General features: G+C 40.2%; 1 protein-coding gene across 1 annotated transcript; it reads right to left on the bottom strand.

Annotated features, from left to right (window-relative positions):
* Positions 1-44,196: 44,196 nt before the first annotated feature.
* LOC126298393 (probable methylthioribulose-1-phosphate dehydratase) lies at positions 44,197-142,715 on the bottom strand. The gene is made up of 7 exons (XM_049989701.1): positions 142,534-142,715; positions 141,776-141,853; positions 94,314-94,408; positions 87,605-87,765; positions 87,426-87,532; positions 68,849-69,051; positions 44,197-45,352 (listed from the first exon to the last, which is right to left on the bottom strand). The coding sequence occupies exons 1-7, from the start codon at positions 142,603-142,605 to the stop codon at positions 45,211-45,213; spliced, it is 858 nt and encodes a 285-aa protein (XP_049845658.1). The 5' UTR covers positions 142,606-142,715; the 3' UTR covers positions 44,197-45,210.
* Between the last annotated feature and the right edge of the window lie 1,464 nt (positions 142,716-144,179).

The following is a 144,179-nucleotide window of genomic DNA, read 5'->3' as shown; positions in this document are numbered from 1 at the left end:
ACAGACGACAGTTTGAGCAAGATACACTATGTGATCAAAAGTATCCAGACACCTGGCTGAAAATAACTTACAAGTTCATGGCGCCCTCCATCGACAATACTGGAATTCATTAAAGTGTTGGCTCACCCTTAGCCTTGATGACAGCTTCCTCTGTCGCAGGCATACGTTCAGTCAGGTGGTGGAAGGTTTCTAGGGGAATGGCAGCCCATTCTTCACGGAGTGCTGCACTGAGGAGAGGTATCGATGTCGGTCGATGAAGCCTGGCGCGAAGTCGGCGTTCCCAAAACATCCGAAAGGTGTTCTATAAGATTCAGGTCAGGACTCTGTGCAGGCCAGCCCATTACAGGGATGTTATCGTCGTGTAACCACTCCGCCACAAGCCATGAATTTGCACAGGTGCTCGATCGTGTTGAAAGATGTAATCGGCGTCCCCGGATTGCTCTCAACGGTGGGAAGCAAGAAGGTGCTTAAAATATCAATGTAGGCATCTGCTGTGATAATGCCACGCAAAACAACAACAAAAAAATACGACCACACCATAACACCATCGCCTCCGAGTTTGTTGTTGGCACTACACACGCTGGCAGATGACGTTCACGGGGCATTTGCCATATCCACACCCTGCCATCGGATCACCACGTTGTGTACCGTGATTCGTCACTCCACACAACGTTTTTCCACTGTTCAATCGACCAATGTTCACGCTCCTTACACCAAGCGAGGCGTCGTCTGGCATTTACTGGCGTGATGTGTGGTTTATGAGCAGCCGCTCGACCATGAAATCCAAGTTTTCTCATCTCCCGCCTAACTTCCATAGTAACTGCAGTGGATCCTGATGCAGTTTCTAATTCTTGTGTGATGGTCTGGATAAATGTCTGCCTATTACACATTACGACCCTCTTCAACTGACGGCGGTCTCTGTCAGTCAACAGACGCGGTCGGGCTGTACGCTTTTGTGCTGTACGTGTCCCTTCACGTTTCCACTTCACTATCACATCGGAAACAGTGGACCTACGGATGTTTAGGAGTGTGGAAATTTCGCGTACAGACGTGTAACACAAGTGACACCCATCACCTAACCACGTTCGAAGTCCGTGAGCTCCGCGGAGCGCCATTCTGCTTTCTCACGATGTCTGGTGACTACTTAGGTCGCTGATATGGAGTAACTGGCAGTAGGTGGCATCACAATGGATCTAATATGAAAAACGTATGTTTTTGGAGGTGTCCAGATACTTTTGATCACATAGTGTATATGACAACAAAGATTAACAACAGGGTTACGTAAGAACGGATGATGACCTTACAGAGTAATATATGAACTAAAATAATCAATTTTTGAAAATACATGTGATTGGATAGATAAAAAATCTAGTCACCAAGCGGTAGCAGGTGTGTATGTGTGTTCTCCTGCCGCCGCTTGGTTAGTGGATTTTTTATCTATCACCACTCAACAAGCGGCGGCAGGAGAACACACACACACACCCCTGCCACCGCTTGGTGAGTAGATTTTTCATCTATCCAATTACTCATATATATTTTATGGACGTGACGGCTTCTACTGATCGTTCTGCAGTCGTGTAATCGTACGGTAATGGTTCCTTCTGTCTGTTTCATGCCAGATTCAGCTAAAAATATAACACTTGTGTAATCTAATTGCAGGAGCCATAATTGTAAAAAAAGACGTCAAGACCACGAGATCAACTTATAAACTATTATTACAATCCAGAAGACAAAACTGCAGAACGACTTCAGGACTACATATACGAAAACATTTATGAGGTAATGGCCTAAGTCTGCTCGACGTAAATGGACTCCTTTAAGTATCATGAGATCATAATTTGTTCAATATCTTTGCCATCAGGCAAGTTAGAAATCAAGGGTGTATACAGCAGATTATCTGCCTGTTCAGAATAGAATTCCAAACCTAGACGGCTGAATGTGGAATGGAGGCATTCCGTTAATAGTGGTTAGTAAGGCTATATTTCATCCTGGCATGATGGTATGACAGGCCGAGATTCCACATTACAAGCAGTGGTGCAGCAACATAGGCATAAAGCGATCAGAGAAGCAAGGCGTTCGATTTTTCTCAAAAGTAGGCACAACCAACTAGGGATGGTTCAAATGGCTCTGAGCACTATGGGACTCAACTGCTGTGGTCATTAGTCCCCTAGAACTTAGAACTACTTAAACCTAACTAACCTAAGGACATCACACACATCCATGCCCGAGGCAGGATTCGAACCTGAGACCGTAGCAGTCGCACGGTTCCGGACTGCGCGCCTAGAACCGCGAGACCACCGTGGCCGGACCAACTAGGGAATTTCAAGTTAATATTCAATGTTCATCTTAGTAGTAGATACATTGCAGTCTGTAAGGCTCGGGATATAGATACAGTCATCCATCTGTTATCGATAACGGTTTTATGATCCACAGGACCAGTATTGTTTAAATACAGCATGCTGGAGGCGCAGTTAGCATCCTTCGATGAGTGGCCATTTGCTATTAAGCAGCGATCGGATGAAGTGGGGTGCTTTTACATCGGTAATGGTGATCAAACAGTGTGTTTTCACTGCGGTGAAGATTTGAAGCATTAACATGAAGAGGACGATCCATCGACAACAAATGCTTCGTGAGTCTCCAAATGTATGTTTCTAGCTCATTTAAAGGATACTGACATTGTGGATACTATCTGTCGAACGAAATATGCGATGATTGCAGCAAATGATGTGTTTAATAATAAAAAGTTGTGGGAAATAGTCCGAACAGTGCACTGTCATCTAGACAGCATGTGCTTAAAAGTACTAGAGTGCGTAAAATTTGCTTTACAGGATGCGATGGGTGCAGTATTCAATACATATGGATGCATTACTACATATGCTAAATGTGTACTCTCCATTTCCTCATGTGCTGTGTGTTCGAAATGTATGGCATCCATAGTTAGAATAATCATTCAACACTATTAAGAAAGTGTATTTTCCCTTTGTAGCATGTAAACTCCACAGTTCATAAATTAAAATATATCTGTTGTAAAGCACCAAAAGTGTCCTTTTATTTTTAAGCAAGTTCATCTGTGTAGCTATATCCACCTCAGATCCACACCTGCAAACTTCACGATGTGTTATAATAAATCTATTAAGCAGTACTATTTGTGCATGAATCGTACAAGACGACGTTGAGACTATAAGCCATGAGGTGCAGGCCTCATATGGAAATTCACATTAGCAAGGTAAGGTATACTGGTTGGCTTGCTAAAGTTACATATATACAGCCTTCTACTTCAAGACCTACCTGAACTTACGTTGTGTTATACATAGAAAGACCTCGTTTGACAGCCCTGTGGCAGTAGTATCGATCTTGACGCAGTAGAGTTCAGATGTGGTGGTTTGTTGTTGATTCAGGTATGATGCAGTTGGATCACTAACACCACTGCTACTCCATCTACCTGCTACATCAATGATGCTCCATTATACTAAGTTCCACTCTTTGTATTCAAGCAACCAATCCAGTAATGCGTCTCCTACTCTTGCTCACATTATGGTACATTACAATCTGAGCTGGAATGCCTACAGAAAAATAGTAGCGAGATGTCTGGCTGGCTTGTGGTAGCCCCAGTGTCCCATTGTGTGGCGACATGATATAGTAGAATGACGCATCGAGAGCCCGGCTCACAGGGATGGATTCTACAATTATTATTGGAACATAGTGCAATAATTCTCTCTCACGTTAGCAGTAATAGACATTATACACTGATGGAGGAAACCGCAACACCAAGAAGGAGTTGTGCGTCATAAACGAAAGTTGGTAGGCATGTTTCTACATCTGAAAGAATCTGTCTACTCAAATTCCATGCCAGTCGTATACGAATGGCGCTAATAGCCCCATTATGAGGCTGTAAATCAGGTTTGCTTTAAATACACGCTATAAGGGCCGTGAGTCTTAGTTATATTTCAGACTGGACGTGGTGAGTTGATGTTAGTCAAGAATGCCTGTAAGGCGACAAAGATGCCTTTACCAACCTTTCACTGAGTTTGAACGAGATCGTATAATAGGGCTACAAGACTTCTGTGATATCACAGAAAAACTTGGCAGGAATGTAGCCACTATGTGTGTGTGTGAAATCTTATGGGACTTAACTGCTAAGGTCATCAGTCCCTAAGCTTACACACTACTTAACCTAAATTATTCTAGGGACAAACATACACACGCCCATGTCCGAGGGAGGACTCGAACCTCCACCGGGAAGAGCCACACAGTCCATGACTGCGGTGCCTTGACCGCTCGGCTAATCCCGCGCGGCGTAGCCACTATACATGATTGCTTGCAGCGGTGGTCACAGGAGCATACGGTCGCAAGAAGACCGGGTTCTGGACGGTCACGTGGCGCTACCGAGAGGGAAGACCATCGTGTTCGGCACTTGACTGTGGTGCGTAGTACTTCATCTGCAGCAGCAATTGACACCACAGTGATGTAACAGACTGTTACACATCGGCTACTCCCAAGGCCAGCTCCGAGCCATACGCCCTCTAGCCTGCATTCCACTAACCCCGGACCACCACTATTTGCGACTTCAGTGGCAGCAAGAGAGAGCAGATTGGATGGCAGGGTGGAGGTCTGTTGTGTTTCCTGATGAAAGCTGGTTCTGCCTCGGTGCTTTCGATGGCCATGTGTTGATTAGAAGGAGGCTAGTTGAGGGCCTGTAACCAATCAGTCTCCGTCCTAAACACACTGGGCCTACACATGGAGTTATCGTCTGGAGGTGCGATTTCGTACGACAGCAGGAGCAGTCTCGTGGTTGTCCCACACACACTGACTGCAAAATCGAACGTCATTTTGTAATTTGACCTGTTGTGCTGCCATTCATGAACAGCATACCAGAGGGCGTTTTTCAAGGAGATAACGCTCATCCACATACCGATGTTGTAACTCAACATGCTGTACAGAGTGTCGACATATTGCCCTGGTCCACTCGATCACCATATCTGTGTGCAATCGAGCACATGTGGGACATCATTGGACGACAGCTCCAATATCATCCACAACCAGCATTAAACGTCTCTGCACAGACCGACCAAGTGCAGCAGGGATGAAACTCCAGCCAACAAACTGACATCCGGCACCTGTACAACACAATGCACGCACATTCACATGCTTGCATTCAACTTTCTGGCGGTTACACCGGTTATTAGTGTATCAGCATTTCACATTTGCAATGGCCACCTGCATTTACCTGTGATCTTGCAATGTTAATCACTGAAGTATGTTCTCAAGATAAATGTATTCCCGAAATTTCATTACTCTACACTAATTATTTTTTGATGTTGCGATTTTTTTTTACCAAAAGTGTAGATGTAATTTTCACATAAAAGGAAACGTAGCATTTCATTATTTGACAACAAGGTTTATTTTACTCATATTTATTTCTACATTTCATTTCTATCGTATGAGACACCTTATGAGCAACGATCACGCCACCAATGTTCCAGCAATATCACATTTAAGTCAGCAGTCACTAGTTCATTGTTGTCAACATACATTTTCAAACAAAACGGTTCAAATGGCTCTGAGCACTATGGGACTTAACTTCTGAGGTCATCAATCCCCTAGAACTTAGAACTACTTAAACCAAAATAACCTAAGGACATCACACACCTGCATGTGATTCGAACCTGCGACCGTAGCGGTCGCGCGGTTCCAGACTGTAGCGCCTACAACCGCTCGGCCACCTGGGCCGGCCATATATTTTCAGCCGGAGCTCAGGGTATGAGGGACACCCCTCGTCCTCAATATTATAGACACCATATTCCGGTAACAAGTCCTTAACCCACTTCACCTTCCCCAAGCCCTCCACGAAGACGCACAACTCAGCTGAAATAAGTGAGCATAAGCAACTCAGCACCGTCCCCAATGGCATATCAGCCGAGTGCGTTTTGTGCCGATAGTTAGTCTCCATTAACCATGTTGCAGAACTTACGTTCAGTTCATAGTAGGACGTTGTCAGCTCCAGAATAGAGTCACCGCCGGCCGGAGTGGCCGTGCGGTTCTAGGCGCTACAGGCTGGAACCGAGCGACCGCTATGGTCGCAGGTTCGAATCCTGCCTCGAGCATGGATGTGTGTGATATCCTTAAGTTAGTTAGGTTTAACTAGTTCTAAGTTCTAGGCGACTGATGACCTCAGAAGTTAAGTCGCATAGTGCTCAGAGCCATTAGAACCAACCAATAAAATCACCAGATACAATAACGCTACTTCGATCACCATCCAGCATCTGAAATGCTATTTCTTTTGCAACAAATCGATTGTCTGGAGTGTGAAATCCTTGGCAGTCAAAGATAACGTCGTACATCGCCCTAGTGTCATAGCACGATTATTATTATTTTTTAATATTATTACTATTATTAGCGGTTATGCGAGGAGAAGCAGAGTATATCAAAGCAATTCCAATTCCGAAAAAAACAGCTCGTTGTCTCTGGTTACTTTTTCAGCAGTGACAAACATATTGCGAAAGGCATATGTCTGTCACAGCTGCCCATTTCCCGCCTGCCAGTGGCTGCAGAATGTGTGCGCGTATTAGCTCCTTGGGTGCAGCGAGTTGATACTGCGTTGAGTGAGCCGCCGGCCTGCTCGCCTTGCATCTTCTAAGGCAGAGACGGTATAACGCAAATCTGATAGAAGTAGTGTTATTGCATCTGGACTGTCGAAAAGCAGGGCATTGAGACCACTTTGCTGAGACTCGACAGGTGGTGTAGGAAACGATTATGAAGTATCTACAAGCTGCTGCTGCTGCTCGTCGAGCGGCGATGCATCAGAGGGCTGTTGAGTTGTGTAAAAGAAAGAAAATCGCAAGTTTTTACGAAAGCACATAGAATAGTAATAATTACGAACGGGGATGGATTAGTAATACATACGCGTCAATTTTCCCTTCTTATTCTCTCTGGAGGTGGTGGTGGTAGGAAACAATGGCGTCCTCTGCTCAGAAATACCAGGTAGCCCGTGTGACTCGATGAGTGAGATAGTGGCTCGGTGTATGTCCTTAGCTAGAGCCGCATCAAGAGGTTGTCGTGCTACTGATAACAGAAAGGAATCATAAGTGTTTGCGAAATTACACAAGTGGTTCAAATGGCTCTAAGCACTATGGGACTTAACATCTGAGGTCATCTGTCCCCTAGACTGAGAACTACTGAAACCTAAATAACCTAAGGACATTACACACATCCATGCCTGAGGCAGGATTCGAACCTGCAACCGCAGCAGCAGCACGGTTCCGGACTAAAGCATCTAGAACCGCTCGGTCACAGTGGCCGGCGAAATTACACACGTACGCAATAAGTAATGATAGAGAAACGGGTAGAATAACACGTACAGTCTTATTCTTTGTATTCTTGCAAGGGGCGGTGGTTGATCTATGCTGACGATTCATAACGATACTCTCGTTGTGCTGTACAGAACACAAGTAAAGAATCAGTTTGATGGTTGGACTGGTGGGGGGAAGGTCATTATTCATTACTTTTGGGTATTAAATCATTAAAATTGAATATTAAATAATGCTAATACGTCATTAACTACACTTATTGGATAGATCATTAATAAAAGTAGTAAGAGCACGTGGCTGCGAAAAGGACCTAGGTTTTGACCCATGGTCTTGAGGCACAACTGGCTCTGGAGCGTGACCCATGACCTTGACCTTATATCTTGAGCCTTGTTGGTGTTGGTGTCCCCTTGCCCCATTACTGGAAGGTAGAGGGAGTATCCACATCAACTAACACATAGTCCCTTGAACAGGCCTGCAAAGTCGATATGCACATTGTCCCAATGCTGATCTGACGTAGGCTATGTACAAGAACGTCGAACTAGATCCAGTTGCTTTCACCATCATGTCTTGTAGGTCTCGGCTCAATGTTTGATGTCTGGGTCAAACCTCAGGAAATATACATCGCGTCTTGCCGACATCTTTACCCTCAACAACCTCCATTGTGTTTCATGTAGTAGCTTGAGAATGTGAGACTACAGTGTAGTCGGGACCACCATGTGGAACTGACTCTTCTGAGTCGAGCAGAAGTACCTCTTGACTGATACTGAGACTGTGGTGCATGGAGAAATAGACCCATAGTGAGTACTGTATCACTTTGGCAGGTGCTCTGGCCAACCGCAATGTGGTTAACATGCTACTTTTTGACGCATTGGATCCTGATCTGTTAGTCTGCCCACATCCAAAGCTACCACACGAAATGTTTTTATCAAGATACTAGAACAGAGAGCCCACGCTTGTTGAACCCATGATTATGTTGAATGGTAGGCTGTTGGTGTATCTCATAATGGTAGTTGCTGAAAAACAGTGTTAACTATAGTAATTATTGTCGCGTCTTATCTGGGAGATTCACTAGAGGCCATGAAAATTAACAGCTTGTAGTTCCGTATAAGAATGGGTGAAGCTTTCTTATACAACAAATAAGAGCCACTGTTTACTATTCTACTTAGCTACAAGTCAGGTGTGGTGCTGTTAAGTGTTATAAACTTGCATGTAATTGCTTGGTCCATGCTGCCAGCTGACACCAAAACGCTAAACCGAATTGCAAAGCACCTATTGCCAGAAATAAATACCTTCCTAACGTAAACATGTTCAGGAAGGAAGCAGACTTCACAGACTCTCTTCTTTTTCTTTTTTAACAAAAATTCTTGTTTGACAGGCGGCAGACAGAGTTATGAAAATTATATGTAGCAGTGGTTAAGACACTGAACTCCTGTTCAAATCTATGTCTACATTTAGTTTTCCCTTATTTCCTTAAACGCGTATAGTGAATTCCGGAAAGACACTGACATGAAACGGCCAGTTTCCTTCCACCATCGTTCCCCAATCCTAGCTTGTGCTCCATCTGCAATGACCTATATGTTGATGGTACGTCAAATCCCAATCTTCCTCCCCTTGTAAATGGTGAACCACTGAAATTTGACTCAAATTTTTCAAATCTGATTTATAGGGCGTATGATATACTGAATGCTGTGAAGCTAAATTTCCCGTAGTAAGTTCACTTGCCCTAGAACGACTGGAGCTCCATCCAATCTTTGGGTGGAGGCTGACGTGGGCTGACGAAGGCCTGAGGTCATCTTTGCTCTGAATATGACCAAGGTACTCAAAACGTTTACTTCAATGACAATTGTGTCCACTATCCCTAAGTCAATTGAATAGGTGTTCTGGTTTGCTGATCTGTTGCTCTCAGACAGACCCATGACAATAGTGTCATCTACATAGTTAGCAGGTTGTGAGGCACCATTGCAGAAGATTCTCTAAATGTGATAGTGTTATTATAAAGTTTTAATTATCACCTTGATAGATGCGACCACGAAACTTGTTGATGGTGTTAGTCCTTCAACGTGACACATTTTTCCTGACGATGGCTGACTTAGCTTACATCTTCGTTGCAAAAGTTTGCATTGTGGTTGCCCAACAAATGTTCCACCTCGAAAAACACATTGTCGTCATTCTGGAAATGTCTTTTGTGAAATAGTATCTTCATCGGAGGAAAAAGGAAGAAATATCTGCATAACATGTGAGTAGAATATGGAGCAGGATGAGGTGAGGAAAAATTTGATAGTCCAAAGAAGCAACTTGTGTGACTACGTCCATTAGTGAGTAAGCTGGGGCGTGTCGCACAGAAACACCTCCTGAAACATCTTCCCACAATGATTTGTCTTGAACGATTCTCAAAACGCTCTCAGCAGATTTCGATAGTATGGTCCTGTGATGGTTTGTCCCTTACGAGGATACTTTGTTAATACCACACCTGTGAAGTCCCATAAAATACTCAGTATCACCTCTCCCGATTATCTACATCTACGTCGACATAGATACTCCACAAGCCACCGTACGGTGCGTTATAGAGGGCACTCTGTACCACTACTAGTCATTCCCTTTCCCGTTTCACTCGCAAATAGAGCGAGAGAAAAACTATTGACTGTATACCTAAGTATGAGCCCTAATTTCTCGAATTTTATCTTCGTGGTCCTTATGTGCAATGTATGTTGGTGGCAGTAGAATCGTTGGCCAGTCAGTTTCAAATGCCGGTTCTCTAAATTTTCGCAACAGTGTTTCTCGAAAAGAACGTCAGCTTCCCTCTAAGGATTCCCACTTGAGTTCCGAAATCATCTCCGTAACACTTATGACTTGTTCGAACGTACCGGCAACAAACGTAGGAGCCACCTCTGAATTGCTTCGATGTCTTCGTTCAGTACGACGTGGGATGGATCCCTGACACGTGAGCAGTACTCAAGAATAGGTAGCATCAGCGTCCTATATGCGGTCTCTTTTGCAGGTGAACCACTCTTTTCTAAAACCCTCCCAATAAACACAAGTGGATCATTCGCCTTCCTTATCACAGTTCTCAACATGTCACATGCTCGTTCCACTTCATATCGCTTGGCAAAGTTGCGTCCAGATTTAAACGAATTGACTGTGTCAAACAGCACACTAGTATTACTGTAACCGAACACTACAGGTTTGTTCTTCCTACTCATCTGCGTTAACTTACAGTATTCTTTCCACATTTAGAGCTAGCTGCCATTCATCATATCATCTAGAAATTTGGTCTAAATCGTCTTGCATCTTCGTACTGTCATTCAGCTTCGACGCCTTACAGCACATCACAGCATCACCAGTAGACAATCGCATATTGCTGCCCACCGATGGTTGCGACTTTTTCGGCGCTGATGATGAATCCACATGTTTCCATTGTTTTACGCTCTTGCCTCGGGGTCACAGTATTTATATGTGGTGATTGTAAGTCATCTGGGTAGGCCTGACGCAACATTTCGTCGGGGATTTCGAATGGATGTGAGCAGTCGTGGAGCCTAGCGCACGGTGCCTGATTCCTATTCAAATTGTCGTCCAAGATGTTGAAAACAGATCCACCCCTCATTCTTTTTAAATACTGCAGAAGTACTCGAAAAACTAAAAGGTATTCTATGATACTGATACAGACCGAAAACCGAATTAATTACTAGAAGTGATTTAATTCTGCATTTAGAAGTAATCACACGTAAGCATAATCGTAATCCAATTTAGAATGAACTGCTTTCCTTATAATTTAATCAGTAGCTCTACTGGACATGAGACAAGATATACATCTTCGTTAGACTGAGCATTAACATATGTTTTCAAAGTGCTACAAATCCGAATTTTAATTACCGCCATGGCCGTTGCAATTTGTATCATTACACCAGTGGCCTCCAAAAGATCGAGATCCCCTTTAACTACTTCCCCCATAGCAAAAGGTATAGCCTTAGCCATGAAAAAATAAGTGGAATTCAGCTTTAATAGTGTATTTTCTTCGGCAACCCAGATTATATTCAAATAAATCTGAATATTCCTTACATAAAAGGTCCAAATCACTAAGCAGAATTCTACTAGGTATTATGTTAACCGAATCTAGTATTCGAAATCCAAAACCGGTAAAGACGTCCAAACCAAAAATTTTAGTTGACAATCTTGAAAATATAACAAAAATGAAGCTGTTCTACAGGTATAGACATTTCTGTAGGCAGCGTTGATTGTTACTTGGACTTTCAAAGCAATAAGCTCTACCACACAGTATTTACTTCCGTGGAAATGTGGTGAGATGGTACGCCAGTATGTCTTAGCGGTAATTAGAAATACGGAAAGTCTAATAAGCACTTGGCGATCCACATCCACATTGATGGTGATCAGTAAGATCTAGCGTTTGAGAGGAGTTTTGGCAACAGCTAATGGCACCGACATGATGCTGCACAATGCGATACCATACTGTGATGAAGACAATGGGTTAGCTTTTACAGACTGAAGCGAAAAGTGAACGTTTGTTGCAAGCAAAAGACATAGTATTGTCCAACTGCACCGGCTGTGACAAGGACGTAGCCAAAGGGGAGTTCCAGGTGAACCTGAACTCCCCTCCCCTCTATCACTCAATTGAAATTACAAACGACCTAGTTGCCCTGTTAGTGAAACTGAAAGATTTTTTTTTATTTTCAATCAAACGAAGAAAACGGGATACCCACTATTTATTATCAACAAGCCCAACGTTGGTTGTAAGGTACATCACCAACAGACGCCATTTTTAAACTGTCCTGCAGCTACTCTCTCTCTGAGGGAAGTGACAGAAACTTGGCACGCTCACTCAGGAGACTTCAAATAATACACCAGAACACCTATGACAACATCTGGCATCTTGGGCTCCTCTTTAAACTCCAGGCCTACGCTCTTCCCATCAATTTTGTCTGTCTCATTGCTTCCTTCCTCTCCCTCCTATGTCACTATCCACAATACCAACTCCCGTACTTTCTATCCCAACACCAGTGTGTCCCAAGGCTCCATCTGTCCCCCTCTCCTTTATCTCCTGCATACTGCAGATATGCCCAAACCTTCCCCACCTCCTCCAATTTGCTGATGACACCGCTTTCCTGGCCCTTTATCCTACCATTCAATTATCCCAATGTACCCTTCAAACGGATTTCAACCTGTTCTCTGCCTGGTGCAACCAGTGGCTACCTCGCATTGACTCTTCCAAGACCCAGGCAATCATCATAGGTTGTACCACCTGCTCCTTCTGACTCCACGATTTTTGCCTCACCATTAATGGTTGTCCTATATACCTCACTTCTACCCTGAAATGCTTTGGTCTCACCCTCGAGTGTCACTTCACGTTACAATCCAACACAAAGCCCATAACAGACTCCGCCTCCTGCAACTCCTGTCTGGCCGGACATGGAGACTGTATCCTTGCACCATCTTTCACACCTGCAAATCTTTTATCCATCCCATCCTTTGTTATGCCAATGTCACCTGGATTTCTGCCCCACACAGATTCTATAAAGCCCTCCAAATCCTTGATCACCTCACCTTCTGTACCCGGCTTCCATCCCCCACACAGATCCTCTATGACCTTATCCCCTTCCCACATCTTCCTCTTTTCCTCGAACACATCATACACCGATTTGATACCCCCCAAACCCCAGTGTCTTCTATCCTCTGTACCCCCAGTCCATCGCCGTGCCTTTACCATTGTGTCCTGCCCACTCTCCATCTCCACACTCACCACTTCCTTTCCCAATGCAGCTTCCAGCACCTACTCCTCCCAGATGATGAGCTTCGTCCTGATACCTACCCCTCCTACCAACTCTAACCCCACTTTCCCCCTCTCCTCAGGGCTCCCTGTCCCCTCCTTTTCCCTTTCCCTGAGTGGTTTTTTTCTCCCTCCTCCACCCCCTCCCTTTCTAGTGCACACCTTCTGTGTCTCTGTGCTCCTTACTGACTTGCCTTCCATCTCCCTCTCCCTCACTGCCCGTCTCTGGCCTTTTGGTGCGCCCCCCTTTTTTTTCTTTTCCTCACACCCTTTCCAGCCCACCTCCCCCACTGCCCCATCTCGTCCCCTCTCTTTCCCTCCTCACAGGCATCCCTTCCCTCGTCAGGTCCCTCCCCACAGTTTTCACTTTTTGTTGTGTGCGCTTTGTCTCATGCAGTGGTTTTAAAGTGTCAACGTTCTGGTGTGTTTTAATACTGTAGCCAACTTTTAACCTGTGTGTGTGCTTCATTATATTTTATGTGCTCCACGAATGGCCAATTGTGTTTTTTATCTTTCTGTGGACTTTTTAAGAATGCAATCACAATTGAGAAAAAAAAACAGACACAGTGGGACAGTGGATCACTGTTCCAGTATTACTATTACCTATTTTTATTCTCCCAGAATCAGCTATTCACTTGTAAATCAGCAGAAGGCTACTTCTGTGTAGTTCAGGAATAACTTGCAGTCCTATCATTAATACCCATCCTTCCCATATAGAGCTACTGTGTATCTTTTATGTTTTTCCCAGCAGCAGCAATTCACTTGTAAATCGGTAGGAGGCTACTCCCTTGTACTTCAGTGACAGCTTTCTGTACTATTATTATTACCACCACCCATCCTTTCAATATAGGGCTATTGGCTAGACTGGATGGAGCAACTCTATTGAGCTAGACTAATAGTGAAAATATCCACTACACATCCACTACTTATTCACCAAACTGGAGGGAGCTACTGGCTTGTGCTCGATCAATGAAAACTCAAATTGTTTAAACAATCAATATACCACAGTGCATACAAAATAAAAATTCATGTCTGTCCTTTTCGTGCTAATTTCGAGATGGGGCGATAGAAGAGGAGAGGAGGGGAAGGCCAACAGCGCTCTCTGGTGATGGTGTGAACTAGGTCAGTTGGTCACCGAACCTCAAGGTGAACACGCAAAATTGGATATTCCCTACAACAAATTTGAATTTCCCGCCATTTTTCGAATTTTCCACCAAAATTTCAGTTTCCTGGCTATTCTAGGGGTGGTGTTGGGGAGGGGGAGGGAACCCAGATGCTGGTTGGGGAAGACCCATGATGCCATCAGGGGGTGGGGGTAATTAATTGATCAATTAATTAATTTGTATAATTAAACTTATATCAAAATTGCACTTACACTCTCTTTGTCCCTCAACCTATATATATATATATATATATATATATATATATATATATATATATAATCTGAATAAATGAAGATGATGAGCCTTTTAATGGCCTCTTCAACAAATCGGATCCCTCCTTTTACAAAATCCTAGTTACGTCTTGCAGTAACATTGAGTACAGAATTTGTTTGTGTTTGCTACACTTTTCAACCTATAAATACAATAATAACAACAACTACTACTACTAGTAGACTTTCTATGTACACGATGTTGGACTTTCGTATTGCAACGTTCCAGAATAAGAGTAACGTCACAAGTATCGCTGTATTAGTTGTTTAGAAACAGTATTTGTAATTTAAAGTAATATGGTTTGTGTATATTTTATGGAATTTGCCCATTAATACTTGTCGTATAACTGTTGTACGAGACGTGAAGCATTATCAAGTTAAGAACTGAATTATGCAATACACAGCTGGAATGGTATATTTCATTAGGGATAATCGATTTCTGTCAAGGACCAGACCAACATCGGGTACAAATACCATCTCAGCTGTGCATTTGCGTAACTGGAATAACAATTATAGGATGCACATTATTCCATCATTGATATTAGATTATATACGTAACATTATGTCCATTTAAACTCACAGAAGTTCTTGTGTGGTCCAATGCGTCGCTCTGTCGAGCGCTGTGCTCTGTGTAGTGGTGCTACCTGTGCTGCAAGCGCTGTAACTTGTAGGTCTAGTTGATCGGACGTGAAGGCCGGTGCTTCCTCGGCACGCTTGCATCGGGACCAGAGTTTGCAGCGGCCGCAGAAATGCTACGAACGGGGCCGGTGACAGAATGAATGCTATCGCACTGTCCTTTTATGCTAGCCGCCATGTTTTCGGCTTTGTCTCCCATCTCTTGTAGTGAAGCTTCGTGTTCTCTGGAAGCCTGGTGAGCCATATTACCCGGCGGCGCTGTTCAAAAAGTAGGTCAGGTCCCCCTAGAGCGCGTAGGTCACACTGTAGCTGAGCGGGAGGGGGGGGTCACGTTTCTTAATCCGTCGTCTGCCGTTAATCTTCGGAGCCTGTATTCAAGTGTTCTGGTGACTGTACAAAGTGCTTGATTAGGCAGGCTTTAAGCGCTGTGTATCTGTGCAGTGATTGAGCTTCACTAAAGTGGGCGACTACACAATGAAATTGTAAGGTCTCTTCCTGTACGTTACATTGGCAAAAAACACTTTCCACATGCAGGAACCAGAGTTCTGGCCGTGAAGCCCAGAACGCCGACAGTTTAAAGTTTTGCACTTTCCTACCTTGTGGAGCTGTTTGCTGAGGCTGTTGATCATGCTGACTACCTGTCACATTACTGGTAGCCGGTTGCAAACAGTCGTCGCTGTCTATTTTCATGCCAGCTCCATTCCCCGAATTCATAGTGAAGTGTCTGTTCGAGGTCACCTCTGTAGGGAGGTCACTGAAGATGGAGGTAATCCAATGGAGAACACGGATTACACTCTATAACACCTTTAATGGCACATTATATCTTAGAGCAAAATACGCCACAATATGGAGAATCGCGCCAATAGAGAGTGATTCAAAGTCCTTCAATTACAATTATTTCACACTATCTTTAGTTTGTCGCTTTTCTTGTCGATCTGTATCGCTACAATGGCAAGAGCCATTTTTTGGTCGTCTTGGGTCAGTCCTCAGCTGTTAACAGACAGTTTGCATACATGTCCAAAGGAACATTGCATCGTTCTTATGAGCAACACAGGCCTGCAATATCGTACTTATTCATCAATACAAGGCAGCGACTTTCAATTAAATTTCCTCCTCTGTATGGGAATTACATAACGAAGGTACGGGCTCAGGCTGTGACCCACGAACGATGACATAATTATGGAAGTTTGGGTCTGGTCATGATTCGTGCACGGGTAGCCAAAGCGTTTAAGGCAACTGCTCTCGTAAAGCGGGAAATCCGTGTTCGAGTCCCAGTCGGGCACAGATTTCAATAGCCATCATTTGCTTATACAGCTGATGGTTGTTTGTATTCGCAACTACGAATACATTTCATGTGTCTCTGTGTTATTCGGTTATGATATTAATGCTCAGAATGAATCACATACACATCTTTCAAAAAAGAAATTTGGTAAAATAGAATCTATACTGCATTGGCCAGTTTACAGTCAAAGTTAGCATTTAAGAAGGATAATATACAAACATTTCCCTAACATAGTTCGAAGCATATTAACCAATGGAGTATGATTTCTATGCCCTCACAAGACAAACTGCACAGTAAACCAAAGAAAAAATACGGAGTGAGCAGACACTGAGAAGAAATTTTTAACTACTTTCCAAATCGTCTTATTTACGCTTAGTGGTTTGGTGCCACGGAATATGCTGATGACGACACTGCCCTATCATCAGTTGACTTCAGGGAATGACATGGGCTAAAATGTACTTTGGCATACCTAAGTCAATGTCGTATGCACGTCGTGCCGCTGATGCAATGTCATATGACAGAACTATGTGAAGAACGTTGTTCAAAATAGAAACCGACTTTCTAAGACTGCTAGCACGCAGAGCGTAGCCATGAGCTAGACGCATAACCAACCATACCCAAAATTAAAGATTCAGCATACGATATTGAACATTCTGAGCATAGATAATTTCTGTGTCAAGTGAGATTCTGGAGATCGGCCAACGAGAATTAATACAACTTCAATTTCTTCACACACTATTTGAGATTTTAATCTAGTACCTATTGAATGCGTTTACACTTCGAGTGGCTCTGAGCACCATGGGACTTAACAGCTATGGTCATCAGTCCCCTAGAACTTAGAACTACTTAAACCTAACTAACCGAAGGACAACACACAACACCCAGCCATCACGAGGCAGAGAAAATCCCTGACCCCGCTGGGAATCGAACCCGGGAACCCGGGCGCGAGAAGCGAGAACGCTACCGCACGACCACGAGAGGCGGGCTTTACGCTTCGAAATGAGAAGACGAAAAACTACAAAAAATATCAATCAACAAGCTAGAGAATTGTATGAATGCTCTTAATAAGCAAACCAACCGCTAATGTTAGTGTTAGTAACCTAATCTCCCACTGTTCCTAATATCGCGTCCCTCGTGTTTTTCAGGGAGTGTGTGCTGCCACCTGGCGGGAACTACCCTAACTGTCCAGCAGCAGGGCGACAGTGCTGTAAAAACATTGACGAAATCCTAAGTTGAGTTCAGCTCATCTACAGCCACCATGACAGCGCAGAGTAGGATGGCTGTTTATCACGCATCAAAATACTTAGAAGTTCCGGGGCCGACACTGAAAGACAAAATAAACTCTGGAGACAACGAATTAAATATATTACTAATATCTACTAAACTTGGTGAAAAACCTGTGCTTGGCAGTGAGCGGGAGCAATCAATGTCAAATACTCCTTGTATATGAAGACCTAGTTTTATAGTTCGATTGCTAAAGATGTGAAGAAAATGGCCTTTCCTTTGGCGGAAAGAAGGAAGGGAATATTACAGCAAGATGGAACAGGGTGACAGTCCTGTAAAACATTGGCGAAATCCTCAGTTGAGTTCAGCTCGTCTACTTTTTACTGTGCATCGCAGGATTTTTTGAAATGGTCATCGTACAGTGATCAATGTGTTTAAAAGTAAGCTATATTTATTACCAAAACAACGTAATTACAATCACGTTATAATACATTTTCAGTATAGTCCTTCATGAAAAGGCACCTTGAATTAAGTTTGAGAAAATATTAAACAGTTCTTTGATATATATAAACTAATTCCAGAAAAATAAATCGCGTACTTAAACACCGTACAGCAGTGATGAGGCTGATATTACAATAGTCTAGCATAAGCCATGAAAGGTAATCGCCAAGTTGGAGCTATTTCTTCTGCAGAAAGATCCATAGCAATGATCGTTACATGTGTGAATGCTACGAGCAACATTATACCACATTTACTGTCATTTCTCAGAACAAATCAGAGCTTTTAGATAAGGTACTAAATGGAAGCAAATACATCTAGCACATATTCATAAAATTTACTAAATTGTTTCAGGAGCAGTTTTTTTAGACAGTGTAAAAACTAAAAAGGAGGATCCAGTGATATGAATGGTATCAGAACCGGCTTGAAGTTAGCCTCGCTTTCAGATATTTTTTCGCTGCCTGGTGGCGGGGCTGACAACGTACGTGACTACAAGCCGCTCGCGGATTGTTTACGACAGCGTAGCGGCCTGCGCGACTTCGGCCTGCAAGTTAAAAAAAAAAAAAGAAAATGTTCAAATGTGTGTATGGGACTTAACAGCTAAGGTCATGGAGGACTCTAACCTCCGCCGGACCAGCCGCAAAGTCCATGACTGCAGCGCCCAAGACCACTCGGATAATCCCGCGCGACCCTACAAGTTCAGCAACCCATAATTAAATAAAATGAATGTCGTCACCACATGCCACATGCAGAATGTATTGTACACTTCTTCTTTAGCTCAATAACAAAACTTGATGCCATGTTAACGGTCCGCCTACGTAATAACGGCAACTGAATACGTCAGAAAATACTTGCCAGGCACTTTCAGTCTCTAACTTCGGATATCAATAACTACATAAATATCAGCCGTCGCAATATGACACTTGCAGCATCCACAGAACGTTCTTTTTTTAGTCCAATAACAAAACATGAAGCCTGCTTAACGCTCCGATTAGGAGATTTGGAGAACTGAATATAGCAGCAAATACGGACTTGGCGCCCTCGACTGCTGACTTCGGAGGTCAATAACTCAATAAATATTCGCCGTCGCAATATCCCACTAGCAGCAACCACAGAACACTGTCTAGTTCAGTAACAGAACATGAAGTCGTTTGAACAGCCCGATTATGAGATATTGGCAGCTTCTAATATGTATGGCTTTGCAGCCAACATATGCGGTTACGACCAGCTCTTGTTAGAGCAATTGAGAAGGCAGCAGTGACAAGATGACGTATGTGCTGTGAGGTACCGATGACAGAGGATTTGTTCGGTACGGGTATCGTGAGAAAGACTGCCTAAACAGTGGTCCATCTCCGCGATTGGTTGTTGCGTTCGAAAGTTGCAGGCCAGAATGGTAATCTTCTTTTATTAATATTAGAAAAACTAAACAGCGTATTTACGCGAATTTCAAATTAAAGCATCTCTCAACAGCGTACCATCATTCCATTATTTCACAAGCATTAATAAGCAGCAGAAGAATAAACAACTGCTAACCGAAAATGCAGACGTAGCACTAACTTGGACGGTGGGCGAAGTTGATTGGCTATAAGATCATAGATTGATCGGCAGTGTCGGAGGACAGACATGCTGTCTGCCGCGCTATCAGTTAGGAATTAATCTACAAGATCTAGTTTCTAAATATGAGAGCTGCAATTACGGAAACACGTAGTTCATTAATTTGTTGAAGAATATAAATTATTTGTGGCTATAAAGTAGGATGTAATTGTGCATTTTCTCGTGTTCCGCCAATAAAAAGCTTGCTGTACATGGCATCCTTTGCGGGAATCATTTTTAAAGTCGAAGTGCCTGGGGATTATGAGGCTAGATTTTAATAGCGAGAACTGTCAACTGTAACCGTCCAGCGAACTGTGAAAGGACTGTGATTCGTGTGAACTGTAAATGACCAGAGAAGTGCATAATAACTGTGATAAGTAGGCTTTAAACTGTATCTGAAATGGTTTTGTACTTCAGTTGAACTATAATAACTGGTGCCGCAAAATCAAATTTTCCGATTATGCATTCAACTCAGGACGGTGGAAGCAAATAGGCATCTCGCGTGCACTGCCTCTTAGTACAAATGAGATCAGGACACGTCACCTGTGGACACACAGAGGAGGTATGAAGGAGAGAAATACTTTCGATAGAAAGGGTTTATGATACGCACTCCCTATCTCTGCCTCACCACTCTCTCTTTTCAACATGCCGTAAGCCGAATATGGCAGCAGCTACGGCTTGGAGATCTCGTCTGCTAACTTTGGATGTTAATTACTAAACAAATATTCGTTGTCGCAATATCCCACTTGTAGCATCCAGAGAACACTCGTTCTTTAGTTCAATAACAAAACATGAAGTCATATTAAGCTCCAGTTACGGTATCCGCCACTGAATATGGCCTGAAACTACGCGGTGGGCGCTTTCGGCCGCTATCGACAGGGGATCTCAAGTTGATTCCGTATTTCTAGATTTCCGGAAAGCTTTTGACACCGTTCCTCACAAGCGACTTCTAATCAAGCTGCGGACCTATGGGGTATAGTTTCAGTTGTGCGACTGGATTCGTGATTTCCTGTCAGGAAGGTCGCAGTTCGTAGTAATAGACTGCAAATCATCGAGTAAAACTGAAGTGATATCAGGTGTTCCCCAGGGAAGCGTCCTGGGACTTCTGCTGTTCCTGATCTATATAAATGACCTGGGTGACAATCTGAGCAGTTCTCTTAGGTTGTTCGCAGATGATGCTTTAATTTACCGTCTAGTAAGGTCATCCGAAGACCAGTATCAGTTGCAAAGCGATTTAGAAAAGATTGCTGTAAGGTGTGGCAGGTGGCAGTTGACGCTAAATAACGAAAAGTGTGAGGTGATCCACATGAGTTCCAAAAGAAATCCGTTGGAATTCGATTACTCGATAAATAGTACAATTCTCAAGGCTGTCAATTCAACTAAGTACCTGGGTGTTAAAATCACGAACAACTTCAGTTGGAAGGACCACATAGATACTATTGTGGGGAAGGCGAGCCAAAGGTTGCGTTTCATTGGCAGACTTAGAAGATGCAAGTCCACTAAAGAGACAGCTTACACTACACTCGTTCGTCCTCTGTTAGAATATTGCTGCGCGGTGTGGGATCCTTACCAGGTGGGATTGACGGAGGACATCGAAAGGGTGCAAAAAAGGGCAGCTCGTTTTGTATTATCACATAATAGGGGAGAGAGTGTGGCAGATATGATACGCGAGTTGGGATGGAAGTCATTACAGCAAAGACGTTATTCGTCGCGGCGAGACCTTTTTACGAAATTTCAGTCACCAACTTTCTCTTCCGAATGCGAAAATATTTTGTTGAGCCCAACCTACATAGGTAGGAATGATCATCAAAATAAAATAAGAGAAATCAGAGCTCGAACAGAAAGGTTTAGGTGTTCGTTTTTCCCACGCGCTGTTCGGGAGTGCAATAGTAGAGAGATAATATGATTGTGGTTCGATAAACCCTCTGCCAAGCACTTAAATGTGAATTGCAGAGTAGTCATGTAGATGTAGATGTAGATGTACTTTCGGAGGTCTGTAACTAAATAAATATCTGCCGTCGCAATATGACACTTCTTGCATGCTGTGTACACTTCGTATTTAGATTACATGGGTGACTTCTTCCTAACGCTCAACAGGCATTGGTATTTCAGTGCGCTCGTAGCAGCTTTCTTCCAGGCTGCTGCTGATGGGTGTTGGGCAACGTTGAACCTAACTGTGGAAGGGGATAGTTATCCACGTTTCTGGGAATCGGCGTTACTCAGGAAATTCCAGAATTCTGCGCATCCCACTGTTGCTGAAGATGAGATTGCTGTGGTTTGGTGATCTAGAAGGACTATTGGATGTTAGGAGGCAATTATGGACACGTTAGTAATGTGCATTAATCATTTTAATCTGTTTCTGAAACAACGATAGCAACTGAATGTAAATGACAAAACGTTATTAGTAGATCGTAAAGTTGAGAGTGTGAAGAAAGAGAGGGATTATATGCAGTGCCTACTCTGCTAGTAGAGAAAAAAATTAAAGAATTACGATGTTACCACACGAAGCTACGGTTCATTTTGATATTACTGCAATGACAGTGTCTGTAACTTTTGAGTGTGGAATTAAGAACAGAGATAACCCAGGAGAAGTTTTCGTAATGTATTCATTTACAACAAGTAATAACACAGCATAATAAAAATAGTTGGACGTGTAGACAGTTACCAAAATTAAGAAATAACAATAGTAAGAGTAATGTAAAAACGGTAGAAGGCACAAATACAAAAATAATTAGTAAAATATTACAGATGCAAAATAAAGTCCAGCGGTTAAACGATATTATACTAATTACGTATGATAAGAAACATAAATTGTTAATTTTACAGTTTTGCTCGCCCTGCTTTTTTTCATATTATTCAGTTCTTTCCCACTGCAATCTTCGTAATTATTTTTCCATGCTTGGTCCACTCGTTCAGACAAACTTTGTACCGACTTCAACCGATGGTTCAGTTGCTGAACAGTTGAAAGAATACTTGAGTCTCACCACAAATATGTACCACACTAATACAGTTATAGGTTGTGGAGACTCTAATCTATCCCCAATATGTTGGCGAATAGATATTCGAAGCCGGAGGTAGATGTAAAACATCGTCAGAAATTGTACAAAATGCTTTCTCCCATAATTATTTAGAGTAATTACTTCAGGAGCCCACTCGAAGTGTAAGCGGTTGCAAAAACATACTTGACCTCCTAGCAACAAATAATCCTGAGTACATAGGGACCAACATGACAGATATAGAGACTGGCGACCGCAAGGTCGTTGTAGCAAGACTGACCACCGCAACATTCAAAACCACCAAAAGTAAATGCAAAATACAGGGGTATCAAAAAGAATCATCTGATTTGGGACGTTTACACTTCTGAAACTAAAAAATATGTGCAATGAATTTTGTTTTTTGATGAATGGGAAACTCAAAAAGTTTTTTTTTTTCTTTCATACCCTTTCATAGGTGTTCAATATGCCCCCCTTGAGATGTATGGCACATGTTAATGAGGAATTCAGATTGTTCCCACACTGCAGCGAGCTTGTCTTGAGTTAAAGCTTTCACAGCTGCTATTATACACTGTCTCACTTCATTCATTGTTGCTGATAACAGAGGCACATAAACAGAATCTTTTATAAACATCCACAAGAAATAATTGCATACAGCCAGGTCCGGTGACCTTGGAGGAGAGAAATGTAAGGCTGAATCATTTGGTCCAGTGTGACCGACCCATCGTTCATTTTGATTTAAATGTTTCCACACTTCCAGATGCCAGTGTGGCGGTGCCCCATCCTTTTGGGAAATGAAGTCATTCGAATCAGTCTCTTAACTGTGGGAAAAGGAAGTTCTCAAGCACACCGAGATATGTGCTTCCTGTAACAGTGTTCTCGGCAAAGGAAAATGGACCGTACACCTTTTCCTGTGAAACTGAACAAAATACATTAAAATTTGGAGAGTCCCTCTCATGCTGTACAACTTCGAGTTGATGTTCCGTACCCCATATTCTCACATTATGACGGTTGACCTTTCCATTTAAATGGAATGTTGCATCGTCACTAAATACTAAGCGTGGAAGAAAACTGTCATATTCCCTCTTGCCAAGAATGAAATTACAGAAATCCACACATTGTTGTTTGTCACATTCACGAAGAGCTTGCAGTGGAGTTTTGTATGGTTTCATGTGTAAACGTCGACACAATACACGCCAGACGGGGGGCATGTTCAGCTGCCAAGCTGCACGGCGAACGGAGTTCTGCGGATTCCTTGTGAAACTATGGCGGATGCGTTCGACGTCTGTGACAGGCACTCGGCGAGGGCCCGGCGACTTGCCTTTACGCAAACAACCTTTTTCTTGAAATTGTTCATGACATCGTCTAATGCTCTGTGGTGTAGGAGGATCCACACCATACCTAGTACGAAAGTAACGCTGAACAGTTATTACTGATCCGCACTGCGCAAAACGTAGAACGCAAAATGCTTTCTGTTTCCCCGACACCATTGTTACTATATAGAACTGAAGTGGGCGCCCACTGATGCTACATAGCGGGAAACATGTAAAACTCGAGAATTTGCTCTTTCGAACAGTACGTTGTTCACACACGTATCTCAAATAACATAATAGTGATGATTTTTTTTAAACTGAGTTATTCTTTTTGATATACCCTATGTATTTATTTTAAAAAAGGGCTAAAAATTCGCTTGACATCTTCTAGGAGATAGTTTCTACTCCTTCCCAATTATGTAGGTGCAGACCAGACATGGCTTAAACTCACAGAAATATTATCTGAGGCAGCTAGAGGTTTATACTGTATAAATTAATAAAACATGGTACTGATCCCCCACGTTACATAGAAAGGGTCAGAACACTGTTACAGAAACAACGAAAAAAGCATGCCAAATGTAAAAGAATATAAATGTCCAAGATTGGCGAAAGCTCGATACTTAGCATGGATTTCAATGCGATACGTAGCATGGATTTCAATACGGGATGCTTTTAATCCGAAATTCCTTCACTAAAGAAGATGACGTAAATATTCCAGATTTATAATCTACAACAACTGACAACATGAGTCTATAAAAAAATGTAATGTCGTGTGACAAGGGCCTCCCGTCGTGTAGATCGTTCGACGGGTGCAAGTCTTTCTATTTGACGCCACTTCGGCTACTTGCGCGTCGATGGGGATGAAATGATAATGATGATGACAACACGACACCCCGTCCCTGAGCGGAGAAAATCTCCGACCCAGTCGGGAATTGAACCAGGACCCTTAGGATTGACATACTGTCACGCTGACCACTTTTTTTTTTCGTGGCTGCCATCTGGGTTGGACATGAGTAGATATGGTTAGGTATCTACAGTGTGGTGAAGCAACTTAAAATATTTAATAATCACAAGTCTTTCGGTTCAGATGGCATACCAGTAAGGTTTCGTTCGAAGTATGTTGATACGATAGCTTCATGCTTAGCCATCATATACAACCGCTGGCTTGACGAAAAATCCGTACCAAAAGGCCACATCAATGCTCAATGTCGTTCTTGTGAAACACAACTAGCTCTTTGTCCGTACGAAGTAATGAGTGCTATCGACAGGGGATCCCAAATTGTTTCCTTATTTCTAGATTTCCAGAAGGCTTTTGACACCGTCCTCTCAAGAGACATCTAATCAAATTGCGTGCCTGTGGAATATTGTCTCAGTTGTGAGACTTAATTCGTGACTTCCTGTCAGAAACGCCAAAGTTCGTAGTAATCAGCGGAAAATCATCGAGTAAAACGGAAGTGATATCCTGCGTTCCACAAGGATGTTTGATAGGTCCTCTGCTGTACCTAATCTACATAAACGACTTAAGAGACAATCTGAGCAGCCCTCTTACATTGTTTGCAAATGATGCTCTCATTTACTGTCTAGTAAAATCACCATCAGAATAAAACCAATTGTAAAATTACTTAGATCTCATGTCTGTATGGTTCGAAATGTGGCAGTTGTCTCTCAAGAAGAAAAAGGGTGAGGTCATCCACGTGAGTACAAGAAGATATCACACAAATTTAAATTCACTAGTTCGACTAAATATCTAGGAAATACAGTTATGAACATAAACTGGAACGATCACACAAATAATGTTGTGGGGAAGGCAAACCAAAGACTACATATTACTGGCAGATCACTTGGAAGATGTAACAGGTCTACTAAAGAGACTGCCAACAGTAGGCTTACGCGTCCCCTGCTAGACTATCATTGTGCTGTGTGGGATCCTAGCAAGACACGATTGACGGAGAACATCGAAGGAGTTCAAAGAAGGAGAGCTCGTTTTGTATTATCGTCAAATAGGGGAGAGAGTGTCACAGATATGATTAACGAGTTGTGATGGCAATCATTAAAATAAAGGCGTTTATCGTTGCGGGGAGGTCTCTTCACGAAATTTCAGTCACTAACTGTCTCATTTGAACGTAAAAATATTTTACTGTCGTCAATCTACAAAGTGAAAAATTACCACAATAATAAAATAAGAGAAATCAGAGCTCGTACAGCAAGGTTTAAGTGTTCATTTTTTCCACTTACATAATGGAACGGTAGTGAAATAGTCTGAAGGTGGTTCTAAGAACCCTCTGCCAGGCACCTGAGTGTGAACTACAGAGTGGTCACGTAGCCGTACAAGTAAGTACTGCCGGAGGTTTTGTAGAGCCCAATACTCTTCGTCGCACCTGATGTCTCCTTTCAGTATATTTTTTTATGTGCAGCATGCTTAAGCAGTTTGTGTTCCAACTTATTCTCTAAAATGGTTCAAATGGCTCTGAGCACTATGGGACTTAACATCTGTGGTCATCAGTCCCCTAGAACTTAGAACTACTTAAACCTAACTAGCCTAAAGACAGCACACACATCCATGCCTGAGGCAGGATTCGAACCTGCGACCGTAGCAGTCGTGCGGTTCAGGACTGAGCCCCTAGAACCGCTAGACCACCGCGGCCGGCAAACTCATTCTCTGCTACGCCGGAAAGAGGCAGGCTATTTTAACTTTGATAAAGTTCTAGTTCGACTCACATCTTCGGCAGTGCACCCAATTAGAGAGTGTCTCTCTAGTGGTTCGTGTCAATCTCCAGAGCGGGGCTCGCTCTATCTGGAACCGAACACAGGCCGCACCATCTACCGAGGACATTTGTTTGCGTATCGCCGCTGCATGTGCTGTTTGTTTGCTTACGGTTTGACATCTTTCCAGTGTAGATTGATGGTGTTCTACTACAACGTAACGCCCTTCAAAGGATTTTCTGAAGTTGGTTATGCCGCATTTCATACCGCGCAGGTGATCAAAAGACGAGGCGTGAGCTAAAAAGACGTTGACTTTGATGATTTTGGAACCCTCACTGTCTTCGAGGAAGTCACTAGTATTGCGACGCATTCTGATAGAAGGATAATTGTGCGACAACTTCATAAATGGAGGCAGAAAGATACGTGTCAATACAATAAAAGGTGAAAGGTCACCTATAAGAAGTAAATGCAATGTCTTGCATGAAAGTGACTAACCGGAATATTCAGTTAGCGTCATGTAATAGTGAAGTAAGAGTAGTTGAGTTAGAATTTGTTACATGCGGTCTTCGAAATACGCGCAACATTGATAAATAGAAGTTCTTGATGGCCTTTAGACTCAAGTTTACTGAGATGAAGTTGCCTTGTATCATATGTTTCAAAGAACTAAACAAACGGAAGGCACAATACAAACCCCTATCTCAGTTATGTTTGCTATGGAAAGTGCAAATACAACAACTGTACTACTTTCAAGTTCGGCAGGCTTCTTAACAAAGGAATTGTCCATGTTTATGTGACAACAACTGATGTAGTTGGAAATCGCACAAATTACCGTAAAAAATTCCGTGCTCTCAGAGGTGCCGAGGGAGAAGGGATGAAAAGTATTTTTAGAGATGTTGCTCCAAGGCGATTGTATCTTAAATTTACGACGAAAATATTTCTTTGAGTGGTAACATGCAAGATGTACCGTACGCAAATTGCATGTTTTGCAGCAAGCCAGATCGGAAGCTTTTTGTGATCGTGATTTGGATAAGAACGATTATTTGAATATGGTACTGCGGCACCTCATTCAAAATGCAGAAGACAAGACATTCAGCGTATATCGGTGCCGCTTCAGATCTGTATGTATTGCTCCGAACAGGTTACTTTATTAAAAACAATACCGGTAAGGCATGTAGTTTTGTATTTCCACGCAACAGGATGCTTAGCTAGCGGGCAACCAGTAGTGAAAGAAAACAGAATGTAGTACTGCTGGAGTAATAAATATTTACAGAAGAATTGTACATGTGCTCGAAATGGTAAGCGCTACGCATGACAACAACTCAATTGCAACTTTGTTTGGATGTTTTAAACAATACTTTGTTAAAGGAGGCGTCAAATGACCAGCCCTGTCTATGATCGTAGTGGACTGCAGTTAGGGTAAAATATACGCTCTTTAGAAAAATTTGGAGAATTTAGAACCGCTGGGGACGTGGAACAGGAAAAATGATGGGTAGCTTAAAAGTGCATGGTAACCATACTTCTTAATACATTAAAATATTATGTAGTATTAATATTTTATCTGCATTAATATGTAAACTTGATATCTGTATAACATTTTTTCTACTGTACATTTCTCCTACTTTAGAGCAGAATCCACCTATTTGCATATCTTCAACTCAATAATGTCTTACGGCATATTTTATTGGGTAACGCGACACTTAGAAAGAAAGTACTGACTGCACAAAAGCGACCAGCAAAATAATATGTGGTGTTCACCCACGGACTTCATGTAAGAACCTCTTCAAGGAACTAGGCATTTTAACTGTGCCGTCGCAATACATACAGTACACTCACTAATGAAAGTTGTCGTAAAGACTCCACCGCAATTTAAGAAGAACAGTGAGGTCCATACGTACAACACTAGAGGTAAAAATTACCTTTATTGCCCATTTTTAAATCTGTTAGTGGATCAGAAACGAGTTTCAAATATTGTTTTCAGAATTCGACTTATCTAAACTTGTGTGGACATTTGCATTACTTACAAGTGAATGCCTGAACTCGTCACGACAAGTAGCCCTTCACGAGGTGTAAAAGCTGTTGTAGAATTTTACAGCATTATCCTTCAGGGTTTAAACCAGAGGCTCAGACGATGTGACGATACTCGTTGCTGAGTTATCGACCATTGCAGTTCGGTGGAGAATTGCAGGAACCTCCTTAATAGGGCAGGCGTACATCACACGCAGAAAGCAGCTACCAGGGTATGACGTGAATATATGTCTCGCGAAAGATCGTTACTACACTACTGGCCATTAAAACTGCTACACCACGAAGATGACGTGCTACAGACGTGAAATTTAACCGACAGGAAGAGGATGCTGTAAAATGCAAATGATTAGCTTGTCAGAGCATTCACACAAGGTTGGCGCGGGTGGCGACACCTACAACGTGCTGACATGAGGAAAGTTTCCAACCAGTTTCTCGTACACAAACGGCAGTTGACCGGCGTTGCCCGGTGAAACGTTGTTGCGATGCCTCGTGTAAGGAGGAGAAATGCGTACCATCACGTTTCCGACTTTGATAAAGGTCGGTTTGTAGCCTATCGCGATTGTGGTTTATCGTATCGCGACATTCCTGCTCGCGATGGTCGAGATCCAATGACTGTTAGCAGAATATGGAATCGGCGGGTTCAGGAGGGTAATACGGAACGCCGTGCTGGATCCCAACGGCCTCGTATCACTAGCAGTCGAGATGACAGGCATCTTATCCGCATAGCTGTAACGGATCGGGCAGCCACGTTTCGATCCCTGAGTCAACAGATGGGGGCGTTTGCAAGACAACAACCATCTGCCCGAACAGTTCGACGACGTTTTGCAGCAGCATGGACTATCAGCTCGAAGACCATGTCTGCGGTTACCCTTGGCGCTGCACCACAGACAGGAGCGTCTATGATGGTGTACTCAACGACGAACCTGGGTGCACGAATGGCAAAACGTAATTTTTTCGGATGAATCCAGGTTCTGTTTACAGCATCATGATGGTCGCGGTTAACTCACACTGGAAGCGTGTATTCGTCATCGCCATACTGGCGTATCACCCGTTGTGATGGTATGGGGTGCCATGGTTAGTGCCGGCCTCTGTGGCCGTGCGGTTCTAGGCGCTTCAGCCTGGAACCGCGTGACCGCTACGGTCGCAGGTTCGAATCCTGCCTCGGGCATGGAGGTGTGTGCTGTCGTTAGGGTAGTTAGGTTGAAGTAGTTTTAAGTTCTAGGGGACTGATGATCTCAGATGTTAAGTCCCATAGTACTCAGAGCCATTTGAGCCATTGGTTACACGTCTCGGTCACCTCTTGTTCGCATTGACGGCACTTTGAACAGTGGACGTTACATTTCAGATGTGTTACGACCCGTGGCTCAACCTCCCATTCGATCCCTGCGAAACCCTACATTTCAGCAGGATAATGCACGGCCGCATGTTGCAGGTCCTGTACGGGCCTTTCTGGATACAGAAAATGTTCGACTGCTGCCCTGGCCAACACATTCTCCAGATCTCTCACCAATTGAAAACGGCTGGTCAATGGTGGCCGAGCAACTGGTTCGTCACAATACGCCAGTCACTACTCTTGATGAACTTTAGTATCGTGTTGAAGTTTCATGGGCAGCTGTACCTATACACGCCATCCAAGCTTTGATTGGATCAATGCCCTGGCGTATCAAGGCCGTTATTATCGCCAGAAGTGGTTGTTATGGGTACTGATTCCTCAGGATCTATGAACCAAATTGCGTGAAAACGTAATCACATGTCAGTTCTAGTATAATATATTTGTCCAATGAATACCCGTTTATCATCTGCATTTATTCTTGGTGTAGCAATTTTAATGGCCAGTAGTGTATAAAATTATGGAGATTCGAGCTCATGGGTAAACTGAGAACAGGCGTTCTTCCTGCGCACCATATACGACAGCCTTCGGTAAAAAAGGCGTAGATGTTTTCGATTATTCTGCGGCTGTTTCTCACGCGCATGTTTTTGTGGGACCTCGAGAGTACAGAACTGTACATATTATGTTTCGAGTAAGAAAATGCAAACATGCTGGAAAGCAGTCGTAAATTGACAAAAAAGGCAACAGAGGGCCTTCCAGATGGTGGAAGAATATCCGTGAAAGACAACAGGGAAGCACACATAGCTACATTTTGCTTTTACAGCAGCATTCAAAAGATATTTCTTCTTCATGAAAACTGTAGAAATGGGTTTTAGGAGTTAAATCAGGAACACTTGTTGGGTTGTTTGAGTGTTTAATGATACCAAACAGCGAAGGTCATAGGTCTCCTATTCACCCCCCCCCCCCCTCCCGCCCCTCACTCCGAATTTGGTTTGTGGAATTGTAATTTTCTTGACATGTGGAATAAACGGGACTACTGCCGGTTGTTTGTGTCGCTCTGGCACAATATTTCGGCCACGTGACTTGTTGCCTTCATCAGGTGGTACCTGAGACTGCAGTATTGGAGTTGTTTTTCTGCCCTGAGCGGACAGAGCGGGCTGTTTTAGGGCTTCCTACTTGCCCTTTTCAGCCATGGGTTTATACATTTTATTTTTAAACAATTTTTACATTTCTCTTGTTACATAGTGCAATTTTTATTTTGGTCATTAACAGTTACAATGCTCTTTTGATATTTTAACATTTACACTGATATTTTAACAATTACAATGATCCCAGAATGAGATTTTCACTCTGCAGCGGAGTGTGCGCTGATATGAAACTTCCTGGCAGATTAAAACTGTGTGCCCGACCGAGACTTGAAATCAGGACCTTTGCCTTTTGCGGGCAAGTGCTCTACCATCTGAGCTACCGAAGCACAACTCACACCCGGTACTCACAGCTTTACTTCTGCCACTATCTCGTCTCCTACCTTCCAAACTTTACAGAAGCTCTCCTGCGAACCTTGCAGAACTAGCACTCCTGAAAGAAAGGATATTGCAGAGACATGGCTTAGCCTCAGCCTGGGGGATGTTTCCAGGAGTGCTAGTTCTGCAAGGTTCACAGGAGAGCTTCTGTAAAGTAGTATTGGCATTTTAGGAACTGCTGAAGTTAATGTTCTCACAGGTCAGACAGATTGCCATCAAGAGTCTCATGTCCTTTCTCTGTGAGACACATAGAGTATGTTAGAATTAATTCAAGGCCATTGGCAAAAAGTCTCCTCATTAGCTACTTGATCCTAACATCTGTTTTTCCATCTGCCAATGAAATATATCAGTAAAAATTTCTGCCACACGCGAGATTCAAACTGCCTGCCTTTGAGTTATGTGCCATGCATGCAACAGTGACTGTTGCTTTTGGAGCTGGATAATGAGAGAGAAACATACTATGAAATGCTAAGATGATGTGTGAATACCAAAGAAGATAAGTATGACAGAAGAAGGAGGGCAGGCAGTAAATAGAAGTCTAGATGAGACCAAAATAGGATACAAGAGAAACAAAGAAATGAAATGCAGATGTATGTGAAGAAGAAGAAAAAAAAGGAGAATAAGAATCAGCATCAGATACAGAAAGAACTGTTGGCCTCAAAATACAAAGAGGAGGTAAGAAAATAGTGGGTCAAATAAAAGGGAGTGGGCGGCTATACAGTGCAATGGAGTACATTGATGAGATTGTAAGGGCTAGAAAATCTAATTTGGATTTCAGAGGAGAATTGTGACTTGTGCTTATGTCTGCCGAAGTGTTGTAAGTCATTTAATTGATTTTAGTTTTGTTTTATTTCATTACTCTCAAAACTTAACCAACAAAGATAAAACATATATGAGAATATTTTGGTGTAATTGCTCTACAAATTCAAAATTATGCAACACACTTTCTAATACCTCACCACTACAGTGATATGGAGACAGAGGGGCGGCGATATCATATGTATGGCACATAATACTCTACTCAGCATCTACAAACCTGTGACCACTGTCCCCCTTTCACCAAGCATCTATCTTACAGGTGGAGCAGTTTGTCAGTACTTTCAAGTTGCAGATGAGGAAGATTCTTCTAACAACATTGTACAATGATGCATTGACCAGCTTCCTAGTTATGTATTAGTCCATCCCAGTCAACAGTAGTAGCTCAGGCAAAATCTTGCACAGATGCAGACCACAGACTCTCTTCTATCTTTTGCACTCATCACAGTGAGCCCACATGTAGGGTCTTGAGTCTTAGCTTGCACCTTTGACCAAACTGTAGGGTGGATCCAATGTGGTGGTGTTGGCCACAGGAGATGGCAATTGTTTGACTTCACAGCCAGTGAGGAGAAGGTGGTCTAGTGAAGAGCAATTGGTCTAGTATCACAACCAACTGCAGCTGTGGTGCCTATCACCATATCTCACTTACAAGTGCAAACACATGGCTACTACAGACACCCGTATGTACCTGCCCCTTGTTCAGCTGGCTGGCATAGGCTGCTGCACCCTCCCTCTCCTCCTCTTATACACAGATACGACCTCCATCCACACTGTCATTCAGAGGTCACATGTCATACATGAATTTCAGTGGTGGTGGAATCACTGCCATGCCCTGTTCTACTCCCTGAATCTGCTGAGACATGACTGCTTCAGCACCACTGCAGCAGGTGAGACTGAGCATCCTAGGCATAAGCCTTGTCAATATTGTTCCTTTGGACTGATCAAAGAGGAGTGGGAACACTATCACCCCCACGACACAGTCGATACCAATAACTTCTGCGAGCTACAGCAATCTAGGGTAGATAGCCTAGTGCAAGTAAGTGCAAGAAGCAGCTGTATTAGTGATGCTCACTCCCAGACACTGAGCTGTAAAGCCATCTGCACTGATAGTTATTGTGTTCTGTATGAAGCTAATCGCTATATGCTTTATCAGACCTGTTACATTTGAATCAGCTATTCTCTTGAATAAAATGCTCTTGGGTTCCCAACCGTGTCAATTGCTTAAAACTACACGAGCTTTCGGCCAAGCACTCCTTGGCCATTGTCAAGTGTTATGACTGCCAGTGGACTGTTGGTGTGCCCTTATATACACTAGCCTAATATCCATAAAAAGAACGCCTTAACAGCAGAGGTCGAAGTATAAAGTTATTGTTAAAAACTCTAATGCATTATGTGACTTGGGTATGGTATGAATTACCTGCAGGGTTATTCTCTCCTATACAAATATTGTCCGCCTCTTCCTGCCCCCCCCCCCCCCCCCCCCACTCCGTTCGACTTCCTCACTAAAAAAAAAAAAAAAAAAAAAAAACCGTTGCATACAAAATTTTAAATTTATCCATGTTATATGGAATGTTTTAAAAACTGTGACTGTATTGCAAATTTATGAAATAATTTCTACTGCTCCAGTCACTTTTAACTAATATTTTATAAGCACAATGTGATTTAGCAGCATGCTGCTTTCACTAAATGCATTCCAGTTACATTTACATTACAGTAATCAGAAGTGTGATGAGGTTCATTTGTTGTGTGTGTCACTGTGGTTGTGTGCTGAAGCAAAATCCTGTACAGGAAGGTACATATATTTTAGTGTGTACAGTGCTGCAATGCATAGAGGGGTTTTGCACATGAAGAAAGCTTGTATCCCGCAAATTATCTCTCTCACTTGCTTATACAGAACGTTTTGCTTATCACCATCATAACCCAAGATAATCACAATGAATGGAATGAAAATTAACCAAGTAACTAGTTACTATCACAGTTAATGCTCACAATGGCTAAGGCATTCGCAGTAGAGCCCCCACAACACAATGGAAGACTAGTTGGCTGTCAGAGATTTTACTAACAGATTGCAGGAAATATAACTAGCTACATGTCTCTGTACAAGCCTTGATTTCTCCCATCTGGTCTTCAAGGTTCTGGCAGTAGAACTGTTCTGCAGTCAGCTGCAAATGCCAGTTCTCTAAATTTTCTCAATAGTGTTTCATGAAAGAATGTCTTCCCTTCAGGAATTCCCATTTAAGTTCATGAAGCATCTAAGTAAGACTTGTGTGTTGACTGAATCTGCCAGTAACAACTCTAGTAGCCTGCCCTGAATTGCTTTACTGTCTTACTTTAATCTAACCAGGCAAGAAAGCCAAACACTCAAACAGTACACGATAATGGGTCATACTAGTGTTCTATACGCAATCTCCTTCGTAGATGGGCCTCAAATTGATCATTTGCCTTCCCTGCTTCCAATTTTACATGCCCACTCCATTTTATATCATTTGCTACTTTGCACCTACATATTTAATATTCATGGCTATAGCAAACAGCAAATAACCAATACTGCACTCAAACATTATACGGTTGTTTTGCATACTGATCTGCATTAAGTAACATTTTTCTACATTTGAACAAAAGTGCCGTTGATCATACCAAATCAAAATTCTGTCTAAATCATCCTGTATCCTCCTACAGTTACACAATGATGACACTTTCCGTACAGTACAGCATCAAGAGCAAAGAGTTCCAGATTGCTGCTCACTGTTTCAGTCAGATCTTTTATGAACATAGATGATGAGAGCAGTCCTATCGCACTTCCTTGGGGCATTCATGATGATACCTCTGCCTCTGATGAACACTCACCATCCAGAACATCATCATCTCTGAGCCACTCTCACACCTGGGAACCTATTCCATATGCTTGGACCACCTTTAACAATCTCCAGTGTGGCACTGTGTCAAATGCTTTCTGGAAATCTAGGAATATGGAATTTGTTTGTATGGATGATTTAGCTCTCCCCTTTTAGCCTGCTAGTATGATCAATATGGCTTTGCCTTTGTTTACACTCCCAGTAACTCTTGACTACTGAATTGTTAGATTTATGGTCATCAAAGTAAATGATCCCAAACATGGCACTGCTGTCACTTATTTCATACAATAAATTAGAAGATCACACTACCATTATAGTCAAACAGTTAAAAAATTTATTTTTGTCATTACTTGCTGTACAGAATTTGAGGCTAAAGTACAACACTGTTTAGAACAGTTAGTTTTCTTATCTCTTGAAAGACTCACATATATATGTGTGTGTGGTTAACTTGTAGAAAAATTATTTTTATACTACAGAGTTCTAGGAGAAAATAAATCGCTGTGAGAAATTTCTTCACAAAATAAGATCAAATAATAAAGTCTTCAGTTGATATAAAGAAAAAAATGTGCTACTGTTAAGCTGAAAAACTTGATGCTGTGAAGTAATGCATTGCTTTCTTGATAGTTAATGTTTATCAAAAGCATGTCTATCCTTTAGATACAACATTACAACACAATGTATTCCTTTTTGTTGCTGATATTGGGTGCTTTTTTTAGATACATTATTTATAAAACAATCCACATGTTTGAAAATGTACTTTTTTTACCTGGCACCAGGAAAATATTTAAATCATGTAACATAATGAACACCCACCACACATTTACATTCAAACTGTAACTTGCTGAATCATAGAATCTGTAAGCTAGCATCATCTTGCAGCATACCATCAACATTTAAAGAAAAAATTAATCGGTGGTCTTACTTCTGCAGAACTCTATACATACAGTTCCTTTACTGGCTTATGGTAGTTCAACATCTATGAATTGTTTGGGTACTTTACTATTGTGTACATGTTTGGAATTGAAGCTTGCTTGCTTCATTTCCTCCTTACATCCATCAGTTGGACAGTACCAATGCATTTGTACACATAAATGTGGCATTATTAATGTTATGAAATAGAAGTATGCAGGTCTTGTAGAAGAAAACAGTCAAATAAAAAGCAGCAGCCATTGAACCCATCCATTAACTCTCAAGAAGTCATAACGAAGCTGCTACTGTACAACTGACCAACAAACTTCCATTTTCTGTTTGCTTTCCTCTGAAACCATATACAAAAATCTCAAATGGACATTATCAACTTGCTAAAATTTTATTTTCAAATTTTTCTTATAAATGCAGTCTTCCTGCAGTGAGCTTGACACCAGTGCTTCTTGTACAACAGTCCTGGCATATTAGTTTGTAAGACTCTCAGTTGGTAATCTTTGCTAAACATTCAACATGGGTGGCTAGAAATCTTTCTGTCCTCGTACTTCGTTTGGTACAGGTTGAACTCTGTCTCGTTTATGTAAGTACTGCCCTTTTAACATTCTTAGAAACTTGATCTCTAATGAATTACCTTAGTACTAATACTGAATTTCACTGATGCACAGGATCACATTCTATACAGTATTATCATTATTTGAGGCTGAACAGCTTTCAGAGAACCTAATTTAAATCAATAAAGGAAGCATAGTACTTGACAATGAGACTGCCAATGTTGTAGGCTTCTAATCAGTTATGAGCCTAAAATGGATTTATAATGGTCCCTGCTGTTAAATGGAACTGAACCTCAAATGCCCATTTTTAGTATAGTTTAGTCTCTCTCTTACATTATAGTCCCTAGTTAACTGCAACAGTAATCCACCCCAATAGCCGAGCCCTTTAATACCACTTCTGGGATTCAGGGAGGTGAGCCATCCTCAGGTCAAATCCACCTCCTAGATTAACAATGAGGGCTGGTGATACAGCCAGCTTGGAAACAGTTTTGAGGTGGTTTTCCACATCCAGCTAGGCAAATACTAAGCTGGTACTCATATCCTTCTCACATACATGCTACACAAACATTTAAACAATGTGCTTACACTTGAACATGTGATTCACTTTAGACACAGACAGATGGGGTTCACAGATTCTGTACCAAGGTATGTGGTGGTGTCTGCAGCAGCATGCAGCCTGCATCTGTCACAACATTGCCAAAACGCACATAAAATGGTGACCCGTGTAGATGTATAGGAAAAGGCGAAGAAGAAGAAGAAGAAGAAGAAGAAGAATGTAGCACCATCACTATTTTTGGGGCATTCCTGTGGAAAATGGTGACTCAGCCACACCAGTTGAAGAAGCCATAAGCAGCTGGTGGGGGCACTAAGGCATCGGCATGTTGGTTGCAGCAACAGGTCTGTTCAAATATTGCAAGGTGGGCCAGGCTGAAAACCACAATCCTGTCGATGCAGCAGGAAGATGTAGCTCTTGCTGGACACGCCAAGCAGTTTCTAAACCGTCAAGCCATGGATTTGTTTTTCTGTAAGTGTTCTGGAAGCATTGGATATGCACAACAAATGAAGATCTAACCAGTATAAATAACCATCAATTCTAGCAGAGGTATTGGCTGTCCGGCAGCACCTACTAGAACAAGAGGACTATATTGGACACCAAAGTGATTTAGGTCAGCAACCAGCCACCATGAGTTTGGGCCTCTGCCACTGCCACACCATCTCCAAGCAGGAAGCTGTCCTTCCTGGAAAGGATGGGCAAAAAATATCGATTTCTCAAAATATCAATATTTTTCATAGAAATGTCATATATATTGTCAGTGCTCAAATTATCGATACACTGATATTAAATATCAAAAGGTTTCTTTTTTTTTCCTCTTTCCTTGACTCCCAGCCACTATAGTTCTCATTGGCATATTTCTAGCCCATTCTAGCTACTATTAATTTTTACAGTTTGACAGTAAATGCCTTAAAATGGGCTCGATTTCATATTCAGTACTACAAATGAGCACCAGATTTGAATATGGGTGTATCTCTACTGCACATTCATGAATGCTTGTTACTTACATGTGTCATTCCTACCATTGCAAATGATATTTCCAAGGTGCAAAATGCACAAATTTGGTTACAGTACTGTATGAGAATGGTGGAAATTACCACTTTCTGCTCCCAACTATAAGGCAGAATGTGTGCTCCTGCCGGCCGCGGTGGTCTCGCGGTTCTAGGCGCGCAGTCCGGAACCGTGCGACTGCTACGGTCGCAGGTTCGAATCCTGCCTCGGGCATGGATGTGTGCGATGTCCTTAGGTTAGTTAGGTTTAAGTAGTTATAAGTTCTAGGGGACTAATGACCACAGCAGTTGAGTCCCATAGTGCTCAGAGACATTTTTTTATTTTTTATTTATTTATTTATTTATTTTTTTTTTTTTTTTTGTGCGCCCCTCTTGCCTTGAGTGGCTGTATAAAGCAAAGATGGGTACACAGTTTAACTAATGTAGACTTAGTACAAAAATCACAGACATTACTGCACTGGTATTTAATGGAAAATGGACTCTCTCATCTGACATGTTTATGGTAAGCAGAACGTTTCATGTTCAAACACACTTAAGGTGTGTCCGACTCCCGAGACTTCTTTTTTGTTAAGACATTTCACTTCTTCCAGCTTTTCCTATGTTGAACACATACAATATTCCCAAGAATGATGCAACTCAGTGTGGCATATCGCATGCCACCTATTGATGCTACAGTGAACCTGTTTGTTCACAACAGCCCAAATTTTGATTAGAAAAGTTTTATTTTATTTTCCCACACATATTGAAGTGCATTGTCATCTTCAAATACCCAGCACTAATTATTACATTTCTGAATTACAAACTATGTACAATATACATATATTATTGCTCTAATAGTGCCAGTGTGGGAGGAGGGGAGTGGAGCTATAGCCAGTACAAGTAATCTCACCATGGCTTGCCTATGACGAAGAGCCCACATATAAAAGTGTATCTGTAATGTTAATGTGCAACTGGTTGTGCACTTTTTCACTTACTCACCATGTAAATGCTTTGTGCCATTTTTTTGTTGTAAGTTTTTCAGCACAACACTTGTGCATTTAGTGGACACACATTTTCTACTGACTTTTATTCAGCAGTGGATCGTCTGCTGTTGTGTAAAAGTCGGTTAACTTTTGTGTGCACTTTCAAAATACCAAGTACTGTACTGAAAATGGTAAAATTACATACCATACTGCTTCATAACAAACTGTATGATACACGGTACTGCGGTCTTTCATACTTTTGTTCATATCTCTGCTCAGGGGTTGTAGACAGTGGTGCAAACAGCCATTGACTGTCAAGTGAAACCCCATATTGGAGGTTGGCATCCTGCTTTGTGCTGATCATGTGCTATGGTAGAAGTGACCACTGGAACGAGCTACAAGGTTAGGTGAAAGTGCATTATAGAGAAATCCATTTCAAATGTGGTACTTATTGGTAATAATGAATAAGAAATTAAATTGATGCTGTTGAAACATTTGTAATGACTGTTCGATTTCAAAGATTGACAATAAAAAATCATATCACCTTTCTCAACCCCCCCCCCCCCCTTTTTCATAGGAAGCTCATAATTAATGGGGCTTTGAAAGTGACAATCAACAGCTATTTTTTTTATTATCAATGTATTTATAAATTGTTAGACTATGAATTCATTGTATCTACCTGCATATTTTCATTTTTGGTCTACATTGTGCAGTAATAATGATTCACATCACCTCACAGCCAATTCTGAGGCAGAGATCTCTATTCTACAAGGCCCTGATGAAAAACAGCAACCAACCCTATGAGATTGTTTGGAGGAAAGTACTAGTTATGTTGGTAAATTGAAATTACCATATGTGAGCTTTTAAGCCTTGATTTGTTGAAAATATTTATCTTTCATTCATAATTGAAATTCAACAAGTCTGAACAAGTTATTCAGAGTGCTAAAGTTTCAATTTTATTTTATTATTGTTCAGCTAAAATTAACAAATCAAAGCGTCAAACACTAAGTGCCAAGCTTTAAAAATATCGATAGTTTTAATATAACTAATTACTGTTTCTAAGAGTCCTTATTTAGTTCTAATTATAATTCTTCAGAAGGCGTCCAAAAGCGTTGTGGCATTGCACAAGACTTGATCAACCCAAACTCTAAAGGTAATTTTCCATTTTCGTGAGTGGAAAATGTTGGAATGAAAAAAAATTGTGCACATGGCTTCCCTTCTCTACAAAATGCTTTCCAGGCAAAAGGTTTTTAATTATATTTTCATAATTTAATTTTAATGAGATTTGCATTGTTATGTACAATAATTTATATACCTATTCTGTAACCAACACTTCTGAATTGTAGGAAACACAGTAGAGATAAAATATAGCACAACAAAGGCCGTCCTTAAAAAAAAGAACATGACTGAAGCAAAATTTGTTTCTTTTACAGGTGACAAACTGATTTTCCCTAACTCCACAAGGCAATTCTTGGTATTGACAATTCACTTTCTTCACAACATGTGGCTCTTTTGTGCTTCAAAATACGATTTTATTTGTGCACAGACTGTGTCAGATAAGTTTTGTTTAATAAAAAGGTACTTTCCAAATTATTGTTTCAAGATAATAAGTAATAAATAAAACAATATTTATAGTGTAATAATATTTCAGATGCACACAGGACATTACATCAGAAATCTCTGGTAAAAAATTATAGAAGAGAAAGTGTCAAACAAAAATGAAATTCTCTCTCTTACAACTGATGGCAGTGCAAATTTATCGGCAGCAGCACGATTGTTTTAGGACATGGAAAGAGGATTCTTTACACGACATACCACTAAAGTGAGTAGTCGATAGTGAACTAAAGGAGAATAATACATTTTCAGTGCTTAGAGATCAGGTCAAAACTATTGTGGCATATTTTAAACAATCAGTTAATGCTATGAACTTGCTAAGATCTGAGCAGGAAGCATAAAAAAAAGGCGAACTGTGGACTTTAACCCATTAATTAGCATTGTCCTTTGTTTGGGATGCAAATATGTTATTTATTTCTACATAACCAATAACACTTTTAGCTTCAATTGTTAAACTGGCAGCTTTCAAGCCTGCAAATTGAAAAGAAATAATTTTTGTCCGATTATCTTCTTTTAGGAAAAGAATTAATTCAACTGTTCTCCATCTTCACACTTGGCTCCACTGTATGCCTAATAGCAGTTTCTGCACAAAAATTAATTGTAATTAGTTGTCTGAATGTGTTTATGACCATATGGATGTCCATGTAGTGTTCAGCAATTTCAGATTTCCTGGAGTAAGTGCAATATCAATTTATTTTATGCATCCCAATAATAGGGCAATGGAATGTTGTAGTATCACTCCTTTTAGATGTGCTATCTGTACAAATCTTACATAAAAAATAGTCTTTACATTGTTGAGATAGATCTGCTTTCTTTGCATTTTATGAGTTTTTCTTGAAGGTTAGGTGATAGAATGAAATATTTCCTTTCGCATTTTCCAATTGGATAAAAACATGCCATGTGGACTTACAGTTGAAGAAATTCTAGCAGAATTGGAGAGCTATGAAGTGAGTGAAGACAATGATGATGACTGAAATTGGTGACTATTCCACCCAATCTAGGTGAAGAAGACATTGAAGACAATACACTGAATAGTGAGTATGTTGTACAAGATGTAGCAGGTACATTGGAACTTATGAGCAGAAGGTAAAGTTAATGTTACCTTTTTAACTCCAGAAGCTAAGAGAAGAAAAGCATTAGGATATGGACTAGAAAACACAAATGCAAGTGGCATAAATGTGAACCAATGTACAGAAACACTAATGAGCCAGGAAACAGCAAAGAAAATTATGTTGCAGAACATCTAACAAATAAGACGGTGCCCAGTTGTTTGAGGATTTTTTTCCTGAGGAGCTAGAGACTACTACTACTACTACTACTACTACTACTACTACAGAACAAAATAATATCTATACTTTCCAATAGAAAAACATAAATTTTCTGCTATGCCTCTTCTTTGGTTAGAACCAAGGCTTTCGCATAAGTGTATGCACTGAGAGCAGGCATTGATCTACTGGACAGGCAGATATCACTTTATAGGATGACAAGATTAAAAATGTGATGATGGCCATTATTCGCATGGATGATTGATATCTGCATGGTAAACACATGGCTCACACCAAATTGCTAACTCAGATGAGAAGATCTCACTTTTGGATGTCCGAAGAAGAACAGTGATGCACTTTTCAAAGAAAAAGAGGACTGTCACCAAAAAGCGGAGGGCCACAAGGAAGCAAACTAATGGGAGGACAGGTGAGCAAAGATGTATGACTAGATCCTGGAAACCACTTTAATATATCAGTTAAAATAATAAAGAGATGTACGTGACAAATGAAAAAATAGTGACAGAAATATGTGGTAGGTGCAGTGTTGGTGTACGTGACATGCGTTTTGTTCTATTTTGCACTGAATATATGCTCGATAATATTAAAAACAGTGGTTTTATTTTGTTCGCAATGTTTATCATAGTTTTCCATATTGACATTAATACTGCTAATTTTGCCAATGTCCCAAAAATGGGATGGTCTGTAGTTTTTGTGCTAATAAACAGATCTTTTTTCCAAAACAGCTTTTTTTCATTTATCATTCGGGGTATCACATTAATATCAAAAAATGTTGAAAAAATACAATAATAACGTTTTTTAAATACAATATACACCAGTTGAAAATGTTAAAAATTTTGTGTCTATTACTTCAAGATCGAATAAAATCAGTAATTTTTTTTTTTTTTTATATATATAGAAGGCTGTGGATATCTGTGTTATAAATGTTAACAGTGTTGGTCATGTCCAGAAGAGGCTGGGCACTAGGTCGAGGAAGTTGAAACAAAGTTTTAGAAACAAGAAACTTTCTGATGGTAAGACCATAAGAGGCAGACTGACAGAGAAAATTATTGATGAACTACAACAGTATTATGAGATGACCATTGGAAATAATACTGAGGATTTGTTGAAAATGAAACAGGCAGTATGGGCTACCATCATCCACAGACTGTCAACTGATGAAAAACTAGTACACCACCTTTGCCCACCTTGACCATTATTTTTAAAAATTTTCTGATCCCTACTTCCTGGACTTGATACCAGAGCCCCCAGGCTCAGTTATGCAGCAGCCAGACCCCTGCCAGGGGAAGGGGCACGAAAGGAGTGGGGGGGGGGGGGGGGGATGGCAATGGGGCACCAGTGAATCATGGCCAGGGCAGTACAGCCACTGCCATCCTGTGCTGGAGGTGGTGACCTTGTTCCTTTGCTCATAGGGGTGAGTTCCACTCCCATAGGCTGTCATCCCCTACTAGAGTACTAACAGGCTTCCACACTGCTGGTGCCTTCTGCAAGCAGTTATGCCATGCGTAACAAGTAAGCACTACTGAGCAGGTTTCCGGGTGTCAGCTTGAACATCATGGCCAGCTTGTTTGTTGACAGCTGGCCACTGCAGTGCACAAGTCTACCATGCCATGCACTAAAGGGGGCGGAGCCACTGCATCACAGCACTAACAATGCAGTAAGACGAATCTCAATAAAATATTTAAGCTACCAAAGGTATGCACTCTAACCATCACCAATTGCCACAGTCCGATCCTGCAGAGAAGTGACTCTTCACCCCAGTCCACTTCAGTAAGAAGAGGAAGTTAACTGTTATAGTGAAACTTGCTTCTCTGGAAGTCACATCATCTTTTTCTATCTGCTTTACAGATTGAAACAGCTTAAATGTAGTAAACAGTAAATATTAAACATTGTATGATAATTCAATTCTGAAACACTTTGGAATATTAATATTGGAGGAAGGAAGGGGGGGGGGGGGGGGGGATAGGTAATTTGCAATAGAAAACTCAAATATCTTACACACAGTAACCGTTTCATTTGGTTATAATGTACCAATGACAAAGATGACAGTATACATCCATTTCGCAATAGCAGTGACACAAACATGAAATATGTTGACATCAAAATATATTTAGGAGACAAAAGATTATGATTTACATGTGAACACATACACAGATCTCTCACTAAGTAAATGCAATACTTTCCAATGTTTCAACATAATAAGCTGCCTTAATAATATATATGGCACATCAATATCATCAAAGTAATGAACATACAGTTTACATGCACCATCATTAGAAACACAATTTCCTACAATGATAACATTCATTATAACCCAGAAACGTCTACTCTTAAAAATTAAAACTAGCTTCAGATAACACTTATTTTTTTATACCCCCAAAATTTATTTTTTATATCAAATATGTTTTTGGCACATTTCAGTACATTGAGAAAATATGTTTATGTATATTATTACTTCACAAGTTACTAATTTTTAAAAGAATATCTAGTACATACATTAAAACACTTAACATTCAAAACAATACTGTTACTGCATGAAATCAAAGTTATGTATAAAAAATTCCTTTGAAGCAAACAGAATAAAAAGATGTAAAGCAGAAAGTTCCTACTAAATAATATTTAACACATTCATTAAAGTACCAAGGAAGCTACTTTAAAATATTCCTTTCAGTTCGGAGTAAACTGAAAAGTCTGATGGATTATAAGTAATATTTAAGAGTTAAAAGTAAAAACAGAGTATTCAGATGTTAATTGAAAGCCAATAGACTCCACATTCTCTGGGGTTTCTTTCTTGCAGGAAGAATAATGTGGTAATTATGATGTTTTGGCTGAGATAACATATCACAATAATTGAGACCATACATAAATTATATTGGTACAGGAATTCATAGACCAAGACTGCTTTTATCATTATATACACAATTAAAAGGTTGTAACTAAACATCTTTGGCATGTCCCCAATAAAAAAGATTAAAGTATCAAAAACACTTTCTCAATCCAAAGCTTAAGTTGGTTTTATGTTCAGTCGCTCCTCTTGTTTCTCTTTCTGAATCCTTAGTTCGTAGTCCACTGGAGTGTGCTGAGGATTCAAACCATGTAGTTTCATCTGAACTGCCAAATCAAAGAGATAATCGTAGCACTCGCACCTAAGTGGGTGAAACAGAGTAGGTAAAATTTTGAATCTGCCCAAGTGTTAAATAAATACAATTACATAACAAACATATCTCAAAGTATTTCAGATATATAATTTTTGAAATTCTCGTACATCATTATAAACAATGGACAGAAGTGAAAAAATTGTTTTTTAATATAGGGAGATGTTGATCTACACAATCAAGAATGAGAGGAGAAAATTGAATTTTGAGAACATCTTTCACACAAAATATGTATCAAAGAAAGTTCAAATTTATCAAGGAGGAGTTAACAGTGAACTAAAGCATAACTTATTCCAGTATAGCACTAACATCTGACTAAGTTAGAATTTGACACTATTCATGACAACACTTGTGTCACCAGCAGACGATGTAAATTTAGATTTTTTTGTTGTTGAACAAAGTCAAACAATTAACATTTAAATCAGTGAGGGCTACAGCACCTTAGGGGACTCCATGGTTTATTATACCCCACTCAAGGAGTGTGTACACTGAATTGGCAACACGAAACCAGTGTTTGCAGCTGTGTCTGTACAGATCAGAGGAACATTCTTCCTGGCCTGCTATAACTAAATGCTGCTACACAGCATGAGTGTTTGCTATTAATGTTTGTATGAGGCACAGGAGTGCCTATGGAATGTTTACATGGCTGACTGAAATGTGGAACAAATATAAAGGTTTTGATATGATCTCCTGTTGCCAAAAAACAAAAAGTAACATCATGTCTTTACTTCACAGGTATTGCTTTTCTGAAATTTGTGTCTTTCTTTGAAAGAACTGGCACTATAATATTCACTACAATTACAAATTCAGACGGTGACATCCTAATACTGTTATGAAAACTAGAACTATCTTCCAAATGCAGCTCACACAGCACATTATTTCTGTCTCATCTTCTACAGTATGTTTTTGTCTGCCAGCGATGACTATGTCATTTTATTCGTCTGCTTAGTGTGTCAAGTATTATTAATGCAGCACCATGTGTCATTAATTCTTCCTCTTCACTTGTCATAAGACAGTCCTTGATATGAATACACAATGTGAAATGCTTGCTGCTAGTTAGTGTAGCAGACAATGCAAATACATTTGTAGAAATGTTTGTTGCTAGTGTAGATGGGGACATGAACAATGAACAACACTGCAAACATGTTGTGGAACAAGCTGCAAAGAATGTTGCAAACAGACACATGTTTTTAAAATCCAGGGTTTTGGATACAGTGTTTGGAACATCTGAAACTGACTGTGGCTTTCTGCCAGGAATCATTGTAAAATTTTAAACAGATGCCTGTTAGCCATGTAGTTCCATAACTATACACTTTTTATCCTGCTCTATACTTCCATGTCAACTTGTGGTATGTTAGGCCTTCTCTAAACTTATCTGGTTACCTACACAAGTATCAGAGATCTCATGGGGGACATCAACGGATTAGTTCTTACTGTTTATATAATAAAAGTACATTCTTCAATGAGACAATGGCTTCATCTACAAAAATACCATTTTGAAACCAAATTTACTGTTATCATTTTTGTTCAGGTTTTTAAGATGTGCCTGCATCCTGCTGCACAACGCTTTTACATTAACTTTAATTGATTTAGTTAAACAAGAGACAGGGCAACAATTATCAACATTTGTAAAAATTAGCATTTTCATTCTATGTAGAATTACTCTTTGACAAAGAGAAATGTTTCAGATATGAGCAATATTAGGCACATTTCAATTTAGAACTGGAAATACTGTCTATTCCCAAACACCATGTTATTGAGCAAATGATTTTCTATTTTTTTTTTATTTAATTAAAAGTTGTGAGCGATTCACATGGCAGTTGAGAAATGGTTGTTGAAAATATTAGCTGTGTGTTTATCAACCATTACTGAACTCTTGATTTTAACGAGAGGCTTTTTTAACATTAGAACGGACAGGCTGGGTCTCCCAGACCAAGGCAGATTTTCATCTGCAAGAGTAAACTACTTATAAGTAAGCCATTCAGTGTAGCTTTTCAGTTAACATTTCTGGAGACCAATACCTGTTTCATCATTCTTCTTTGTTTGCCAGTTGATTTCTGTTATGGGAAACATGTTCTGGGTCATGAAGACCCACTGTTCATCTGTTTACATCAGCTTTTTCTGCTTGTTTCTTGTTACAGTGACTGAACAATAAAAAGTGCTCAACTGTTGTCAGAAAGTAGTAGTGGTAATGGTGGTGGTGGTGGTGGTGGTGGTGGTGGTGGTGGTGGTGGTGGTGGTGATGATTTGGATTGAGATCCCAATTTTGTTACTGAAAGTGACCTGGAAACTGTTCACTGACAATTTGCTTGATTTCATAATAGATCATGTAAAACCTCTTTGCAAAAGTAACCCAAATAGTGCAAGGTACTTGGAAAAAGAGGTGTTAAGAGCATTTTTGAGTCTCTTGTACATTTCTGGCATTCTTTATGGAGGCAAAATGAATATGGAAGAATGTTGAGACACATGTAGCACAGAAACAGAAATCTTCCCCTCCAAGCATGTCACTGTGAAGATTTCGTATTCTTTTGAGATGTGTTCGATTAGATAATATTCACATAATGGATGTGTTCAAAATATGTCATAAGGTAAACAAGATGATGGGCATTGTGAATGTTTTATGCCATTATGAGCATTGCTGGTCAGCAAACATAGAACTGTATATTTCAAGAATGTCATAAGGTAAACAAGATGCTGGTCATTGTGAATGTTTTATGCCATTATGAGCATTGCTGGTATAAATGCATTAGTAGTATACAAAGCAAACATAGAACTGGATATTTCAAGAAGGCTATTTTTTCAAGCAACTGAGTTTGGAACTGATAAAATCTCACATGGCACAGAGAGCTAATCGGAAGACTACCCTGATGAACATTCACCAGCTGGCAGCATAGCTATCTGGGATAACAACTGAGAAGGAAGTTGTTGCAGAAGGCAAATTAAGTCCTTGTTCTAATTGCAAGGACACTAAAACAATATATTTTTGTAAAAAATTTGGAAGGAGCTGTGCCTGTCCACTCTGTAATGTTACACAAAGATTTTACAGCAAGTACACATTATCACAAAGTGAGACCACCATTTTTTATCAGATTGTATTATACACTAAATTGTGTAATACTGTGTGTGACATTCTTAAATTCATAGCTTTTAAGGAATGAACAAAGAGGTTTTAAATGTTCAAGAATGTTTTTAAATACTGAATAATTAATTGTAAGAGGAATACCATATCTTTTAAAAGAAATATATGGTAAATTTAAATACTGATAAACAATGACATATTTTTAGCACTGCTGTTGAAAATTTATGTCTTACTTATCCTGGAACGTACAGGAAATGTCACACCCAGCCCACCCATTTGTGTTTTCTTTTGCCTGTCCATTCTAGGGTTAAAGCTAAGTTCCTTTTTTTCACATTTCAAACCATTCTGATATTTTTGTTCTTTGGGGGCCTGCAGTGCAAAATATGTCGTATAATGACATGGTTATCATCATCAATATCAGCCCACTACACTGCTCTTCAAATGTTTGTTATTTTATGAACCGCAAAATTTCATGTAACAATGCCGCAAATTTTACATAGGGCAAACCAGTAGAAACTTCAACATTACGTATAAAGAACATACCAGAGGAAGTGAAAACAACCTATCCAGATTTTTTCAACATCTAAAAACAGAAAAACTGACATAAACCCATAAATGAAGCACTAGAAATGCTCCATATTACACAAAAGGGAGCAATCATGAACTTCCTTGAAGAAATAGATATATATTCACACGCATACAGCAACCCCACAAATTTACTGAATGAACAAACCAACCTAAAGCACAAAAAGCACACCGAAAACTCTATTCACATTATAAAGCAAGAAACTGCAGAAGGTAACAAATCACAGACACTAAATAATACATATCCATAGTAACAGTAATAACATGAAGCCTACACAACAAACACACCAAGAAAATATAAAAAATCATAGACAATAACAAAATTATTAAAAAAATGACATGTGATTACATTTTCACGCAATTTGGATGCATAGATCCTGAGAAATCAGTACCCAGAACAACCACCTCTGGCCGTAATAACGGCCTTGATACACCTGGGCATTGAGTCAAACAGAGCTTGGATGGTGTGTACAGATACAGCTGCCCATGCAGCTTCAACACGATACCACAGTTCATCAAGAGTAGTGACTGGCGTATAGTAACGAACCAGTTGCTCGGCCACCATTGACCAGACATTTTCAATTGGTGAGAGATCTGGAGAATGTGATGGCCACAGCAGCAGTCTAACATTTTCTGTATCCAGAAAGGCCTGTACAGGACCTGCAACATACGGTCGTGCATTATCTTGCTGAAATGTAGGGTTTCGCAGGGACTGAACCAAGGGTAGAGCCACGAGTCTGAAATGTAACGTCCACTGTTCAAAGTGCCATCAATGCGAACAAGAGGTGACCGAGACATGTAACCAATGGCACCCCATACCATCACACCGGGCGATATGCCAGTATGGCGATGACGAATACACACTTCCAATGTGCATTCACTGCGATGTCTCCAAACACAGATGCGACCATCATGATACTGTAAACAGAACCTGGATTCATCCGAAAAATGACGTTTTGCCATTCATGCACCCAGGTTCGTTGTTGAGTACACCATTGCAGGCACTCCTGTCTGCGATGCAGCGTCAAGAGTAACCGCAGTCATTGTCTCCAAGCTGCAAACGCCGTCGAACAGTTCGTACAGATGGTTGTTGTCTTGCAAATGTCCTAATCTTTTGACTCAGTGATCGAGACGTGGATGCACGATATGTTAAAGCCATGCAGATAACATGCCTGTCATCTTGACTGCTAGTGATACGAAGCCATTGGGATCCAGCATGGTGTTCCGTATTACCCTCCTGAACCCACCGATTCCATATTCTGCTAACAGTCATTGGATCTCGACCAACGCAAGCAGCAATGTCGCGATACGATAAACCGCAATCGCAAGCAGCAATGTCGCGATACGATAAACCGCAATCGCAACAGGCTACAATCCGATCTTTATCAAAGTCGGAAACGTGATGGTACGCATTTCTCTTCTTTACATGAGGCATCACAACAACGTTTCACCAGGCAACACTGGTCAACTGCTGTTTGTGTATGAGAAATCGGTTGGAAACTTTCCTCATGTCAGGACATTGTAGGTGTTGCCACCGGCGCTAACCTTGTGTGAATGCTCTGAAAAGCTAATCATTTGCATATCGCAGCATATTCCTCCTGTCAGTTAAATTTCGCGTCTGTAGCACATCATCTTTGTGGTATAGCAATTTTAATGGCCAGCAGTGTACATATATTCTATTTTCCTCACAGTGTCCTTATGTCCCAAGGGAGGTATAACTTGACCTGGAAAATACTTTAAAGAAAAACTGGTAATTCATTAGAAAATAAATTGTACTTTGAAATTAATATAATCTGCAAGATAATAGTGTCTCTAGTAAATTTCTTGAAGGAGTGATTTGAAGGTTTAAATAGATTCCTGCTTTATTCTAACTGCTCTTAATAGGAGACCAGTTTCGTTCTGAGGGATGCTGAAGATGTTAAAGACAGGCTTTTGTTCACCACGGTCAGGAAGACAATTTATACGACTTTTCAATTTGATGTGATACCATATGATCAGGTAGATTTTGGTCTGGAAAAAGAAGTTCATTACAAGGCTGCTGCTGTTGTTGAAAATTGGCAGCGACAAGACTGTAAGCATACCAGGTTTTCTATGTCTGCTTTACTGGCAGAATTTGCCACGTAATCTACATTACAATCTAAAGATACTGTAAGATTCCTACTCGCCCAAACTGGATACACTTAACAGTGCAAAAATTAGCCATTGTAATCATAGTCACAGATAAAGTCAAGTACAGCACCAACACAAATGAAATGCATGTCAGTTTTCCTTTCCCACTGATAACTCTCAGAACAGAAAAAAAATTCCAGAATTGGTCTTGTTACTATTCTACAACCTACATAGATAACGTTGCATCAGTTGTCTTTGTAGCTGAATAGGTGGGGGTTACTATTCAACTTACTAGAACTTATGGTGGGGGAGATATGATATGGTGGGGGAGATATGATATGCTTCCACTGTTGGCTTTGCTGGTTGTCCTCGGACTCAAAATAGTGGCACCACGGGGCCCGTTGCTTGTGGAGTTCCTTGAGTGTGAGACCAAAATCATTGCACAGTGCTGTGGAGACATTTTGCAGAAACTGCAATGGTCACAAAGTCAAAACTCACATGAATGTTGCCTGTCAGAATCATCCAGTTGCATGATAGCACCCACCCCTACACTGCCAATCGGGCGAAGGCCAGGATTCCGTGATCTGGTTGGGAAACACTGCAACATCTTCCATACAGCCAGGATCTTTCACCAAATGATTTTCACATCTTTGGTGAACTGAAGGAAGATATGCATAGATATCAGTGTTGATTGGACAAGGAAGTGAAAGATTGGGTGTGGTTGTAGATCCATCAGTGGCGGACTGTGTTCTGTGAACTACGAAATTGTCTCATCTCCCAGTGGGACAAATATCTTTGTGTGTGTTGTGATTACTTTTGAATCTAGCCATTACATGTTCCAGTACTGGTTGGTATTGGTTTTCATTTGACTGTTCTTTATGATACACTTAATGTAAAGTTATATGTATGTTGTTGCTTTTTCAGACCGGTATTGTTTTACAAGGTTCTCATTTTTAAGAAATCTATTATTGTTATATGTGTGGTGTTTCTTCTTTCAACAAGAACTACTTCACATGGTTATCATTCAAGGAATCTTGCACACTATCACAGCATTTACTTTTCAGATATTTTTCGGGGGCTCCCGTCTCATACTGCTGAAAGAAGCTGTTGCCCTCCAAAAGTTGTGGATTTATCTTTGCAAAAATGAAAATCTCTTAAAGGAATGGACATTGCACCTAGCTTCAGGTTTACAGTGCTGTTTCCTTTTAGCTCCCACAATAGCTCAAACAGTCTCCTTTTGTATAAAATAGTTTTTTATACAGCTAAATCATTAACACTATATAACATGTTGATGGCATGTTAGACTGCTCATTCAACTCTGTATGCTATCCACATGGTAACTCCACAGCATATTTTTATTTTCTAACACACCAAGGCATTTTTTCAGCACCCAGTTATTTATCCATGTAGCTTACTTCATTTATACATTGTGCTGTTAGTATTGTGGTGAAATGAACAATCACTGTTTTTGCAACGTTTGATTTTAAATTAATATTTTTGATCCATGTCTCTACCTCTCCAAGTGTCTGCTCAATACTGTAGATCACAGGACCTGTGCAAAACTTTCTCACTTTCATAGTTTTAAATAATGACAGTATTTGGAATGTGTGTAGTCGTTGGGATAAAGGTAGCTATAGAAATGTTGCCTTTCTCTCTGAGCAGGCATTTAACCGACAGCTACCATTTTGGAATGACAATTCTCACTGATAGCTTCTAATGTTCTTTTCCTTGGCATAATAAAACTGTCATTTGCTGTTTATGACAGTAGTATTTACACAACCATGTTGCTCGCAAAAGTTAATAATTAATCAAATAATAATAAATAATAATAATAATAATAATAATAATAATTAATCAAATACAAACACAAAATAAAAGATGTAAGAAATGTAATTTACTACTCATGACAATATCTGACTGTCATCAACTGCTAATAATTTCTAGCTTTTGACAATACTATTTACATTTACCTGTTGTTGAAGAGAAATTTAATGAGAAATATGAATATAAGACACAAAGAAGTAAATAAATATGAAATTTATATGTTAGAGTATAGTTTTTTTTTTGTTGTGAGACTTCGTAATTTATGTAAGCATGTTAAGCTGTAGTAGCAGTAGGTTAATCACACCTCAAGGCAACAGTAGCAAATATATTTTTCGTTTGGGCACATGAATTCATTTAGAAAAGTCAACTTGTACAACAGACAGTGGTCACAGTCGTTACACGTGAAAATGTTGTATACATGTTATCCCATTAACACATACCTTAAAACAAATGAAATGACATTTGTAATAAGATAATATGAAAATGGAGTCTCTTGTTTGTGATTATTAAGTAGTTGTTGTTGTTGTCTTCAGTCCTGAGACTGGTTTGATGCAGCTCTCCATGTTACTCTATCCCGTGCAAGCTTCTTCATCTCCCAGTGCTTACTGCAACCTAAATCCTTCTGAATCTGCTTGGTGTATTCATCTCTTGCTCTCCCTCAACAATTTTTACCCTCCACGCTGCCCTCCAATGCTAAATTTGTGATCCCTTGATGCCTCAGAACATGTCCTACCAACCGGTCCCTTCTTCTTGTTAAGTTGTGCCACAAACTCCTCTCCTCCCCAATTCTATTTAACACCTCCTCATGTGATCTACCCATCTAATCTTCAGCATTCTTCTGTAGCGCCACATTTCGAAAGCTTGTATTCTCTTCTTGTCCAAACTATTTATCGTCCATGTTTCACTTCCATACATGGCTATACTCCATACAAATACCTTCAGAAACGACTTCCTGACACTTAAATCTATACTCGATGTTAACAAATTCTTCTTCTTCAGAAACACTTTCCTTGCCATTGCCAGTCTACATTTTATATCCTCTCTACTTCGACCATGGTCAGTTATTCTGCTCGCCAAATAGCAAAACTCCTTTACTACTTTAATTGTCTCATTTCCTAATCTAATTCCCTCAGCATCACCTGATTTAATTAGACTACATTCCATTATCCTAGTTTTGCTTTTGTTAATGTTCACCTTATATCCTCCTTTCAATACACTGTCCATTCCGCTCAGCTGCTCTTCCAAGTCCTTTGCTGTCTCCGACTTCTTCTTCTTCTTCTTCTTCTTCTTCTTCTTCTTCTTCTTCTTCTTCTTCTCTCTCTCTTTTTTTTTCCCATGGATTTTAATACCTACTCCGAATTTTTCTTCTGTTTCCTTTACTGCTTGCTAAATATACAGACTGAATAACATCAGGGAGAGGCTTCAACCCTGTCTCACTCCCTTCTCAACCGCTGCTTCCCTTTCATGCTCCTCAACTCGTATAACTGCCATCTGGTTTCTGTACAAACTGTAAATAGCCTATCGCTCCCTTTATTTTACCCCTGCCACCTTCAGAATTTGAAAGAGAGTATTCCAGTCAACATTGTCAAAAGCTTTCTCTAAGTCTACAAATGCTAGAAATGTAGGTTTGCCTTTACTTAATCTATTTTCTAAGATAAGTTGTAGGTTCAGTAATGCCTCACGTGTTCCAATATTTCTGCGGAATCCAAACTGATCTTCGCCGAGGTCGGCTTCTACCAGTTTTTCCATTCGTCTGTAAAGAATTCGCGTTAGTATTTTGCAGCTGTGGCTTATTCAACTGATAGTTTGGTAATTTTCATATCTGTCAACACCTGCTTTCTTTGGGATTGGAATTATTATATTACTCTTGAAGTCTGAGGGTTATCTGCCTGTCTCATACATCTTGCTCACCAGATGGTAGAGTTTTGTCAGGACTTGCTCTCCCAAGGCCGTCAGTAGTTCCAATGGAATGTTGTCTACTCCCGGGGGACTTGTTTCGACTCAGGTCTTTCAGTGCTCTGTTAAATTCTACACCCAGTATCGTATCTCCCATTTCATCTTGATCTACATCCTCTTCCATATTATTAAGTTAGCCCCACAAAATATAGGTATGAAGCTGGCCACCTACAATGCCCTTTTGCCTAGAGTAGAAGTCACTCAGATCAAAATTTTCCACAAATGAAAAATTTTAGCACAAAATCAGTATGCAAATTTAGTTTTAACCCACTTATTGCTTTAAATATGAAGCAAATTTGTCATAGGTTCTTACACCTATGTTGAAGTCAGCACATATAACTATATTCATACGCAATTCTTTAGTTTTTAATTTAGTAGCAATATTTTAAATTGATCTAAGAATTCAAAACTTACATAGTAAACAGGATGTGATGTACAATGAAGAGTAATATGTTATACTTTAAGTTTTATACAACAATTATCAAATGTAAGTTTTTCCCTTTAGATGGTTAAAATTGTGTAATTTAATAGTCTACTAGTGAATGAACTTGTATACAAGAGCCTCCATACGCATTAGCTCTGCAATAGCTGGTAGCCAGTTGGAGACTATATGTTACCTTTATTGATTGTTTCATACTTTCCAATAAAATTTGCACATTATAAAGCTTGCTGATCACTCCTTCAGACAAATCTTCAGTATTCAAATGCCTAAATTACTACTGGACACATTATCAGGTAAAACACCTTTAAAACTTGTTTGATTACAAGGTAAAGCAATTTCCACCTGTTCACTAATTGATACCTTAATCCTGATTCCACATCTCTCAGATACTTCAGTCAATGAACATGCCATACATCAAAAATGTTGAAAGGATCATTAGCTACACTATGTTAATCTTTTGTGAACCAATCAATACAGGTAAAATTATTGAAGAATTAAACAGACTTTTGAGCAATAGATCAAAAGGTCAAATATGTTGAAATTGCATAATTACACATTTGCTCGTATCTGGATCAGCCACTACAGTTTCCTTTTTATATTTTAGTGAATATGGAACTTGAATATTGCACAAGATCAGGTTAATTGGATTTGTTTCCACATTTACTTTCACCACCACGTTTTCTATACTTTCAGGTAGTAGGTCAGGATGACAATCAGAGTCTCTCTCTCTCTCTCTCTCTCTCTCTCTCTCTCTCTCTCTCTCCCTGTGTTTTTGTGTGTGTGTGTGTGTGTGTGTGTGTGTGTGTGTGTGTGGAGGAGGGACACTGCCTGTAGCTCAGCAACAATTTCAATTGCTCAATTGCAATTGTATGTGTCGAGTGCTCATTGCCCCCGTTAAACACGAGTCATTTTCTTTGCTCCTTCCTTTATTTGTATTACACCCAGGACTTTTAGAGTTTCACATTAATATAGAGTGATTTTTATATTCATGTGACTAATCTCCCAGAATTGTAATAGCATTTGACCTCTTCTCCATATGCTGTTTACAGTGGCACAAGTGGAGTATTCAAATGACAGTGAGGAAAACTGTTATAATTGAAAGTTCATTTCTGTCAAACATGAACTGAAACATTCACTGGCATCATTTTTGTCAGCCATTTAGGACTCTTAAATGGTTGGTATTGGCAAGTAAATCTGCAGGTGATCTACTTGGTATAGACTGAATTTAGACCAGCAGCTCTTTATTAATGATCGAAGTATTTTGGAATATATGAGTATTCATTGTGGAGGCTATGTGTGTGTGTGTGTGTGTGTGTGTGTGTGTGTGTGTGTGTGTGTTTTGCTCTAATTATAAACCAAAGATACTAAAATTTGTTCACAATGAGGAGAACGATGGTTCCCTAGTTCTGAATTGGCAGAAATCAGTTGGCTTCTATCCATTCACTGTTTTGCATCCAGCTACTGCCAACCTCAGTGATCTAAATACAGAACCTCGCATATATAGCCACTGTGAAGTGACTGTCGTGCTGCGTAGTAAAGTAGTATGTCTCTTTAGTGATGAAGCAGTTCCTGGCCAATCACAGACAATGCCAGATAGTCCTCCCACTCCTTGGAGAAGGACAAGGGGCAGTACATTACAGAGTAGAGCAATAAAAATGATTGATATTGTCATTGAATTCTGCATGCAGGAGAGCAAAACTAAGAGTTGCTCCACCCCGTCTCTCAGCTGACAAGGCGAACAGTGATAACACATGGGTAAGCTTCAATTCTGTGAGAATAATCCAAAGATTTTGTGAAAACAATGCAGGGAAATCACCAGAAACTTTTGGCGAAAGAAGAGGTAAATTTCAGTATAAATTTGTCAGTTCAACAGTGCTTTAATGCTGCCTTCCCCTTTGTCTCAGTTACTTTAAAAGGGTGTTTTATTTGTGTATGTAAAAGAATTTCTTGCCATCCAGTAAGTGGCTGAAGTGTTTTTTTTTTTTTTTTAAGGAAACCCCCACATAGCGAACAATTAAGATACCATATACAGAATATACTTTGACCAATTTTAAGATTAAAATGTGATATCATGACTTCTTTAACATCTGTGCTTTTTATGGTAGTAAACATAGGGGCTTTTATGAAAGGATTATATACTAATTAGTTAAATGCATTTTCTAAAATGCAGAGCAAGTAACAGTCAAAGTTGGAATGGATATGGGGATACACTCACTGGCCATACTTCCACCACAGTTGTCAACTACCAAACCATTTATGGTCAGTATTTCACAAAAACAATGAAATTTGGGCCACCCAGAAATAAATTCACTCACCTGAAGTTTTTTTAAATGCTTTATTAAGCCTAATGAAAGAATAAACCTAGTCCTTTGCATAAATCAGTGTTATCATCAGTATTTTAGATAGAACGATAGGAACTTGGACAGAGTATCACACACATAGTTCCAAATTTAGTTGAGCATACCACCTTCCATTTCATTCATCTTAATCCTAAATCCTAATTTCACAACATCTGGTGCAGTTAGAACTGAAGTTATCTGTTCTTCATTTATCAAGTCAATATCTTGGACTTGGGACCAAACAAACTTCATTCCTTGTTTCGGGCGATATTGAACATTATATGTCATACCTGAATCACAGCCTGAAGCACAATAGCTTTCAATTTGGGCAAAATATGACAGATATTTGTTTTTCTTAGTTGCAGGCACATTAACAATTACTAATGAGTGTCTGTATACTGGTGGGCAATGTTTGTATTCCTCGGTTCCACATGGTCATTGGTATCAATACTGTTTAATAAATTATGTATCTGTCCACATGGGGTAACAAGACCAATGGTCAAAGTAACCCCGAAACAGAGAAATCATGCATATGACCTAAGAAATCCTCTATACTGGCAGATATATACATGTGCGCAGAGCAAAAAATTAATGCATGGTCTGTTTTGAGAATTAACCAAGAAAGATACATGATATAGTTGGAAACACCAAAGACTCCATAGTTAAATGATATTTGAGGATTCTGCAAAACCAAATTTCAACACTCAGAATCACCAACTGTTACGCAAGAAAATTGTCACTACAAGGCACCATATAGTGTGTATAGATGGAACTTGACCCCTAAACAATATATACTAATCACTCAACTAAGATCAAGCAGAGAGCCATAAAACTTTTGATGTGTGAGTGGTCAAAGTAACCATGGCAGTCAAAGTGTACAGGGTTTATGTACTTTACTGGTAGGCTGAAGATAGTTGGCAAAAGTTGGTTTGTTCCTGTAGACCTTTCCTTTTACACCACCCCAGAGGAAAACGTCAGGTGGTGTTACATCAGATGACCTTGGGGCCGTCAGTGTGGCAGTTAGTACTGCCTCTGCAGTGTTTTGGCCAGTTCTGACACCTTTTCAATTACTGCAGAGAGTGCAGAGAGTGCAGAGATGACTGCAGACAGTTCTTCTTGCACAGTGGGTGCTGTGCCGTGGCTGTAAGCAGCTGGGTTGCGAGTGGCAGCTGGTGTGTTGCCACTCCTGCCACCTTCCGACAATGTGGCTTCTTCTTTGCACATTTTTCCCCTGGGGGATCATTGCGCATATCTTCAGGTGCGCCCTCATGAGCATGTTTTCTGAATCGGACCTCTTCTGCTGGCTCCGTCTGTGGGCATGGAGGTGGCAGCATCAGCTGCCAGCGTTGGCCTCGTGTTTCCCAGCCGCCTTGCCGCCTGTGCACCTGGGTGCAAATGATGGAGGAAACTGTCGGAAGTCTTCTGCGTGTGGTGCCTGTGTTGGCGAGCAACTGTGGCTTTAATGAATTTGCAGCTGCAGTAACTTGGCACGTGAGGGCTGCCACAGTTCGCACACTTCAGCATGTGTGTCCTCGGCAGCAGATCGTTACTGCTGGTGTGGGCATCTGCGCACTTCACGCAAGACTCAGGGAAGGAGCAGTGGTGAGCCCTGTGGCCCTTTCTCTGGCAGCTGAAGCACTGTGCCATGCCCCTCTTCTGCTTGAGATTTTCAATGGTGACCTTGGTCCTGGCCACCCATTGCAGCTGGTAGAGCCGCCTACATTTTTGGGGAAATTTCCCAAGACAGTCAGTTTAAGATTGCAAGTGAGTCCCTTGTGTTAGTAACTGCCGATGGCTGGGAAGCGTACTGTAGGAAAGTCCAACTGGAAGAACATTACTAGAGATGCAACGGTGTCGTGAAACTTGCAATAGATAAAATCATTAATACTGGTCATTCAGACAGTACAGATTATAATGAATCATGCACAGATGAGGAATATAATGAGACTGAGTCTGACTGATGAGTCAGATTCTGAGCAATTTTTGTGTACCTACAATTCAGCATTACATTTGTGATTAAATGCTCAAAATTTTACTCATTCTCTTTTTATTGCTACAAAGTAAGTTTTACTACTGGTTCTTTTTAATTTTGAATTTTCTATGAGAACAGATACTGAATAGTAGCAACAAGCATCATCATTCAACATGACATTATCAATTTCAATTTCACAAATCCTGTAAGCTTTCATTATGCCACTGTCTCAGTTTTACTTTCCCAGACATACAATACACAGCAGAAGATACTGTATGTGAAATCAAGTGTGTTGCCAGCACTGCATAATGTCAGTGCGGCCTATTCCCCCCACATTTAACCCCCCCCCCCCCCCCAGCAGTCTATCTGCTAGCAGTCAGTGAGCAGAGTTTGTAGGGAGCAAACCCCGTAATGGGCTACTGTGCGAGTATACGAGGGCTGCTATATATATTTCTGGCCTAGGCAACACTAAGTGTTGCCAGGTGCAATCTGACATTTCCATTGGAAAGTTTGACATTTTTTAGCATAAATGTACTCAGAACTTTTTGACTTATGACATTTTTTTTTTCTTTTACAGGGACTTGAAGAAATCAATTTGGCACAAAAATGGAATTAACTCGTGAACATTTTCGTGCGATCATTTTTCACAACTTTCGACGTGGATTATCACGACAAGAGTGCATCGATGAACTTAAATCTTTGTATGGCGACGAAGCACCATCCTATAGCACTGTGAAAAACTGGTACAACGAATTCAATCGTGGCCGACGCTCGCTCAAAGACGAATTCCGTGAAGGTCGTCCAAAAACAGCCGTTGTGCCAGAAAACATTGATGCCATACGTGAACTGATAATGCAAGACCGTCATGTGACATACCGTGAGATAGAGGCATGCCTAGGCATTTCTCCCACCAGCATACATTCGATATTGCATGAACACCTGGCCATAAAAAAGGTTTGTTCTCGTTGGATCCCGCACAATTTGACAATCGCTCAAAAGAAAGCTCGTGTGGATTGGTGTAAAGAAATGCTGAAAAAATACGATCGCGGTGCTTCAAAAGACGTTTATAAGATCGTCACAGGTGACGAATCATGGATCTATGCGTATGAGCCCGAAACAAAACAGCAATCGACCATGTGGGTCTTCCAAGACGAGCCAAATCCAACGAAAGTTGTTCGTGGAAGAAGCACTTCGAAGCAAATGGTCGCCTGTTTCTTCGGCAAAACTGGTCATGTGGGGACTGTTCTGCTTGAGCAACGTAGGACGGTCAATTCTGAGTGGTACACCACCATTTGTTTGCCTGAAGTCTTCGGAGAAATTCGAAAAATGAACAAGAGAAGACGAATCATTGTGCACCATGACAATGCGAGCTGTCACACATCGGCTCAAACCAGCGCCTTTTTGACCGGCAAAAACGTCGAAGTGATGGGTCATCCGCCGTACAGCCCTGACTTGGCACCCAATGACTTCTTTTTATTCCCACACATTAAGAAAACAATGCGTAGTCAACGATTTTCGTCGCCAGAAGATGCTGTTGCAGCATTCAAAAACCATGTTTTGGAGGTGTCTCAATCGGAGTGGAAAAAGTGCTTCGAAAATTGGATTGAGCGCATGCAAAAGTGTATAAATCTTGATGGAGAATATCTTGAAAAACAATAAACCATTTTCGTTGATAAATATTCGTATTTTCATTATTAGGCCAGAAATATATATAGCAGCCCTCGTACGGGCACACAAACTGAGGTTGGTGCCACAAACTGCCTATGGTATGCGTGCAGCATGCAGTTCAACTGTGCTGCTTTGGTGCTTTTGGTACAACAGCTGATGCCTTGCAAGTAGTACTTGAGGTCTTCTCCCTTAATCTGCAATGCAGATAACCAGTTGCCATTTACTGGATCAAGAAAATTATGTCACTAAAAGTAAATGTAATATCTGGGGCTTGTAAAGATATTTAAAAATGAACAGTGGAGATTGCAATAATATTTCTTTATTAACTAGTTTCGGCTTATCTTCACAATTTCGATCATGATATGACTAAAAATCCAAAGAGCCACCAGCACCAGCCATAGAGGGCCAAAAAATTCTGAAGATGGCTTGTGGATAAGCCGAAACTGGTTAATAAAGGAATATTATTAAGATCTCGGCTGTTCATTTTTTAAATATAGAATCAGGTTGCTGCACTCCGTGGACTACGTTGTCAAAATTTATTGTAAATATAATTGCATCTTCATTAGAAAGTATATAATGAAACTGACAGAAGAGATGGGGCTTTCCTACCAGTTGAAGCTGGACATATTTCTTCTTTCCAAATGTCAGGAGAGACTGGGCCACAGCAATCACGATCATACTCCACTGATCGGGTGGCCGCGGTCACCGCTGTCTGGTGAGTACCCTACATTACCTGTGCCTTCCTTTGATTGTGAGGGGGCATGGGCATTGTTGTCCCAGCCAGAGTTCCTGAGTCCTAGGTGAAAGAAGGGAGACAGCAGCTTCAGGGCACTCCTACCTATGACATAGTGGGTAATGAGCAGCAATTTAGTTTCTCAAATGGAATACTTTTAGTCTGCTCACAAACAGCCAACACAAAACACATACACCAAAGACTGCCAGAACCATGTGACAGGCTGTGGTGGCGGGGAATGGCTTGATATCAGAACAGGACTGAAAGGTATAAAGGTTTAGTAGACCATTAGCTTAATTTCATTTCCAAAGCCGAGTGGTCTTCAGATCTGAAGCAGAGGCTGAAAGGTAGACTGGATCTTCAATACCTCACCATACAGGTGGTAAAATGGTAAATATTACATCACACCATCATCAGTTAGCTTTCTGATCCACAAATCTCCTACGGCTAGTGTGAAAAGGAAACTGCACCTAGAGTACCTCAAGCCATTCCAAATTTGTCACTTCCTCTAAATACTGCCACAACAGTTGTCTGCCAACAGGTAGTGAGGTCACTGTATGTAAGGGTACTTTAAGAACTAACAAAAATTTATGTGCTTTTTGTACAACATGCTTGCAATGCCAAAGTCGTGCACACTTATTCTGTTGTGTGCAGCAAGTCAAAATGTCGCAGTTTCGGCAAAGGAAAGGTAAGACTGGATGCAGTTTTTCCAAGCTTTAGCTGATAAAATAGTTGAATTTTTCTTTACACCAGTCAGTGCTCGAGTGGTGATAAACTGTCAGCCACAGAAAGAGCATCTTCAAAAGATGTGTGTTCCTGTTAAAATGCATCTCTACACATACACAGTACAGAAAACACTCACAAGAATCTGTTCTGAGGCGTTAGGTAATGATTGCATGACCATATGTACAACTAAACAACTAAAAATATTTGCCATTACTATCATCATTGTTGCCATATCTCTCTCTCTCTCTCTCTCTCTCTCTCTCTCTCTCTCTCTCTCTCTCAGCATCTCTCAGATGCCTTCCTTCAGTCCAACACCATACTAGCATTTCTGCTACATTTTCAAAACTATCTGTGCTTTCCTCGTCCCATCTGTAACTGTTTTATTTCCTTTCATCTCATCTGATAACCTTACCCTATTATTTCTCTCTTCTTCTGACCAGTCAAATTTTATTTGACATTCTGTTTCTTCTGTGGTGTTGTCATACATTTTTAATTGACATCTTATCCCATATTCAACAAGAATGTAATGGGAAAACTGCTTTACACAATTTTTCCATCACCACCACCATGATCTACACCTACTGTGCATATGTTATGTTAGTTCACTAAGAACCTCTGGTTAGATGTAAGAGTATGCCTGAAGGTAAGAGTATGCCTGGAGGCCTTAATCTTAGCACGCGAAATTAATGTACCGTATTTACTTGAATCTAAGCCACACTCGAATCTAAGCCGCACCTGAAAACTGAGACTCAGAATCAAGGAAACAAAATTTTCCCGAATCTAAGCCGCTCCTGAAATTTGATACTCTAAATTCAAGGGGAGAGAAAAGTTTTAGGCCCCATCTCCGAATCTAAACAAAGTTGGTCCATTGTAAGATGAGACAATTTAGGTCGAATGAATGATGATACAGCTACAGTAGTTTGGTTCGAGTCCTAAGCTTAGCAGTTAAGCTTTGCCAGGTAGTAATTGCTATGCGTCAGGCGCTCCGTCCGTATTTATATGGGTAGCTTTCCTTTTTCACGTGCTTTGTCTAGTTTGAATTGATTGCTTATTTTTCTTTGATCTGATAAGTGCCGTTCTCTTTTTTAAAGGTGTTTACGTCATTCCAAGCTGAAAATGCATTACTGTACTGTGTCATGCATTGTTTGTCGCATTCTGATAATGAGTGTAAATGACATATCACCGCTCGCGGCATGGCTTCCTTTTGTGCACGCTAATGCCACTTACAATTAAAACATGTACCAAATAATAGACTGTGTATGATAGAAAATGTTCTGAACGAGAATTTAACAAAAGAATTTTCTCCGTTTCAAAATCTTTGCAGACGCGTATTTAGTACATTACATTCTGCACAGAAATTAGAGTCATCTTAAAGTTTAAAAATCTAGTCAACTGCCGTGCTTCGTTTCGGACTATCACTATTAGGCATAAGAATAATACGAATATAAACATGACATGATATGTATATTCTTCCATGTTTGCTGTTGTCTCACTCTAGTTTCGTAGTTTATTAGGCACACAGGATTTAAATGAGATAGCAGCAAACATGAAAGAATACATGGCAAAATGTTTATATTCATATTATTCTCATCTTGAAGAGAATACTGCATGTGATTCACAATTCATAAAAGTTCCTATTAGCAAACCATCTCTTTCACAGGTACGAAAAAAAATTGGCCATATTGACAATCATACCAAACAGTCTTGCTAGTCGGATTTTCATAGTACACTGAAATGCTGCTACATTCGAAGATGAACAGTATGGAATTTGTGTTTACTTCATTGGATAATGTATGAAAATGCAGTGGTCGAAACACGGGGTGGAGAAAAAAGCTCGTCTTCCATCTTTTTTTTTAATTTATTTACCGACGCAGAGGTTTTTTTTTATCTTTGTGCCTGCAAAGCATGCCTGTGTAGCGCTACATATATTCGACTGCAGAAGTTAGTTGTGGCAGCACCTACCAACATTTTTCAGAACTTCCGCTTACTTTGCACTCGATTCTAAGCCGCAGGTATTTTTTTTTAATTACAAAAATCGGAAAAAAGTGCGGCTTAGATTCGAGTAAATACGGTAAATAAATGTACAGTAGAGTGTTGATTATCCGAAGTAATTGGGGGCCATGGGTGTTCGGAAAACTGGTTTGTTCGGATAATCTAACTGTACATGTTTATTTGCCAAAAAGAAGTACTGTACAGCAAATTTATTCATAAAAACAGGCATCTCTTTTAGTATTACAAAGTAACATACAAAGGCAACTTCAGTAGGAATATATAGTATGTGGCACAGTTTATTAAACAAAAATATATACATATTACATACGCATCTTGCATGAACAATACACACAGTATACAAAATTAAAATTGGATAAAGTGGTTGCAGATTCACCTCCTCCTAACCTTTTACTAATCTCGTACTTGTACCTCATAGAAAGGAGAACACTTTTACTTTCAAGCATTTTGTATTGTCAAGTTCACTTCTTCACACAGCAGCACACAAGTGGTGGTGACAGAACAGAAGGTGACTGTTTGCAGCGTGAGAAGCTCTTCTTGGGGGTGTGCAATCCTTCAAACTGCGCGGAGCGGCACGCCTCAACTCTTAAGCTGGCGCAGCTGTTGCTGTGAACAGCTTTGATACTGCCGCTACTTTTACTGCCAGTGCGAAGTCGACAGAAGTGTGCTGATTGTTAAAACATAGCGACTGGCAGCTTGGCCGGTCAGCAGCGCCTTGTGAAGGCCCCATTAGAAGCGATGTTCCGCCAGCGGTGGGCCAGTGCGGCGACTATTGTGGGAAACTTGGTTTGGAAGTGAGGGGGATGATGGACAGTAGGGTGGGAGAGTAACAAGTGCGAGCGAGTACACAGTTCGGTTGACCGACGTTCGGATAATCGACGCTCTACTGTATTTACAGTGTTATTGCAATTTATTGCACTGGAAGTATGATAAAAATTTCTGACAAACTGTTTTGTTCTAACGCAGAGGAGTGGCAGTGGAAGTCTAATCTCGCCTTCATTTGGAGCTCTGTGAAGCTTTGTGCCATTTCATATTATACGATTGTTGTGTCATTGATTCTGTTCAATTCGATAGCCAGTGTAGACCAACCACATCAACATGTTTTTATGATTACATTATTAGGTGCTGAATGACAAAATATAGTTTAACCAAAACAACTTGATAGTTTGTCATGTGCCACAATGTGTGGTTGTCAGTTGGTTTTCAGTTAAGGCTCAGTCAAAAAGTAGCAGGCTGTTGGCCACTGCTGTCAGAAACATTAGTCAAACAGACTAAATGCAGCACCTGAGAACAGATTACATGTGTACAGCACAGCAAGTGAACTGACACACTGTTGGCGCAGATTGGGAACAGTGGACAACTTGTGCACAATGCTAACAGATGATCGGAGGAACTTACAAGAGGACCATCAGACCCATTAATCACGGCTTTTGATGAGTCTTAGGTATGTTGTAGTGGGAGCTATCCTGAGTACCTGGCTAGCAAATTTTCATGCAATGGCCCCTAGTTTAAGAGGAAACTGATGCTGAAGTTTTATGTGTACCTCATATACCAGTTATGTTAATCAGTTTTTGACTGAACAAGTGCAGTGCAGCGACAAAGGTTTACGATTACTATGCTGTCTATGTGGGCTCCAATACTGCCCCTGTGCTCTTGCATAAAGTTTCCATATAAAGACAAAAGTACTCATCCTCTATTTTGACCTCAATCACAAATTATACAAATCAAACCAGCTGCCAGTACCAATCTATGTACAATAGACCCCTAGTGGAAAAAGGACTGAAAATCGATCTGAACACGATTAGTCGTTCCTTCACAGCACAGTATACAATAACTGCATCAGGAAAGATATTGCCTTACATTTTTTATGTATGCGAGAACCACCCAGAAAATTTAGTAACACTGTTCAAAAATGAGTTGATGAGTTGACTCAGAAATTAAAAATGTAATAGTGATCTGCATAAAATCATGGAAGTTCAGAAAAGTGCTAAGTGCTGTACAAAGAGTTTTTAAAAACTGTCGTTCTCCTGTATGTGGGTTAAGATTTGTTTGTTTATTTTCCACATTCAGGGATGCCAGACTGCTAGGAAAATTTAATAAAATCGTCATAGATGGAAAAACCATTCACCACATCATAAAAGTCATCCCATTGTGTAACAGCAATAGTATTTGTGGGTGAATAAATCATCAGTCATAAAATAAATTATCCAAAAGGATACATCTTTTTATCACTTCTATTAATATTTTAATTATTCAACTTTTGCTTTATTTTATTTTGGAAAACTTGACAAAGCTTGCCAAAACTTGGATAATTTAGACTGCAGGGTCATGAGTTTTATGTATTTGCAGCGTGTTTAGCTGCTAGGATGTAAAGCAGATGGAACATGGCTCACTTCTAAGACAATATTGAGCTACTAGTTCAGACAGAGTAGTGCCGAACTGTGTGTCTTTAACATCACAACCCTTTGATCTCATTATGGATTAAAGCAGTTGTATCGTCACACATCTTAAATACATTAAAGAAAGGCAAACCTAAAACTGTAGCATTTGCAGATTTCGAGAAAGCTTCTGACAATGTTGACTGGAATACACTCTTTAAATTTCTGAAGATGAACAAGACTAAAATAACAGTGAGCAAAAGGCTATTTACAACTTGTACAGAAAGCATATGGCAGTTATAAGAGTTGAAAGGCATGAAATAGAAGCAGTGGTTGAGAAGGGAGTGAGACAGGGTTGTGGCCTACCCCCAATGTTATTCTATCTGAACATGCAGTAAAAATACCCAAAGAAAAATTTGCAGAAGAAATTGAAGTTCAGAGGGAAGAAACAAAAACTTTCATGTTCATCAATGACATTGTAATTCTGTGAGTCACAGCAAAGGTATTGAAATAGCAGTTGAACAGAATGGAGTTGAATTACATCAGATGATATTGATGGAAAGACGTTGGGAAATGAGACACTAAAAGTAGTACAAGAGTTTTGCTACTTGGTTGACGAAGTAACTAATAACAGCTGAAACAGAGAGGATATGAAATATAGAATGGCAAATGCAAGGATAGCACTTCTGAAGAACAGAAATTTCTTAATATTGAAAACAGATTTAAGTGTTAGGAAATCTATTATGAAGGCATTTGACTGGAGTGTAGCCTTGAATGGAATGAAACACTGACAACAAGTAACTCAGACAAGAACAGAATAGAGCTTCTGAAATGTGGTGCTACAGAAGAATGCTGAAGATTAGATGGGTAGATCACATGCATAATGAGGAAGTACTTAATAGAATTGGAGAGAAAAATTTGTGGCACACCTTGACCAAAGGAAGAGACCTGTTGACGGGAAAATTCTGAGACATCAAGAAATCGTCAATTGCAGAGGGAGACCAAGAGAAGAGTACAGGTTTAAATAGATGTGAGGTTCCAGTATTTATTCAGAGATGAATAGGTCTTTGGACTGAAGACAACAACAACAACATTACACCAGTACCATCATAATCAGATTGGAGGAAACATCATGGTTTCATTATATCAATATGTGGAATGTAAGGAAATTCATAAAGAATAATCATCACTTCAAACCTTAGCCAATATACAGAAAATATACTCTTCCAGCTGTAAAGGTCGAACGAAACATATTCCAGAAACCATACTTTTTGACAGATTTTGACATGGGAAAGTTCTGATTTTTAGTCTTTTTAACCACTGTGCAGATAATGTATTGTCTTGTTTCAAGTTGCTCTCTGGAGATCTTCAATGAAGCGACGTAATTATTTAAAGCAAAGATTGGGGTTTAACACCTTACTGATGACATACTAGTTAGAGGTAGAGCACAAGCGCGGACTGGAGAATAATGAAGGAAATTGAAAATGTCCTCTTTGAGAAGACACCATCTCAACTATCATCCTAATCTATTTAGAGAAACCACAGAAAATCTCTATCCGAATGGTTGGATGAGGATTTGAAGTCAATCACCATACTCAACACATTATTTAACTGGTTCAAGTAAATAGGCCAAGATTAATGGAAATAAATTTTGTATGTGACTTACATTGCTTTGGTTTCTTGCCATGTATTTCCCCACACGTATACACCATGACGCCGTACTAGAACGGCTGATGTTTCTGGATACTCTTCTAGTACTTGTTTCAGACGGAACTGTAGGTCTTCTTCTCGAGGAGTGTTCTCAATTATAGGAACCACCAATTCCTCATCATAGTGGTAGTATCGTCTCAGTTTCTGATTAAAAATACCCTACAGGAAAAGTATATTTATTATTTCACACATATACACAAAAGAAAGAAAATAATGCAAGAATCAAATATGCTGGAACAACTAGTGGAAACAGGCCATAGGTACAGCAAAAAGGAGATGAAATAACAACCAAATAGCACTTAGCATAAAAAGAAATTCATTGTCTTGTTTGTGTTACAGAGTACTTTTTGCCCTTAGCATACTTAATGGTGTGGAGAAATTTTTATTTTCTTCCCATCTTCAACCATGTTTCACAATATATATAACATAAGGCTTTGTTGTCCCCCCTCAAAATCCTCTCTCTTCTGTGCCCTTGACTCTAAACTAAATTAATAATATATACCTTTGGATATGACCCACTGACTGATATTTCTGAGATATATTTTTTTTCTTTTATTATTATTATTATTATTATTATTATTATTATTATTATTATTATTATTATTATTATTATTTCCATCTCACCTCCCTTTGCTTTCCTGTCACAAATGTTTTGGCTTCCATACAGAGCTGAAAATAGAGTTGCAAATATGCAATTTTCAAACCTTTAACAACCTCAGAATTATTCTGAGACTGTATGGAGAAAAGATTTTTATCTGCATTAGTCTTGCTTTCATTGCTCTTTCATTTTAAGTGTCATGTACAATTCTGTCTCCTAAACAAAAAAAAATTCATTAAATGCATCTACTGCATCTACCCCCAGTTTGATGTGCAGCACAGCTTCATTTTATTTTTGTTGTCTCTCACTGTCTTAGACTTCCTTTCGCTTAGCTCTAAACTCTAAATTACATAGACAGTTTATTTCATACACTAGTTTCCGTATTGTATTGTATTTTTATTGGCCCTCTTGTCTACAAAAGCAGCTTAATCGTGTACAGGTGAATGCGATTTCTGTGCACACACATTTTTTAAAAATTACAGATAAAGCACTTACTTCTAGAAAACCATATTTTCATGAACAGAACATTATTATTTACATATTTTGAGATGTGTGTTGAAGAGAGAATGAAGGAAACTAGTAGGAAACTATGTGAGGTAAACTGCATCATAATAATTCTCTCTTTCCAATTATGTCATTGCCATTTTTTTTCAATTAATAAATGTAATTTACCAGATATACTTTCCTTCAAGATTTCTAACATTTCAGTACCCTTCGTATAACCAGTCATTAATGAATGTTCCACTAAACATGGGTCTGCAAATCAGCCAATTGTTAGATAAATTAAAAAATGTGTGGTTACGATTCGCCACCAATTTCAGTATGAAATATTGTCCTTGTCAGCACACATTTATATGAAATGAAAGCTTTCTGATAAGTCCCCACCTAATCACTCTCATATTTCACCCTCTAATACATATTACTAAAATTAGTACTACATGTGATTACTTTTGTCCAGTTACTCTAGCTGATAGTTTAGCAGGGTTGAAACAGGAGTCATATAACAAAAAACAAGATACAGTAGGTTTATCAGAAGTGGAGCAAAAAATTAAAACTGGCTATATTGGAGATATTAAAGTAAACTCATACAGAACAAAGACTTTATATGCCAAGTAAAAGGTCTATGCAAGAACAAGCTAACAAGACGGCTAAGGTGGTGTAATACTACAGTGATAATTCATAGAAACCTTTAAATGATAGAAATTAATTAAAACAACTTAGAAATGTATTTTAGTGAGAGAAAATATAATACAAAGTTTTTGAGAAAAATGACTTGTCTTTCTCATACTCTTACCGTTGTTGGACTTATGTTGTTATACATCACAATCCGAAAGTTAAGATGACAGATGGGTCACAGTGCCTATCAACACTAGTAACTCCACAGAGACATTCAAAGATTACTTTAAATGTTTGGCTAATTCAGGAGACAAATCAGAAAGACATATAATCGATAATGATAATAGTAACAGTCTAAAAATAATTCCATATGAGTTGTCTAAACCGCATCAAAGTATGACGGAAGGAAAGCCTCTGGGGATGGTGTTTCAACAGGAATGGTTTAAGTCTAAGGGAAAATAATACAAAAGAAGCTTGCAAAATTGTTTACTGAATACTTGCAAGGAAGACAATTCTTAGTACTTCAAAAACTGCTCCAATAATTCTGCTTCACAGCAAAGGAGAGAGATAGATAGAGGAACAATACACCTACTTGCCCCCTCCCTGTAATTCACAAGATACTGTCATGTCATAACCACAATCAAGTCCAAATCCAAAAGCAGGGCTGTCAATGAAGTGTAACACACAGCACTGAAATTACACTTTTTACCAACACCAATATACAGACAGTACTGCTATTTATATAAATATCAAATATTCCAGAACCCGTAGTCATTAAAACATATGAAATTCCATGAACCTTCCAGAAATAATAAATAATGAATAGCAAATAACTGCTGGTGGTCAACTTTGAACTGGTGACCTGCAACGCACCAGCCAGCTGCATGTAGAACAGCTTGTGGTATTGCTCCTTTCCCTGGAAAAACAATGATCTGCCATTTCATAAGTTCTCATTGGAGCTTACAATGGTACCCTGGATATAGACTGTATCAATGGTCATCTGTACAGCAGCACTTGTTGATTCCCCATACTGGTCACATTATCACAGCCTCCTCATCATCAATAGTAGCCCCTCACATCAGAAACTTGTGACTCTTCAGGTCTTCAGTTCCCTTGAATAAGAAGCCCTCACTGTCAATCTGTGCCTCAGGACTGTAACAAGGCTTCATTCAGCGCACATGAATGAAGACTACACTTTTATCTCCTTGATGAGTCATAATCCTTGACTTCATATGTAACATTTTACACTGTATCTCACTGGCTGGTGACTGGTGTTACAGCACTCTTGGTCCTTATCCTGGGTGTCCAGGATCCATGTGCAAGCCAGGTGTCTTGCTTCTTTGGTCCTGGCAATTAGCTCCCTTGCTTCTTTGGTCGCGGTGATTAAGTGTTTCATGTCATATTCCATTTTGTCAAGTTGAAATGGGAACAGTATATCCATTGTTGTTTGGCTTCACGACTATGGAGCAGAAAGGATGGTGTAAGGCCAGTAGTGTCTTTCATTGCTATGTTGTATGCAAATGGCATGACATGCGGTATTTTATCCCAATATCTCTGTTCAACATCAACATAGGTTAAGGGAATATCTGCTGTCTTATTAATGGGTTCTGCAAGGCCATTTGTCTGTGGGTGTTAAAACATTTGTCATCATATGGATGGTGTGGTAACACGAAATTACTTCCAATACTAGTCTTGATTGGAAAACTTTTCCACAATCACAGATTATCACATAGTGTGCTCTGTGCTTCAGAGTGTAGTCTTCCGTAAGCAGCCTGGCAATTTCTGCTTCAGCAGTTAGTACAGCTTTAGTAACAGCGTATCAGGTGACACAGTCAGTGCTGACTATTATCCATCGATTCATGGTTCCTGAGCTCAGGAATGTCCAAAAGAGGTCCATCCCTGTACATTGGAATGGCACTGCTACAGACAGACTTTGTACCAGATATCATGAAGGTAACTCCAGCACAGACTCTCACTGTTAGCATTCCTTATAGTGGCTCACGTAGCATTTAACGGGTCAGTGGAGACCCAGCCAGTGACGTGTGTCTGATTCTGTCTAGAGTCTTCATGAATTCCAGATGATCAGATGTAAGAGTGTTGTGGAAATGCTTCAAGATCGTTGGCTACAGATGAGCTGGGATGATGAGCAACCATTTCTGCCCCCATTGGATCATACTTTCTTTTATACAATGATCTGTTTATTAATTAAAATTGTCCTTTGGTCAGATCCTCCTCCTTCAAGGATTGTATGGTTTCCAGCAATGCTGCATCTTCATTGTGTTAAACACCAATCTCATATAATGTAGCTATGACAGATTTTTGTCCATGCCATTGTGTTCTGCCAAAGGATTCCTTGAAAGGCAGCTGGTAACCTTGTGTGTGTCGGTTTTTGTATACCACTGTCATGATGTACTTCTGAAGCCCACGTCCATCTCACACGTCGACCTGATGGATCCTTCAGTCTACTCAGTCTGTGTAGAGAATGGTGGCCCGTCACAATGGTGAAAAGTTTGCCACTTAAGTACTGCTGGAATTTGTTGATTGCCCAAATAACTCCAAAGCATTTCTCGGTTTCAGAGCACTTCGTCTTGGACTTCAAGAATTCTCTGGCAGCATAAGCTATAATCTTTTCAGCATATTTCTGAGTTTGTATGAGAATTGAACCTACTCAATAACATTTTAGTGTTGGTCTGAAGTTCTACCTTTACCTTCTTGTGATACAATGTTAGGAATGGAGATGATGTTAGTGCATCCTTAAAGAAAAGGAAACCCCTTTCTTGCACCTTGTTTCAGGCAAATTTGGCATCTCCCTACAGTAGTTCCTGTAATTGATGTGGCTTGCTACAAAAGTCCTGTCTGAATCGCCAGAAGTACAACCACACTCTGGGAAAACTTCTCACTTTATGAATGTGCTGAGGAGTCGAGAATCTGCGACTGCTCTTATTTTCTCTGGATCCGGATGGACTCAGATGCCATTCACTAAATGTTCAAAGAGTCTTATTTCTTTGGAAGACTAAGGTGCACTTCTTGGATTCAGGCATGGGAATGAAATTTCTGTACACTTCAATACAAGTTGTTAGGTAGCTTAGATGTTCTTCAGACATGTTTGAGAAAAAAACAGTAATGTTGTAGAGATACGAATATGACAAGCATGTGTGCATGTATTTGTTTTTACGTTTTTCTCACAAGCACCCTGCCCTTCTTCTTTCTCTACCCCATATACAACTGGTTTTAGTAAGCAGTGGGTATAGGTACATATTTGTTTCCTCATTTTGCAGTGACAAGATTTACATCATATGTTCAAAGGTGGCTGGAGTGTTATGTAGTCAGAACAGTGCAACTTTGAACTCAGAAGCTATCAGGGATTCTAAGCACAGTCTTTTCCTGGTCAGCCTCTTCAACCTTAATTTGTCAGTAGTTTATCTACTTGTCCATGGTTAAGAAATGCTTTGTTCCTTTCAAGCAGTCTAGACTATCATCAATGTGTGGCAATGGATAGAGATATTTTTTCATGATCCTGTTCAATTGCTAGTAATTGATGCAGAAACACCATGCTTTGTCACCCTTTCTTGCAAGGCGAACAAAGGTGACCAAGGACTCCAAGTTCAGTGATGTCATTATGCAGGATCTTCTCTATTTCCTCACCGATCATCCTTCATTCAGCTGGCGACACCTTTTATGAATGCTGGCTTAATGGGACAACGATATCATATGTTGATATGGTGTTTTACCATGGGCCATTTGGTCTGTCTTTTGTCCACACCAGATTTTAAAGCATCTGAAAACTGCTGCAGAACCGTTAACACATGTCTATCCTGTTCCTTGGTCGAGCTATATGCTACTGACTGTTTCATAGTGGCTTCCTCAACTGTGTTGTCTGTAGTGGTAGGCCAGCACGATTCTTCGTCAATTGCACTAATCTGTCCTTCATGACCTGGTTCGGCTGTTGCTACAAACATACCTTTAGGGATGAGTTGGGGCTGCCCATGACGAAGTTCTCCTTAACCACGTACAATGGTATGATAGTTGCGACCTGCAGAATTCACTTTTTAGCTTGAGTAGCTTTTTGCAATCGACAAAAGCATCTGAGCCTCTGGACTGACGATTACAATTTGTCTCATTGATGATGAGAGGATATTATCATCTTCAATGGTTAACAACCACCCTGACGAACCTTATGTCTACTAATAGGATAAGATCTGTCAATATGGAGCTCCGATTTTCTACAATATACGACTACTTGAGATGCCAACCAAAAGTCTCATCTGAGAGTAATGTTAGGACTAAATTCTGTTAAAATGACAAATTCAAAAGGTTGTGTTCTGTCACCGAGTGTTATTCTTGCATTCCATGTTCCTGTCCACTGAACATGTTTCCTATTTGTGACTTATAGCATAATCACACACCACTGTCTTCTTTATCTAGCTACAATAAGCATTTGACATTAAAAAAAAAGGAAGCCTCTGAGTCAACTAGTGCCTGGACAGGTTAGCCATTGATGATGAGCATTAGCAGTGTACTGCTTGACACAGTCAGGTCAATTAAATATCTAGGCGTAACATTGCAAAGCGATATGAAGGGAAATGAGCACATAAATACAGTAGTCAGTCAGGTGACTGGTCAGCTCTGTTTTATCGGGTGTTCAAAAATGGTTCAAATGGCTCTGAGCACTATGGGACTTAACATCTATGGTCATCAGTCCCCTAGAACTTAGAACTAATTAAACCTAACTAACCTAAGGACAGCACACAACACCCAGTCATCACGAGGCAGAGAAAATCCCTGACCCCGCCGGGAATCGAACCCGGGAACCCGGGCACGGCAAGCAAGAACGCTACCGCATGAGCACGAGTTGCGGACTTTTATTGGGTGTATTTTAGGAAAGTGTGTTTCATATGTAAAGGATATCACATACAGAATACTAGTGTGACACATTCTTGACTACCATTCGAGTGTTTGCTATGCCCATCAGGTCAGAGTAAAGGACAACAGCGAAGCAATTTAGATGCAGGCTGCTACATTTGTTACCAGTAAGTTCAATCAACATGTGGGTATTACAGAAATACTTGTGAACTCAAGTGGGTGTCCTGGAGGGAAGATGACAAACCCTTCACTGAGCAGTGTTGAGAAAATTTAGAGAACCGGATCTGGAAGTTGGCTGCACAACGATTCTATTGCTGCAAACATATATTTTACCCAAGGACTATGAATGCAAGAGAAATTAAGTCCCGCAGAGGTACATAGATAGTAGTGTATCCCTTGCTCCATTTTTGAGTGGGGGAGGAAACATAATGACTACTAGTGGTACAAGGTACCCACTGCCACAAACCATATAATGGCTTGCGACACTGAATATTCCAGACTATGCGAACATTACAAACATAAGAAATTTCAAGGACCTTGAAATGATGAATAACAAGTAACTCCAGGAATCATGTTTGAATGGAGGCCTGTAGCACACTAGTCAGTCATAGTAATCATTACTCCACTTTAAAATGTGACATTCACATGAAACAGACATATGGGAAAATTAAGTAAACTCTTTACTTTTTCAAAAGTAATCACAACTGTTGAAACATGGAACAAGATGTTCAGTGCCTTCATGGAAAAATATTGGCAGTTTCCTATGGAACCATGAGTGTACCAAGGCATGCACCTTTTCATCCAAAGCAAATCAATGGTCACAAATGCCTTTCATGAGGGCTCAAAAAATATGGAAATTGCGTAGGCAGAGATCAGACTATATGGAATATGTGGAAGGGCATCCCACTGAAACTTCTTCAGCATAGTCTGAACATCAGGCACATCAACTTCAGGAAAGCTGTGACGACTTTCTCTGACTGCAAGGGCCCACTGCTGATTGACTTTCTGGAACACAGCATCACAATTAACACATAGTGGTGTGTAGACACTTTGCAAAACTTTAAATGGACCATCAAGTCCAAATGCCCAGGAATATTGACGGCAGGCTTAGTTCTCTTGCAGGATAATTCCCACCCACACATTGCCAAGACTGTAACTACATCATCCACACAGTCGCAATCTCACCCCATGCAGTTTCATATTTTTTGAGACCCAAAGAAACACATTAATGACTGTCAATTTGCTTCATAGAAAGATGTGCATGCCTGGGTGCAATCATGATTCCATAGGCTACTGCAAATATGTCTCCACGAAGACACGGACTGTATTGTCTCACAGTGGGATAAATGTATTAACAGTTATGGTGATTACTTTTGATATAATAAACAGTTTAATTAATTTTCCATCTGTCTCATTTTCATTTGATAGTCCCTTATACAGGCAGCACAGCTCATGAGAATATTAACTGACATCATCAACAACCACTTATAGAGAGAAATAGATTTTAATTTTCAAGTCTCAAATGAAACTGTAGAATGGCCCAATGAATTACCAATCTGCACACAATTTTGAGATTTTACAAAAGCTTTCAACAATATTTTAGGAAAATCTGTACTTTCATCAATTTAAAAACAAGGCAATTATTTTAATATACTGAAAAATGAGTACACCAATGCTACAAATTTCATTGAACTTCATGAAGACAGTGATAGCCAAAAGTGAAAGAAGAGTCGGGCAAAGAGATACCAACCAGAACTATTCTCAGATCTCTGAACTGGAGAAACAAAACAGTAATGTGTGTTGATGAAACCCAGCTGCAACCCTTTTGTTTTGCTGATGACATCTTGTTTACATCTAATACAGATACACTTCAAGCGAGAAAACGTCTTAACATAGCACATTTGAGAGTATGCCTGAAAAATCATATTACATTTAATGTATAATCAATCTACAAAAAAGCTGAAGACAGTGAGTGGATGGACCGCAACAGAAAGATACAGAGGAGTAAAAAGAGTAGAGTGCTCTTAGCGACCTAAATACATTTTAAAAAACTTAACTTTCCACGTGTATGGGAAGGGATGTTTACAATCACTGTGCATTATAAACTGTTGCTTGTGTTAGTGTCAAGGACTTTTAAATGCAAAAATCATTCAAGAAGTGAGGGATATTTGTGAGCATTGGAGAAAGAGAGACAAGAAAACCAAACTAATGGTTTACAGGAACGAAAAGACCATATGGTATTACTGACTGGGAGAACCTATGTGGTGTCATTTAGCTGCCTTGTGCAAGTCTTCCTTCTTTTAGTGATTTGTGCATCAGTGAAGATGACATGAAATCATTAGGACACCACAAACATCCAGTTCTGAGGGGATGAGTGAATTTCCTGCCCAACCGGGAATCGAAGACAGGATCCAAGAAACTAAGGGCAGTAATATTAATCCATAGACCATGAGATGTGGACTGGATTAAAGAACAGAATGGACTTAAGGATGCAGCTATATACATCAAAAAAAGTTTTGCATCACCTCGGTTCCAAGTGTTCCGGAACCTGTAGAGAAAATTGGAGTAGAGATGAACATAAACATCATTTCCACCATTTTTATTGCTCATAAAAACCACACATTGCATGTTGTACCACCATACAGCAAGACTTTCAGAGGTGGTTATCCAGATTGCTGTACACACCGGTACCTCTAATACCCAGTAGCAGGTCCTCTCGCATTGATGCACGCCTGTATTTGTCGTGGCATACTATCCAGAAGTTAATCAAGGCACTGTTGGTCCAGATTGTCCCACTCCTCAACAGCGATTCAGCATATATCCCTCAGACTGGTCGGTGTGTCACATCATCCATAAACAGCCCTTTTCAATCTATCCCAGGCATGTTCAATAGGGTCCATGTCTGGAGAACATGCTGGCCACTCTGGTCAAGCAATGCCATTATCCTGAATGAAGTCATTCACAAGGTGTGCACCATGGGGGCACGAATTGTCATCCATGAAGACGAATGCCTCACCAATATGCTGCCGATATGGTTGCACTGTCCGAGAGAGGATGGCATTCACCTATCGTACAGCTGTTACGGCGCCTTCCACGACCACCAGCGACAAACATTGGCCCCACATAATACCACCCCAAAACATCAGGGAACCTCCACTCATTGGATATTTTGTCTAATGCGTTCAGCCTGACCGTGTTGCCTCGAAACATGTCTCCGACAATTGTCTGGTTGAAGGCATATGCAGCGCTCATTGGTGAAGAAAACACGATGCCAATCCTGAGCGGTCCATTCAGCATGTTGTTGGACCCATCTGTACCGCACTGCATGGTATCGTGGTTGCAAAGATGGACTTCGCCATCGATGTCAGGAGTGAAGTTGCGAATCACGCATCCTATTGCACACAGTTCGAGTCTTAACACGATGTCCTGTGGCTGCATGAAAAACATTATTCAACATGGTGGCATCTCTGTCAGGGTTCCTCAGAGCCATAATCCATAGGTAGTGGTCATCCATGGCAGTAGTAGCCCTCAGGCAGCCCGAGTGAGGCATGTCATTGACAGTTCCTGTCTCTCTCTGCATCTCCTAACAACCTCACTTTGGTCCACTCCAAGATCCCCGGACATTTCCCTTGTGGAGAGCCCTTCCTGGCACAAAGTAACAATGTGGATGCAACTGTAAAAGAAGGAAATCAGCAGCAATGGGAGTGTAACTCAAAACGTGTGGAAACTAAAAAACAGAAGGAAAGCTTAGAAAACCACTATAGAAGGGGGGGGGGAGGGTTGGTTTCCCCAAAAAAGAGCTTCAAATGACTGACATCATCTCATTGACACTAATAAACTTGAGGCCGCGATCGGCTGAGCGCGTGTCATCTGCTGAAATGGAAGATACATCAGGCGACAGCTGTAGATGGGCACGTAGTGGAGTGAAGTAGGGGCACTCAAATAAAAGGTCTCTCACCATTCACAGTTGAGACCAATGGAGACAAAATGGGTGAGAATGGCCACTTAAAGATATTGATGGCTAAAAAGACAGAGCCCTATCCGGAGTCTAGTTAAAATTACCTCCTCCCGATGATGAGTTCGGGAGGAAGAGGTCCAAGCACAGGGACGAGCTTTCACATTCCGCAATTTATTATTGGGAAGCGTAGAACAATGTGCGTGCCATAAAAGAGCAACGTGACGACATAAAACACTCTGCAGATCGGTGAAGGAAACCATGCAAACAGCAGGCTGAAGAAGGGAGACTGCAGCCTTGGCCACTATACCGGCCGCCTCGTTTCCACGAATACCAATGTGTCCTGGGATCGAGAGGAATGCCACAGAGATGCCCTCAAACTAGAGCAAGTGAAGGCAGTCCTGAATCTGGTGGACCATAGGGTGGACAGGGTAGAGAGCTTGGAGACTGAGGAGAGAGCTGAGCGAATCTGAGCATATAATATACTGCATCTGCTGATGGCGACAGATGTATTGGACAGCCTGGAGATCTGCATAAAGCTCCTCAGTAAAAACCGAACACTGGTCGGGAAGCCGAAATCGATTAGGGGTGTCGCCAACAATATAAGCACTCCGAACCCCAAATGATGTTTTTTGAGCCGTCAGTGTAAATAAATGTGGCATCCTTAATTGGTGTGCACAGATGTTGAACGAGAGAAGGGGTACCATCCTCGATAAGCTGACAAAGGTCATGGAGCAGGCAGGTCTGGAGGCAGAGCCAAGGACGTGCTGTACTCCCAGCTGTCAAGAAAATTTTACGAAAGTGGAAGGAAAGAGAGCATAGCAGTTGACGGAAGCAAACTCCCAGTGGTAGTAGAGAGGAAGGGCGGCCTGCATACCCTAAATTCAAGGAGGCGTCAAAAAAAAGGTCGTGGGCCAGATTAGCAGGCATGGAAGACAGATGGTGAGCTATCCTTCCGAGTCTTTATGGTAGCCGATTGGACAGCGGAGGATCAGCAGTATTGGCATAAAGGCTGTCCACAGGGCTGGTGTAAAAATCTGTAGACACTAAACGCAATTGACGGTGGTGGACAGAGTCGAGACGCCGAAGAATAGATGGCTGAGCAGAGGAGTTAATTATGCTTCCATAGTCCAATTTCGAGCGCACTGAGGCGCGATATAGGTGGAGAAGGACCTCATTGTCTACTCCCCAGGAGGTACCATTCAGCACACAGCGGTTGTTGACAGATCGCAGACAGCGAGCCAAAAAATAGGAAACGTGGGAGGACCAGCACAGTTTTCTGTCAAACTTAAGTCCCAAGAATTTAGCGACATCCACGAACAGAAAGCCAACAGATCCTAGATGTAGGGAAGGCGGAAGAAACTCATTACATCGCCAAAAACTGACACAAACAGTCTTACTGGGAGAAAAGCGGAAGCCAGTTTCGATGCTCCAAGAGTGGAGGTGATCGAGACATCCTTGAAGATGTCATTCAAGAAGGTCGGTCTGTTGAGAGCTGTAGTACATCGCAAAATCGTCCACAAAGAGGGAGCCCAAGACATCGGGAAGGAGACAATCCATAATTGGATTTATGGCAATGGCAAACAGTAGTACAACACTTAGTACACACCCCTGGGGGTACCCCGTTTTCTTGGGAGAATATATGGGAGGGGGAATATATGGGAGGGAGTAGTGTTCACTTGCACTTTAAATGTGCACGCTGCCATAAATTCATGAATAAAAAGGGGCAGCCAACCTCGAAAGGCCCAAGAGAACAGTGTGCGGAGGATGCCTGTCCAACAGATATCGTATGCCCTCTCCAAATCAAAAAATATTGCTACCGTTTGGCATTTCCTGAGAAAATTGTTTATTATATAAATTGAGAGAGCAGCAAGATGGTCAACTGCAGAATGATGCTTTCAGAAACCGCATTGGGCAGGTGTTAAAAGGCTTTGGGACTCCAGCCACCAGGCTACACGGCAGTTCCCCATATGCTCCAAAACCTTAGATACATTACTCATGAGAGAAATGGGGCAACAGCTAGAGGGGAGATGTTTGTCCTGTCTAGGTTTCGGAATGACAATAGCTTCCTGCCATCTTCTGGGAAAAGTACTGTTGATAAAGGCGAAGGAGGTAACACAAACTATGGTATGATAAATGCAGCAACATTTGGATGTTGACACCATTCAATCCTGGGGCGAAAGAGCGAGAAGAGTGTGTGTTGGAGCTCCCATATGGAGAAAACAGTATTATAGTTTTCGCTACTGTGAGAGGAAAAAGCAAGAGGTCACACTTCCACTACACATTTCTTCGGGAGAAAGGCTGGTGGGTAATTTGAAGAGCTTGAAATCTCAGCAAAGTGTTGACCCAATGAGTTAGAAATTGCAATGGGTTCCACTAAGGTATCATGCGCAACAGTGAGTCCAGAGATTAGGGAAAACCTAGGCGCACCATATAACCATCAAATGTGACTCCAAACTCCTGAGGAGGGAGTGAAGGTGTTAAAAGAGCTAGTGAAGAAGTCCCAGCTTGCCTTCTTGCTATCACAGATGACGCGACGATATCATGCATGTAACTGCTTATAGCAGATACAGTTGGCCAAAGCAGGATGGTGGTGGAAAATGCGAACAGCATGTTGCTGCTCACATATTGCGTCATGGCACGACCACCAAGGAACTGGGGTGTGCCAGGGCAAATTGGAGGTGCGAGGTATTGAATGTTCCACGGCTGTATGAATAATTTCTGTAACATGAGTGACCTGTTTGTCAGTGCTAGGAAAGTGACGGTCATCTAATGTTGCTAGAGACGAAAAAAGTGTCCAATCGGCTTGGGTAAACTTCCAGCATCTCTGGCGCATAGATGGCAGTTGTGGCTGCAATCAAAGGGCACATTGAAAATGGTTACTTGAGTGTGTATCAGCAATAGTGAACCATTCCAAGCACCAAGCTAGCTGAACAGTACCGACCGAAAGGTAGACAAAAATGTAGGTTTCCCAGAGTTGAGGCAAACAAGATCCACTTGGTGGAAGACGTCAATCAATAGGGAGCCTCTCGCAGATAAGGACGCGGAGATGGTGGGTACTTAAGTCTGTAACCAGCTAATAAGGGATGGCGGGGGGCTGACCAAGGAGATGAAGGAGATATCAGGTCTTGCCATTGGTGTGGACTATGGAATATATTCGGTACAGAGAGAGAAAATGTATCCAGAAAGGGAAAGACAGACAGCAACAGCTTGGAAGGAACTGTTTAAGGGGATTGGATGATAATGGACAGTATCATTGAGAAGAATCTTAAGTCCCCCATGTGCTGGAGTGCTATCAACAGAGGGAAGATTGAACCAGACTGACTGAAAATGAGGGAAAACAAAGCTATCGTCGGGATGCAGCTTTGTTTCCTGAAGACGGAAGATAACCAGCGAGTAGGATCGTAAGAGGATCGACAATTCACCCCAATTGACTCTAATGCCGTTGATATTTCAATGGATAATTGACATAGGATGGACAGCAAATGGAAGAATCTCACCACGGTTTCACTCAACTCAACGACTGCTGAGAGCCGGCAGCTGACAGAGTGGAACGGCGTTCAGCCAAAGGCAGAAGATCCTGATCCATAGGTTGTTTGGGGGCAGCTCCTGCCACCAGCCATCGGCCCGTTAATCAGCTGCCAGCAGTGCGTCTTGGCGACACAGAAGATTGCCGAGGGCGGTTACCGCCAGGTGACGCTGTCGACAAGACATGCCGTGGCGGAGTAGGAGAGGAACTTGGTTTTTTATGAGCTTCTTGGAAACAGGACGTTGAGATGAGGGAGGAATTGGTGGTTGTGTTGTTGGGGTACGTAAAAAATCTTCGCGAGTAGGCTCTTTTTTGGAAGTCCAGCTGTCTGATTCTGTGGCTCGTGGTTTAGCAGAAGCCAATGAAGGGTGAGTTGTAGAGTGAGCAGGTGATAATGAGGAGGTTGAACAGCAATCTTTGCAATGGTTGATCTGACGACCGTGGCACTAAAGGTGAGATCACAAGTCTGCATGGCTGCCTCCTTAGTAGGTCGAGGAGATGCAAGGACAGTGCTATATTTACCTGCCGGAGGCACAGTGGGCTTTCGACTGGCGAATAACTTACGAGCAGCAGATGTAGACATCTTTGAAAATGGGGCAATCTCTAGAGGAAGCAATGTGGTCACCCATACAGTTGATTCAGCGAGGGGATGGAGGTGGACAAGCACCCTCATGGGCATCCTTGCCACACTTAACGCATTTGGCCAGATTGGAACATGTCTGCCTGGAATGATTGAACCGCTGACACCAATAGCAACGCGTAGGGTTGGGGATGTAAGGGCGAACTGAAATTATCTCATAGCCTGCTTTAATTTTCAATGGAAGTTGAACTCTGTCAAATGTCAAGAAGATAGTACGGGTTGGAACCAAGTACTTGTCAACCCTTTTCATGACTATCAGCCATTATGCCCTGGTCAGACAGGTAGTTTTGAATTTCCGCATCGGACAATCTGTTGACGGAGCGTGTATAAACCACCCCGTGTGATGAATTTAAAGTGCGGTGCGCTTCCACCCGGACAGGGAAGGTGTGTAGCAGTGAAGTTCGCAGCAATTTTTGTGCCTGGAGGGCACTGACTGTTTCTGACAACAAGGTGCCATTTTGTAATCGGGAACAAGACTTTACAGGACCTGCAATTGCGTCGACACCCTTCTGAATAATGAAAGGGTTGACTGTGGGGAAGTCTTGACATTTGTCTGACCGAGAAACAACAAGGAACTGTGGCACTGATGGAAGAATTGTCTGCGACTGAGACTCATTTAACTTTTGCTTGTGATCAGACATTGTAGATGTAGAGGAAAACACTGCAGAAGTATCCCCCCATGATTACTGGCGTGTCCGATGGCGCGCTCCCTGCTTGTGGGGGACCTCTCTGAGGGCACTCCTGCCTTAGGTGATTGTTCACACCTCAGGTCACACCTCTTGAGAAACGCACGGAGGGACCAATCGGCACATTTGGAAGCTACCACCTCGCGTAATCACCCCTCCCTGGGCCTGGCCATTACCATGTGGTACATACATGTCCTACCTGCCTGCCCGGGGCAGGGAATTACGCATTACCGGCTACGTGTGGGAACGCATAGGTCGTCAGCCTTCAGACATGCACAGGGAGGGAGGGGGGGGGGGGGAGAGAGGGAGGGGGAGAGAGAGAGAGAGAGAGAGAGAGAGAGAGAGAGAGAGAGAGAGAGAGAGAGAGAGAGAGAGAGAGAGAGAGAGAGGAGGAAAGGAAAGAAGAGAGGTCTCAAACACCGCACTGGAGAAGAGGGTAAAGAGAAGAGGCAAGAAGAAGAGAAAGACAAAGGAAGAACAGAGCCTTTCCAGCATAGAAAGCAAAGAAGAGAGACTATCTTACAGTTACAAGTGTCCGTCTCCAGATGTAGGCACGAAACATACTCCCAGAGGGGAAGAAGAGGAAGGAAAGAAGCGGAGATGGGGGGGGTGGGGGGGGGAGGGGGGATGAGGGGGGATAGGGAATGGGGAAGGATGTGGAAAAGGAAGGTATGCTGCCAGGAAAGGAAAGATAGTGGCACTAGCTCGGGATCCCATGCTCGCCACGTACGTATCCACGAAAGAGTTGTGAACCCCTGGGGGGAGTCTAGGCATAGTTGAACTACAGACAACATGAGCCGTGTACCTCCTTCCTGGTGGAATGACTGGAACTGATAGGCTGTGACTCCCACCGTCTTATAGGCACTGCTCATGCATGGTTGTTTACATCTCTGGACGGGTTTAGTGACCTCTCTGAACAGGCAAAGGGACTGTGTCTGTGATACCACTGAACAGTCAAAGGGACTGTGTGATACAATATCCACAGTCAACATCCATCTTCAGAAATTCTGGGAACCGGGATAATGCAAAACTGTTTTTCATATGTGTATGATTGTCATGTAAATACAATGTACATGGACTGGTAATTTAGCTAGATGAATTGACAGTACTACTTGTCTAACTTTTCCTGATCCCAATTTTTGAATCAGCAGAACTTTGAAGACTTCCAGCTGCTAGAGTTTTATGTGAAGTACCTGCCAACATTACAGACCTAACAATAAGAATACTGTCTATCACAGCTGATTCCTCAAACTGGGGTGCTATCAAGCACGGGGTCCCACAGGGTTCGGTCTTAGGTCCTTTACTGTTCTTGATATACATTAATGACTTACCATTCCACATTGATGAAGATGCAAAATTAGTTCTTCTTGCTGATGATACAAGTATAGTAATAACATCCAAAAACCAAGAACTAAGTGATGTAATTGTAAATGATGTTTTTCACAAAATTATTAAGTGGTTCTCAGCAAACGGACTCTTTAAATTTTGATAAAACACAGTATATACAGTTCCGTACAGTAAATGGCACAACTCCAGTAATAAACATAGAATTTGAACAGAAGTCTGTAGCTAAGGTAGAATTTTCAAAATTTTTAGGTGTGTCCATTGATGAGAGGTTAAACTGGAAGCAACACATTGATGGTCTGCTGAAACGTCTGAGTTCAGCTACGTATGCTATTAGGGTTATTGCAAATTTTGGTGATAAGAATCTCAGTAAATTAGCTTACTATGCCTACTTTCATTCGCTGCTTTCGTATGGCATCATATTCTGGGGTAATTCATCGTTGAGTAGAAAAGTATTCATTGCACAAAAACGTGTAATCAGAATAATTGCTGGAGCCCACCCACGGTCATCCTGCAGACATCTATTTAAGGATCTAGGGATCCTCACAGTATATATATACCCTTATGAAATTTGTTGATAATAATCCAACCCAATTCAAAAGTAATAGCAGTGTGCATACCTGTAACACCAGGAGAAAGGATGATCTTCACTATGCAGGGTTAAATCTGACTTTGGCACAGAAAGGGGTAAATTATGCTGCCACAAAAGTCTTTGGGCACCTACCAAACAGCATCAAAAGCCTGACAGATAGCCAACTAACATTTAAAAATAAATTAAAAGACTTTCTAGATGACAACTCCTTCTACTCATTGGCTGAATTTTTAGATATAAACTAAGTAAAAAAAAAAAACTTAATCATTAGTGTCATGCAATATTTTGTGTAATGTAATTTCTTGTACAGACATCTTTTATTAACCTGACATGTTCCACATCATTACGAAGTGTCGTATTCATGATCTATGGAACAAGTATTAATCTAATCTAATCTAATCTAATCTAATCACACACTGCTACTTGGCTTATTTGTTTCACAATGTGTGCTCAGTTAACTATACAGGCCCATGTCTCAACTGCATACAACTGCTCAATAAAAGTTTGTTATATTATGGAATGATGTGAGGAATATAATTAACTATGTCATCAAAAGCTGTTTCTCAGAACTGATAATGAAGTTGTAGCAATGTAGAGCATTACTGGAAATTAAAATGTCACTTTGGTACTTTAGTAAAATGTATTACACAGGTAGAACTCTACCATATAGGCACAGTTTCTACTACACTGCTACATTCTCTATTGAGAGTCTGCTTCTTCCTGCCCCCCCCCCCCCCCTCATCCCCACCTCCTCCTCCACCCCTTCCCACCCCCACACCAGATGAATTTGGCAAATACTAGGAGGACTAAGAAAGTTTTTTTTCTGGATCCCAAAAGATACAAACACCGAGAAGATGGCCTAAGTGAATGTGGGTAGGACTATAATCAAGAATGAAGCCTTGAGGTAGTTTTATCCAGCAGCGTATGTAGAATGGCAGTACTGTTGTCAAGGTATACTTGATTTCTCCTCGACATTTTATATGTGTGTGCGAGAGTGCTAACATTTCTTTGTTAATGATTACTTTTTCACTGCATATAAAATTAAGAGTTGATGGGGAAGAGAGGGATAGGTGGCTGTCATTTCAGAAACTCTAAACATTGAGTCTATTCATTTAATTTTCAAACTGGGGACATACATACAATACAGTGACTTTAAGTTAAATTGTGCTTAAATTAATTAAACTAACTACTACTACAAGAACAACTATACCTTGATCATTTCAAGATGGGTGCAGCGGAATTCATATTCTGGATACAAAAATGTGGCCATCACAGCAGCTTTTGAATGTGTATGTATGACTGCCCCAGCATTACGAGCTGTAATATGCAAAAACATGTAAGATGATGCATTTAACATTTATTGCCACAGCACATTAACAGCAGCTGTACCTGTATATGCACACATGAAGAGAGGCGTGCACTGGCTTCTTTTCAGTTTCTTTTCAGGACGAGGCAGCTCAAGATCTTGGCCCTCCATATCAATAACAAAAAGATCATCTGGCTGAATGAGTTCCTTCTGAACACCAGAGGGTGCAATGTAAATCTTGCCGCTGTGGAATGATTAAACACATGTATAACAATGGAAATTCCTGAATTGATTAATACATAAAATAAAGGAAAAGCAATGACTTGCTTATAGCTGACCATTGTGTGGCACATGAAAACACAATGGAATGCAGTGATTACACTAGCTTTCAAAATATATTCTCTCTCTCGCAAAAGTGCAAACATCCCCATTCATACACACAACTGTACAGTTGTGTGTATAAATGAGAATGTGTGCACATTTGCTAGAGAAAGTTCAGGAGCTCAAAAGCTAGTATAAATACTGTATTCTGTTGAGTGTTTCTACGTACTGCGCATCAGTCTGCTATAGATGATTGGTTGCCTTTCAAAGGTATAAGAATCTGTACATACTACTAAATGAAACCATTTGTGGATGGGGGTAGCCAGAGGGAGGGGAAATGATGGTACCGATAACACACACACACACACACACACACACACACACACACACACACACACACACACACAATTTAGGCTTGTATGGTGGAACTGTGTCATAGCTTTAACACATTCATTTTTTAGAATTAGGTATGCAAAGCTATTCACCACTTTACACACAAACTTCAGGACTAACTAAGGCAGAGACTGTATTGGCATTTTTAATAAAAACATACAACCTATTAACATTTTACTATGTCTGAACTGATATCTTTTCTTTCTCAATTACTGTATTTTACACTGAATGTCATTTTTGCCAAAAGTAGCTCACTTTATGGTAGCAGCAACATAACACTTAGTGTTTTAAACCATTTTAGTTAATTGCATATCAAACCAAATTTGTGACTGGATTGAGGATTTCTTGGAAAAAAGGAAGTAAACTGTTATCCTGGATAGAGCGCCACGACAACTGCATCAGTAACTTTAGGCACATTTCAGGGATGCACGATGGGACCCTTATGGATCATAGTGTTATTAATGGCCTGCAGGACAATATTAATAGTAACATCAGACTTTTTGCAGCTGATGCAGTATAACCCCACTTTTATGTTCCCAGAATTAATGTTTTCCCGCTGTTTACAATATTTTTTATTGTTCCCATCAAATTTCCCATGTTCACAACGTTAATTTGCACCTGATTTTGTGTCAATGTATTCATTACGAAAATTGTTCGTGGAGAAAAAATGATGCTGGCCATCCAGTAGTGTTTATAAATAGTAAGAGGTTAAGTTTCTTTACATCAGAGCACTATAATCAGCAGATTTGAACCATTTAACATGTAACAGTTGCTAAAATTTGTGTCGTATATCCAGCTGCTGCCAAGTTTGACTTGGCATCGTGGCTGAGGGAAGTAACTAGGTTCGTTCAAATAAATATATTATGACCAATCACAGCAACCGTTTTGAAACTGTCTCTGCTGTGCAAACACATTTTCGTGATTGTTGTAATCATCGCGTCAGCTTTGTCAAATCATATTTAGCGTGTTTCAGTGTTTGGCCACTTGTAACGCTGTTGACACAGTCATTCATTTTCACATTGCTCAAATATTTTGACCGTGTAGTACAAACACAGCACTGGTTATGCAAGTTTCTCATGCTGAGCAAAACATGTTTTGAGAATTTATTCTTTTTGTCAAGTGCAGTAGTGTGTGTGTGTGTGTGTGTTTTTTCGGGATGTTACACAAACAATGCAAGTGATAGTTTGTGAGGGTGTGGTTTTCTATATAGCTGAGGAGGCACAGTACCTGATAACCCCAAAATAAGACCACAGGAGAAACACAACACATGCAAATGCAACACATAATACTTATCTACTTATTTGCTCTTGACAGGGAGAAGAAATTCTCAAAATGTGCCACGCTAAGCATGAAAACATATGTAACTAGTGCAGTATTTAAGTAACAAATGACAGCTGCAGGTTTTCAAAAACGGTGATTACGACATATGAAATTGAGTCAAGCATTACTATTTCCCAGTCAGTTATCAGTTACAGTTACATATGCTATTTTTATTGGATTAAAAACCTTTATCACATAATAAACAAGTCCCTGACAAACCTTTTGATGCCTGTTATGTACATATATTACACGAAGTGCAAAAATGCAAAGGGGTATCCTATACATAGCTTTTACAGCTTAAAATGTTATTTCTATTTTACATTTTCCTGCATTTTACACCATTTTTTGAAGTCCCTTGAAAAGTGTAAAAGCGGGGTTTCACTGTATAATGAAGTAGTAAGTACTACGGTATATGGAAAAGGTTCCCAAATATCTGATCACTCAGTGATAAGATTTCAAAGAGATGCAAAGATTGTCAGCTTGCTCTAAATGTTCAGAAATGTAAAATAGTACATTACAAATAAATAAATAATAGTCACAATTGAAATGAGTCACCTCATAGAAACAAATAGGTATAACAATATGTACAGATTTAAATGGAATGCTCACATACAATCAACCTCAGGAAAAAGCAGTTGGCTGACTTTCTTTGCACTGGTAGAACACTGGGAAAATGCAGGCTGTCTAGAAAGCAGAATGCTTTCTGAACACTTACTGCTCACATGGGACCCCACACCAAATAGGACTAATTGGGGATTTTTATTATATATAAATAAAAGCAGGACACAGAGTTACAGCTTTTTTTTTTACATATGGGAAAGTGTCGGTGAAATGCTGAGAAACCTCACCTGATAGAAACTTCATGTCAGATATTAATAATCCCATGAAAGCCTACTTATGAAGTTTCAAGAACCAGTATTAAGTTGTGTACTTCAGTCTACTATGTATTGCTCCCAGTGGGATCAGGAGAAAAGATCAGACTAGTTACAGCGAGAGAGAGAGAGAGAGAGAGAGAGAGAGAGAGAGAGAGAGAGAGAGAGAGAACTTTTCTATAAAGAATGAAATAATGAAGGGGATTATCTAGAATCTCAGCTCAGTATAGTCTTTTTGTACATCCTTTTACATTCTTCAATATCTTTTTTCAGTAAGATATATTGGTCTATCTGCATGAAGACACTTTTATTCCTACATTCTTTTATTAAGAGCTCCATTATCCCAGTCAGGGGACAATCATTTGGAATCAGATAATCTGGTGTGAGTCTTGGTGCTGAGTAGTGTGAAAAGCTATCATGGACAGCACATGTTTATCATTGTACAGGCAGAACTGCTGGCCCAGGTCTTTACTTACTGGCAGCAATAGGCCAAACCCGTCAGCTCTTATGCTGATACTGCCTAAGACTGCTCTTGGTTCCATGAGCTGTCCCAGTTGTTACAGTCATTCAAGCTGGTCACATTTTGTGCTTTTGTCTGTGCCAGTCTCTGTACAGTGTTTGGACTTCCTGCTCCCCAGTTGACTGACTCACACAGAGTAAAATACTTCTGTCAGAGTCATTAGGAAGTATTAAATAGCTGGAAGTGCTCGAGCTCAATGAAGGTCTTGATGCAGAAACTTCTATTTGTTGGATGAAGTTGTCCTAGATGCTAAGTACAGGAAAAATAAAGGTGTGATGCAGGCTTTGTATTGTATACACCCAATAGTTCGGTCATGAAGCTCCTTTCTGAGAAACTTTTTTTTTCCCTTGTTACAATAGAGAAGAAGACGGTATGCAAACAAAATTTTGACTGATGATATGGGTCTAAACCAGTGCCCATGACATATGGTCAGTAATCATTGGAAAAGAAATCAAAAATAGCACACCAAACATTCTCAGTCAAAGGTGATGGTTGTGTTTCTTGGGATGCTAAAGGAACTATTTTTATTGATTTTATGGAATATGCAACTACACATTCTGAAGCCTGGAGTGAGATGTTAAGAAAACAGATGACCTCTCCAGCCACAGTCTCTTGACCAACACTGATATTTTTTGCACAACACTGTTGTGCTAAGCTGCCCAAAAACACAAGAATCATAACATCAGTTCAAATAGAACATTTTTGAACATCCACACTACAGCCCAGTCTTCACTTCAAGTCATATCCACCTCATTATGAACATGAAAAACTGGTTTGTCTCCAAATGCTTTGACTCCAACTAATAACTTCAACATACTGCTATAGGCAGGATGGGATCTACAGTGCAGAAGGAATTTACCATTTATTCAAGAGATGATAAAATGCTTAAGTATGAATAATGATCATGTAGAAAAGTAAAGCAAATATGTAGGCCTGTATTGACTTCACGATTATTTTTATGGCAAAACATAGTTGTTTTTTTTCTGGACAGTCCTCATAGACACACACATCGAACAAAGTTTTGCATCATCCTGGTTCCCAAAACTCCTAAAGATACACGTTGACTGTGGATATTGTATCACAGACACAGTCGCTTTGACTGTTCAGAGTTGTCACTAAACCCATCCAAAGATGTAAACAACCATGTATGAGCAGTACCTATTAGACAGAGGGGGTCCAAAAGCCGATCAGTTCTAGTCATTCCACCAGGAAGGAGATACATGGCCCGTGTTGTCTGTAGTTCAACCACGCCTAGATGGTTAATACCATGGTTGGAGTGTTACCTTGCTGAGAGCCCTTCTGGCACTAAGTAAGTGTCCAGGAATCTCTGAGTGAACCAAAGCAATGTCGTTCGGACATGGAGGAGATACAGAGAAACAGGAACTGTCTATGACATGCCTCGCTCAGGCTGCCCAAGGGTTACTACTGCAGTGGATGCCCGCTACCTACTGATTATGGCACTGAGGAACCCTGACAGAGATGCCACCATGCTGAATAATGCTTTTCGTGCAGCCACAGGATGTCGCGTTACGGTTCAAACCGTGTGCAATAGGCTCCAAAATGTGCAACTTCACTCCCAACGTCCATGGTGAGGTCCATCTTTGCAACCGTAACACCATGCAGAGTGGAACAGATGAGCCCACCAACATGCTGAATGTACTCCTCAGGATTGGCATCACGTTCTCTTCACTGATGAGTGTCACAAATGCCTGCAACCAGACAATTGTTTGAGACATGTTTGGAGGCAACCAGGTCAGGCTGAATGTATTAGACACATTGTTGACGTACGCCGCTGATGGTCGTGGAAGGCGCCATAACAGCTGTACGATACATGAATGCCACCCTCTGACTGATAGAGCAACCGTATTGGTGAGGCATTTGTCTTCATGGACGACAGTTCACGCCCCCACCGTGCACATCTTGTGAATGACTTCCGTCAGGATAACGACATCACTCGACTAGAGTCGCCATCATGTTTTCCAGACATGAACCCTATTGAACATGCCTGGGATAGATTGAAAAGGGCTGTTTATGGACAAAGTGACCGACCAACCACTCTGAGGGATCTACACAGGATGTCAGTTGTGCTTTGTCGTTTATACTGAACTTCAGGTTCCCATGAACTCTGGACTTATGTTTGAAAAAGTCTGTAATTTTGAATCTTACTCTTGTATGACATGCATTTGATTGGTTGATTATTTCCTTTTAGATACAAACATTCTGTATCTGCACAGGTACAACAAAGCCATGGAGCTGTCCCCGTCAGTACAAAAGTCATTATTCTATACAACAGTGGATGCTTGACTATGGGGCTGAAGTGCTGGACCCCAGAGGAAAAATAATTCTGTGCGAGTCAGTTGACTGGGGAGCAGGAAGTCCAAACATTGCACAGAGACTGGCACAGAGTAAAGCACAAAATGTGACCAGCTTGAATGACAACTAGGCTAGCTTGTGGAACCAAGAGCAGTTTTAAGCAGTATCAGCATAAGAGCTGACGTGTCTGGCCTATTGCTGCCAGTAAATAAACATCTGGGCCAGCAGTTCTGCCTGTATGATGCTAAACATGTTTTGTCCATGATAGCTTTTCACACTACTCAGCACCAAGACTCACACCAGCTCATTTGATTCCATATGTTTGTCTCCCGACAGGGATAATGAAGCTTTAATAAAAGAATGTAGGAACATAAACGTCTTCATGTGGATAGAACAACTTTCACAGAAAAAAAAGATAGTGAAGAGTGGGACAATCAGGACCAACAGTGCCTTGATGAACTTGGGTACAATATCCCAAAATGAATACCGTCATGCATCATCGGAAGAGGCCATGCTACTGGGTATTAGAGGTTACCGTGTACATCAATCTGGACCACTAGCTCTGAAGGTCTTGCTGTGTGGTGGTACAACATGCAATGTGTGGTTTTCATGACCAATAAAAGGGGCAGAAATGATGTTTATGTTGATCTCTATTCGAATTTTCTGTACAGGGTCCGTAACTCTCAGAACCGAGGTGACAATACTTTTTTTGATGTGTGTAATATTCTACAAAATCTACATTAGATAATAATATATAAGAAAGATAATTCATTACTTACCAAATAGAAGAGGCAGCAAGCAGTGGACTGCCATGTGCCCCCTCCATTTGGTGGCAGTAATCTATATTCTTACATCGATTACTTGAGTATTGTGCGCGACATATATATAAGATATCATCTACATAAGAACTTGCTTTGAGTACACAGTGAAGTACAGAACAAACAAAATCTGTTTCCCACATGGCTTATTAAATAACAATGGCTAATAACAATAAACTTTAGCAACAGTAAATCAAGCAGCACAAGGGAAAAAACTGAATAACTATATTCATACCCATATTTGATGCTCATTCCTCCCCCAGTTCCAGAAACCCAACCCATATTGTAGAACTGGCGACACAGTGCTGGAATCAGTTTTCTTGGATGTTCCTGGAAAGGTTTGGAAAAAATTGATTATGATGCAGTGTACAATAAATGAGTGAACATATAATAATTCAAATGGACTAGCAAGATCTTATAAATAGTGTTCAGATTCATGCCTGTCCCTTAGATTAGGTTACATCTGTTAAAATATTCCGGTCAAATTTTCTTTCTTTTTCTTTTCTTTTCAGTTCATATGGAACTATGTGCTATGATGGTTAGAAATACGAGATAAGTAACGGTGGCACAGGTAGTGCAGGGGACTAAGCAGCAACCCACTCCCTAAAGGTCTTAGAGTGTTTCCAATATTGATGGCTCACAAGGACACCACAGAGCACTGCATGACACCTACTTATATTCTTTATGCCATGACAGTTCATTTCCTGGGAGACTGCACACCATCATGCCGAACACAGAACAAGAGGAAACTCATGTGGTCACGTCCCAGGATCTATGTGCTAAAATTTAGGGCTGCCTTTACTGCAGCCATTCCAGGATTATCTGCATGACGAACCTGGTCAGGCTACATTTGTATTGGCCACAAATAGGGAGAGTGAACACATTGTCAGTGGTTGGGGAAGTGCACAGTCCCCCCACTCCCCTCTCTTTATGGTGTAGCCCGTGTAAGATTAGCAGATTCTTTCCATAGTCCATTACTACAGTGCAGAAGGACTTTTTTGTCCTGGCAAAAAACTCCTGACCTGGTGGTACTCCAAACCTGTTGGAGATTATCTCATTTCTGAAGGTGCACCTTCCATAGCAACAATATCTATCTTAAGTGATGAAGAAACTGTCTGGCTGACGTTTGTACACACTGGTTCTGTGACATTCCTGTCTTCCTCTAAGCCAGTCTCATCTCCACTTGAATCAAATGCTACTAGTGTGTTACTCACCTAGAGTTTACAATTAACTTTTCTTAGTGCATTCTTAAGGAAGATGAAGATATGCCAGTTCATGCTTACAATGCTACTTACTGTTTAATATTTTAGTGCAATGAAGTATTGGCAATAGAGCCATCAAAATAATATCAGGAAAAATACATTGTCATTAAACTTCTCACCTCTCTTCTTTCTTCCCACATGACTTCTCTTTGCATTAAATAACTGAAGAACTAATATAAAATTGATATGAAAAACTGATACTTTAGTTATAGTATGAATGAGTAGAAGTTTCCAGAGACAGAATTGCAAACTGTATGTATCCATTGTCCCCATCACAAAACCACATGCTTCAAGGTGGCATGTGTCAGCCCTTTATGTCTCATCTTGCTCCCCCCCCCCCCCCCCCCCCGGTATCTAATTCCCCTTCACCCCCCCCCCCCAATACTACCACCAATTTCATTTCCCAATATTCACCACCTAGGTGTTCAACTTTGCACGAGTAATAATCATAGTTTAACACTGTTTAATAGCAGTAATTTAAAACCTGAAAACAAGTTACAATCTAGACAAACAGATTTGTATGGGAAACTGCATTGTTACTGGACCACTGAAGATGCGTTAATTTAAGCAAAACATGTATGGTCTAAAAGACTTTTCTTACAGTCACAAAAGATGGTATATAACCTATACTACTTAATGTAACTGCAACTGCAGAAAAATGATGCCTACAAATAAACAGACAACAAATAAAAGACAACAAGTAATGGACCTGAACACCAGAATGGGATTATGAGTGGGAACTCTGAACATCATAACACTACCTGGAAAGGGTGAAAAGATAGTCAATATAATGTAGAAAGGAAAGTGGCCTGACAGAACCCACAGAGAGAGCAGGTCAACTCCTTGTGGTTCATGCTGGTTCTGCAAATACTGGATTTATATCAGGAGAAAAACTTGTATTTTATGGCTGTGAGAGTACTGTTGAAAGTAATTACCATTCTGAAATGGTGCAGTTTTCAAAAATTAGCTCATTAATCAGTTGAACTTGTTGGAAGAAGGCTGCATTATTTTAACTGATAATGCAAGCTATCATTCCATACCAACTGAAAAAGCACCATCTTCACACTGGAACAAAGAAGACATCATGTATTGGCTTCAGAAGAAGGATGTTCAGTTTTCCCTGCTGAACACCAAAGGATGAGCTTTTATCCATGCAAGAGACAAGATGTGCGAAGAAGATTTATGAACTGGATCACGTTGCAAAGAGAATGGGGCATGAATTTTTCAACTTCAGTCCTACCACAGCCAGAATTATCCTACATGGGTTCAACCTAAACAGGATACATCAAAAAGGAATCCGAGTTTCTGGGTTCCTGGTGTTGAATGCGATATACATGACACTCTGGATCATGTTACAAAAGAAGATTGGGCTACATGTGGTAAAGCACGGAGAAGAGGTGTGTGAGAAAGAGTATTAATGCAGTTTGTTAAGGATGCAGAATTCAACAGTATTTTTGATAATTAAGCTAAAGTCTATGGCACAAGCCCATGACAGGCTATTGGTCTGACAGCAAGGGAATGCAGACTTTGCAACAACACTAGGGTGGGGAGAGTGGCGAGCCCATTGTGGCGGCCACATGTTAACCCTGGGAGAGAAACCCAACACTCATTTGATAGCAGGCTGAGTAGTCCTGGGGCTATCCTGGAGGGATTGCAATGAGGAAAATTCTTCCCCCTACCCACAACTGAACCCAGAACCTGGGTCTAGTGCTCTACCCACTAGACCACTATTGATATATTTATGAGAAATAGTCACTGAATTGTTTTTTAAAGTCTTACTTTATACACCACTTGTGGAATTATGTTTGGTCTTCATGCTTATCCTTCTCTGCTTCTACAATACTGCAGTTTCTTGTTAGCTCTTGTATAGGGTATATTGGTGTTTCGAGTGATTAATAAAGTGATGATTAGTCTGTAAAAGGTGCAAATATAATCTCTTCGAGAGACAGAATATTCTAGGTTCTATTAAGGTTAGCTTTGGAACCAAGTCCTATGCAAGTTCTCATGCGATGCCTTGCATGGAATCTCTCAGAGAGAAACCATGTTTATAGGTATCATTATGTAATAATGAAGTCTCAGAGGTTACCAAAATTAATTTTATAGCTTTCTCACGGCAAGTTTCTTCGAGGTCAGACAAAATGCAACAACATTTTTCATTACACAGGTAAAAATTTCATTCCTCTTAAAGTATTTTTTTTATCTCAATACTTCTATATTTTTATTATAAAATGCATGTATAATTTCTTTCAACACTAGAACAACCCTCAAACTGAATAAACCAAATGTAGCCTTATCGTCTTATGCCACTGGAATGAAAGACTATCAGCTGGTGTCTGACATGCTAAGATCACAGGAAGGAATCCAAAATGTGACAACCACACAATTAATTGACCTGAAAACCAGAATGGATTATGAGTGTGAACACTGAACATCAAACACTACCTGACAAGAGTGAATACATAGTCAATGTGATGGAGAAAGGAAAATATATGTACTTGGTTTGAGTGACAATATGGAAAGGAGGTAATTGGCAATTAAAAAACTGATGGGAGGCTATAAAATTTACTGTCATGTATACCAAAAACAAAGTAAAAAAAATGGAGTGGGCCTGGTGTTTCATAGACACATTGATGGTATTGCAGATGTTACGTACATCAATGAGAGAATCATTAAAGCCACAATAAATACTGGGAAGACTAATCACACAATTTTACAACTGTATACTCTACAACAAGGGTGCAGCAATGAGAACAAAGAAGTCTTCCCCCGGGAACTGAAAGATCAAATCCAGAAAAATAAAATCATGGTAATAGGTGATTTGATGCCCAGATTGGGGCAGATATGAAAAGGTGCTGGATGCTTATTGGTAGGGAGGAAGAAATTCTGGAGAACACCACCAATTAGACTTGTGTGTAAGAAATAACATCTCCATAAACAACACTTTCTTCAGGAAAAACAGACAGCCATAAAATCACCAGATATGGCTGGCATGGAAGAAGCAATTCAGTTATCAATTCTATAATGACTGACCAACAGAGTGGAGGAAGAGTAAGAGAGGTAAAAGTCATACTGACGGAACTATTTGACAGTGATCACAGATGCCTTATAGCTCATGTGAAGGAGAAAATGGCTATCACAACCTGCTGAAGAAAGACTCCTAAGATCAAAGAATCGAGAGCAGAGAACAACTACATCTATCATAGTCAGATGACTGCACAAGTTACCCACAAATGAAACAGGTAGCGCAAAGGAGGAGTGGGTAACATGTAAGATAGCATTAGTAAACTGCACTATACAAGTCTGTGATGAAACAAGTGGTAAAGGAAACCAACTAGTGGAATGACAGTTTAAAGAAAGCTATTAAAGAGTACAACATAGCCAAGAAAGTCAAAGATGGAATAAACCAAAACAAACCCATGGGATTAAACCAGTAGGTGCTCAATATTGTTCCACACTGGAACAGGCATATACAGACAAGAAACTTTGGGTTAAATACATTGTAAAGGAAGAAAAGGAGAGATGTTGGAAAATATTCACCCAAAAACTAGATAGCACTGGAAATAATAAAATAGTCTACAGATTGGTAAAAAGCAGAAGATCAGACAGTGAAGGCATGGAGAATATATGCGTGTGTGTGTGTGTGTGTTTTATTTTTTTATTGTGTATATCTACCAGCGCTTTCCCCGTTTAGTAAGCCATACACACACTTTAGTTAGAGTACGAATGAGTAGAAGTTTCCAGGGACAGAATTGCAAACTGTATGTATCCATTGCCCCATCACAAAACCACATCAAGAAGATAGGAAAAAACCAGAACCTGAAGTGGCAAAAACACTTCCTGTCTCTGCAGAGACAGAATGCCTTTAAGCATATGAGAGGAGGCCAGTCAGCCAGGCCATATGAATTGACAGTAGATATGATCAGGGCAGCAGGCATCCAAGTAATACAATCGTTACATCAAACACTGGGAGTCGTCTGAAAGGAGCCTGACCCCGGTAGATGAATGGTCAGCGTGACGGATTGTCAATCCTCTGGGCCCAGGTTCAATTTCAAGCTGGGTTGAGGAATTTTCTCCACCCAGGGACTGGGTGTTATGTCGTCGTCGTCATAGTCGTCATCGTCGTCATCGTCGTCGTCGTCGTCGTCGTCGTCGTCGTCGTCGTCGTCGTCGTCGTCGTCGTCGTCGTCATCGTCGTCATCGTCGTCATCGTCGTCATCGTCGTCATCGTCGTCATCGTCGTCATCGTCGTCATCGTCGTCATCGTCGTCATCGTCGTCATCGTCGTCATCGTCGTCATCGTCGTCATCGTCGTCATCGTCGTCGTCATCGTCGTCATCGTCGTCGTCATCGTCGTCATCGTCGTCGTCATCGTCGTCATCGTCGTCATCGTCGTCATCATCGTCGTCATCGTCGTCGTCATCGTCGTCATCGTCGTCATCGTCGTCATCGTCGTCATCGTCGTCATCGTCGTCATCGTCGTCATCGTCGTCATCGTCGTCATCGTCGTCATCGTCGTCATCGTCGTCATCGTCGTCATCGTCGTCATCGTCGTCATCGTCGTCATCGTCGTCATCGTCGTCATCATCGTCATCGTCGTCATCATCGTCATCATCGTCATCATCGTCATCATCGTCATCATCGTCATCATCGTCATCATCGTCATCATCGTCATCATCGTCATCATCGTCATCATCGTCATCATCGTCATCATCGTCATCATCGTCATCATCGTCATCATCGTCATCATCGTCATCATCGTCATCATCGTCATCATCGTCATCATCGTCATCATCGTCATCATCGTCATCATCGTCATCATCGTCATCATCGTCATCATCGTCTGCAGGTCACCGAAGTGGCATAAAATTGAAAGACCGGCACCCAACGAACAGTCTGCCCGACTGGGGGCCCTAGCCATACGATTAAATAAACAAATCTGAAAGGAAAAATAAAGCACTGGAAGAAGGGGATTATAAAATCCCTGTTCAAGAAAGGAAATATGAGGTCGTGTTCTAACTATTGAGGAATCACCCTGTCTTAGGATATTGGAAAACATTATTGAGGAAAGATTAAGATCACTGTCAGAAAACCAGTTTGAAGAGAACCCACATAAATACAGAAGCAGCATAGAAACAATGGACCTCATATTTGTGCTACATCAGTTAGTAGAAAAGTGTTGGGAAATGAGTAAAGATCTCATAATTGTGTTCCTGGATGTGGAGAAATCATTTTAAACAGTGCACTGAGGTGCAGGACCTGGGACTGTTTAAAAAAAAAAAAAAACTAATGGTTCCAAACTCACTAACAAGGAAGATGAAAATGCTATATGAAGGCTGCAAAAGTTGTGAAAATGTGCACAATGGCAGACTCGATTGGTTCAAGATAGCGAGGTGAGTGCAAGAGTGTAGTGAACTTTCCCCACTACTTTTGATTACACTTCTGGAGATGATCATAAGGGAAATCAAGAAGATAGGAAATGGTGATCTCAGTGTATTAGTCTTTGCTGATGATTTAGCTATTTGGGGAAATACAGAAGGAAGGTTAGATGAATGGAACTCGAAGTTTAAAGGAGTACCAGCTGACAGCATGCAAGAGCAAAACTGCAGCAATGATTATAAGCAGGACCTGGGTCCAGGACAACCTGATGCTAGAAGGAGAGAAAACTGGATTTGGTGAAGTACAGTATCAAGAAATGGGACTGCCGACTAGACATGCAGAACACAGTATGAAAGAGATCTACATTTTTTTCCATCAAATATGGAACCTTGTGTGGGATAAGGAAGTTGCCGTGAGAGCCAAACAGACCATTTTTAGAAATTATATCCTACCAATTATGACATACAGCTTAGAGTGCTGTGTAATTCACAAGGAAGATCTGAGCAAGTAGCAAGCATGCAAAATGAAGTTCCTGCAATCAGCCTTGCAGGAGACTTGAAGAGAGAAAATCAAAAGCGAGGACATCAGAGGAGAGATGCAAGTGGATCTGTCCATAACAGTCAGAGTACTGCATGGCTCAAGTGGTTCGGACATGTGGAGAGGACGAAGGATAACTGCCTGCCAAAACAATACTTGGATAGAAATGTGCAGGGGAAAAGACCAATGGGACAACCCAAGATGGCTGGATCAGATTAAGGAAGAACTGAAAACTAGTGGAGAAAACTGGGAAACAGTATCAAGACAAGAGGTATATCAGGATAGAGCAAAGTGGAGTCAAATTTTTCATAAACACCCTACCTGGTTGGCTGGAAGAATATGAAGAAGAAGAAGATGTAATTTCTTTTCCAATCCAAATACATTAGTGCTTCTGAATTTTTCCATGGGTTGACATAAAAACATTTTACTTGAAAATATCTTGTCAGATTAGTTTTAGGAACTACAGTAATTTTACTTTTAGAAAGTGCTCAATCATATTCTGACTATAAATAGAGTGTATAACATTTTTTCGGAACTTTTACTAACATTTGAAACTGTCAATAATTGGAAATGCTACACATAGGGAAGTTGACCTTGAACCACCTAGTTTTGTGAAAACATAACAGAATTTAACATCGTGAACCTTTCCTAGTAACCTCGGTATGCTCTAATGAGGTATTTGATTTGACTTAATAATTCTCTGTAGCAATTTGTATAAAAAGTTACTTTTTTTTCTCAAATGTCTGTACATTCATCTCTGCTTGTAGCAACTTATCTTTATCTCAGTACATCCTGACACATTGCAATCATTATAGTATTTTGAAATAGTACTCTTGTAGAACATCTTCAAAGTAATGTTACTTTGCCAGAAAGAAAAAGCTAAAAAATGATATATCTGAATGGTTATGTTCCCGTTTTGGACACATTGTTAATGGTGCTGTAAAAGACAAACTATTCAGCATGCAATTATGCCTTTTATTGTGATTTCTACAGACATTTTTAGAAATGCACAGCAATTTTTATGCTAACTACATGCAACAGGAAAATATTATAAAGCTAAAGCTGTACATTCTACTTGCAAAGCTATTAAGATGTAAATTTGTAAACTAAAACATTATTTAGCAACAAGATTATACATATTTCTTAATATATGAGGTACCCTGAGTCTTTTATGGGCAATTTCCTATGACATGTAGATAGTATGGTGTAGATAATGGTTTGAATACAAATCATGGCACAAAAAGTACAATTTTTGTGCTACAGGAACAAACCATGCTGTACAATTGTTTTTTCCCTCTTTCACCCACATTTTCTGGACAAAAAAGTGATAGCAATATACTGATACTTGTCATTATTACACTTGTAAGTAACCGACGCTATAAGCACATCAAATGTCAGAGGACAATCTAAACATACACGGTTATTGTGAGCTTTACTAACTTTATATTATGTCTTACATTCTCAAAGTTTTAAACATGGCTGCTTGGTTCAGTGACCATTTATAAATTGAAGTTGAACTAAGTACACCCCTGATGCTACCTGTAGTTCAACATATGCGGGCAGCCCATAGTGGCTACTTTACACTCCTACTTTAAAATTGTGACTAAAGCTTTTTCACTTAGTATTTATTTTGTGTGCGACATGTAATTACTGTCTGTCTCTTGTACTGTTAGTCAGTACTTACACTTTTATATAAAAAATTTCCCATAAATTTGCACTTATGTTATAGGCCACTTTAAATAATTAATTTCTGATGAAGGCAATCATAGAAGTGTTGAAACCTGGTCAAAAATACAAATTTGTGACCAAGGGCTTATTTAGTTCAACTTTAATTTCTTACATTGTTCATATACAACCTTTTGCACTAATACAACAGTGGTTACCACTGAACATCATTGTCACACCAATTATTTAATTATATATACAATAATTAGTGGCATCACCATACATTACTATCAGTCTTCCACTGGGCATAAGCAGGAGAGAGGAACACATTGTTTAATGGGTTTGTTCTTATACCACAGAAACAGTTATCTTGAGATGTGTGCTTTATTAAAAACTCTTAGATGTGTAGAAAGCATTGAGTAGGCAGCGATTTAAGTGAAATTTCTGAACCCTTGCACAGTATTTATGCTTATATTGCAAACAACCGGCATATCATCGTGCCGGGTGTTTTTGCAGCACATCTACATTAATAATTTGAAGTAATTTATAGAAGCTCCAGAAAATTAAAATTATGAATTAAAATGAAATTCCTACCAAAACTGAATATTGTCTTACCAGTTTCTAACTGAAGTGTGGAAACAAAAGCATCAATTTTATCTTTTATTTCACTTTTCTTTCTTTTGATGCTACTGTTTGATCTTCAGTATACAGTTTCCATCACCTCCTGCACTTTTTTAAGCTGTCTGATGCACATCAGTTGGAACTGGCCTCTGCAGTTCCCTTCTCTTTTGTCCTACAAAGCTTTCCCAAATCTCTCTAACAAGGTCCATCTTGTTACACTCTTCTTTAACATTCTTTACAGGTTTTCTTTTAATCAATGTGGACCATTGTTTCCTCTGTTACACAACAATACCAATTTTTAAAGCTCTCTATTCCCTTCCTTACTAATATTTCAGCACAGACCAACATATTCTTAATAAATGTCACAAAACTTTCATCCTATTAGCTTTCCAGGTGTTGCAAGTGACCAACAAAGTCTCAATTTTAACTGAAAGAGGAACCTGAGAGCAAAGTAAATAAAACAAGAAATATACATATGGACAAGATCATACTTAACATGCAAATGAAATCTTCTATAAATAGACAATATGAGCAGTCAAACAGCTAGCAATACAAAGTCCATGTGAAATGATTAAAGAAAATTATTCCAAACAACACAGAGTTCAAAACACACAATATACAAAAATAATTACAAGTCACACATCTGGAAGCAAGGGGGGAGGGGGGAGAGGGGGGGGGGGGAATTCTTGCATATGCAGCAGTTTTTCTAGGCAAGACAGAAAGTTTAGTTTTGGTGTCTGTTTTGTAGGAAATTATATTTGCCCCAAAGACCACATGATACGGGTTTCAGACTTTGTGTATATGAATTACAAAGCTTTTAAATAGTATTTACAAAAAATTCATCACAATATGCAACTTGAAATGAGCCTACACCCGTGTAATTCCTGTGCTACAGTAGATAATGATATGGTTATGTATAATGCACACCTAAATACACTTGTTGTTCTTATGATATTTCTTGCCTGTTGAAAAAAAAACTCTCTTTGTGAGTTTATGTATTTATTTTGATGTTTGGAGGTCTATATTGGATATTTCATTTATTATTTCCTTTATGTTTGGAAATCTCTTCATGTACATTTTCAACTGTTATATGAAAGCTTTAATTGTCTCAGGCAAACTGTTTTGTACACTCTGTTATAAAAAACTACATTCAAAAATTACTTAACATGTTATATTTTACAAACTATCTCATGATTCAAATAATTTCTACATAAATGTCATTTCATTTGAACAATACTGATCTTAATGAAAGTCAGTGATCTGTTGACATGTAACATCTCTGTCTTTGCTCCTTTAAGTTTGTACATAGACATAAGTGTCATTATGTCACAGTGGAGTTGAAAAGAAGTTGGTTTAGAGTATTGATGGTGCACAGGTGTGGGAAGCAAGACTGTAACTTGTCTCCATTGCAAACGTGTGAAATTCACGTAAATGGTATCATCGATCTATTGAACATGTGGCCAATCAAGATATTTTTTTATCACACGTCTAAAATCATAATATTCGTGCTTTAAAAAAAGTGTTTTATTGAAAATTATTTCAAGTTTACCCATTTACATTATTCTGGAAACTAAACATCACTTGATTATTGACCTAGTAGTTTGATGAAAGGATTGTGGCAGAACACTGATGCCAGAAAGAGATACAAATATGTTTCTTAAACATGATAAGAATAGTCTCTTGGAGTGAGATAATACCTCATTTATTTGCAAATAATTAAGATGAATATGACTGACTATTGATTTCATCGACAAACAATTTAGGTGCTGCTGTTCTGCAACTTATGTCTTGCAAAGTGAATAAATCATTTCAATGTCTATGACTCTTAAAAAATTTAATGAGTCTTCTTCGTCTCATTTAATCAACAATATTTTTAATTAGGTGAGGTGACAGCATTCTTTAGAAAGTAAATGAAATATAGTGGGAATTTTTTTGTTACAAGTGCCAGGATTTGTATTACAGTCTTTAAGATAACAAGTTGATAAGATACAGTGGAGACAATATGTTGGAATCGCAGAGTGATTACTAGCATTTTGTATGAGTATTCCCCAGATATGTTTCTACACTCCTGGAAATGGAAAAAAGAACACATTGACACCGGTGTGTCAGACCCACCATACTTGCTCCGGACACTGAGAGAGGGCTGTACAAGCAATGATCACACGCGCGGCACAGCGGACACACCAGGAACCGCGGTGTTGGCCGTCGAAAGCCGCTAGCTGCGCAGCATTTGTGCACCGCCGCCGTCAGTGTCAGCCAGTTTGCCGTGGCGTACGGAGCTCCATCGCAGTCTTTAACACTGGTAGCATGCCGCGACAGCGTGGACGTGAACCGTATGTGCAGTTGACCGACTTTGAGCGAGGGCGTATAGTGGGCATGCGGGAGGCCGGGTGGAGGTACCGCCGAATTGCTCAACACGTGGGGCGTGAGGTCTCCACAGTACATAGATGTTGTCGCCAGTGGTCGGCGGAAGGTGCACGTGCCCGTCGACCTGGGACTGGACCTCAGCGACGCACGGATGCACGCCAAGACTGTAGGATCCTACGCAGTGCCATAGGGGACCGCACCGCCACTTCGCAGCAAATTAGGGACACTGTTGCTCCTGGGGTATCGGCGAGGACCATTCGCAACCGTCTCCATGAAGCTGGGCTACGGTCCCGCACACCATTAGGCCGTCTTCCGCTCACACCCCAACATCGTGCAGCCCGCCTCCAGTGGTGTCGCGACAGGCGTGAATGGAGGGACGAATGGAGACGTGTCTTCTTCAGCGATGAGAGTCGCTTCTGCCTTGGTGCCAATGATGGTCGTATGAGTGTTTGGCGCCGTGCAGGTGAGCGCCACAATCAGGACTGCATACGACCGAGGCACACAGGGCCAACACCCGGCATCATGGTGTGGGGAGCGATCTCCTACACTGGCCGTACACCTCTGGTGATCGTCGAGGGGACACTGAATAGTGCACGGTACATCCAAACCATCATCGAACCCATCGTTCTACCATTCCTAGACCGGCAAGGGAACTTGCTGTTCCAACAGGACAATGCACGTCCGCATGTATCCCGTGCCACCCAACATGCTCTAGAAGGTGTAAGTCAACTACCCTAGCCAGCAAGATCTCCGGATCTGTCCCCCATTGAGCATGTTTGGGACTGGATGAAGCGTCGTCTCACGCGGTGTGCACGTCCAGCACGAACGCTGGTCCAACTGAGGCGCCAGGTGGAAATGGCATGGCAAGCCGTTCCACTGGACTACATCCAGCATCTCTACGATCGTCTCCATGGGAGAATAGCAGCCTGCATTGCTGCAAAAGGTGGATATACACTGTACTAGTGCCGACATTGTGCATGCTCTGTTGCCTGTGTCTATGTGCCTGTGGTTCTGTCAGTGTGATCATGTGATGTATCTACCCCAGGAATGTGTCAATAAAGTTTCCCCTTCGTGGGACAATGAATTCACGGTGTTCTTATTTCAATTTCCAGGAGTGTATTTTCCTGGTACGCAGCAGGATGACACTTCTAATTGAGTGAAGAATAAAATAGAAAAGTGAATCAAATGGGAATACAGACTGATAAAGTGTAATATGGTAAAGCAGGAATGGCCAAAGGAGAACTGCAAAGCCACAAAAGCCTACAGGAAATATTGCTACCGCATATACAAAACTGGAGAACAGAGAAGCAGCTGTATTAACATCAACAACTCAAATGGCAAGCCAGTACAAACAAAATGGAAGTACCGAATGATGCAAGAAATATATATTAGGGTTATGAATGGAAAGAAACTTGCAGTGGATGAAAATTAGATGGGAGATGTGACATTATGAAAAGAATCTAAAAGAGCACTGAAAGACCTATGTCAAAGCAAGGCACCTGTGGTCGACAATATTCACTCAGAGCTATCAAGATCACTGGGAATGCCAAACATTGTAAAACTGTTCAAACTAGTTTGCAGGAAAGGTGAAACATCCTCAGATTCCAAGAAGAATGTAATAAGCCCAATATCAGAAAATACACTTTCTGACAGGTGTTAACATTGCCAAACTGTGAGTTTAATAAACCACCATTATGAAACACTAACAAATAATTTATAGAAGAATGGAAAAACTGTGAAAACTTTCTTACGGGGAAATCAATATATGGGCCAAAGAAATATAGGAACATGTAGCAATAGTAACCCTACAACTCGTTTTGGAAGATAAACTGGATAAAGGTAACTTAGTATTTCCAGCGTTTGTAGGTTTAAAGAAATCTTTCAATAATGTTGACTGTAATACACTCTTTGAAGGCAACAGATATGAAACATGATCAGTACCAAGTTGTGTATACATGAAAGGGAGGCCAATGGCAATAATAAGTGGGAACCAGATTGTGTCTTATCCCTATGTTATTCAGTCAGTACACCGAGCAAGCAGTAAAAGAAACTGAAGATAAATTTGGAAACTGAATTGAAGTTCAGGGAAAATACATAAAAACTTTAAAGTTTGAAAACAAAAGTAAAATAAGGGTAATGTAACGTCACCAAATCAGATCAGGTGAGGCTCAGATATTTATATTTGTAAATGAGATTAATAATAATCAATCAGTATTGCTATTTCCATATCAAAGTGGCAGAGGATGGCCGAAGTAGAGGGGATATAAAATGCTGCTGGCAACAGCAAGAAAAGTTTTTATGAATACAAGGAACCCGAATATCAAAAATAAATTGAATATAAAGTGAAGTGTTTGGAAGTCTTTTGAGGAGGAGGAGTTTTTTTCTTAGGGACTCAACTGAATGGTTATTAGGCCATTTATCATTTCTCTGTACATGTTGACTGTTAAGGTCTGTACCCACAATACTCCAGAACTTGCAAAGCAGAAAGAAGTTTTAGTAAAGATTGGTAGGTTGCGTTAGAAGTTTTCTGTGGCTAAGATCATGTGTCACCACATTGTGTAATAAGTCTTTGGTAAGTCAAGGAAAACTGCTACCAGGTGTTGTCGAAGTGCGAAGGCTTCTCCGACAGCAGACTAATGGTAAAAGGTGGTTGGTTACGTATCTGGACCTTCGAAATCTGCACTGAAATCATGACAGCAAATGTTCGTGACTGACCATACATTCCAAGAGCTTGCATAGTCATTCTGTAATTGCCTGTATAGCGGTTGTTTTTACCTGGTTGCAATATATTGGCACAATGATACTTTCTGACACTTGGGTGGGTAAACACCCTTTTGCCAAACGATGTCAATCATCATCAGGATACCATCATCAGGATACTTTGTTTAGTTACTGATCATTTGCCTTTGTATATGTCTGGGCCTGTAGAGGAATTTTTGCATTTTACTAACTTCTTGTTGAATTCCCAGACTGTGAAACAGGTGTTACAGGTCTCTCACCTGTCAGGTGGTGAAATATGAAATGCTATGTTTTGTTAAATTCAGTGTTGGGAAAATCTGAAAATGTTGTGAAGCTGACATTTCAGCAGAATACATCACAAGAAATTCATCTGCGTTGAAAGGATTGGTATGAAGCACACCTAGGCCTAAATTTAAAGGTCTTCCAGCTGGGAAGTAACGCCCATTGATGAATCGCAAATTTCCCCACATACGGTCATCTGTTGTGTATGCATTCACTGAACCACTGTATTCTTCTGAACAATCCTGATTTTGTTGTTTGATTAAATAACATGCTATTTTACGCAGTTATTTATATAAAATGCCATTATTAGTGAAGGGAGTCTCCTTCATCAGTGTAATGTTCTCCGTCTGCATCTGATGGTCTCTGCTCTATTTTGAGGCCACCAAGGTACAAACATGGATCAATATGGTATTGATATATTATGCGCTGCATAAATAATCACAGTTGTTGCTTCTTGCGTTATCTTGCAAATGCATTTTTCTTGGGAAATTGTGATATAGGCTCCAGAAAAATAAGCTTCCCAAGAGGCTTTTTGTATGAACCACCTTGGTAGAGCGCCAATGGGTCTCAATGTCGTACAGATAAAATGACAGAGTAATGTTTACTGTTGCACAAATCGCTGTGGACATGCTGTCTTATCATAAATACCAGGATAAGAGTATAGAGCAAGAAGTCTATTGCATAAAACATGCCTGGGTGATGCTAAAATGTGTGTGGATCCTGTATTTATTAGTCACAGCTTATAATCCAGAAGGAGCCACTCTTCTAATTGACTTATATTGCTTGTGTTGTCACTGCATCACTCAGAGACTGTGGGTATTGGAATCACCCAGCAGGATAAATGGAAGAGGTAACTGATGTAATAGTTCTTCCAGCTCATGAAAGGATATATACCTACCTGATGGGGGTATAAATTGCAAGTACTTACGAAGGTAGGCTTCTGATTGTAAGTAGGTGATCTTCCATTAAATGGAATGCCTGCAGTGCAACACACAGTGGTGGGACATCAACTGATTTCCAAATTGGTGGTTATAGTCATCACTGTCCCACCGTATTGTCAGTAAAAGAGGAGCTCTTGGGACAGCAAATGTGAAAGGCAGTTTGTTAAAGTCTCTCTTCTTTCACTTGAAACCTGTGTGACTGGTATAACATACATATCTACAGGAAGTAGTTCTGTAGTAAGAGAGTCAAGCTGAAGCATTACCAAAAAGGTTTTTGATTTGTATCTTTTTGTTTGTTTCTGTTTCTTTTTTCATTCAGAAGATTTTAATTTTTGTGCGGGCATGTCAGGTTGTACACCAGGGTAAGATGAGAGAGAGTGAGTGTGAGTGTGAGTGTGAGAAAGATTTCCTAGGGATGATGCCAGAAAAGGTTGGAGGGCTGCATCACCAGAGGTTTATCTCGTGACATGGTCTGAGATGTTTTCAAGGGAGTTAATTTAGTGATTTAGGAAGTGTTTCACAACTTTGAACAGAGAATATGGTAGCTATTTTTTAAGGAAAACTTGAAACAGGGGAAGATGATTGTCCATGCAGTTTGCGCACAGCTAAGATTGTTCACAAGGGCAATCATCATGAGCTCTACCACAGTTTCCACAGACAGGTTCTTAAGTACAGTAGCAAGAATGGAAACATCAGAAGCACATGGTGAGTAGTGGGACAAATGGATTAACATCGTGTCCTCCAAATACCAATATGAAGGTAACTGAGTCAACTCTGTTTTCCTGTACAATAGTACAAAATGAGTTCCTCAGCAGATTGGAGCATTAGACTTCAATGAAAAGTACAGTCCTGGGTCATATTAAGGCTTAGTGTAGGAGTAAGAGTGACACAGACATTTCCACACTTGGTATGTGATGAAGTACTTGTGATGGTGCTTTAATTAATAAGAATCCATCCTGCATTTTTTTTTTGCCAGGGCAGCTACTTCACCACACTTACCTTTGATATTACACACACACACACACACACACACGTTTCATTGTTATTGAGGAATCACCATCTGCACTATTGAGAATTAAATACTGGGTAAACTGATTGATTTCTTGTTTCTTAGACTGTCTCTTTGTCCAATACATGGCTACAGAAGGGATGTCTGACAGGGTGTAGGTTCCTACATTAAATTTCCTTCTTTCAATTACTGTCACAGACCATCTAACATGGACATTAACTGGTGTAAATTTAATTCTTTTCACTTGCATGGTGCCTGCCATGAGGCCACCTACCATGGTCGAGGGCTCTCCTCCGAGGCAGAGGCTCAAGCAAAGTGCTCAGCAAAGTGCTCGGCAATCGCGTTTGTGTCGGTACATAACTCGCCATTTATGGTAACACCGGGGACAGCTGTTAGGGCTTCGTACCTGAACAGAAATTTGATCTTTGCCCAGACTTGGAAAGGTGGCGTGTGGCACCCAATGATGGAGAGGTATCTGTTTGATAAGGTAGCAAACACGGGCAAGGAGCCGTTTAAAGGCTATGAGGTGCTCCAGGGAAGGGTGCTGCTTATGCCGCTGTACAGCTCGCTGGCTCTCCTTAATTGCTTCACCGACTTCCAGCAACCACCAAGGGACTGCCTTATGCCTCGGGCACCCTAAAGAGTGAGGGATCACATTTTCTGCTACAGAAACAATTGTGCTAGTCACCTGCTCTACCATCACATCGACGTTACCATGTGGGGGAGATTCAACGGTGACAGCAGAGGTTAAAGTTCCCCAGTCTGCCTTGCCCATAGCCCATCTGGGCAGGCGTCCACGTGCCTGACACTGCGGCAGTGACTGGAAGATGGTGAAGTGGTCAGTACCATACAGGTCATAATGTGCTCTCCAGTGGATAGATGGGAGAAGTCCTGGGATGCAAATTGATAAATCAATGGCCGAGTAACTACCATGAGCCACACTGAAATGTGTGGTGGCCCCAGTATGTAAGAGGCAGAGGTCGAATTGTGAAAGTAAAGTTTCGAGACCTCTGCCTTGGTCAGTAATCATGGTACCACCCCACAAAGGGTTATGGGCATTAAAATCTCCCGGAAGTAGGAAAGATTTAGGGAGATGATCAATCAGTACAGCTAATACAGTCAGCGGTACTGCAAAATCTGAAGGAAGATATACATTGCAGATAGTTATTTCCTGTGCCATCGTTATTCTGATAGCCACAGCTTCAAGAGGGGTTTGAAGGGGCACATGTTCACTGCAGACTGAGTTTAGGACATAAACGCGAACTCCACCCGACACTGTATTACAGTCACTACGGTTCTCTGTAATAGCCCTTATAGCCGTGGAGGGCAGGGGTCCACATTGCTGGGAACCAGGTTTCCTGGAGGGTAATGCAGATAGCAGGTGTAAAGCTTAACAGTTGCTGTAGCTCAGCCAGGCGATGGAAAAGAAACACCACATTTCCACTGGAGGATGACATCGTGAGACTGGAAAGGAATGGAACATTCAATGAGGCAGTTTACGCTTCACAGTCACCTGCTGTCACCGATTTATTACCTGAGAAGTCTATATCCATTGTGTCTGAGGGTATGGCGAGATCTAGGTTCTCAGCAGACACCAAAATCTCCAACCCATCCTCAGCCACAGAGCTTGTAGGTAGCTGTGGTGTGGGTGCCACCACTACTTCCTTGGTCTTAGGGGTTTTCTGTTTTGATTTCTCTCACTGCTCTTTGGGTTTCCCAGGCTGGGAGGACTTCACTGGCTCAGTCTCAGAGACTGAGGAGGAGCGTGAAGCCTTACAACCAGCTGCTTTTGGGCTCTTTAGTCACTGGTGGGTGTCGCCTTTCCCACTAGAAGACACCTGGGAAAGGAGTGACCCAAGGGACCCCTTCCTAACAAGAGAAGCTGAAGAAGACTTATACTTCTCCGGCTTTGAAGTCGGGACGGACGTCCCCAATGGTTGGAGGGTGTTTCTCCCGAAGTAGGTGGTGCAGGAGCCACAGGGAAGGAAATGCCGACCCCCCCCCCCCCCCCCCCACCAAGGTGGCAGGTGTACTCTTCCGGCTCTGAGAGGTGACCTGGATTGGCGGAGCTGATGGTGCCAGAACTGTTGTACAGGTGGTGTACGACGATGTCAATACGCACTGGATGCAGGCATTCAAATTTTCTCTTAGCCTCAGTGTAGGTCAGTTGGTCCAGGGTCTTGTACTCCACGATTTTCCTTTCTTTCTGGAGAACCCTGCAGTCATGTGAGCAAGGCGGGTGGTGCTCTCCGCAGCTGACACAGATGGGAGGCGGGGCACATGGAATATTGGGATGTGATGGGCGTCTGCAATCTTGGCATGTGACACTGGAAGTACAGCGGGAAGACATATGGCCGAACTTCCAGCACTTAAAGCACTGAATCTGGGGAGGGATATAGGGCTTTACATCACACCGGTAAACCAAAACACCAAGATGAAGGCACCGGTGGCAACCTGATTATCCTTCGGACCCCAGAGGACACGCCAGACGAAATGTACACCTCGCCGCTCTAAATTGGCGTGCAGCTCATCGTCAGACTGCAAAAGATGGTCTCCGTGAAATATGATACCCTGGACCATATTTAAGCTCTATGGGGCATGATGCTTACAGAGATATCCCCCAACTTGTCATAAGCGAGTAACTCCCTTGACTGGGCAGAGGATGCTGTTTTGATCAAGACTGACCCAGATCTCATTTTGGACAAGCACACCACCTCCCCACGGGCATCACCCAGCCGCAGCAAAGGCCACCTGGCAGGATAGCCATTGCAGGAAGTCCCGATGCCCCAGGGAGATGCCCTTAGTAATGAGGCATTGGCTACCTTAACAGAGTTATAGATAATCGTCCCAATTGCTCACCCAGTGTGCCATTTTTTCTTACTGCGGCCAGTGTGCCAGAAGCAATATGTCACTCGTTGTGTATCTTAAGAGAGTCATCTTTACTCCTTCCATAGGTTACTGGTATTCTCTGATTCAATACTCCTCGAGACGAAGCATTGGCTATCTTAATAGTGCCATAGTTCTTCCTCCAGTTGCTCACACAGTTTACTACTTTTTGTGTACTTGTCCAGTCTGCCAGAAGCGATATGTCAATAGTAGTGTATCATAAAACAGTCATCGTTACTACTAGCAGTGGTTATTCGAGATTTCATAAATACATGGGGAGTTAACAGCGCAGACATCAGCAGAGTGATCCTTGTGTGGTCAGGGGGCTACAACCAACAGGGTACATGGCGGCCTCACCACAACGGATTGGCTACCATGCTGGATATCAGGTGCAAAGAAGTCCATGGTCATCGCCGGCACAGAAATTGACGTTGCGTAGTGCATGGTGGAAAATGCACCCAGGAAGGTGTCCTCGCCCAAGAGATGGAGAATGGGCAGGACTGCAATGCAACAACAAGAAAGTGGGCTATAGATCTCAATGCACGATAGACACAATGCACCTTGTAAGGTACCCTTCCCCAATTGGCTCACTCTTCGGGAAAATTTAGAAGACTGGAGGTCTTACCTACAGGTAACAAATCTAGCAGTACATCTTTGAATTGCTTCATGTTCCTTTAATCTGAACTGGTGGGGATCCACCTGAACAGTACCCAAGAATGCAGTCCATTTGTGTTCTATACAAAGCCTCCTTTGCACATGACCTACATTTTCCTCATATTCTCCCAGTAAACTGGAATCAACCATTCAACTTTCCTACTACTGTCCTTACATGCTCATTTCATCTCATGTTGCCCTGCGACACTATGCCTAGAAATTTCATTGAAGTGACTGAGTCACACAGCAGGCCATTAATACCACATTTAAACATTGTAGAATTGTTTTTCCTACTCATTTGCATTAATTCACATTTTTCTACATTTAGAGCAAGCTGCTACCTATTACACCAAAACCAGTCATAAGCAATCGTGCATCCCTGTACAGTCACTCAACGACAACATTTTAGTCACATGTTGCTGCTCACCCTATCTCTCACACTGTTTATGTACATAGATAACAAGAGCAGACTGTCCCACTTGATGGAATCTGCCTGTTGGCCTTCACCCGTGGTTTGTGAGATATCATGTGAGAAAAAGGGAAGCCAAATTTCACATGAGCGATGCTTTCTAAATTTGTGCCAATTTGTGGAGAGGAGTGTCTGTGTCAAGGAAATTTATTATATTTGAACATAGAATACGTTCAAGAATACTGCAGCAAAACTGGCATTACGGAAGTTTCCCCATAATTTTGTAGATCCATTCTTTTTACCCTTCTTATACACAGATGCCACATACACTTTTTTCTAGGTGTTTTGGAGTTTGCACTGGGTGAGTGGGTGAGAGACTAGGGATAAATGAAAGGTAAGTAGAAGGTCATTGCCATACTGTAGTCTTTGGAAAACCTAGACCTAGTGACTTATTTCTTTTCAACTACTGCAGTTGCTTCTCAATGCCAAGGATGCCTATTACTATGACCCCCATACAGCAGTCTGTGTGATGGTCAAATGATAGATAAAACAACAGTACTTCTGTATAATCCTCCTGCTTGGAAGATTTCTTAAACATAAAATTTAAAACATCAACTTTCCTTTTCCTGTCTTTTATTGCCTCGCCAGACTGGTTGACAAGAGACTGGATAGAAGCCTTCATCTGGCTTAGTGATTTTATATAGGACCACAATTTTCTTTGGCTATTGGTGATATCTTTCATTAAAGTATGAATGTAAAAGTAGTTGTATGTTTTGAGCATTGACCTTTTTATAGACATGAATTTCTACTAAATTTTGCCTGGCAACATTTTCACATCATCTTCTGCCCTGAGAATTCAAAAATGTATATTCCGAAGCATTTTCCGAATTTGTTATTAAATCACAGTGGGTCTTTTCCATCCTTAATACACTTACTTGGCATACACTTCTCCATAGTGTGATATAAAATCAGTTTCAACTCTGTCCCAAATTCCCCTACGTCCATCGTATTTGAAATAAATGGTGTCCATTCATTGTATAAATAAGATGTTAACAACTGCCTGTCTGCTCTTTCCCGCATAAATGCTGCCTAGCCTTTTTTAATGGATTCGTTAACTTTAGCAGTCATTGTCACTACCAGGTGTAGAAGTAGTAAACTGGAATTTGGCTGCAATAATTACACATCTGTTCTTTAAAACTGATAGCTAATCTCCATTGCAATTTATACATTTCTCCCACCTCTCTGTCAGGCTATGAATGCCACACAAAAAATACAGTTCTTTTTTTGAACCAGCCAGCAAGCCATTTCCATACATTTTCATATGAACTGAAGCGTTGTTCAGCTTGTCCCAGTGATGCAAACAGATAATAATCAGACGGAGCCAAGTCTGGGGAATAAGCCGCATACCCTAGTATTTCCCAACTGAAAGCTTCAATCGTTTCCCTGACCCGTTTTGTTGTGTGTGATGGGGCACTGTCATGGAGCAATATTACTTTGTGTTGCCCTTTCTATGTGCTGGTTCTTTTTCACGTAATGCTCAATTTAAATTGATAATTTGCTGTTGGCAGCAATAAGTGTTAACAGTTTCACCAGGTTTTAGCCGCTCATAATAGATAACATGCTTCTGATACCACCGAACACAGAGCATTGTCTTCTTTCCAAAGCAATTTGGTCTTGCAATGGATGTCAGTGGTTTGCTTGGATTCAGCCATGATTAGGATTCTCAAAATATGTCCATTTTTTTATCACCTGTCACTATTTGATCAATGGAGAAATGACTTCCTTTTGTACCTGGCGAGCAGCATTTCACAAGTGGTCTTTTGATTTTCTTGCGGTCTTTCATTCAGTTCATTCGGAACCCATTTTCCAACTCTCTACACGTTTCCCATAGCTTTCAACCAAAGAGGAATGGCTTTCTGCGTCACATTGTTCCACGAGTTCCTGCTGAGTTTGAGGATCATCTTATCCAATAAGGCCCGCAATTCATTGTCTCTGAACTTTTTCAGTGGTTTCTCGCATTCAACATTTCTCATGTCCATATCACCACTCTTGATTTTTTTAACCATTCAAAACACTGTGTTTTCCGAAGAGCACATTTGCCAAAAGCTTCAACAAGCATTCAATGCAATTCTGCTGCAGCTTTCTTGAAATAGACATTTGTCACCAACCATTACAGGAAGTAGATGGCGCTGCAGACGCAGTCTCATGGGACCTACACTGATGGCTAGAACCATCCATAATCACAAATCCTGGTCTCTATACTGACACTATTGATAAGGTCAGTCAAGAACTCGATCCCACACTGTTAGTAACAAGAATGCGTCATTATTCCTAACTCCTGTTTATGTGGCAGCTAACAGCTGCTCACGCCTTTTCCTATACATCTGGTCAGTTTAGTGCAACATTAGACAAGGTGTATTATAATTAATGGCGTAAACGCATACAGTTGAAAGTACATGATACTAGAAGCAAAAAAGTCTCAGTAAACATAGGGTTGTAAATGCATAACTTAAGAGCTACGTGCAATTTTTCTATTTTCAATACTGTGAAACCTCTTCTACTGCAAGTTCTTTACTGTCCATATTTTGGGAAATGGTAGTATGGACTAAAATTAAAAAAAAAAAGGTCCGGCAAACATGTGCTTTCAAATTGCATACCTTAAAAGCTACAAGAACTTTATCATCAGAAGAGTTGTGTTCAAAGTAGCAAAGATGAACAAGTGTTCATAGCTCTTAAGGAATGCATTTTAGAGCACATGTTTACTGGACTTTTTCTTCTTCCAAACTACCAGTTCCCAAAATATGGAAAGCAAAGAACTTGCAGTAGAAGAGATTTGTTTCACAGCATCGAATATGAAAAATTGCTCGTATCTCTTAAGGTATACATTTTTGACTCCATGTTTACTGAGACTTTTTTCCTTCTAGTATTGTGTACTTTCAACTGTATGTATTTACACCATTAATTATGATACATCCTGTATAATGTATGACACCCCCCCCCCCCCCTTTCACAATAGAGGACATCACCTCCTTCAAGCATCAGGAATGTGTCTCACTGGCACATTTCATTAAAAATGTCTTAGGCGGATCTGTTTCACTGTATATCTGAAGCAGTGCAAGAGACTAATATAAATTATTGTGACAGCAGGTCCCATCTCTCGCCTCAGAAAATGTCAATCTGGTTACATGTAAGTATACTGTTGCACAGTCTCAGTTTCACTGGTGTAGCTGCAGTTATAGCTGCCCCTCTCCAAAGAACAATCCTTCGATATCTTCATAAAGTAGCATTTTATGGTATATTTCTTTACTCATTTGTGTTTGTTTGTATATAAGATGCAAACACTGCATCACATTAGATTCTGTGACAACTTCTAATTCTAACTTAGACCAATTTCCAAGTTTATTAAACTGTAGAGTTATGTAACTGTGTGTTTGTGTGTCATCAACTTCTGGCTTTCAAATATCAGCACTGGTCTATGGAATAGGCTGCTTCAATGGTCAGGTAATGTGCATAGCATACACTGTGTAGCCATTGGGACGACTTCCCTTTCCACCGGCTGAGATGCGACTTTTGCTTGGTATTAATAAAACCAAATGGCAACTCTCAAAAGTGAGATGTGGCTTGTAAATTCTTAAGATACCTCAGATGGTGGCTCAGTACAAGAGTCTGATGAGATGTGCATCATGGCAGACTGATAGAAAAACTGACCCTTTGACTACAATTGCTTTTAAAACAGTCAAGAGAAAATAGCAAGAATAAAATACATTCCCAATGATATGCATGTGTGACTGCCCCAATTATGTAAAAACCCACATGCACATGACAATGAATTCAATACAGATCACCAAAAAATGAGTTTGTAACATTAATGTTCATGTTACTAGCAATTTAGTAAAACAGCTCATTGAAGTTACTGTAAACTGATCTAGATCTGTACAAGATGTAAGGACATGGAAAAATTCCAATGTGTGCGGAGTTAAGACTGGCAACAGTGCAAATGCTCTCCTTCACAGGGATGTGGGCCATGGAATTCCATAATGGCTGATGACACCTTACCAGAATCTTAGGACTGCAGAATAAATAGTTTACAATATATGCACAATAAAGGAACATGTTATGTTTCAACCCAGTTTCAGACAGATGAAACAGTATTTTCCAAGTCTTCATCCAACAATACAATTTGTAGCAGAGAGAGAGCCTTTATTTTATTGTTTATGGTTCTGCAAAGTAAGGCTACTCAAATTAAGTATGAATTTTTCAAAATTTCAGCAGCAGATAAATGCAAAAAGGGAAATAAAGCAGCTACAGCAGATTGCTTGCAGGATGCACATCACATCAGACAGGGGACAGCAAAGAAGGGACGGAATTGCAGGAATGATTCAAGACAATCTGAACTGAGCATGTTCACTGTTTACATATTGCAATAATCTATGTATGATTTCTAATTCACTTTCTGTTAATTGAAATATAAATTTCGACTTTCAGAACTTCTTGCAATATGGTTATATTGTGTTACATAAATCTATTTTCTTTTCTGAGTTGAGTAATGTGTATTACTTCCAAATATGTCAAATATTTGAACTATTAATATAAACAAACAATATAATTACATCTTCATGCCCATAAACAGTCACAAACAGGTGACCTCCACAACAGTTGGCACCATTTGGCCTCCAGAGGCGAACATCAGAAAGTCAACATGTATATTTGTCCTTGGGAAATATAATTCGTTGCTATCTATTCTTATTTTATTATAACAAAAACATGACAGTGCAAACAATTACAGAGGCATATATGTGTGACTTCAGTCTGCCAGTCTTTTTTCTTCCATGCCAGATTTTTCCTTTCCTGACCTGTAACTGCAGTTTGTTGTTGTTGCTCTCTTACACTGCAACGACTTTCAGCTGAGCATGATCAATCTTTGTATTTCATCACAGTATTTGTATCTCAGTCAGTGTCAGGCCTCTTCAGCCTCTTACTCATCGAACTTTCTCTTTTTAACACTTTTGCTGCTTCCCTGAGGGGTCACTTTCAGCATCAAACCTGTCTTCACCTGACTGAGAACATCATTTGCGGACAGTACTCTTGCCTTATCAATACCACCTACACAGCCCCCTCTTAAAAAGGAACCATTTATACCGTTATGTTCGTATCATTTGTACAAATTAATGAAAAAGTCAAAACCATTCACTGCATAGTTTCTTACATGATACCTGCAGCAGAGGTGGATTATTTTCTGCTTGCAATGGATCATCACCTATTTCAACATATTATTTTCTTGCCTGTGCCTTCACACTTTTTTGCCCAACCCTGCATTTCATGTTTTTAGTTCTTAATTTTTTTTTTCTTTTAACAACATACCAAGTTCAGTATGCAGGACTGTTCTTATTTTAACCACTGCAACAGCTCTCTTCTGTTTTAGCATTTTGTTTAAAATTATGCTGAGACATTTTGAATGTTCCATGAAGTGCATTTGCAAGTCAGCAGTTTCTTCACTCACTGCAGGACATGAACTTGCAGCTATTTGAATACCTTCTGGAGTAAAATGTTTAACATCACTTCACTGCTTAATCAGTCAGGAAAGAGCAGAAGGAGAGCTACAGCTGAATTCTGGAAACACAGCTCAGTAAGAAAGGGAAGCTGTTAATTATACCGAACAGGCAAGTTGCAATTAACAGAATGAGATTTTTACTCTGCAGCAGTGTGTGCGCTGATACAAAACTTCCTGACAGATTAAAACTGTGTGCTGGACCGAGACTCGAACTTGGGACTTTTGCCTTTCATGGGCAAATGGTCTACCAACTGAGCTACCCTAGCATGACTCATGCCCCGTCCTCACAGCCTGGAAGTTTCAAATTGCAATTAGCCAAACAGACCACCTCAGTTTTCTGATGAGCCACAACTCAACAGATGAGCCTCACATAATTAATAAAGTTATTAATACAAGATACCCATTATTTCCCGAATCCTCTTTTCATCAATACATTGGACATCCATCGTTCCAATTCTTCTGTCTTCCTGAGCCACTGACACATTAAGATGAAGTAGAACTTAGCGTACAGGATTTGTATGCCTGTGAGCTTTATCAACCTCATGTAGTTTGAAAGTCACACATCTCGGTGAGAGTTCCAAATAACTAGCACTTTATATGGTGCTTAGCTTTAGTCTTTCAGCTGGGAGGATCTGAATGTAGTGAGGCAGACTACTTCAATTATTGGAAATGTTTTTACAGAGTTAGTAGAGTCTGCTATGATGCTAGGGAAATGGAAGTCAGTTCCAACATTTCTGTGTGCCTACTCCGGACACTAGTTGTTGGGAAGTATTTTGTTCTAATGTCCATTCTTCATTAAGTGTTTAGTGCAGCTTCAGGATTCACGTGATTACTGCCATGTTTAATTGGAGGTGTAATGAGTGGGACTGTTCACTGAAGTTTGCAGTCTTTCAGTAATATAGTAGCGACAATCTTGGAAAATTCACCAGGAATTCTAAATTCACTGACCTTACACCCAGTCACCTTGGTTCAGCTCCAAGGCATTCACTGGTCCTGTGGCATGCAGAATATTATGGGCATGATAAGCATTACTTGTTCAAATAGCACTACTTTTTTTTATTTATTCACAAAAATTGTCTAATTATCTACAAAAGCATGTTCATTCTTAAACAGAGAGTCACTCTTGTCGGTAAGTACTTCAGACTAACAACAGACTGCCAGGAAACTAAGAGGTTATTGTACTAAGCAGTGAAGATAAAATAAAAACATACTAGCAACAGGAACAGACAATTGAAATTTTGTGAGGATAGGAGAAGGAATCAGAGGAAAAATAATAAAATGTTTTAGCACACTGTTAAATGAAGACACTGACAACAGTATTGACATCCAGAATCCAAACACCAATGGTGAAGAGACAGACAAACCACATTTAAATAATGAACACAACCCCTAACGTGACAGTAAAGGCAAAAACTGAGGAACATGAAAAAATAGAAAATGACACCACATTTTGGTGAACTCCGTACTGATATGATAAAGGCAGCTGGGACAAAAGATTTGCATTGGCTGTACAAAACTTTTTTTTCTTTTTTTTCCTTCAGTCATCTGGGATGAGAAGCAAACTCCTAATTGACAAAGAAAGGAAATAGAATGAAATGTGGAAAATAATGAGTATCAATGTTGTCCTATACCTTAAAGTAGTTGAAAAAACTGATACAAGGGAGGTTTAGGACAATGGTCAAACAACTCTAGGGTTACAAGGAAGACAAATCCAGAAAATAAACACAGACCACAGATTTTTTTTCGGACAAGAACTATACTGGAGAAGCACTGAGAATTGGGGAAGTATATTACCGACGTATTTCCAGAGAGAAAAGTCATATGGATGTATCATAAGACAAAAAATTTGGAAATGCCTTAAAGATATAAATGTGTAAAGCTTTCCGATTAACAAGATGAAAATGTTATATCATGTGTGTGACAGGTTTGAGAGCACATGGAGGATCTGAGTTGTTTAAACACACAAGAGTTCATCAAGAATGTTTATCAACACTAATATTTACGTTAATCATGTTCTGATAGTTTGGAATCAAAAGTGTAAGAGCAAGAAAAACTGAGTACTTGGAATAACCAGTTTAGAGTGGTCCAGCTACCTATACGCAAAATGAAGACAGTGGAAATTTCAGACAACAAGGAACATAAAGTTCAAATATTATTTTAGATTGAACTATACTGGACTCCGTTCTCAGCTTTAAATAAATTGCCCTGAAAAACTTAAGGGTGAACTGACAAATGAAACTAACATTAATTTTCAGTGGAAATGGTTGGAAGTCTGGGAGCATGTTGCCAGAAGTCTTCCAGTCATGTACAGAAAATTGGACGTCACGTGGTCTGAGGTCACCAAGACTATAGCACCAAATGGGGCTGGCCCCATGAAATGAAACAGTTGGATGAACGGGAAAAGACAGTGTGTGTGTTAATTAGTAGGCAGTTACAGTGCACTGTGGCAGTGGTCTGTATTACAACATAGTCCAGAGGCAACATTTCGATGACTTAACATGGTAAACAACCATCGGAAAACTGAAAAAATGACTAAGTATGATGATGTAGCACAAGGGTTTGGTATTGCTTACAGCACTGTTTCATGTGCAGGGGGAGCATTCCTAGAAGAGGAGGAGGTGGACAACCATTAAACTACAGCAGCAAATGATCACTGTATTATGCAACAGGCAAGAAAGGACCCACACCTAACAGTAGGTGCAACTGGAACCACATTTAACAGAACTTCAAGGCACACAATCTTACATTCCACAGTGGCATGACAACTGCATGGAAGTGGTCCATTTGTCCAACAACCAGTGTGTAGTGTTCCACTGGCACCCGCACATCAGCTGCACCATTTGTGATGACAGCAAGAGTATAGGGACTGCACCAACAAGGAATGGGTTATGCTGTTCTTGTAGTGATTCTGGGCATACCCTCATATCGCAAGAGGTGGGGAAATGTAGTACGCCCAGGAACACTGTCTGACATGATCATTTTAGTCATAGAGATGCATAATGTTGAATGGATGTACTGACCTCCAAATCTTTGAACATAGTAAACTCATCAGTCAATGTTATTGTGACATGTACTCTTTCTCCATGTGCGTCTGTTCAGGACTGCATTTAGCCCTGACCACTTTCCTGGATGACAATACACGGCATCTATACTCAATGTTAACAAATTTCTCTTCTTCAGAAACGCTTTCCTTCCCATTGCCAGTCTACATTTTATATCCTCTCTACTTTGACCATCATCAGTTATTTTGCTCCCCAAATAGCAAAACTCCCTTACTACTTTAAGTGTCTCACTTCCTAATCTAATTCCCTCAGCATCACCCGACTTAATTCGACTACATTCCATTATCCTCATTTTGCTTTTGTTGATGATCATCTTATATCTTCCTTTCAAGCACTATCCATTCCGTTCAACTTCTACTCCAAGTCCTTTGCTGTCTCTGACAGAATTACGATGTCATCGGCGAACCTCAAAGTTTTTATTTCTTCTCCATGGACTTTAATACCTACTCCGAATTTTTCTTTTGTTTCCTTCACTGCTTGCTCAATATACAGATTGAATAACATCGGGGAGAGACTACAGCCCTGTCTCACTCCCTTCCCAACCACTGCTTCCCTTTCATGTCCCTCAGCTCTTATAACTGCCATCTGGTTTCTGTACAAATTGTAAATAGCCTTTCGCTCCCTGTATTTTACCCCTGCCACCTTCACAATTTGAAAGAGAGTATTCCAGTCAACATTGTCAAAAGCTTTCTCTAAGTCTACAAATGCTAGAAACGTAGGTTTGTCCTTCCTTAATCTAGCTTCTAAGATAAGTCGTAGGGTCAGTATTGCCTCACGAGTTCCAACATTTCTACGGAATCCAAATTGATCTTCCCCGAGGTTGGCTTCTACTAGTTTTTCCATTCGTCTGTAAAGAATTCGCGATTGCATTTTGTGACTTATTAAACTGATACACTCCTGGAAATGGAAAAAAGAACACATTGACACCGGTGTGTCAGACCCACCATACTTGCTCCGGACACTGAGAGAGGGCTGTACAAGCAATGATCACACGCACGGCACAGCGGACGCACCAGGAACCGCGGTGTTGGCTGTCGAATGGCGCTAGCTGCGCAGCATTTGTGCACCGCCGCCGTCAGTGTCAGCCAGTTTGCTGTGGCATACGGAGCTCCATCGCAGTCTTTAACACTGGTAGCATGCCGCGACAGCGTGGACGTGAACCGTATGTGCAGCTGACGGACTTTGAGCGAGGGCGTATAGTGGGCATGCGGGAGGCCGGGTGGACGTACCGCCGAATTGCTCAACACGTGGGGCGTGAGGTCTCCACAGTACATCGATGTTGTCGCCAGTGGTCGGCGGAAGGTGCACGTGCCCGCCGACCTGGGACCGGACCGCAGCGACGCACGGATGCACGCCAAGACCGTAGGATCCTACGCAGTGCCGTAGGGGACCGCACTGCCACTTCCCAGCAAATTAGAGACACTGTTGCTCCTGGGGTATCGGCGAGGACCATTCGCAACCGTCTCCATGAAGCTGGGCTACGGTCCCGCACACCGTTAGGCCGTCTTCCGCTCACGCCCCAACATCGTGCAGCCCGCCTCCAGTGGCGTCGCGACAGGTGTGAATGGAGGGACGAATGGAGATGTGTCGTCTTCAGCGATGAGAGTCGCTTCTGCCTTGGTGCCAATGATGGTCGTATGCGTGTTTGGTGCCGTGCAGGTGAGCGCCACAATCAGGACTGCATACAACCGAGGCACACAGGGCCAACACCCGGCATCATGGTGTGGGGAGCGATCTCCTACACTGGCCGTACACCTCTGGTGATCGTCGAGGGGACACTGAATAGTGCACGGTACATCCAAACCGTCATCGAACCCATCGTTCTACCATTCCTAGACCGGCAAGGGAACTTGCTGTTCCAACAGGACAATGCACGTCCGCATGTATCCCGTGCCACCCAACGTGCTCTAGAAGGTGTAAGTCAACTACCCTGGCCAGCAAGATCTCCGGATCTGTCCTCCATTGAGCATGTTTGGGACTGGATGAAGCGTCGTCTCACGCGGTCTGCACGTCAAACACGAACGCTGGTCCAACTGAGGCGCCAGGTGGAAATGGCATGGCAAGCCGTTCCACGGGACTACATCCAGCATCTCTACGATCGTCTCCATGGGAGAATAGCAGCCTGCATTGCTGCGAAAGGTGGATATACACTGTACTAGTGCCGACATTGTGCATGCTGTGTTGCCTGTGTCTATGTGCCTGTGGTTCTGTCAGTGTGATCATGTGATGTATCTGACCCCAGGAATGCGTCAATAAAGTTTCCCCTTCCTGGGACAATGGATTCACGGTGTTCTTATTTCAATTTCCAGGAGTGTAGTTCGGTAATTTTCCCATCTGTCAACACCTGCTTTCTTTGGGATTGGAATTATTATATTCTTCTTGAAGTCTGAGTGTATTTCGCCTGTTTCATACATCTTGCTCACCAGATGGTAGAGTTTTGTCAGGACTGGCTCTCCCAAGGCCGTCAGTAGTTCCAATGGAATGTTGTCTATTCCCGGGGCCTTGTTTCGACTCAGGTCTTTCAGTGCTCTGTCAAACTCTTCACGCAGTATCGTATCTCCCATTTCATCTTCATCTACATCTTCTTCCATTTCCATAATATTGTCCTCATGTATATCGCCCTTGTATAGACCCTCTATATACTTCTTCCACCTTTCTGCTTTCCCTTCTTTGCTTAGGACTGGGTTTCCATCTGAGCAATTGACATTCATACAAGTGGTCCTCTTTTCTCCAAAGGTCTCTTTAATTTTCCTGTAAGCAGTATCTATCTTACCCCCTAGTGAGATAAGCATCTACATCCTTACATTTGTCCTCTAGCCATCCCTGCTTAGCCATTTTGCACTTCCTGTCGCTCTCATTTTTGAGACATTTGTATTCCTTTTTGCCTGCTTCATTTACTGCATTTTTATATTTTCTCCTTTCATCAATTAAATTCAATATTTCTTCTGTTACCCAAGGATTTCTACTAGCCCTCGTCTTTTTACCTACTTGATCCTCTGCTGCCTTCACTACTTCATTCCTCAAAGCTACCCATTCTTCCTCTATTGTATTTCTTTCCCCCAATCCTGTCAATTGCTCCCTTATGCTCTCCTTGAAACTCCGTACAACCTCTGGTTCTTTTAGTTTTGCCAGGTCCCATCTTCTTAAATTCCCACCTTTTTGCAGTTACTTTAGTTTTAATCGAACCTACTTTGACAAAGGTGTAGGACACGTAAATGGTGACTACAGACAAAGAAATATAATATGAAGAAAAACTGGAACTGTGGAAATGTGCTGGACTAAAAAAATGTAGGAAGACTAGAAGAAATGACGAGTGCTAGTGCACGACACCTGAGAAACTGGAGTTGGAAAATGGATATCATCTCTGTAGGGTATATCTTCCAGGTAGTTTCAAGGGCATCTAAGAACTCTAAGATGATAAACTATAACTTTTCTGATCACTTTTCATCTCAATTTGCATCTGCATAATTGCACACTGAGTGCATTCTAATATACAGATAGTGAAAAGAACTGAACAAATACAGGAGTTCATACACATTAAACAATCTTGAAACCGCAGTAAAACACAATGACTTAAGTAGGAAAAACACCTAGTTTTGAAGTGTAGTTGCAGGAGTACGAATAAAATGATGTGTTCATTGATGTTAATACTAATCATATATATGTATCCTGTAAACTGACTTGTTCCACATCATTCAATAAATGACTCATTCAAATGATCTATGGACTATGTAACTAACTGACTGACTAATTTCATGCCTCTCTAAACAAGTGAGGATGCTCTACAGTGAACTTCAGTGCAAATGTTATACTATGAACAGCTATAGCATAGGTTGTTATACCACCTGAAATACTGCCAACTGGTTAAAAAAGAAAAAAAAAATCAACACATCAACTACTCTTCATATTTAATTAGGAAGAGTTAAAAAATAATAAAGTCAAATAGGCCTTGTAGATCCTCTAGTTTGCTAACTGGGCAAATTTAGCTCCACAAATACTGTAGAGCTTCTCTAAGATGTGTACTATACTTCTTATGGGGCATTGATATGAAATACTACTTCACAATAATTTCCAGATGGCCCATAATATGAATGGTGGAAAACACCTCTACAACAGGTACTGCAAACAAAGAGCTTCCTGGCGTTTGATAACACTGCAAGGCAACAGATGTAAGGTTTGTTATGCAACACTGCACAGAGGAGAGACACAAGCTCACTTCCACAGTGGAAGACATATCGGTTCCTGTGCACTCTTCAAATGTGAAAATAATTATAAAAAGTAATTGCACATAGTGTATTTTTTCTGGTTTATTTATCTATGAAAGTTTGTGTTGCTAGGTGATAATTTATTAATTTTGCTATCATTGGTAGCCATACACAATTGTGACTTTATCATCTAATCTAATATGATTCCTTTCCAACATGAAATTCAGGGTGTTAAAGTATTCCAAATGTTTAGAGATGTAGTATGGACCAAAACAAGACAAAAATGCTCAATACAATGGGCTCTAAAGTGTATACCTTAAGAGCTATGACACTTTTTCCATCTTCACTACTGTGATCACTTCTACTTCAAGCTCTTTGCTACAGCAAATGGCCTACAGGATGCAGTAAACAAATAAGAACACTCTCCACTGTTATTGTACATAGATAGTTCACAGTTTTGGATAATTGCAGTTGATACATAAATTATAATAGGACCAGTTTGTATTTTGGTAAGTCTGCGAAATGCTTTCATGTTGCAGTTTTTTTCTTGCACATGTCATAATGGATAGCTATTACTCCACACAGGACATTGCAGCCACGCTTATTACAGTCTGGGAAATGGAAGCAACACTCAGGCCCATGCCGTGTATGCTGAAAAATATCTATGACCAACATGGAGTTTTTCAGAGTGTGTGTAATTCTGTAAGGTATATGACAAAAGCATGCCATACTATGGAATGACCATATTGAGCATCCCCTTAGGAATAGCTCACATGTGCAGCTCGTATGTAATTAGGAGGAGATTACATTAGAAGTTCTGTTGTGTCACAGTAACAGAAGAATGTGTCTTCATTTGTTTACTGCCTTCTGTAGATTGTTTGTAATAGCAATGTGCTTGTTATATAATAAATGTGTTACACAAAAGGGAAGATGGACAAGTCCTCACAGCTCTTAAGGTATGCATGTTAGAGATCATGTTTATTTTCCTATTCTTGTTTTGGTCGAGACTACCACTTCTCAAAATATGGAACACTTTCTTCATTAACACAATGTACATTAATTCTTAAATTTGCAACCATGAGAAATGAATGATGAGACAGTAGCGGGATCTAACACAGTACACCAACTACCTGCTCCATGCCCTTAGCAGTGAAGTAGCACTATGGAAACTATTGACATGCATTATTTTAGAGTTAGAAGGGTAGAAGTGGCATACAACTCATGTACTATTTACGTCTGGATGTGCTGTACATCATACTCAGTTAAAGCACCTAAGATTATTTCCTTCACATTGCCTCAAAGGTTTTGTAGCATGTCACGATAACATGTTTGTGATTAACACCAGAAAATTCAAATCTACTGCAGATGGACAAAAGTGGCACTTGTGAGCATTTTTTAACAAATCCCACTGAACTTTCTACACAGGTATTCAGCTGCAATATTGAAGCCGATTTCAGTGAAGCACTCCACCACTCTTTGGAAATGGGTTTTGTTTAGTGAGATGATTACACGTGTGCTCAGTGAACTCCAGCAGCAGATACCATAAGAGAGACAGTGCTTATCACAAAGTACGCCTTCCAGGACAATTCAAGCAACATCCCATTTCCTACAGCATACATCTTCCAAATAATCTCAAGTTCATACAGAAGCTCACTAAATGTCTTACTTCCTGTGCACAATTCGTAAACTGAGAAAGAATTGGGGGCAAATAATAATGATACATGAGGTACCCTCTACCACACATTGGAAAGTGGCTTGTGGAATGTAGTCTTACACAGCAAAGCAATTATCTTGCATAGTCTCAATCACTACCAAAAGCCTAAAAGCCACCAGTAGCTACAGCAATGATCATCACATCACAGTAACAAACACCCAACAAATCACGAGAATACCACAGTGCCCAACAGTTTCTGGTATACCACCTCATGGAAACACTGAGTATGACACTACAAAATCTAGGTGTAACTGCTAACACATCCGTCCTAGTGTTTAAAATTCTTTAACTACAACATTGCGAGTTCAAGAATAAAATCTCTTCAAGCTACCAACATTGTTTGCATTTATTTTGAAGCAGTGGCGCAGAGAGTTTTAATTAATTTATATATATAATTATTGAAAGAATGTGGGAAAAAGAAATGCACATAGATTTGCTGACCCAAGAGTCAAATATAAAATGAGTCTATGAAGGAGAAGTGAAGTGTTGAAAAACTTTCTGAAGCTGCAGCTGCCCAATTTCATGGAGAGCAGGCAAAGGTAACTGTCGTGGGGCTTTGAAATTATGATTTTGAAATGATAATGTGCATATAATTATCCATTTATAGAATATTGAAAAACTTATCTATAGGAAAGTATTATTCGATAAGAGACAGTTCAACAAGACAGTATAGCAACACAAATCTGTGAGGGGAATTTTGGCAGCTGAAATTGGGAAAAGGGTAGAATATCAGGTAACTATGCTCAAAATCACAGAAAACTTAAATATTAAAAAACTTGCAAAATCAGATACACAATTATTTTATAAATAAATGTTTACACTTGAAATTCAATAAGCAGGAAAGGTTTTAATGTTCAAGACACAACACTTACAACAAATGAGCATGAAGTACCACCACTTGTCATAACCCAAACCACTTCACACGTTGCACACATTGCTAACCTATCATGAAGTATAGGGGTATTTCAAAGAGGTTAAAAATTTCAAAAGTGGTAGAAAGTAGTATGGGATTGTTTTTCGGTTATGAGATGTACTGACCAAAGAAGCAAATTTCAAAGTGCAGAAAAGGGCCATAAGAATAATACTTAAAAGCTGTAGTCGGTTGCAGTGTAACGAAATGTTTAGAAAGAATTGGGTATCCTTACTGAGCTAAACGAGTTCATCTACCAGTCTGTTGCTCACATCAGGAAAAACATTAGTAAGAATGCCACAAACAGTTCTATACATAATGGTAGAATGAGAGCTAGTTTGGTCTTACATTTACAAAGGAAAAGTTAACTCTAAACAACATTTTCTTTCTGGGAGTCCTCCCTTCCTTTCCAGTGCCTTTTATCCAGCCAGCACTGGTTAAGGACTGACATGGTGCATCTCCAGTCTAACAGCGAAGAGAGGCTATTACTATGATGATGTAACAACTCCCAAAGGCTATCCCTCTAAACCATATATGTCACACTACAATAAACATTAACGATGTAATGCTCTTTACAGGAAAATCATACACCCTTGATTACTACTAAGTAATACTAGGCCTAATGTGTCACCATTTTTCTGAGTTCAACATCTCGTCATCATGTGGAGATAACTCAGTTTTCCAGACATGCAGAAGGGAATCTAGGACAGGTATTGCAGCATACTCGAGGTTCTAAAGTCATATGCAGGTGTTTGTGTAATTACTTATTTAGAGACTAAGTGAATAGTGTATAATTATGTTTCAACTTATTAACAAACTTGTTCCAACTACATGCAAACATAAGATTACTGCATGTTAAGTACAAGTGACTAAGGTAGTGGATCTTTGTTGAAGACTGTGGCCTCAGATTTGTGAGGATGTAAACTCACAAACAGACATTCTGTCTGACCATCCTGCTTTAGGTTTCCTGTGGTTGTCCCATATCATATCACTCAATGAGATCACAGCTGACCACCAGTCCACTGCTAATTAAACGTGTCATAACATGTTGACACGTATGACTTCTTTTTTTTTTTTTTTTTTTTTTCTTTTAACAAAAATATCTAGTATTATTGAAAAATGATCCTTGGATGAATAAATTATTGCCATTAGTAGTAGAAAACTATTGATCCATATCATCATTCCAGCATTTATCAATGCAACTCAGTGATTGATGCAACATGTCACTACATACTTCAATGGCAAGTAACTGAAAAGTAATCATGGAGACACTCAAACCAGTAGATGCCCAGGAATAGTAACAATTGTTTACTGGGTAAAATGACACAAACATAAAAAAATAAAGGGTATGGAACCTGTGTAAGTTGTAGAGAGTTTCATACCAAGTGTTAGGCACTGACTGACTGCAACAAGAAAAGGAATACAGTAGATGACATATGGTTAGCTTTGAGAGATGAAATAGTGAAGATAGCAGATGATCAAATAAGTACAAAGACAAGGCCTAGTTGAAAACCTTTGATATCACAGGCTATATTGAATTTAACTGAAGAAAGGAGAAAATATAAAAATGCAGCAAATAAAGCAGGTGAAAGGGATTGCAAACACCTTACTTACAACTTTGACAGGAAATGCAAAATCACTAAGTGGGAATGGCTTAAGGACAAATGTAAGGATGTAGAAGTATTCATAACTAGGGAAAGAGAGATACTGCCTATAGAAAAATTAAAGAGGCCTTTGGAGAAAAGAGAAGCAGGAATCACAAGAGTTCAGATGGAAAACTATTACTAAGCAAAGAAGGGAAAGCTGAAAGATGGAAAGACTATAGAGAGGAGATATACAAGAGAAATAAACTTTAAGGCAATATTTTAGGAAAGTAAGAGGAAGAAGAAGACGAAGAAGAGCTGGGAAATACGGTACTGCGAGAACAATTTCACAGAGCACTGAAAGACTGAAGTCGAAACAAGGCCCTGGAAGTAGATGGCATTCCGTGAGAGTTACTAATAGCCTTGGGAAAGCCAGCCATGACAAAACTGTTCCTCCTGATGTGCAAGACATATGAGGCAGGGGAAATACCATCAGACTTCAAGCAAAATGTAGTAATAAAAAATATAATAATAAATAAAAATGTATGTACCAACAGGTGTGAATAGTACCAAGCTATCAATTAAATAAGTCATGGCTGCCAAATACTAAGATGAATTATTCACAGAACAATGGAAAAACTGGTAGAAGCTGACCTCGCAGATGATCAGTTCCAATTCCAGAGAAATATAGAAACACACAAGGCAATACTGACACTACGACATCATCTAGAAGATAAGTTAAGGTCACGAAAACTTATGTTTGAAGCATTTGTAGACTTACAGAAAGCTTTTGACAGTGGTGACTGGAATACTCTCTTTAATTTGTAAAGGTAGCAGGGGTAAAATACAGGGAGTGAATAGCTATTTACAACTTGTAAAGAAATCAGGTGGCTGCTATATGAGCTGAGGGGCATGAAAGGGTAATGGTTGAGGAGGGAGTCAGACAGGTTTGTAGCCAATCCTCAATGTTATTCAATGTTTACACTGAACAAGCAGTGAAGGAAACCAAACAAAAATTGGAGAAGGAATTAAAAATCCCGGGAGAAGCAATAAATACTTTGACATTTGCTAATGACATTATACTTCTGTCAGAGATAGCAAAGGACTTGGAAGAGCTGTTGAATATAATTGACAGTGTGAAATGTGGATAAAGGGGCTTATGGCAGCCCACGTCAAACGTGGATGATAAACAGTTCAGACAAGAGAACAGAAGCATTTGAAATGTGGTGCTACAGAAGAATGTAGAAGATTAGATGGGTAGATCATGTAACCAGTGAAGAGGTACGGAATAAAATTATGGAGTACAGAAATTTGTGGCATAACTTGACTAAAATAAGGGATTGGTTGATATAACACATTCTGAGACATCACAGGATCATTAATTTAGTACTGGAGAGATGTATGTGGCGTAAAACTTCCAAGGAGAGACCAAAAGATGCATACAAAAAAGAGGTTCAGAAGGATGTACATTGCAGTCGTTATTTGGAGATGTAGAGGCTTGCACGTGATAGAGTAGCGTAGACAGCTGCACGAAACCAGTATACCAACTGACAACCATAGCATGCTGTGCCTTTCCCCTCCCATACCCCCACCCCCCTCCCCCTCCAAGCATGATACATGTTGTGGGACTCAACAGTTCACTCTAATCATAAAGCCATATTCATTAGCATTTCAAACACTTAATATTGTAGTATCTAATTCCTCTGATGTTTCACAAAAAGACACCTCAAACACTGCAGCCATGATCATGCTGCTAGCACACTAAACTGTTGTAATTGTGAGCAATGTAAAGAAATCTTTGTATTAAGCTACTGATAAAGTTCTGAAGAGTTTACATGCATGGTTCAATGCCAACAGGTTGTAAATGTAAATATAACCAAACACAAAAATGTAAAATGTGTCAAAACAAAAAGCTTAACCTGATAGGTGGTAACAAGCTGCAAAAACTATAAAACTGTTAGCAATGCATACTGATCAGGATCTGAATTAGAAAGGGCTTGTAGTTTAGTTTAGTAATGTCATGTTCCATAGATCATTTTAACGATTATTTTATCCATATGATACAACAATAATGAAGCTTTGTCATTTTACACTCTCCTTTAGCTTCTGTAATAATATTTTTGTGTAAATAAATTGTGGTTTAAAGGAAATTTTGACACTGTAGGAAAAAACTGAAGAGTTACTTTCATACATTCAACATAAGCAAATGAAAGTACCTCAACACAGAATGAGTGTAATAAACTTACTCAGAGACATGCAAGTCGCATAAACATATTTTATACAGCACAGCTCAAGAGAAAACTAAATTCAGATAACTGAAAACATTATATATTTAAAGTATGTTTCACTAATTTAAGTGAACATATTTGCTCAAAGTAATGCCAACCACACACAAAATTTTATGAGTATCTACATCCACATAAATATTCTGCAAACTTCAGTACAGCCCATGGCAGAAGTTACTTTGTAGCACAGAATTATTCCACACTATTATTCCACTGTCAAATGTAGAAACGGAAAAATGGTTGCCTGTATGCCTCTGTAGGCACCTTAATCTTCCCCATTTTTTCCTTCTCCTTGCACAAGATGCATGTTGCAGATCAGATAATCTAATCATTCTGCAGTCTGTTTAATATGCTGGTTCTCTACAACTTCCTCAACAGTGCTTCACAAAAAGATTGCCATCTTCTCCTCTCTCAGGATTCCCATCTATCATCATGAAGAATTTCCATAAAACTCTAGCATTTTGCAAGTTACCTCCTTTATGGGCAGATATGATGATGCACCCAAGAACTTCTCAGAACTTTCCCATAAAGCTGCAGTTGGCCAATCATGTTCCCTGCAACTGATGTTACAATCTCGTTCCATATAATGTTGGTTTGCTGTATATATTAAATTGATTTGAATGAGAAACAAGCATTTGTGTTTCAACATTAAAGGAATGTTTCTTCTATCCATCCTCGTAGCTTACATTCATCCACATCCAAAGTAAACTGTATCCAGCACATGAACTAGCAATTCTGTAAGTCATCCTCAACTCCTCTGCAGTCATATAATGCCACTTTCTAAAACACAAAAGCATTAACAGTAAACAGTCTCAGATTACTGCTCACTCTACCTGACACAGCATCTATTTGCATGGAGAACAGGAGAGGTCCTACCACATTTCCCTGGGGGTACTCCTGATGTTACCTTTGCAGTTCGTTGTCCGAGACAATTTACTAAACATACGCTCAGCAAGCCACCTTATGGTGTTTGGCACAGGATACTTCATGTACCACTATCACTTCCCCCTTTCTGTTTCAGTCATGAATGGTACACGGGAAAATAATTGTAGACTAGTGTAATCGTTAGCTCCAAATCTCACAAATTTCACCTTCAAGGCATTTTCACAATATACGTAAAAAGAAGCAATATTTTGTCAATTCTTTTAGTAATGTGTGCTCTCAGAATCTTAACAGAAAACCACACCTCAATGCACTAAGCCTCTTGTAGCATCTGCACTGGAGTTTAATGAGCATATCTGGGACACTTTCACACTTACCAAATGAACCTATAACAAAATGTGCTGCTCTTCTTCAGAGCATATCTTTTTCCTATATCAATCCTATCTGGTATGGATCCCAGACTAACAAGCAATATTCAAGCATTGGTCGAACATGGGTTTTTTAGAATGAGATTTTCACTCTGCAGCGGAGTATGCGCTGATATGAAACTTCCTGGCAGATTAAAACTGTGTGCCCGACCGAGACTCGAACTCGGGACCTTTGCCTTTCGCGGGCAAGTGCTCTACCATCGGAGCTACTGAAGCACAACTCACGCCCGGTCCTCACAGCCAGTTTGGAAGGTAGGAGACGAGATACTGGCAGAAGTAAGGCTGCGAGGACCGGGTGTGAGTCGTGCTTTGGTAGCTCCGATGGTAGAGCACTTGCCCGCGAAAGGCAAAGGTCCCGAGTTCGAGTCTCGGTTGGGCACACAGTTTTAATCTGCCAGGAAATTTCATGGATTTTTTAAGTTACCTCTTTCATGGGCAGCCTTCAGTTGCCAAGGGTTCTTCCAATTAATCTTAGTCTGGCATCTGCCTCACCTGTGATTTGTTTTAAGTGCTCATTCCACTTTACATCACTGAATATGCATATTCCCAGAATTTTTATGAATGTTACATGCAGTACGTTACATTTGTTTATGCAGAGGGGCAACTGCCAATCCCTGCACCTAGTGTCCATCCTCTGCAGGTCTTCCAAATTTTTGAAGCACTGAGGCGTCTTTTAATACAACCGCATCATCTTTGAAAAGCTTCATGAAAGTTCCAATGTTAGCCATTAGGTACTATAACATGCTCTTGACATACACCTGAAGTGACTTTTACATCTGAATATTTATCTCCATTAAGAATGACATGCTGTGTTCCATTTGCTACAAACCCTTCAACCCAATCAAAAAGTTGGTCTTATTTCCATACACTATCATTTTGTCCATTAGGTAACAGAACAAAGGTGTAACGAATGTCTCCTGAAAGTCAAGGAACATGGCATCAAAATGGCACTGGTATCCTTATGTCTCTCCCGGAAGAACAGAGTGAGCTGGATTTCACATTATTTGTCCAAGAGATTTTCAGTCTCCAGTATTATCACAATACGTGAGCATAATACAATTTTTAAAAAAATCTACAACATACTGACACTACTGGTGTAGTCCACCTATTCAATGACCATTCCTGAAAAATAGGAGCAACCTGCACCTTTTTCCAATCACTGGCAATGCTTCATTTGATGTCCATGCAATAATTTGAAAACAGTACAATCTTCCTCAGTGAAAAAGTTTTGGAAAAATAATTTAGGATCATAAAGACACCAGAACTTTTTAAGAGTTTTTGTCACATCAATAGAAAGAATTTTGAATTCACCGAACGCTTAATAGATGTCTCTTCTTATTCTAATTTTGACTTATGCAGTTCTGTTTGTCTATGAGGCTTTCGTCATGCTTAAATCTGCAGTGACGCTCTTTGTTTTCAGGTCAGCTTTCAAGCAGTTTCCTCCCTCTAGGAAAATGCTCAAAGATCCTGCACAAGACTAGTGTTACAGGTATTGGTCTATAATTTTGTGGATGTTCTATGTACAGTAACTCAGGAAGTCTTATAAAGGAAGAGCAGTGAAGTTTTATGAATGAACTAATGTTGGAGGTCATGTGTGAATATCTACTGCACATTAAATAGAACATAGCTGCAAATCTAGTTGCAATACAACTGGGCACATAATTTGTTTACAATTTAAGTTATTCATAGTTTTCAGATATCTGTTTGGCATAGATGTTCCTTACTACATGAAAAAAATTCCAAGTGAGGTGGTACAGAACACTGTACTATATCACACAGTACTTTAGTTACATACAGTAACAAACACTGAATTTACGGAGGAGCAAAATTCAGACTCATCTAGAATTAGGATTTTGTTATTACCTTGAGTTATTTACACTGATTTACTGCCCCATTCTAGACCAAATTGAGTTATCCTTCTCTCCAAAATAACGCTTTACCTCATCACACATCCATCTCTCTGATACTCTAGTAAACACATTTTTTTTTTAAGTTTTGATAGAAAACATTTGTAACCTTTTTGAGAACTCTGGCAATAAGGTCAAGAGCCACCCTATATTAAACACACACTAAACCACCAATAAGTCCAACAAATGTCATTGGGACACATTTACAGTTTGTGGTTTTACCTAAACACAGTGAGCTGATTGGTAAAAGGCTAGAACTCTCAGTCACTAAATATTCTGTTGATACTGACTAACTAGAAGTGTTGGGCAAAGCAATATGAACACTTAAAAAGTATTCATTGTACAAAAGCATGTAATCAGAATAATAGTGGGAGCCCACCCTAGATCACCTTGCAGATATTTATTTAATTAACTCGGCATATTCACAGTACCATCACAATACATCTACTACTTACAAAATTTGTTGTTAATAATCCATCCCAATTCAAAAATAATAGCAAAATGCATAGCTGCACACTAGAAGGAAGAATGCTCTTCACTATTACAGGTTAAATCTGACTTTGGCATAGAAAGGGGTGAATTATGCTGCCACAAAAATCCGATCAGTTGCCAAAGTCTGGCAGATAGCCAACCAGCATCTAAAAACAGATTAAAAATTTCTGAATGACACAGCTCCTCCTACACAATAGGTGAATTTTTGAACATGAAGTAGCAATTTTATAATGATTACATGTATGTTTAAACCCAATCCTAGATACATAACTCCAGAAAGGAGAGGAGAGATTTCACCCTTGCAGAAGGTAAAATCTTCTGTTATCAAAAAAGAACGAATTGACTGTTGAATGATTATAATCACTTAAAATAGTTTCATTTCATCCCACAGTGATCTTCAGACACTGAAAACGACATTATGCCCATTTCAATCATTACAGAAAATATAGCGAGGCTTACATATAGAGGAAGAAACCCTGGACTGCACAGTTATTTCTCTTGCTGTTCTGTCTATATAGACAGATCCTACACTAGCAAATAGTCTTGCTAGTAGACTAGAAGGACCATTTCACCTATCCATATTTAACACACATTCCTCAGTATCAATTCTAACACAGTCTCAATGCCTTGATAATGTTATACTACAAAGATACAAAGAGCATCATTACTAAATGTATAACGAAGCAAGCTATTTTCTGATAGTTTTCTCAGCCCTTCATTAACGCAGAAACTGCACCCTTTGTGCAGGATACCCAAATTGTTTTACATCAGCTTAGGTAGTGTAATGTAAATTACAGCTTTCAATGTTAAAATTGTGAATGAAATAGTTCAACCCACAAGCCAGATTAATAATGGCTCTTTAAATTGAGTATTTGAGATTGGTGTGTAACAACTTTTCTCACAGCGTAAGAAATGTTATGTAACTCTGCCTCTATCTTTCTCTTACACACACTGCACACACAAATTTAAGTAGCAAATATAATACTAACTGCCTATACAGATTTCATACAACACTTTCTCCATGGTGTAAGGGGCCAAGTGAGGTGGCACAGTGGTAAGATACTGAACTCTCATTTGGTATGTAGGTGGGTCATGAGGAACATTAAATACGAATTGTCAGCTTTGCCCATTGACTTAATGATAATGGCTACTGTGACATTGCCTTTTGGTGCATATATTCAGATTTTTTACAGTTAGTCAGTGAAGCCAATGAATGTGAAAGCAAAAAACCTGATTGTGATGACAGATTGCTCTGTAGCTTAGCCCAGGGTCTAGATTAGGTTCGAAGGTGACAGTTTGCTTGTGAGTTGGTGAACCCAAAGAATGTGAAACAAAGAAAATACTGTTGTAGTTACAGGCTGATCTGTAGTTTAGACAATGTTAAGAAAAACTGCCACTGATATCACATTAATAGTTGCCATGTTGTTTACAGAAATTGTCGCATGTTTCCTACATCACTGGTCAAAACTGATGGCTCTTATTATATATTTCCCTTTATCCTGATGGCGGTTCAAATACCTGCCTGGCCATTGTAATCTACACTCCTCCAACTCACTAAGGCAAATGCTGGGACAGTCTCTTTGAGAAGCAAACAGCAGATTTCCTGATTTTTCTTTCCTCAACCAGAACATCTACTTGGGTTCTAATGACATTGTAGTCATGGAAGTTAAACCCTAATCTTCCGTTTTCCTTCCCTTCATATTACTGTGGCAGACTCGGTAAATTGCGATTAGGTAGGATATGATTCTTTAAGAGAGGGATTAGACGTAGTTAAATATAAATCACTGTATGTTTGTAAGGAAATCATGTAGCAGGTCAGTACGTTGTTATAATTTTCCATCAAGAAAGTGGGTTATAATTGTAAAACTGACTCAACATCACAGTGAGAAGTCGCAATACGATTGATGGAACATGTAAACACCCCCTATAACTAATTATATCTGAAATGACCTCAGATGCACAATACCTACAGAGAGATCAATTTTAATATTTAGATCACTGACACTGAAATGTATATCAACAAATCTGTGACTTAATTATCTTACAGTGTCACTCCACATATACATCTGTTTATTAATACGGACACTATGCTTTGACAGGGTTTTCTTATAAAACTGAGCTTCCTCTGCACAAAATATTACTACAGAATCAGGAACTATAAAGGAAACATATCTTCAGAAATTTTATGTTTGGCTATGGATATATATCGGAGCTACAGAAATGGTAGAATTTTGACGGAAAACAGTTAATGCTGGTTTAATAATACTCTAGTCACTGGGAACCAAGCAATGGTTGTGAGATGTTCTGGAAGTGACAGTTAAAAATAAAATCAAATGTTGACAGAGAACCTGAGAGATGGTTCAGGCAAATAATTTGCAAATTTCCATTATTTCTTTCCTTTAGCAAGTATTCTGACTTCATAGTAAATGTTTGGTTCAACTCGTGCATATTACATGTGGGTTGTTGATGAAAGGAAGAAGAGGGCCCCAGAACAAGCACATGTCCTGCTACTTTTTAATAAACTGTAGGAAATACTGTGTGTAATGTTTGAATATGATTGACATACCATTATTCATATCCAGCTTCAAAATACTGGGGAATTATATAACACACTGGCACAATGTATATCTGCTCGCACCTCATTTAAACACGAATCTAAAACATAAGTAATGTAGTACAACTTGTCTTCTGCATCCCTGCCAAACTAAACACTTCTTTCTTTCACTAGAGGTTTCAAAAACAGCCAACACTGTCAGTGTACAGCCATGCTTTGTTATCTGGTACCAAGGTTTATATGAGTAAATGCCAAAGCATGACTTCTGAAGTGACAAGAAAATGTACCTGAACCCTCTACACATGACTTATCCTTTGTCAACTACATCCCCATCTGCTTTGCTTGATGAGCCACACAGTAGCATATTTTCTCCAAGTGGGTTAAGTAAGTATGGGGAGTTTGATTTATTGCATTTCAAAGTGCTAACTTTAAGTAACCAGTAACATCATTAAGGTGTTAAAAATGAATCAAAGTTCAGTTGACTGTAATATAATTTATTGATTTTCAGTTATACTTCCTTACATGACTACAATCAAATAGGCCATCAAAAAAATAATTGTTCCACTGTTCTTACCCTATAATAAAAATTAATTTGTCTACAATAATGTTGCCTTAATCCACTTACGTACTCCATTATGTGTCTCATAAATAGTAACAGTGGGGGTGGGGCTACTTCATTTCAAAATAACTGCTTATGCACATTTAGTCTCTCTACAATGTTTTGTTCTCCTTTCTACGACTTGTGAATTATGAGTACTACAGCACCCACTGTGAACTGCTTATCACTCCAACAAATTAACAGGTAGCAACAAACAAGCATGTTAGTTAAAATGCAGTACACCATAATGACAGCTAGACTATAGTTCATTTATACTAACAGGAGAGTATGCTTTGATGACGTATGCGCGTTTTTGTACTTCGTAAACAACATATCAAACACGTCTAAATATTTTAGACTGTGAGCTGGTGTTAACAACTGGGATTCAGACCGTGTAACACGCATGTGTTGCTTGGCTGTATGTCTGTTGGCGACGAGGGACGAGAACGCATAGCCGCAACTGTAGCAACAACTTCATACCTTCACCATCTCTTATTCATTTTCATTGCTTCTGACACTATATTATCAGTTGTTTCAAGCGGCTCATAAACCATTTGCCGAGGAATCATCTCCCTGTTTCTGTGGTAAGGTTTACTCCTGTTATTACTAGATACTAAATGGTAACTTTATTAGAAAAGAAACACGGATACTTAACACTTGCTGTATGTGGTCTCGCCTGCAGTATATGATGCACGGGAATAATTTATGCTACGTGTTACAGTTTGAATTAAATATGAAAACAAGTATTGTTATACACGGCGGCAAACTGAAAACTTACATCAAACGGCGGCTGGTGAAGATCTTGGGCACTTTTTTGAGCTTCAGGTGGTTTCGTAATTGTGGACGTCATTTTTACCTAAAACACAGAAATATTGTCTTTCTATGCAACCAACACTGCATGTAGTTCGTCTGCAGCGCAAAGTTATTATAGTTAGCGTACAGTAATATCTCTGAGAGTATGTACACGTACTGAACAGTTTTCAGGAAACAAAAGGCGTTTTGCCATGATCCTTGTGTTTTAATGTGCACACGTATAGGGAATAAACAGTTCAAAAGCAAACAGCTTCGCCGACACTACACTGAAGTGCCTCAATGAGCAGAATATTTATTTTCATTGTGTTTCTAAATAATGTATTATTGATTTACCGTTTCAAGAAAGAAAAATGATGAAAACTGCAGAAAACATTGCAAATATTTAAAGGAAAAATTTTTAAGCTGTCCATGGAAAGATTTCCACCAGAAATTCTGCTACACACCAGTCCATAATCAGGCGCACCAGATGAAGAGGGAATTGTTAGACAAATTAAAAGGTTAGAAATTAGCAAAGCATTTGGTGACGACGAAATTGTTACAGAACTTCAGAAATCAGTTGATAAAAACAAAGTGAAATGAAATTACATCGATAACGCATACTTAACGTTCGCTACTAATGCTTTCACCAACAGAATATGTCGCACAATAATAATTTACTTTTTACTATTTTGTTTAAATGTGGAAAAAAGTAGTATTACAAACGGGGTTATGCTAAAAACTTACGTCAAACGGCGACTGCACAAGATCTTGAACACTTTTTTGAGATTCAGGTGCTTTCCTAATTATGGACGTCATTTTTTACCTAAACCACGTAAATATAACCTTCCTCTACAACGAACACTGACTGAGTGACGCTGATCTGCAGCGCAAAGTTATTATAGTTTCAGCACATGAATATCTCTGAGAGGGTGTAAACGTACGTAATAATTTTCATGAAATAAACCGTTTTGTCATAACACTTGTGTTTTAATGTCCACACGTGTAGGGATCCAACAGATGGCACTACATAATAATGTTTTAATGAGCAGAATATTTATTTTGATTGTGATTCTGGATACCGATACAGTATTATTGGTATGCTTTACAAGAAAGACGACAGACGTTAACTGCACAGAACATTGCATCACTATAAAAAAAGATTTAAATCATCCATGGAAAGACTTCCACCAGAAATTCCCCCACATACCAATCCATGTTCAGACACCTCAGACGAAGAGGAATTGCTAAATAAATTAAAATGTTAAAAATTAAGAAATTATATGGTGAAGTCGAAAATGTTGCAGACATACTGAAATCAACTGGCCATAAAGCTTGAAATTAAATTACATTGGACATACAAAACATCTGGCGGGAAATTACTCTGATACATCCGCTACACAAAAAGGAAGACACAACTGATGATAATAATTATAGAGAGACCTCATTGTCTCCTAGGTCGAACACAACAACTGGAATGCAAAGTTGGTGAGTATAAAGCAGATTTCAGACCAAATAGGTGTTTCCCAGATCAAATTTTAGTTATGAAACTAATTCTGAGGCATCAAAAACTTTGCAATAAGAAAGTTGTTTGCACCCACAAAGATTTCAAAACATATTGTAACTCCGTGGACCAGAAACCTCTCTTCTCAATTCTGCACTACTATGGTCTGTATCTCAAAACCACTACAATCATTAGTAAAAAACTAAATGATACAAAATCCCAGGTCGAATTCAGATTCGAAATTTCAAAACATTTTGAGATTAAAGTAAGAGCGAGGGAAGATGATGGATTCTCTCCATTACCATTCGACTGTGTATTAGAAAAAGTAATTCAATAATGCTGGAAACTAAAATAAAAACTTAAAGATGATGAACTAACCAAATTAGAAAGAACTAAATTGAGACAGACTGCTTAGTTTTTCAGATGATGTGACAATTCTATATCTCAACATTCAAACAGAACATAAAATTCTTAAAAAGCAGAAGGGAAGTATTGCCCCAATATCGTTTGAAAAAAGCAAAACACATGTCCAGCAACAAACTGACACCCAAAATTCTAAAAACTGAGCACGGGAATATCGTGATAGTTTCTCAATTCAAATATTAAGCAAAAGCATTCAGGACAGTGGCCTAGAAATGACTGATAATAAAATTCGTTGTTATAAAATGAGAACTACTTTCAGGTTTACAAGAGACACACACAACATAGGAAATGAATCTCAGAATTCACCAAACTGAGACATTACGACAGAGCCGACAGAGTGTCTTTTTGGCGCTGAGACAGTTATGTTAAACAGAAACATATCGACAAAATCCAAATGAGAGCATGACAAAAATCATGAAAATCTTATGTCCAGGTTACACGACAGAAGGAACATACAGATTAAGGG

The sequence above is a fragment of the Schistocerca gregaria genome, chromosome X (assembly GCF_023897955.1).
Source record: "Schistocerca gregaria isolate iqSchGreg1 chromosome X, iqSchGreg1.2, whole genome shotgun sequence".
NCBI lineage: Eukaryota > Metazoa > Arthropoda > Insecta > Orthoptera > Acrididae > Schistocerca > Schistocerca gregaria.
The sequence above is the reverse complement of the archived record's forward strand: the minus strand, read 5'-3'. Positions and strand labels throughout refer to the sequence as shown.

What these genes read in the sequence shown, in the direction of transcription:
- LOC126298393 (XM_049989701.1), bottom strand. Translation starts at nt 142,605, where the DNA reads ATGACGTCCATAATTAGGAAAGCACCTGAATCTCAAAAAAGTGTTCAA. An exon ending in GGAATGAGCATCAAATATGG is followed by an intron (nt 87,766 to 94,313) that starts GTATGAATATAG and finishes ATCATTCCACAG; the next exon opens with CGGCAAGATTTACATTGCAC. An exon ending in TGGCAAGAAACCAAAGCAAT is followed by an intron (nt 45,353 to 68,848) that starts GTAAGTCACATA and finishes TCACCCACTTAG; the next exon opens with GTGCGAGTGCTACGATTATC.